Below are 144,179 nucleotides of genomic sequence, written 5' to 3'. Positions count from 1 at the left end.
TCCCCACCTGCAAACACCTTGTCCCCAGACAGTGGTGAAGAGGAAGGACACCAGTGCAATCTGCAGAGAGGAGAGCTGTTCTGCAGCACAGGCAAATCTAGAGGAACCACCAGTGCCCCGAGAGAATGGCATCACCCTGCCCTATGGACCACGTGAGAGAGCACTCAGAGGGCTGCTCTGGCACAGCTCTTTTACTGAACAAGCCAGTGAAAGGAGAAAAGTATGGAAGATGCAACTAAATCCTTTTTCACCTGTTCTGACTGTTCTTGAGTATTAAAATAATTTTTTTCTCTTACTGTTTTTTTCCCTTGCCTACTGAGTTAATTTTTTTTAAAACTACAATTGAAAGGGCTTTTGAAAGAAACATGAAAAGCTACAACCTATACATATTTGTAATACATTATGGTTAATGAAAAATATTTTCCTTATTTCCTATTTATTATTTATGGTTTTTTGGATTTTTATTTTTGACCAGATGAATCCAGCTATAGATAACACAAAATTCCACTTTTCCCATTTTCTCAGCTCTCTGACAAGTGTCAAAACACTTCTGTCCATCATTTCTTGATGACACAAAACAGCAGTTATAAGTTTAAAGTTATAATAATAGCATAAAATATGCCAACATAAAGATTGTCAGAAAAATATCATGCAGCTAGAACTGCAATTACAAGCAAGTTTGTTTTCATAAGCAGGCTTCTCTAGCCTCAGAAAAGTTAAAATACTGGCATGGGTTCATAAACAATATGTAGGAAATTGTTTCTAAGGAGGTGGTAGCAAATAAAACTTTTAAAATACCCAGGCTGTTAACAGATATGCCACTTTCTCCTTATTATCATCTCTCTGAGACACAATATTTTCCAGCCTGAGACACACAGAGATAAAAGACATAGCAAGAAAGAAATCTCTAACTTCCCACTTTGCGTTCTGGTACTTTTTTCAGGGTTTTGTTTTGTTTTCCTTTTTGTTGTTGTTGTTGTTTTCTTATCAGGACAGAGGTGTTCAAAAGCTCAAGAACAAATCCTCAGAGTGTGAGATGGGATCTGGAAAGGGCTATGAGAAGTCAGGATGGGTCAGTCACGACAGCAGATTAAAGACATTGCAAAGACTCTTAATCTTGCTGGACACTATGCTCCATGAGCAGTTCCAGCTGCTGAAGCAATCCAGAACTAGGGAGGGAGAAGTTTGGCTTAGTGCTCCAGAATCCCTCTTTCTAAAGGTTCAGTTCTGTTAATCTGAACTAGAGCAGACTTACTGAACCATCTCACCCTGTGTAAATTAAATGTATACTTCTGAGGGAGTGTTCACATCATGATTACAAAATCTACAGCAAAAGGCATAGGAAGTAGCAGTGCCATTTTAAAAATCATACATATAGCCATTGTAGATCTAAGAAAAACACTATACTGACAGAAAATGTTTCAAAAATAGTACTGTATATTTATCTAGAGAAAGATAATTATCTGTGCTTCTTTACTTTTACAATGGCTATTTTGTTAAATATTTCAATCAATTTTTTATTTTACAAAGTACAAGAAAATTAATTGCACTATAATTTAAACAAATATATCTCTAGGCACTGTTTCTGTGCTCCTTCTTTTTAGAAAAAAATCTTTAAAGTCCCAAGGAATATTAATTTGCTACAACTGCCCATAATTAAAATAAGAATGACTAAAAATTCTCCATTAACATAAAAACAAGGAAACATTGAATTTCAGACATGAAACAGTGTGAATTAGGATGAGAAAATGTTGTATATGCCTTTAATCTTTCCTCAGTAAATCTCATGTGCTTTGTTAGAAAGTGTTAAAATTGCCTAGTAGTTCATTATATTATTAATCGAAAATATTCAATAAAAAATATTCAAATTGTTTCTGCTCCCGAACAAACCTACCAAAAAATGTCACAATACTTGCTGTTTCTGATGCCAACAGTTATGCTAAAAATAAATCAAGCAAAAAACCCAGAAAGTTAATATTGCTGCAGTTTCTCTCTTTAGTCAAAATGTCCTTACACCCCTAAAAATCATTAAGGAAGCTTATATAAAAAAGAAAAACATGGGCAATTTTTGTGATAAAGGATTTAATAATGAGAAAATACTCTATGTATGTGTACATGAATCATCCCTAACAATATAAGATTGTTATCTTCTCCAGCCTTAGCTGGACATCATCTGCTCATTAATTCAGATTAACAAATGGGAGTTCATGGCGTTATGTTTGAGGGTGACATATCTAGGACATATTTGAAAACCATAGTATTACCAACAATGTAGGCATATGTTAAGTGCTAAGAAGGTTGAACTTCCCCATTTCAGGGTTAGCATAGGTCATAAATCTGCCTAGACAAATATTGAAAAATAAGCTTTTTCTCTGGATATGAGCACTCATTTTTGTTGTCTTTCTTGCATCAAAAGCTATGGAAATATAAATGAAAAAATACAAAAGATGTGATTCTAGTTTCATGTAAACTGGTAACAAAACATTTGATTTTATTTGGGCTGCATTCTGCGACAAATATAATAAATATAATTTAATGTATAATGTATTTTCTTTCAAAAATTATACTGCAGTTACATCGAGTACATTAAAATATAGCCAAAACAGAGTTCCTGCTTCCTTGTCTTGGTTTAGGCTTTAGATGTATTCTGAAACCCTAAAATGCTGTTGTAATTTTCTTCACCATAGCAGCAGTGGTCTTTCACATCTTGCAGCCTTTCCAAACCATAGACCCAAATAAACAGCCTTTGTTTCTGATGCAATTTCTGGGGAAGGTCAATTGCCTTGAAACTAAAGAAAAAAAACGCCAGTCTCTTTACTCAAAGAGTAATCTGCCATGGACAAATATCTGTAAACAGAAGTAAACCCTAAACAAAGTAAAAAACTAAGGTAGCTCAGATTACCAAGTAGATACCTAAGCAAACCTGACACCTGTATGTCCAGGGGCCTGGCAAGATGCTCCCACAAAGGATGAGAGAGCTAACTATGTAATTTCATGGCCACTTTCAATGAGATTTGAATGATCCTAGTGAATGGGAGAAGTTCCTAATAAATCAAGGCTCAAGGATATTAATTTGAGTTTTGAGGTATCTTAAAAATGCCCCATGAAGTTGGATTGTCCAATGTGCTTAATTTATACACTTAAAAACACAGGAGACCCAGTTTATGTTCTTAGGGTCAGCTTTACTTTTATAGTTTGGATAGGCCAGAATGGGATATTTAATTTTAACTTGCTGCTGAAGATCATCAGATCCTGAAAGGTCAGTGGATTTCATAAAGCATGCAAATTTATACCAACTAAGACAATAGCCCATTGGCACTAAAACCCCTGCTTTCCTTGTGTTTCCATATCCTGCTGAGCAAAGAAGGTTAACTTGTCATTGCCTGGATCATTAACTTTTTGGAGAGAGATTTTTGAATGCTCTCATACATAAATTTACATGGCAAGATGAACTTCTCAACTCCATAAAGTAGACATTTCAGAATCTCCCAAGGATAGCATTTGGAATTCAGCATTTTGACAAGCAGGTTTTTTTTCAAAAAGTAATTTTGAAATGGCACTGAAATACTATTACTGAGGTATAGGAATGATGGATGCACAGGGTAAACAGAAGAAAAACTTCTCTTTGTTTTCTTCATGAAAAGGATCACACTCCCCAAAGACAACTTTGTTTAACATATGCAGAGAGACAAACAGGCTACAAATAGCTGGTACTTTCTTTTAAAGTCTGTTTTGAAAGACAAGTGTAATGAAAAAGAGAATGAAATGCTACCATGCCTGTTTTATTTGTATTCAAATAATGTCATGGAAACTCAATGCAACTGTATACTGTCATAATTTTTCCACATTTCACCTATTCTATCCTACTGTTATCTACTGTCCTGTAAACTTCAACAGACTATGCATCTGCACCTACATGCACCAGCTTTTTGACAGCAATTAAAATTGGCATGTAGAGGCATTCTGAGATGAAATCTTATAATTGACAGGGTGAGACACTAGCCAAAGGGGTATTAATTTGGGTAATCCCTGGGCTGAAACACTGCTGGTCTGTCAGCCTCTGAAATTATTGGCAATCTCATAGACTGTATCTAGCAGCTGAGAGGAAGCTGTGCCAACTGGTGGCAGGCTTCAATAGGTTTAGAAATGCCATCAGTGTAATTGTCATCTTTAACACTGAAAAGTGCTTATCTGCCATTGTGATAAGTGTGATAGAAACTGTGTAAATAGGAAAGAGCCAGCAGAGTCTTGGAAAAGGCATTCTGCATTTACTATCCCCCACTGCTCTGAGCTGCCTGCAAACATAAACGAAAACAACAGACAAATATCGCATCCCATCAAGTATAAAGCATTATGAGAATGACCTCGGTGAATTTCTCTGATGCCATGTGCTACAAGGCAACAGGGGGAGGAGGCCAAAACGTGACAGTTCTCAGGATCAGACAGAGGCAGGATGGGACTGTGTCTCTGTTCCCAACATTGAGAGAGATAAAAAGTGTAAGGGGCAAATAAACACTTACTGGAGTGTTTTGAGTTATTGGTAGTTTGCTTTATTCAGGTGAGGAAAACAACCCACCATGTTCTCAAAGCTTTAATTACTTCAGTACCAGGGCTTTCAAACTACCACAGAAATATTAAGGCTATTTAAGTCATGCTACATAGAGTGAAGCTGATAAAATTTTTAGGTGTGTTTTGATGGTTTTATTTTTAACAACCAACCAGCCACCTCTGTGGTTTTCATTGTACAGGATGGTTGTATGTTGATGAATAGGAAACAATTGCTTAATCATCACCTAAAAGCCTCTAAGTGCTAAGGCATGATGTTAGAAAAAGTATGGATAGTTATGAGCTAATTTCATTGTTAAGTGCCATAGCACTAAATAGAATAAAGACGAGAGAAACATATGAAAGTTTCTCTGGGGCAAATAGTTTGGAAGAAGTTCTCCTTGTGTGCTAACTATTTATTTAAAAACAGTCAAATTGAAACAGAGGAAATAAGACTAATTCTGACTTGTTGAACAAGTAATTGCTTTCCTGCTTTTTCTGAATGATGTAACATGTGCACATACTTGTACACACATAGAGGAACAATAACATCTGTCAAAAAGAATTATATATAACGTTTTTCAGCTTCTCTTTCCCCAGTGCTTTACCTGTTGAGAGACCAACTCAGTTGGGTTGTATGAAAAGTTATTTCAGGGAAGATATTTTTAATTTTTCCTTGATTTATAGTGTGGGGATTTTTCAAGCTAAAAGATAAAATTTCATTTGTTGTGTAAAACATATTGGTCAGCACAAATACGTTAAGTACAATCAAATTAAGATTTTTTTTTTCTTTTATTATTATCTTTTTTAATATGATAAAAGTAAAATTATGGGGAATTTTAAATGCATTCTCCTTTTCTCCTTAGTGGAATCCTTCACCAAGATTATGACACCATAAGGCACCTGCTATGTCACTGTTGGCCTGTTTGTACACAGTCCCTATTCAAGCATTGCATGTCTGTCACAAACCTCATTTTGAAAAGTATTTTAATCTTCTGCACAACATTTCCTGAGGTGCCTGTGTCTCTGCTTCCAGGAAAGTTTGACTTTTGTATCTCAGTCTCAAGAAGGGGTTTTTTTCTTACAAGTGGGTCTGCTCACACCTGCTGAGTCTGGCTCTATTCAAATTGCAGCGGGAGCTAATACTTCCTTTCACAGAGAGCTGTTCAAAGAGCCATGGATTAATGGAAGAGGCCTTCAACCCAGCTGGAGAGCGAGCTATGCTGAATTTGCTACTCTGGCACTTCAAATCGCCTCTAGAAAAGTGTGATAAAAATCAAGGCAAAGAGACCCAACCAGGAAGAAAAAGAGTCCTTAGACTGAAATTAAGTAATTGCATTAAGTGATGCTGGAGATTCCTTGGAGTAGAATTAGAATGAGGCAAGGATGGTGCTGTAACTTTGAGAGGAGTCTCCTGTATCTGGGGAGCTACAGGGCTGGGTTTGTGTGGTTCTGCCCTCCAAGCCAGCGTGGTTCAGTTGGTGGCACAGCGTGACAATCTGGCTGTGAGACTGGGCTGGCAAACACCTTCTTCACATGAGGGCAGGAAAATCCAACCAGCATTTGCATCTAGAGAAGGATCCCTCACTTGTTAAACCTGCACACGGTCTTCAAACTTCCATATCTTTAAGGAGTTGAACATGCTGAAAACCTCCTCAGATCTGAAGGTGGGAGCTCCTTTCCTGATGTGCAAAATAAGAGGGTAAACTGGGACTATGTGTGTGTCATTACTTAGAAAAAATAAAAAAGGAAAGCCCGTTTTCATATTCACTTCTTATACAGGAGAATGTCTTTACAAAAATATCTATTAAATTACTTATAAATTTACATTGTAAAAATAAATCACATTTTTAAAGAAGTATTTCTTTCCAGAGTCTTTTCTGCTCTTTTAAGAGAAGGATGAATAATGAGCATTTGAAACACAAGCATGATGACTTCAGCACAGGGCATACACTGAACTGCTAGTAAGATTGCAGATAACAGCAGTCTTTTTAGATCTCTTTGATTAGCAAAGTGAAGCTTTTCCTTTGTACACATAATGTTTCACCATGTAGTTACACAATAAATGGAGATGAATCAACATCTTATCTCTAATGGAGATTAAAACATCTCATTCATAAAATAACAACTTAGAAGCATCTGCTTACACATCCTTATTTAGACAATATGATGCGTAGTTTGGTTGCTTGAGGAAATATAGCACATGCAAAATAGCACCAGTGGCATTCCCATATTTTACAGACTTACATAAAAGTACAAAGTGTTACTGCACAACACTGAAATTATTCTAATGCGACTGCAAGTAAATATGCTTTTTTCAGTGTCTCCCTAAGACTGTGGGGTTTTTTACAGTTCATGCAAATAAGGATAATGAGGTTCAGTAGTTTAGTAACATCTTTTTCTAATTTCAGAAGTAATTGCCATCAGCCACTTAGTGTAGATTGGTTATTTGGTGAATTTTGTAAATAGTGCTTTTCATTTGTATTCATTTTCAGGAAGGACCTGAAATATTACGGTTTTATTTGTAGTGAACAAATAAAATAACTGGAGTTTCAATTTTCCACAGGAAAAAGCTTTTATAAAAATAAACACACAAATTGCACTGCACTATTCTTGGCCAGTCTTGGATGCTTTTGGTTTACTGGTATTGGTCAAGTTAAGCACCATTGTTTTGCCATGAAATGTATTCAATGGAAAACCAGAAAAGAAGCGTTACATTTGAAATTTTTATTTAATGCTAACAGTACAAGCATAACTGCCTATAGGCTCAGAGGAAGGCTGTGCTGTAGGTAGTCTAACGTGTATGGAGAAAGGCTGAATGTTTTTGTGGGAAGTAAAGATTCATTGATAAAAAATATACACGCCCTATTCATTTAAAGACATTCCGACCTCATTATCCTACTGTATTTTCTTCAAAGGCAGATATTTCTCACCAATGCAGACAAGTTTTGATTTTCTAATGGATATTCTGTAGAATTATTTTAACAATATTTTTTTCTAACTATCTGAAAAGCCCAAAAAGTGTCATAGAAAGAATATAATTTTGGAGTGCATTTTATTGTAATTGTCTACTGTATGTTTTCCATGCGTTACTAACTTTTAATGGATATTTTTTTTTTACTATCCCTAGTAGGATTCACTTTAGAAAAAAAAAAAAAAAATTCATAAAATTAATCTTGTATCCTTGTGTGTTATGAATAATGAAATAATAGAATCATCATAGAATGGTTTGAGTTGGAAAGAACCTTAAAGATTATTTAGTTCCAACCAGCCAGCCATGACCAGAGACATCTTCCACTAGATCGGGTTGCTTGAAGTCTTGTCTAACTGGGCCTTCAGCACTTCTAAGGATAGGGCAGCCACAATTTCCTTGGACAACCTCTTCCAGTGTTTCTTCACCCTCACAGTAGAGAATTTCTTCCTAATATCTAATCTAAACCAATCCTCTTTTAGTTTGAAGCTATTATTACCTCTTGTCCTACTTGTGCACAATCCTATAAAACATGCCATTCCATCACTCTTTTAGGCCAATTTAGGTACTGGAAGGCTGCTGTAAAGTCTCCCTAGAGCTTTTACTTCTCCAGGATGAACAAAGCTAACTCTCTTAGCCTGTCTTCATAGGAAAAGTACTACAGCTCTCTGATCATCTTCATGGCTCTTCTCTGAACCCATTCCAACAGGTAGAGTTCCACATTATTCTTATTCTGCAGGTCTCAGAGGTGGATGCAGTACTAGAGTTAGGGTTTCACCAGAGCAGAGGGGCAGAATCACCTCCCTCTTCCTACTGCCCACACTGCTTTTGATGCAGCCAGGTTGCTGTTATTGTTTTCTGGTATGTGAGCACGCATTGTCGCTGAGGTTGGGCTTCTTGTCAACCAAGACCCCCAAATTCTTCTCCTCAGGGATCTTCTTGATCCATTCTTTCTACAGCCTGTATTTGTACTTAGGAGTGCTCCAAAACAGGTGCAGGACCTTAAACTTGGCTTTGCTGAGCCTTATGAGATTTGCATATGCCCATCTCTCAGTCTTGTCTGGGTCCCTCATTCGCATTGCATCCTTTCCCACACAGCTCAGTGCTGTCAGCAAACATACTGAGGGTGCACTCAATTGCACTGGCCATGTCACTGAAAAAGATATTAAACAGCACCAGTACCAATACTGACCCCTGGGGAATCCTTTATCACTGGTTCCCACTTAGACATTGAGCTATTTGCTGCAAATTCTGAGTGTGAACAACCCAATTCCTTATCCACTGAGTAGTTCATCCATCAAAACCATGTCTCTCCAGTTTACAAACAGATGATGTGCAGGATAGTGTCAAACTCTCTGCACAAGTCCAGGTAGATGACATGGGTCACTCCTTCCTCATCCACCAACGCCATAACCCCATTGCAGAAGATGCCCAAAATTGACAGGCGTGATTTTACCTTGGTGAAGCCATCAACCACATTCTCATGTTTTGTAGTTTCTGAGATGATCTGCCCCATGATCTTGCCAGGCACTAAGGTGAGACTGACCAGTATGTAGTTTCCCAAGTCCTCCTTATTTCCCTTTTTGAAGATGAGAGTTATGTTTGTCCTTTTCCTGTCAGTAGTAACTTTGCTGTATCATCATGACTTCTCAGATATGATGGATGGTTACTTTGCCACTTCATCCACTGCCGCTTTCTGGATCTGTGGATACATTTCATCAGATACCATGAATCAACTCCCAGGACCTGTGTACCTTTAGGTTCTTTAAACTATCTCAGACCTGGTCTACATCTACAGTGGACAGTGGTTATTCATTTTCCTAGTCACTGCCTTGCCTTCTGTAACTTGGGCAGTGTGGCTGGAGCAATTGCTGGTGAAGACTGCAGCAAATAAGTAATTGACTACCTCAGCTTTCACCACATACCAGGGTAGTCAGATCTTCCATTTCCTTTTAAAGACAGTCCACATTATCCCTAGTCTTTCTTTCATCACCAGTATACCTACAGAAGATTTTCTTCTTGTCCATGATGTCCCTGTCCAAATCGTCTTCTGTCCAGGCTTTAGCTTTCCTAATCTGATGCCTGGCTGTACATTTCCCTGTATTCCTCCCAGGTTACCTGTCCTTGCTTCCACCCTCTGTAGGCTTCCTATTTTTGTGCTTGAATTTGGCCAAGAGCTATTTGTTCATCTACACTGGTCTGCCAGCCTTTTTTTTCCTGACTTCCTCTTTTTTGGGATGCATCACTCTAGAGCTTGGATAAACTTAAATACTAACTGGTTTTCTGGGGTCTTTCTTCCCTTAAAAAACTTACTTTCTTCACAAAGAAATGAAAGGTATATCACAAGTGGATGAAATCCCCTAGATTCAATGGTCATCTTCTTTGAATTCCTAATACCCAAAAGCCGTTTGCTATTCATTTTCTCATATGCTGCAGCACATGTAGTGTAAAGACAGTCTTAAAAAATATATAAAACTGGGTCCAAGGAATGTAGACAACAACTGTTCAGCTGGTTTTGTAAATTTCTTTTACATTATATGATTTACAGCAGTTGCTATAAAGAATTTATCTTTGTAAGATATGCCTTTAAAAATGTAAATGGCTGAATTAAATATGCGTGAAGATCCAGAATTTTCTCAGGTGTAATCTCAGAGTGATCCTAATTAATTTTTCCCCTTGCAAAGCAAAATAAAATCCTAAGGAAGAAAATTCAGTAATAATTACCTATCAATGTGTAAAAAAACATAAACAGGAAAAAATAATTAAGCGTCTTCTAGAATTCAGTTTACATTGTAAACCCTGCTATGTTCCATCCTGGATAGAAAGAGATAGGTAAAATAACCTAAAAGAATCAGATGTCTCAACATGGCTTAGTATTCATTGGAGACAAAAAAAAAAAAAAAAAAAATAAAAAAAAAAAAAAAAGATATATATATACTATCATTAAAAAGAAATTAGAAGATCAGTTTTATGAAAGCAATAAACAGCACTTTTTTTTAAAATGTCAGTTCAGAAAAGAAAGAATAATAAATTACGAGAGTATCTGCATTAATAAGAATAGTGATAAGCCAAGATGATTATAGTAATTCACAGATTGTTTTGCGGCACTTTCTTCTCTTTATATGTTAGAATAAAAACCTATAATCTTTTGCCAGAAGATGAGAAAAAACAACAATTTTAAGCTATTTGACATGAAACTGGTTGATATAAAAAATCAAAACTGTTGTGAATTTGGATGAGAAGTTACTTGACTGCATTTTATAATGTTGAAGTCATTCAGTGAACATACATACTTAGCATATAGAATTGGGTGAAAAAAAATTCAGTGCAGCCACAAAATATAGTCAAAATATTATTATTATTACTGTTATACTGTTATTATTTTCCAAATAATTTCTCTGTTGAATGTTGACTTATGCTGGATCTGGTTGTTTTGTTTTGTTTTGTTTTTTTCCAAATACAATGCAATCAGACATTTCTGATACAGTTTGTTAATGAGACTAGAAACTAATAATTGAAAGCAACTGACTTTGTTAAAGTGGAAACTTGACTTTGTTAAAGTGGAAACTCAGGATGAAGTAAAGTAAATGAATATTATTTTTTTTTTTTTTAATAATAAGAGATTATTCAATCTCTTGTGCTAGGCTTCTTCTGCAATGTAAAGTTTTGAAGTTATCAAACCAGATTTCATCCATATCTCATGACTCCCTATCAGCTCAGGGGTGTTTATCTATCATGCCTACATTTCTCTGCTGTTAATTCCATTCTCACATAAATAAAACATAGTTTGGAGAAGGTCTTCACCATCTGTTGCTTCAGGAGGACAATATTATGGACTATAATTCATCTTTCAATTTTCTTATTGTATTCTTATTGCCTCTGTTCATGTTGCTTTGCTGTGTGTGCTTGTTTTGTTTTCCTGAGTCCATTACATATTGCCTGTCTTAATCACATCGGTTAGAATATGTCTTTCTTTAAATCAGTTGCTCCAGATTCCATAGTGAGGAAGCTAAAAATTGAACTGTATTTCAATCACTCAGGATGAAATAGACTTCTATTAAAAAGTTAGAAGATAGACCAGTTTAATTCCTAGGGTACTTTAAAAAAAACCAACAATACAAAAGTCAAAATACCTAGTCTAGAACTTTTCTTATTTTGGAAGTGTTCCATTTGGCAGAAATAAATAATTTATTCGTTTGATTGACATACTTATGATGAACACTACTAGTCCTGTGAAATTCACAGAGAATTTCTTGAGACTTTGGTAACAACACTGGTTTTGGGAAGGTTGGTGGAGAAGGCAGGTGAGAGGGGCAAAATACTGAGGCAGGTCCCGCATTTCACATATACCAGTCCCAGTGTCTCAGACGTCTATTGGAGACTTCAGAGGGTTCTCAAGCACCTTCTACCACAGGAGAAAGCTACAGCTTCTGTATGAAAAGACATTTTCATAACTTTAGAGAAAGTCTTGTTAATTAATAATTTTTCATAGGATGCATACTTAATTGCAGCTAGGATTAGTGATCTCTCATATATTAGGGTTTTCTTTTGTCAGAGCTATGATGCTTTGATGTATTTTCCATGTGACATACGAAGTGACTGACATATTGCAAGACTGAATATTTATGGGAAGGGTTGGGTTTGTTTCAGGTTCAGCTGCAAAGCCATTACATCCAAACATATTTTAAGATTTTTTAGCGGTTGATATCTTTTAGCTACAAGAAATTGCCTCAAAACATCTGAACTGAATGGAAGATATATAGTCAAGAGCCTTTGATTAATTAAAAAATTAGATGTTATTGTCTAGAAAATTTGCTATCTCAATGTAGATTTTAATCAAGGCATGCAATGCACTAAGAGCTTACTTTGCATATTTCACTATAGGATTAAACTGCAGGAACTTCAGCACAAGCACTTTAAATAATTTTTTTAATTTCACCTCACAAAACAAAATCCAAATCTGCTTACAAACCTCTTTCCTTTTGTAAGGGAAAAGATTTTTCTTCTGATGTTCTTTCTCAGTTAAATAATATACTTCTCATTAATTTTAAATAAAAGATAAAATCTTTATGTCTCTTCATACTGTGGTACAAAAGAAAACATTAATAAAATACAATCTTGAAGGGAAACATAACATAAGAAGCAATACTTCAGCTACAGGGCCTTCCTTGTGCTTTAACCAAATACTGAACAACATTAATTAGTTCGTCTTCTAATCTTTTACTTTTTTCTCTCCCTCCAACTATTTAAAATTCTAAATTTCAAGAGTGTGAGTATTTGGTCTCTTCAGTCGAACAAAGAGATACAATGCCATTAATAATACTAAACTTCTAGCCTTCTACTCAAAAACAATTTTAGTTTAGATTTAAATGTTCTTACCAATAAGGAAACATTCATCCCCTAGAAAAAAGATAAAAGCATATGCTGAAATGTGAAATAAATTCCGCATTAACTTAGTTGTTTGTTTAGTTTCTGAGTTCCTTGTTTGCTTGCTTTTTTTCCAGAGGAATTGAGTGCTTTTTTGGAATACAATCATAGTTGAATTCCTGTAAAGGAAACAAGATACCAGCTCCTATTGAAAAAAGATATGTTTAAATAATTGACTTATGCCTAACTTTATTTTGAAAATAGAACATCAACAAAAAATAAATATAATGGAAAAGTAGAAAAGATTTCATAACTATGACATATTATTTCACCTACGGTCTCCTTCTTCTACAGAGTTTTGAAATATTCCCATACAGATCTTTTTTTTTCGTCTGAAGACTGGATATATAATATCTTCAAAACAATGTTTGCAGCTGAGTTTATCCATTCTGGCTGAACTAAATAATCCTTAAGAAACAGACTTAAGGAAAATTTCCATGCACATTTTGTAGAACATGGAATGATAATTTTGTATAAAATCAAACTCATAATATAAAAAACATAAAAAAATAAAAACATATAATTTAAAAAGCATCATAAAGAATGAGAGCAAAAGTATCCTCTTTACAAAGAGAAGTAGTTTCGTAAATATCAGAAAAAAATCTCACTACTGTTGATGTGTAATCTGACTCAGAGCAGATTATCAAAGAGATGAGATCACTTTGCATGGCTCACACCACATTATTTTTAAATTCTGGATTGAAACTTGAACTAAGAAAAACAATAGGAATTAAATTTACATCATTCATTTTTCTATCAATTTGGAAATTCCGAGTTCACATATGTAGCAATCATCTTGAATTTTAAATTTTTCAGGATTTTTACAACACAGCTTGCTTTCATGGAAAAAGAGGAGTATTCTTCTCCTGGTCCTGAATTTTGCGCTACTATATAAAAAAGGAAGCAAGCCTGTTTTTCAAATTCTCTAGCTCTTTCCTTGTTGGTGCTTTGAACCATTTCATTTACCCTAAAAGTAAAATTTAGACCTGAATAAAAGGAAAAGACCCCTCTTAACAGGAAATGTCACCAAAAGACTCATAAGATATAACCAAGAGTTTGTTTCTCTTCCCTGAAGTCCTTGCATGTAGATAGTCAATGCTTCTGGATTGAATCCAGAATCCAATCTGGATTCAATGCTTGGATTTTTCTTTTAGCATTGTTAACCTGTGAAGTCTTTGAAGCAGATGTGATCATTTGGATCACAATTTCTTCACTCTCAGGTGCTGAAGGGACTCAACAATGACTGGCTCTCTAAGAGCTATGATAATGTATTTAAAAGTACATTTATTAAATTAATACTAAAATAAAAATTTATCTCTGCACATGTATCATAAAACTGGTTCTGTGGAGAACACACTTTGCTGTACATGAATTGTGAGCAGAATGTTGAAAATAATATCAAATGCAGATTAAAACCCACAGCTCTGTAAATGCAACATATTTTTTTCTTGGAAAGCAAAAAATATTGTGTACACTCAAGTTTAACATAGTAGGTACCAATTAATTAATTCTAAAAATAAGAAGATAAGGTTTTCCTAGTTATTTTAGACAGTTTATTCCTCAAATAGTTAATGTATTAGCTATTACAGGGTAATTTTAGTGATGCCAATCAAGATATCTTTAGAGTAATAGCTACTACAGCTTACAAGTGTCAGATGTTTTCTTGTAAACCAGGAGAGAAAAAAACTAACAAACAACAAGCCAACAAGTAACACCCACCACTCACTCACTCCCAGAAAAAAACAACCCTCTCTGCCCTCATTATCTGTGATTGTAGATAGACAAAAAATGGAGCACTTCAAAATAGACAATTTTAATAGAAGCCACTATTTTATATGAAAAGTGAACACTGACAAGCCTTCCATCAAATTAATTATCTGAAATTTGTAAATAAATTTCTGGAAACTTCCCAAGTTCTCTGTAGTTTAGTGATGTCCCTTGGTTCACATATTTACAATTTGATGCTAAAAATTTATTGCCAACATGAATTTGGAAGCTAGCCTATGAAATCAATGCCATTATAAATGACTGGAAAGACATTTCAATGAATGACAAGTTGAAGCTAATAATTTTCTGTCTTTGAAATCCCAGATAATTTTCTATGATTCTGTTAAACTTGGAATATGACACTTCATCAGTTTAGAAGCTACAGAAAATTGTATTGTAAATGTACCATTTTATAATTTATTCTGCATTATTTTAACCTATTCGTGAGTCAAATTTTACAATAAATTAATTGACGAAAAATTGAGAAAGAATTTCCACTTGCCTACATATATCAGAAAAAATCTGGATTTTACAGAACACTTTGAATTCAGGACCCAATTTAAAAGAAATATATTCTGTTTTGTACAAAGCAGTAAAATATTACTTAGTCTATTTTACAGGTAGAAAAAGCAATCAAGATTGTCTCAAAGTCACTAATATTCCAGAGGCTTGAACGTTGGTTTGATTGAGATTCTGCTGTGAGATTGGCACTCAAATACAGTAGAACATAGATCATAAACAAAAGGTAAAAGGTAAGCAAGGATTCACAAAGAGAAAGTCATGTTTGACTGCTCTGAGAGTCTTCTACAGTTAAATGACTCAGAGGGTAGATGAGGGGAGAGCAGTGGACATTGTATACCTTGTCCTGTGGAAAGTTTTGGCTCTGTCTCCTGTAAGATCTTCAAAGACAAGCTGCTGAAATATGGGCTGGATAAGCATGGAGGTGGATTGAAAACTGTTGAGCACCTTAGCCCAAAGCATTGTGATCAGAAATCCAGTCAGAGGAATCAGGCAGTGTATCCCAGGGATCTGTACTGCGTCCAGTCCTCTTCAAGATCTTATTAATGATCTGTGGGAAATGCTGAAAATATTTACATCGTTTCACATGATAGATATTTGGCTTGTGGAGAGATAAGAGGACGAACGTAGAACCCCCTGCCAACACTAGATATGGCAATGCAGGGCAATGATAACTTATGTGACTCTCAGAAGGAATCATCTAAATAATAACAATCTTTCTGAAAAAAAGTCACTCAAATAAATAGAGTGAATAGTTATGAGTGAGATATGAAACCAAATGCTACAAAATCTTAAAGCCAGAGAAGCTATTAGTGAATGACAAAAACAAGTTTCACTACTTTGACAGCTGATTCCTAGAGAAGGATGCTAATATATAACAGAGCAAAAATATGTTTTAAAAGCAATACCAACTGAAATGATAAGACAATGTATGGAAGAGAAACACAGCAAAGCAACTATTATTATAGACTAAGACAGCCTTATTTTTCTCTGGGCTCATGCTGGAGTCCCAAGATACCTGACAAACTCAAAACAATGTCATGACATTGCCTCAAATGTTTTTCAGGAAGGAATATATATGTATATGTACACACACACACACATGTATGGAGCTGATACAACAGTTGTAAAATGTCTTGCTCCAGAATCCTCCATCAGGAAGAGTAATGAAAAAGGAAAAAAGAAGAGTCATATCAATGAAACTGAATGACCAAGTACTATCAGCTATGATAGCAGGTGTCACATATTGAAAAACTATAATTTGTCATTCTTACTTGGTGCCAACTATCTGCCCTGGCATACCAGCCATGAACCTGTTGGTCAATAGAACCTTCATGCAAATTTTGTAAAATAAGTTAAGGGGAGAGATACCAACTGCATGGGAGCTTCTATCCAAATTGCTTTTTGTGGCAATTTTGAATATATGGGAATTTTTTCCATGCCCCTTGCACAGACAAAGCTCATCATGCTTTAGGGTAGTTCATTCTGGCACTATGTACCTTCTAGTTTTCAGGTTAACTTTTTGAGCACTAGGTTTGGGTATTTTAGATTAATCATCAAACCTGACTTGCCATCAGCTGACCATGCTGCTTAAAGTGAGACACTTTGTGTAAGCTCTGACCTCAATATCAACCAAGAGGATGAGATGGGTGCTCCTTGCTTTTCCTAAACTCTGTCTTCTTTGGATGAGGTTGTGTGTTGTTTCATCTACAGCTCGCTTTCTTGGCCTCTGGCTCTCCTACAGAAACCACTGCAGCCCCTGAACAGCGGGACACTTATCATGATAGCGAAGCAAAGGGAGCTCAGTCCGTAACACCTTTAACTATTTCCTTTTTTCTATTCTTTTATAAGAATTCTTGCTTTATTCTTTTCTTTTCATATAATGCTCTCTCTTGGTCTTATTCCTCAATTTGTGTAGTATTTCTCTTATTATAGCAATGACATTTCTCCATTGGCTGGTATTGCTTATTTTTTATTCTCTATAACAATAATGATGCCAAAACAAAACAAACATCTGCTCAACTGCAGTAAATTATCTGGCTTTCCATTCTCCGTGCAGAGTAAAAATAGCTGAAGTTTATTTCATAAAGTGAGTCATTTCAGGCTATAGTATGCCTGACATGAGTACTGCTCAAAGGCAGAATTTAACCTTTCATGTCTGGTTTAAAGTGCTCAACTACTCTCCCATAATTTCCAGCAATTTTTGGCCGTGAGTTTCTGTAAGTCTTATATGATCAATTAATTAGAAAACAAAGCACCACTTGAAGAAACAAGTGATTTTTCATGGCAGATCCACTTCTGCAACTTGCAATATTATTGGATGCTATTAAAATAGTTAACCCACAAAATACTGATGCATGTTACCCGGAGAAGCTGCTTTTTTGAATTTGACTCCAACAGCAAAATAATCCTCACAGAATTATTCAGGATGAGGCTAATATTAGAGCACCTCTCTGCAGAGAAGTGCAGGCAGGCAGGTGTAGATATGTCAAGGCAGCCACATGTAAGTCTGTTATGATTTCAGAGCTGCATAGTGGAGCTGCTTTTAGAACGTTACCACAATTTTTTTCTAATAAGGGTTTATTTATGTGCTTGAATGATAATATGGTTTCTATATCTACAGTTGGCTGGCATCTGGACAGCTCAGGGGATGGTGGGAAAATTCACATGATACTCTCTTTATTCACACATACAAACACATGAACCAGAGTCATAGGAGCAGAACACCTCCAGTGCAGATCCCATTTGTGTCACATTTCTTTTACCACCTTCCCAGTAAAGCAGAGCATACTCCATGACTCCATAGGTCTCACTGGGTGCTACTTTTCATAGCATTTTTGGTGAACTCATCAAGCATTCCTAGTCCCTTGCACAGAAACTCTTATTGTCTATGTATGCAGCAGAGTAAATAATTTTGATCTATTGAAGGATGAGGATCAATATCCAGACTAAAAATTTGTTTTTTTGTAGTTAGATTTACTAAAACTATAATTTTTAGAAATCAGATCTTTAAAAGTTCATGAGGCAGAAAGATGCTGCGCATACAATGGCCTAGATAAGAAAATCAAACAAACAGAAAAAATATGCTAATTTGTATATCTATAATCAAATTGAATTTATGGTTGTTCCTGAGACAAAATATCACTGCATGGAATATCAGCTGCATGGAATAACCTTGAATTATATATGTCTTAAGAGCTCTACAATACATTCATGCTTATCTCAAGAAGAATATCAAATACTTTAGTATTTCTTATACAGAATAGCAATAAAAATATTTATAATTTTTCTCCTCTCTTCCTGCAGCTGAACCCATATAAGTAAGCCACAAACAAGCCTGATTTGTTTATCAGTGGATGTTGCATTAAGTTATGTGTTATTTGAAAGAAAAATCACTTGGAAAGAAAAATAACTGAAATATTAACATTTGAAAGCCTTGTGTGAATCTATTCTGAAATTAATCCTTTAAGAAAGAATTAGAATTATTTGCAGAATTGGTTTACTAGAAGCTGAAAAAGAGAATGCAGCATAAAAACATTTTATGTGGGAATAATGTACTTCTAACCAAAGTACTCAACTGATAGATGACATAAATTTATTAAAACCTAGAATTAAAAATCCCATTCTGTTGCCACTGAAAAGTTAATCACAGTGTGAAGCTAATCCTGGATATCAGGATTTTCCCACCAATAAGCTCCACAGTATAAAAAGTAGGTGCTACTGTAGCACATCTATGCTTTACATGCTAAGACTTGAGCCCATATGAACCATCTTAAGTTAAAAAATAAATAAAAAGAAAGAAAGAAAAATGTAAAAGAACCACAATAATCAGCATTTAAGTTAATATAAAAGCATGAAAGGATGTATATAATCATCTACTTAGTGGAAGCTTCTTGTACAGTAATTCTCAATAAGCACTGGATCTTCAAGTCTTCTGTAAAGCAATAAAAATTCATTGCTTAAACAGATGAAAAAACTATTTTCTGTAACCAGCAGGAAAAAAAAAAATAAAGCCAGCAGACCTAGCTATATTTCATTAGAATTTTTTCAATATCTTTGCAAGATAAGTTCAGTTGATGGAAACTTTTAACACCACAAGTACAGTACTGCAACAACAAAGACACATTACAGCAGTAGTTCAAAACTCAAGAGTGCATTGCTTTACTCTGATGTTTTGCAGTAAGCTGCAGAAACTCAATAGACAAATAATAAGGTTCTTAGTGAAGGGGTTAGGCTGGTCCAGAAATTCAGAATAACGCTTATATAAAACTGTTGGGCAATAATTTTCAGAATTCTTTCAATAGTATAACATTGTATAAAGCTTCTCATTGTTAAAGCATATGAGTATAGCCTTAATGAGCCCGTTTTCTTCTACAAATACACAGAATTTCCAGCAGGGCAACTGTTGAGTGATCTTTTTCCCCATCCATTAAACTAAGCAAATCTGTATGAAACATAACCCCCAGTAAATGGCTTCACACTTAAAGAAAACAAACTACTATAAACATCCCCAAAACGACACTATTTTAAGGACTTTTAAAATATGGTTTCTCAGTGTATAGATGATTGATTGTTCCAGCCAAGAATCCTCTCTCAGTAAGAAGAAAAATACCTTGTAAGAAAATCATAGACATTTGCTTATTTTCTACTTGTTTTACGTAAGACAGGGTTAAATACACACTAGGGCTTCAGAATATCAGTTTCAGGTGGTAGGAATTTAGAACATGTGTTGTAAATGGGATAATTAGGGTTTTTTTAATTAGCTATTTTGATGAGGATGCATGCACAGTCAAAAAAGGCATCCGAGACAAAAAGGAAGTTTTTGAAAGCTATAATGTCAGATTGAGCTGGACTGCTGCCTGGAATGTGCTCAAAGATTAACCTAAAAACTCAGAGTGTAAATAGCATTGAAGAAAATAGCAGTTCTGTCAGAAAATTATGTTTTCCTCTCTTTACACTGTTGCCACATAGGTACTTTTGAAAACTCAAAGGATGGTTCAAGATATAGTGTCATTTTAAAACAATCACAGAGGCAAGAAAATTGATGTTTCTGTCTCTGATTCATCTCTAAAGCTTATCTTTTAATGGTTTTTCAAGGTCTGAGTTTTTTCTGCTTTCTTTGTTTTTATGCTTTGTTATTGAATGTGTTATAACTTTATTTTCTTATTTTGGTTTTGAGATGCATGAGATTTCTTTTCTTTCTTGTCCTCCCACATTCTTCTGTAAGGTACAGGTTGCAGGACTTCCCTTCAACTACTCTGAGAGATAGTAGTAAATGGGTAGGAATGCAAGAAGTCCTTTCAATATGCCTAGGTTGAATTTAACTTTTTCTGGCATATGCCAGCTTCTGAAAAATGGCAGGGAATATTAAATTCCCAGGAAGTCAGAAGGAATAAAACATGAAAAAATTGCCTAACTGTGATCAAAGAAAGAAGTAAGCAGGAATTATTGGGATTAGGATGATTTCATTTATCTCAGAAAACAGTTTCTATGTTTTCTCTACCTTTATAAGCATAATACTCTTTGCACCTCTTAAATAATAAAAAAACCAAACTGATTTAGGGGTAGTTGAGGTCCACTAAAACAACCAATGGAATTTCTGTCTGGTTTGGGTTTGTTTGGATTTTTTTTTTTTGGTGCAAATTGATATAAGTATTTAATTATCTTTTTCTGAATCATTACCTGTAGAAAAGCAGCACCCATTCTTACGCTGTTAAACTGCCAGACTTCAGAGGTCAAATCATTATTTAATACATGAAAAGATAATAATAGTAAAAATAAAGAAAACATGAGATCAGATAATTTGTGTTTAATGTTCCTGATTACATCTTTGAAAATTTTTACCGTTTTCAACTCTCTAGTAAGGATTACAAAAATGCTTCCCATCACACTATCATGAACTTAAAATTTACAGTGAAATATCAGTAACTCTAGAAGAACAATATAATGGAAAACATTTCTAATGTCCCAGATCTCTGCAATATCAGGAATATTGTCTAGGATCTCTAAGGATATTTTGCACCCTACAAAGATAAAAAAAGGTTGAAATTCTTCTTTTTTTACAGCTTAAGTTGCAGAGCTCTCAGTAGATTCCATTTCTGATTGTCTTTCAAACTGCATTGCACAATGACTCTTATACCTGTTCACTGAGGTTTTGGTTCCCTCCTGCTCTTTCTGCTCTTTTTTTTTTCTCTCTCTTTTTTTTTTTTTTTTTTTTTTTCTTTTTAAAGGTGCACATTAAAGAAACATCAAGAAAATGCTCAGAGCAAAAAGTGCACACTTGTCAGAATCCTACAAGCCAGTGAATCAATAAGGAGGAGAAACTTGGAAAGCTAAAATTGTTCTTCATGATCTGTGGAGAAAACCAATATACAAATGCAAGTGTATATTTTGCAAGGAATGTCAGGAACAGTTAATTTATGTCCTGAATAATGCAAAGGAAAATTAGAAAGATGGTACAAACTTGATTTCATTTTCAGTGCCCAGAAATTATTTGTTTCCATTTACACTGCTATTTAGTGTCAACCCAATATATCAACTATACTAATAGCCTGAAAACATCTGCTTTATCTCTAAAGAATAAAGACTTTAGAGACCTCAGCTGCAACAGATATTTGGTGCATTTGGCTGTCCCTACAATGACTTGCATTACAAAGTTCTTTTCTTGAGCAACAGAAAAAGCAAACAAGAAAGAAAGCATCAGCAAAGTATTTTCATCTTTGAATTTTTGCTGTTTTTACAGAAGCAATCAGTTTGTGAATCTTTTTTTGAAGGCTGCTTCTCTAATCATCTGGTTCTCATTGTCTCTACCACTCTCCAATAACAACGGAAAATAAATATTTCAATCCTGTTGAAATAAATCTTGAAGACTACTTGTGGTTGGTTGGTTGGTTGGTTGGTTGGTTGGTTGGTTGGTTGGGTTTTTTAGTGAATCCAAACCATCTATCACAAAGGAGCAGTTAGACAGCAGAAGACCAACAAATTTTCTGCTGGGTAAGGGATGCATGAAATAAAACATGTGGTGAACAATTAGAAATTTCCTATTACAAATATACTCTGAAGAAATAGCAAGGATGAAAATACATTTCTGACAAATACATACAAATTATATTATTCTAGTATTGCTTACTTTTTTCCGGTAATGCAGACCAACAGAAAGGTAAGCAATATTCTCCCCTCCTTTCAGGGCAATCCCACTTCCAGAAATATTTGTAATTTTAGGAGATTAATTATTGTTTTCTGGATGTGTTTTCCCGTTGAAAACATTCCAGTGACAGTAGACGTGTAGGTAGCAACTGTGCAGATGTTACTGTTTGTGAGTGGCTTGGTATTAACATAACTCAGGCCAGCTATTCTCTGGATTTATCTTGATCTAAGATATGTGATGGGTTGTTTAAACATAAAGAATTATGTAACTGTCAGGTAACTGTTATCAGATTTGTTTCAGCTTTGTTTAGCTTTATGTAATAATATGGTGCAATTCTATATATCTGTATTTGTATTTTGTATTTGTTTGAAAGGGTTATTTGCTGTAGAATGAACCTATGGTCTTGAATCCAGAATATAATCACAAAATGTGAAGAGGATTTGAAAATGCTGTCCCAGGATGATGAGATTGGAACAGGTTGCTACAAGGTGGAAACCTCTTACTAGTGTTTATCTTCTGATCACTGAATGGATGCAATATTGCAACCCGGTTAAAATGAGCTTTAGAATAAAGAAGTATTCAATCGGTGTAGAACAAACTATATAAAACATAATCAGACTTGTAGACCAGAGCAGAAATATTAATAAGGATATTAGCAAACACATAAAACATCCTCAAGCAAATATTTTGGTCATATATCAGAAATTTTTTCCCAGTGACATACAAAACCAGAACTCAGGTGGATATAGTTTTTCTATGAGATGTTGTGGTTTAAAACAAGTTGAGAATTTAATTCCAAATAGCTGCCCCACTCCCCTGTGCCCCCTCCTAGTGAGAGAGGGAGGAAGGCAGAGACTATGTGTTGAGATAAAATTTTACTGAAAACAAACATTAATGGGATGAGAAATGAACAGTACCAACAATATTAATAAAAAAGTAAAAAGCAATAATAATCATTCAAGAAAAAAAAAATTGAATTTTTAAAAACAAATCCAAATGTACATGAAGGTAAAAGGACTAAGATAAGTCCTTATACCCCTATCAAATTGGGGAAAGTAGATGAAGCTTTGGGAGTGATTATCAGTGAGTTGGTGTCCACAGTGAGATGAAGGAGAGGTATTAGGAAGAGTTCTTTGCTGTGGAAGGTCTACCATGTCTAAGCTTTTCCCATAAGGAAAGATGCATCTCTCATTTTGAAGTCCTGGAGAATCCAGCCTGCCTTGAATTTCTATGATGTCTGAGGGATAGTGGCAACACAGGATGGAAGCTGAATAACTTACTCCAGATTTTTAGGTGGCTGAGGTTGAGTGAGATGCACCACAGGGGATGCAAGTGCTATAGAAGCTGACTAGGTTGTTTTAACATTCAGTGGTGGAAAAGCAGAGTAAGACTTTTGTGATAACAAGATACAGAAAAAACCTGGAACATATATTATTTTAGACACTATAAGCTTTGAGCTTATAAATTATAAGCTTTATAATTTTTATTAAATAATTGTAAAATAATTGTGAGAATACTTTAAATTCATAAGTCATATAAGTAAATTGTCATTTGCAACTACTGAAAATGGTTCGTCAGATACCAATGAAATGTGGACATATTGAATTAAACTGTTGAAAGTCTAGAAAGAGACATTTAAGGATAACTTCTTTTATCACCTTTTATATCTGTTGGACATCTTATCTTGGTTTGCCAAAGTGTTTGTAGATATGCAATAAATAATAAATTAGAAACTAGATTTTTGTCTTATGAAAACGCTTTAATAATAATATTGGAACTACCTTTGGCATACTGTTTAAATTAATGTGTGAATTTCAGAAACAATATTAGTGTGGCTGGTCAGAGTCTGAGAAACAGAATGAACTGTCATGTAATTAAACAGTTGGGTAGTCTAATAACAATTTAGGTTCATGGTCAACATTTTATATTTTCTATTGTATTGTACAGGTTTTGTTCATATTTGATTTTTTTTTTCCATTTCTGGAATGAATGTTGCTGTCATTTCATAGCTATCTTAGTAGCTGGATTATCCTTGTCTTATTTAATTTCCTACTGGATAAGTGCCCAGTATAATAGTAGATTTTTATTTTTTGAGTACTATTTCTAGAGTGGATGATCTTTATTTTTGTCAATGCATTTTATTCATTTTCTATTTTTCTTTCTCCAGGGTCATCAAATTTTTGCTTATCTGTCAGGTGTCCTAGGTCCAATTTACCAAATCAGTATATAAAAAATTCTTTTTCCAGCTCCCAAGCTACTAAAAATGTGTCAAAGATGTCCTTTTTAAAGTCTTTTCAGAGGACATTCTAATGATGGAGAATGACTTACTTACAACAGTGTCAGAAGCAATGCTTCATATATAATTATACATATATATTTATATATTTATTTATATATATATATTTCTATAGGTAAGTCTGAATCCTTTTAAGCTTTAATGTAATAACTTTTGTAGTATCCATTTTGCCAGATATATGTATGCAGACTTTATTCTCTCCACAAACCAAATCTATTTGAACCCCCGTATATGTAGTAGTACTTAAATTGTAAATTTAATATTATGAAAGTATTATCTTAATAATAATTTAAATGAATGGGAAATTAAGAGCCTTTGATATCATGTTCCAGCTTCTGCTATTTGAAAATTTTTTGAAGCACTGATGTTTTCTAATTGTATTTATTAATTTTTGCTCTTAATGACATATACCTAACTGCTTTTGCTGATACACATCTTGTTGAGTCCTATACATATTTCTGACTAATGCTATTTTCTGTTTGCTATGGGTAAGGTGTTTCATACTGATGCAAGCAATCTCTCTTGTACGCACGTTTTATCCTTCTGTACATTATTAAAGGTTATTGTTCCTTGAACTCCATGTATGAGAGAGAAGGATGGTACAGGATCATGTATGAAGAAGTTGTCTTTTCCCAAACAAATACAAAGGCAACCAAAATATTATTTTCAAATGTGTCAACATTTTTTAAAATAAATTATAATTCTATTTTTCATTATAAGACATAGGTTTACCAGTTTTCTAGTAGAAAAATTTTACTGACTTTACTAGTAGTTACTGTTTTTTTCGTATAAATTCTATTCTATTAATTCATAATCTGGATCAAAGGTGAAATGCTTTCTTTTCCAGAATGTAAAATCACATAAACTTCTTCAACTTCTGCTCCATAGAGAGCATATATTAGAGCTGACTTTAAAGCATAAAATGCACACTGTCTTTTCAAACAAAATTTACCCTCATCTGACAGGGTGATCCCTTATAATTAAGAATGAGTGTTAACCAGATTTCCAATGCAGATTTTGAAAGCAAAGCTAGGAGTGTAATGACAATACCTGTGAGAAAAAATGCAGTAAGAAAATTACGTGAATTGAAGACTAAGACTATCCTCAGTAATATGCAGAATTTCTTTGCAGTGTTATGATAATAAAAAACCTGCATTGGGATGTATAAAGTCAAAACCAAATGGAAGCTTTTTATTTTTACTTAATTGATAAACAAAATCTATTTTTCCTGGCACAGCAATTAGTCTGAAGGTGCAATATGTTATCAAGTGATGTGTATATTTTTTTAAACTTTAGACATCTGAATGGTAAGCATTTATTATATATGCATAGTCTTAATTTCCTTGGCTTTTATATAATAAAACAAAACCCACAACACTATGAATCCGTATGAGTGAGACTGAAACAGAAAGCCAATCTTTTAAGTCTGGTATTTCACCAGTTCTTAAACTCTCTCTTTCCAGGTTATAGAAAAACACATCTGTAGGAATATCTCTTCAAAGTATTCATATAGAAAAGCAGTGTGTGTGATCATACTTCCTTTCATCAGCAAATAAGTCTTCCTTATATTTACTTGGCCAGGTCATGAACAGCTGAATATTTATTTATCATCTGTCGCCGTACTTGCACTCTCCAGTTCAGCCAATAACATAGTGAATTCTAGCTAGTAATCACATATTGAAAGATCAAGATAATGAAAGAATCTATTTGGAAAACCTTTCCACAATTTAATAGATTTCATCATCAAAACCTCCAAATTATAACTTATCCTTTATTAATTAAATGTTACTCATGATTGTGATCTGTTATATGATTTTTTTTTCTTAGAATATTTACTTCCTTCAAATAAGAAGACAATTCTGAAAAACCTTTTTTTACACATTGTTCAGAAAACTTAAAGGAAGTGTGAAGTTCCTAGGTAAGTTCAGAGGTTCTTTTCTCAAATGTGAAAATAAATTGACAAAGTTGTCCTAGATTTAATACCAGGAATCTAACAAGGTGTGGTCCAGTAACAGCTAGGAATAAATTCTTGTCTCAGAGCAAAACATGCCCTTTCTCTGTTATGTAAACATGATCTAAAGCTTTTTCAGGTGAAGATCATTTAAGATCCATTGTTGTCCATTATTCTTTTTCACATTGAAATTACTGACAATGGCCTACACGAGTTACAAAAACTATGTGAGTGGTATTCACTACTTACAAATATTTATTGTTAAAATACCTCACAGTAAAGAGAGAAAATTATAAACACAATGGTTTAGTGTTGAAGGCTATTTTCCCACATAAATGGACAAAATCTCTGGATTGAGAATGGATCAGACACTGTTATCCTTTTTGTACTAAATACAACCTGAAAGCACAAAGAATTCTCTTAAAGCCAGTGGGACCATCTGTGGAATAAGGATTTGTTTAGGCTATAACCCATATAAATCTATGACCTAATCCTAAACATGTAGTTCCACTATTGTCAACAACCAGTGTTGTATAGCTGTTCTCTCTTTCTCTAGTCCTCTCCATGGAGGAAATTATTAATATGTAAAATACCTTCTCAAATAATTTTGCCACATCTGTTTGAAAACCATTGCCATAAAAGTTTAGAGCCATTAACACAATGTTTTTATTGTGAATCTTTTAAAGCTCATTTGTAGCTGCTCATTCGCACTGGCAACCTACCACGAGACTGAAAAGAGTCTTTTTTTCTCTCATGAAGCAAGTGTTGCTTCATCTGCACTTGCTCAGATGGCCACCCTGCCCCCTCATCCCCCTACCCATAATTTTCCAGCTATGAATATAATGAAAAATATTTTTGCCCTTACCTGACCTCATACTGAAAATTTCTCATGATTTTCAAACACCTCCCTGTTTTATTTTTAGGTACCAGGAATTTAAACTCTGCACTGGCACTTTTCCACTCAGCATACATACCTTGGTTTTCTTCAGTGAAGATCTGTAAATTGTAGGAAACATTGTAGAATTTGTCTGTTGGTGCTGGTTTATTTGTTTGTTTCTTCTTTGCATTAGCTTTCCTGACTCTGTAATTCAGTTACACTCACCTAAAATCTTGCTTATAAAAAGAAGATAAAAAAGGAAAACAGAGAGAAATATTTTGCATAATTTGGTTTATCGTGATGCCAGCTTTTAGGTGATTGAATCAGTTGATTGCAGGATATAATTTCTGCAAAATGAGTATTCAATGAAAGAGAGGTGAGCAAAATACAGATGGGTTGTTTTTTCCAGACAGAAAATTTTGAAAACGTTTGATGATCTCAGTTTCAAAATTGCTGCTGGGTAGTGGTATAAGTCAAGAAATATTCTGAGATAGTTTTATATTTGTTATGGAATGGTTGGGAACAAATACAGTGTGAAATTAATTTTGAAATCTTACTTGAGTCTTACAGAATGATTCGGGATCATTTTCAAAGTGGATTAACATTTAAAGCATTTTATTATCTTATTATCTAATGTCATACATAAAGTTTTATAACCAACAGTTTAGCATTTTAAAGATTCTTAATATTGTTATAATAAAACTGACTACTGCAGCTAATTTTATATTCCATAATAAAAAAATAAATCTGTGCTGGTAAATCAGTCATCCTTTAAACTGTTAATAAAAGGAAAAATGTCTGTATTTGGACAGCATTTTATTCTAAGTGCAGTAATATATAATGTGGTCGATTGCAGTATTTAAGTTAAATATTGATTCTTTTTCCTATCTTTTTTGCCAAATTAAATATTGGTTTACACATTTTCCAATAGTTTCATTAAAAACTAAAATGGCAGCAAATACTTGCTGATGTTGTAATGGGTTTTTATTTTTATACTGATAGGAAAAGACATTTGTTTTAGTTTTATCATCCTAAGAACAATAAATAGGTGATTTTGTGAGCACTTCTGACAACAGTATTAGAATATCTAGGGTCTACTTTTTCACACAATTATATTTATATAATGAAGCATTATACAAATATGCGTGTTTAACTTTGGTTAATGTATGTATTCAACTGCAACAGCAAGTCTGTCAACTTTGGAAACCATTTAAAGCTTATGGATGACAGAATGTTTGCAACATCCATTTATGGCTTCTACTCCTCCTTTTGTACAAGCAAGATCCAGATTTTCAGTATCCAGAAGAGGCTCTAGATATCCAAAGCAGCATAGTTTGTATTAAGCACTAAGATAACCATAAGATTTGCAAACTATAACCTCCATCCCTTCATGTGGCAAAATCCCTTGTATGTTTTATCCTGTCAAGAGGTTTCCACATCCAAAACTTTCCATATTAAAACCCTTGGGCTCTTATTTCTCATATTTTAATGTGTGATGATCTCTTTTTGAAAAATCTGCAGTTGTATTTGGTTGCTGAGACTTAGGAAAACAAAAGAACAATTCAAAGAGTGCTTAATCCCCCACAGTTGTGTGGGAAGAGTACATGCCTGCAAGCTGTTTAAAGTGAGGTCCCCAGTCTGCAAGGTGCTCATAGCTCTGATCCATGTCTGAAGAGGTTGAACCCAAGGAGCTGAGGGATCCCGCCAAGGAGCCAGTCCCCTCAAACGCATAGGTCTGAAGTGAGTCATAGGGAGGAACGCTAGGATCTGTATTTGCTTCTTCGAGCTTTTCTGAAATGAATTGCCTGAAGATTGCACTGTCTGGGCCAACCTGCAGAGACTGTCTGTAGAGGCTCTGGATTTCAGAGGCCACCTTCTTCCGAGGCCTGTGCGTTCTCACGGCAGTGCGTGTCCTCAGTGCTGAAATGTCAAAGGCTTCCGTGTCCTCCTCGCCCCCTCCTTCGTCATCGTAACTGACAATGTTCTCTCTGAATTCTTCCATCTTCTCTGAAAAGGGAGGCTTCTTCTTCTGCTGCTGCCTTATGGTGACAATTGCCAAAAAGAACACTGACAAAATAAAAATAAAAGAGAAGGGACAAGTTGAAAAATTAAACTTCACTACAGACTTTAAATGTGCTTGGAAAGATTAAAAAAATCACTTTTTATCTTAGTATCAATGCTGTTTCAAAGTGAAGCTATCTTAACAAATTTATAGAGCTGTAATTTTTATGGATCCTATGGCTTTGAGATGAGCAATGGGGGTATTGGGAAAATGGCTACAAAGGGACTTATAAAAAAAGTCAAAATAAATGGAGCAGTTCTTTTGGTAGATGCAAATTTGAAACTGATGGAAACACAGGTTATGATTTTTGAAAGTGCTTTTTTTATCACATAATATATCCATTTCACATTCAGAATTTAAATTCCTAATCTTTATCACTCTTTTTGATAAAAGCCTCATCAAGTTCAAATGAAAAATGAGACAATGAGCAAGATATCCTCCTCACCTGGTTGAAAGATTCAGTTCCATAGACTGTGCAGAATGGCGTTCAACTATTTCTGTTGTACTGGTTTGCAAGTTTGAAGACTCACTAAATTCTGTGTCATTTTAGTGTCAAGGTCTAAGAATCACATGACATTTATTTCATATGCGGAAAGTTTCTTAATTTTTTTTTAAGCATTATTTTTTAATCTCCCATATTTCATTTTAACTGAACAATCCCTTTGAATTGGTCTATGACTTTCAGAGAGATTAATTCTTTCAGTTGCTACTATATCTTGCTGCAGTTCTACTTAATAAGTATTTTGTGGGCAGTAGTTTCTACTCAGGACATAAAATGATACACCTACAAAGAATTACAGCATTTTACTCAATTTAAGAATATGAAGAATCTGAAGTAGTTCTTTTTTTCTACCTATTTTAAATAAACAATTCTATTTGTTTGGGAGATACCAACACAAAATTTGAAAGAACTGAAAACAAGAATTTCTAATATGTATTCACAAAACAGATGGTTTTAACTTTCCAATTCTTTGCCTGATGAACTCTTCTGATGGTATATTTCCTACTTGAAAATTAGTTTTCAGAGATAAATGGAAAACTTATTATATAAGGAACATTTTATTATTTAATTTGAAATCATTACAAATATACAGTTAAAAATTAAGGAATTTAAAACATGTGTTTGTAAAGAGTGTAGTAGATTCGTTTTTTTTCTTCTTTTGGACTCATATATTTATCTATATCCCTGCTTTGGCTTTTGTGATATGAATAGGCCCAATAGAGGTCATGGGTTTTTTCCACCTGTAGAGGGAATCTTTCTGCAAGAACTCAAGAAAACATTGATGAATAATTCCCCCGATAGCCTGGACAGTGATACAGTTTGCCTGATCCTTAGTCCCTGAAGTCAATAACACAAAGTGGACCTATTCAGATACTCTGCAACTATCAAACAAAATTTGAAGTGCACACTGACCCCTAAGCTTAAACTGAATAAAAGACATAAGGCAGATATTGAAGCTCAGATTTAAATAAGACAATTCTGGAAATGCAGGCAAGCCTAGAAAAAACGAATTCATTGTATATTCCCATGTCCTTGATTGGAAAACAGGACATGGATATAGGGGAACTAGCGCATCCCTGGGCTTTGCTATGGAGTCAAGAAATGGCTGGTGTCTAGAATTGCCAGCCTTGAGTTGTTGATTTGGATTTGAGTGCTGTTTGCCAGCTGTGCGTGACTCTTTACAGAGGTACTAGAAAAACTCTTGTGCACTTGAACCACTCTCAATCCCAGTTTGCACATCCACAAATTCCAAAATGTATGGGGGGTTAAACTGGTGTCTCCTGAGAGGAAAAAGGAGATGTCCAGCATTCAGAGAAAATGCTGTCTAGAGATGTAACCTTAATTGGCAGAGAAACTCCCTGTGTCTGGAATTCTCTGACTGATGTCAGATTCCCTTTTTCTTTTATTATTGATAACTGATCTCAGTTATACCTTTGCCATCCCTAAGTCAGATTGAGGAGGGTGCTACTTCTTTTAATATATTCCTACAGTAGCAAATTTTCTTGTGTAATGCTGTCTTCAGCTCTACCTGTGATCAATACAGACTTTGAGCTCTGAAATCTATACTACTGCAGTGCCAGGAGAGTAAAGAAGACCATGATTCAACTACACCCAACTTTTAGGAAATTGTATTAGAATTCAAATTTTGCTGAAAACTGGGAAGAGGAAGGGAGAAATTATAGTTAAGAAAACTGGAAAGAAATTAAACATTTGCCTTATTTCAATTTTTCCCAATGGGCCAGTACTTCAAGTCTTTGAGACAAGGGTCCATCTTTGTTTTTTAACCAACTCTTCTGTTATACGAAGCAATTTGTCTTACTTGTACTTACCCAGGAATATTAATATGCAAGCCAAAACAGCAACCAAAGCCTCTGTGCTGAGACCCAAGGAATACATGAAAGCTCCATATCGACAGTAGAAGATGTTGACTTCAGTGTCACAGTCGCAGACAGTGACAGTGAGAGTATTTGTGCTTGTCAGAGGTGGGGTTCCATTATCCTGAATTAAGATTGGCAAGTAGAAAAAAAACTGCTCTTGCCTCCTGAAGCCACTTTTTGCTGTGAAAATTCCAGCTGTGTTATCTAGAAGATAAAATTATTATGATGATATGCATTTATATATTTTGCAACCATAGCATTAATATTCAGTGGAATCAGTCCTATTTAAAAGCAATAGTACTCTGTGAAGCTACATGTTAAGAAAGTTGAAAAAGTAAAAGCAGGCACTGACATTGATGCATATTTTGTCAATCATGAATAAATTGCATTTATTTTTAATATAAGTACTCCGGGGCAATAATGAAATTTGACCGAGAAGCTCCGGTTTTAATGTTCAGAGCTAAAGAAATTGAGATATTTTTCAGTACCTGACACCTGTTCAGACTAATTAATTGGTTTTTAAAATGGTTCCATGTATCCAGCTGCTACCAAGCCAGAAGTTCACAGATAAAATATAGACAGTTTGCCAATCAAAAAGGTTAAAACGTGTGTCTAGCAGCACATAGTGAAAACAGGTGGTAAAGAAAAGAAGAGAAAGCAAGAAAAAAGTCCACTAAAATAGTTTTTTACTTCTTTCCCTGGCACAAAAACTGGAGCTAGCTGGATTTCTACCATCTAAAATAGCAAAACGATTTAGATGCTTTCAATTTGCTTTGTATTTAACTACCACTGTTTTAGAAATCTGTTCTGTAAAAACCACAATAAATAGCTTAAATTCAGGTCCTGCTGCATATCAATCAATTCAAATAAGTAACTTAGCTTGTTGCAAAACAAAATAGTCCTGTTTACATGGATGTGAAATGAAAAGAAGAAAAAAGAATCTAGAAATATTTCCATGTCAGAATTTTTTCTCATGACAGAGCAAAAGACTGCATGTGTGCATATGTAGAAATAGGGGAAAAAAAGGGTTTCTATCATTATCTGTGCAATACATCTATACAAATAGCCCACTGAAGTTAACTCCCTCACATATAAGTTGTTCTAAGTTTCTGTCATAGTTCAGAAAGTAACTCTGATAAAATGGAGAAAAACACTACAAATCTACAGTCTCTTTTTCTCTTCCTTGGGGCTATCAGTTCAACCAGCCATTTCTGTCAAACACAGCAGAAAGGGACAGATTAAAACCTGATTGCATCATATCTCAAAAAGTTTTGTTTTCCCCATTAGTAGCCATCAAAAGGAACTGAATGGGTTGCTTTGTGTGAGGGTACTGGGTTTGGGGCAGAAAGGGGAAAGGTGGGAAAGACACATGGCTTGTGCACAGTTTGACCTTAATATAATGACTTATCTCTTCCTGGAAGGGAGTGAGAGGTTAATGAAGATGGGAATTGAAATTCTTATTGACACATTGACTAACTTTGAAGATAATTGAGAAGTAGTTTGCCATTTAACGTATTAGGAACTTTCCAAAACTTATTTCCATTGATTTGTTCCCTTAGCCAGAACATTCAAATAATTAGCATGGTCAATAAGAACGATGTGTACTTTAGCTTAGTCTGAAGAAGCTTTTCTTTTTAGTCTCAGTAGACTGACTCTTGAAATTCCATGCAATATTGCACCTGTATTTTCATCTCAGTCTGGTTTTGCTTGATATTATATGTTATGAAATAGGATTGCAATCCTAGTTACCTGTTTTTATAATGTTGGTCTTGCTGTATTAATGAAATAACAGTCCTATATTTATATCAATCTTCTCTTTCTAATTACTTTATTTCTCAGGCAAATAATTTTAGCTAGAAAGTTGGAATTTATCACTATATTCAACATTAAGACAATATTTTTTAAGCAATACCGGTGTATTTTTTATCTCAGCTGTTTTTTCTTACCTTGAAATTAAACTGGCTTTTTCTGTTTATATTATTCACTTGAATAGGAAAATAAACTCTTTGATACTATTAAATTATTGTTTTGAAATGGACCTCTGGACATGTCCAATGAAAATTTCTATATAAATGGAAAGTTTTAAGAAATTAAGAACCTGCTGGAAGTGCACATCTTCCATTAGGAAGGTCTTAAAGAGCTGCATGACTGACACTACCTTGATTGTCTTTGACAGTAAAATGTGAGCTGTTTGCATCCTCCTGAGCCAATGAGAAATTAAAATGGTGACCTTCTGTTGAGTCATCTTGATCCACTGCACTGATGCTTTGAATTAGCTGGAAAAATAAGAGAGCATAGTTGTTTAGGAGTAAAAGATTTTCCCCATCCTTTAAAACAATAAAAAGGATATAACAGGTATGTTAAACTATTGATGTTGAAGGTGTGATCCATGAATCTGTATTGAGTGCATAATATGCAAGTATTAATCAAATACCCCAATAGGTTTATTGAGACTTATATTCTGCAAATACTCTTCTTTAAGTTTTCATCCATTAGAGACAGGCAGACATTAAAATCTTGAGAAAATGTAAAAGGTTTTCCAGATAAAGGATCAGGAGCAAATGAAGTCTCCATAATGAAAAAGAAAAATACATATAGAATGTTTTGTTTTTCTTTTTTTTTTTTTTTTTTTTTTAATCCAAGGTGAACGGTCCATCATTCTACATTTGAAGAAATCCTTCTGTGCAACACCCTTGAGTCCGCAAACACCGTGACATAATTCATCTGGTACACTGCAGCTCCAGTAAGTGACATACCTTGACAAGTTCACATCCTGAATTGTTGATTCTGGCTATTATAACAGATTGATTATGTGTTGGATCTTTATAGTAATAAGAGGACAGGGCTGCAGGTATGGCAGTCTTAGAGCTTTTATTTCAGCTCATCAACCTCTTTACAGGGTGAGACACAGGAGATAGTGAAAGCTCTCACCATAACAACAACAGCTGAAATTCTCTTCGTTGCAAGGTCTTTTTAAAAGATTTTAGCTAATAGGATACTGTTAAAAGCTTACAGGCATTTACTTAAGCCAATTACTAAAGTTACACGTGCACCTTACTTTTAACAATGCTTGCTTGTTGTTGGCTTAAAAACAGTGGATAGAGCTTCATTATTAAACTTACATTTTTCTATTACCTTGCTTAACATATTTTCTAATGCTTATATCTACACAGCTTAAAAACAGACCCTTATTGTTTCTTGTCCTTGTATATCTGTATTCTTGCATTCTTCTATTTTGAGCTTTGTTTTCACACATCTTCTCAGAATTTTCTACCTTTTCTATTTCCCACAATTATGGAAATTTTTGGCTGCTTTTTCTTAAGAAAACAAAATAGCCTTCACTTGGAAACATGTCAAACCAGACAGTCATTGCAAGATAAAATAAAAAAAAATAACAACACTCAAAAGAATGTTTTTCATCTCTGTAAATAAACAACCACAGAGTTAACATAATTAGCATAATTCCAGCTTATATTTAGCAGTAAATATTTAGTTATAAACATACATCAGTGAACATCCTTGCTGATCAGAAGGAAAGCAAACTGCTGGAAGTCCACCAACTTTCCACCAAGAAAAGAGAGGGTTGAATTTGAACTTGGGCTCTCTTTTGTCATGTCTTGTAGATATTTGTACACAAGAACTTGAATACTCAACTTTCTTCAAACCACAGATCATCTGAATGATACAAGCAGTGCTTTAAAAGGGAAGAAATAATTCAATGGAAGTGACTACTGATGCTTTCCATCTGTGCCTTTGAAAACTTTTCTGGTTAAATCCTTTTTCAGTCAAAGATCTAGACCTTCATTGCACATTCTTTTTCTTTTCAGACAAGCCAAGCTTGATGAAATCATCACAGCAGAGTGCAAAAATGTGGCTTACACCTCAAACTTGTATTCTTAACATTATTCCTTCTTCACATGTGAAATTTATTTTAAATCTACATTTTTCACTCTATGGAAAAATGAGGACCCTTGAATTTTTAGAGTCTTTTTTTTTATTGCCATTAATGAGAGGAATAACCTATTTTCAGTGGTGTCATGCTGTATAGAGATTCTCAAGGGATTTGTTTTCTTTCCTCAGAGCTAACAAAATAGCTGAGGTGATGCAAACACAGGTATAAAAATGCAGGTCAAGGAATCAGTGAGGAGAAACTGACCCCTAACATTTCCTTGATTACCACAGGCTTTGTTTTTATAAGGAAATGGAGTTCCCAGAATATGATCAATATGAACTGCAATAGGGTACAAAATTATATATCCAGTCTAAACTGCAAAGAACACGTTTTATAACATTTTGCCACCTACCTCAAAAAAACTAAAAAAGATCGTACTGGCTTTTCTTGAAAATTTGCTGATTATATGTTCATGGTGGTAGATGAAGATAAATCTTGGTATGGATGTACTCCTGTCCTTAAAATTCAGGGTCTATTAAGGTATACTGAATATGCAGAGTAATTTTATATTCTACAAAGACATATTAGCCATTTTTAATTTGTTTTATTTTGTTCTGTTTTGTTTTTAGTTCATTTACTTGGTAGAGAAAAAATTACCTACCTGCATACCAAAAAAAAAAAAAAAGTGATTTCCATTCAACCAGGTATCACCAATGTCTTAAAAACATATTTTTAGTAGTATATCATGTGTGAAAATCATAAAATTACTGCAGTTGTGAACTGGATATTGTTTTGCTATTTTGTTATTGACGTCCATATTTTAGAGAGTGTATTTGGCTCTGTACATTTTATGTATATCTGATTCAATCAATAAAATTCTAAGGAGAATGTGGCTAACTCAAAAAAAACCAAAACCCCAAACCACCTTCCCTTACTTCGATCTGTGCTGTCCTGTTCTGCACAAACCTAACATTCTTATGGTTGTTCTAGATATTCACATTAGCAGCTGGGGAAAATTGGGAACATAAGGACAGGGCAAATCCTTATTGTTTGCTTCTTGCTGTATCATTTCCACTAAGATTCAACAAAGTCCAGATTAGTCTACAAAATATTCAGAGAGCAGTAAGAACTTCTGATTTTACTGACTTTGAAGGAAAAAAAAAAAACACTCAGAGTGAAGGAAATCCCTTATTTTTTTCCAGTTTCCTAAGTTTTTTGTACACCTAATCTAGGAAATTCCAGCCTTTTTCCAGGAAAACTGGTTACAAACCTCCTGCATTTTAGAGCATAAACAAAGAAAATATTTATTGCTTTTGCAAGGTTATGTCAGTTGTGTTGACATGGTTGAAATTTAATTGCTTTAAAAATGCTTATTTCAAGTCTCATTAGTATAGAGGCTTTAAAGCTCCAGCAGTTCATTTTAAAATTAGTATTTCTTTAAAACAGAGATTAATTCACTTGATCCTTTTTGAAAAACTGATTTAAGTTCACGAGGACTTAAAGGATGCAGTGAAATATCTCAATGCACTATCAAAGAAGGAAGTTTCCATAAAACAAGCCACCACAAACAGAGGTGGGAAACAGGAAGATGTTAATTTCAGGCCTAAATGGAGGTGAAGGTTTGGAATCTGAACTTTGGACAAAATTCTGGTGTGAGGATTTGTGATAAACGTAGATAGCAACAACAGGAGGATACCAGGCATGGTTAAGTCATATGTGAGTAATCAATCTGAACAAAAATTCCCACCCTGGCAAACTGAAAGAGGAAGAACTTCCTTAAACACATCCAAGTGGTTGGAATGGTATCTTGAAAGTAAATTATTTATTATGTTTGATTATATTTGTGTATCTTTTAAATAGAAAGCTGTAGATTATAGAGTAGTTGACTGTCAAGTAATATTGAAAAAATTTCATTGGAAATTTATTTCCTCAAATCCAAATTGTCTTCCTGAATTGGAATTGGAGAATGGTCTTAATGAATTGGAGATATCCAGAAGGAAAGGGCAAAGCTTCTTCGTTACAGCTCTTTCTGCTTTTATGGGCCTTCAACCAAGTTAAAATTAAGGCATAAATCTAAACAACAACCAGTACTCTTAATTTTGATGCTAGAGAACTCTGAGTGTAGAATTTTGAGTCCTTTGTGTGTTAGTCTCACCAATCCTATTACAGAAATGTAGGGAAGTAGAAATATATTTGCCACCTGTCTCATTCCACTTCAGTTAATTTGGTTTGTTTTCTACAAAACACTCTTCAATAGGAGTTCTGCTGTGGATTATAGGATGTAAGAGACCTAATCACCCATTTCTTTTGGGAGTACAGAACTGGTTTTGATTAAATTGGCAGGAGTCTTATAAGCAGTAAGATTTTTCTCAGTCCCATATTTACTGATCATCAGAGTTTAGAGAAGGTAAAAGATTAAAGTTGATTACTGTAGTCAGAACTACATGTTCCAGGTAGACTTTTTACCTCAAGACTCAGGTTCTCCTATTGACTATTTCTATTTTGAAAAGCAAATTGACACAGTATGGAACTGATTTATCTGGGTCTACTGTAAATGTTTCTCCTCAATTATAAATAAAATTGTGTATTTATCTGCAAAGGATTAACAATTACAAAGCTCATGCCATGACACTGAGGTGCTTTTTTATGTTTGCTCAGACACGCTAATAAACTTCTCCCACCTGTGCCATTCTGCTAAGAAATAATGTTGTAGAATCATGGTCCACATAAAACAGAAAAAGGAATTTTCCATGGGTCACTGTGCCCACTGTTTCAAAACATCACACGTCACACTGGGTGCATCTGCAGGTGTAGCTTAGTGTAAGAGTCTTATATTATATGTTGCTTTCACAGCTTCATCATATTTTTACACTCTAAAGGATGCATTCATTGTGGGGTTTTTTTTAACTTCTTATTTTCTTATCATTACTGCTCAGATGCTTTTTGTAAATATTGAAGAAAACATGTAAGATGAAATAATAAACATTGTCTTACCTCTCACTTTTATTTCTGTGCTAGGAAAAATAATTTTGTATCACGATTTGTTGGAAAGGATCTGTTTTAGCTAACTAGTCATTTTTAACATTAATCACATGCTCATAGAATTTGTTTAAAGATTTCCTCTCTTTTCTTCTGTCAACATTTCATTATGTAGAGAAGTAATAGGAAATGAGTACTTTTCACTTTCACTGTAACTGATTATTATTTTATTATGTGCCAAGTACTGAGTAAATAATTTATTTTTTTTAATCTCAGACTCAAAGTTCCTGTATACTCAATCACTTGTTTGAACCTAATAAAAATTGCTAAGAAAGCTGCAATATCAAAGTCACTTCATATATGATCCTCAAATTAAAGGAAAACTCAGAATTACGAGAATAAATATGAGATTAGAGATGTCATTAGAGATGACAGCATTAATTCAGAATATAGGTATATTCAGTATCTTCAGCTGAAATCACCTTCCTCTCTGGTAGGAAGAAAGATCAATATTCACAAAAGGGCTGGAATTACCATGCCTAGTTACATTCTGGATGATTAGCTTGCTTACATATAATGTAAGGATTTTGATACAGACTACATCAAACTTTCAAGCTGCATCTTCCAGATGAGTTAATTTATGAATATCTTGGCAATTAAGCTTTTTCGAGATCCGTTATTGATGTGTCTAGTATTACTTTTGTGGTGGATTTGGTCATCTTGGTGTTTTGACTGTTTGTAAAGAACATTTCCTTTGAAGTTCAAAGGTTTATACTTACTGTACACACCCATAAATGGTAAATATAAAAAATTAATATAACATTGTGGTCGGTCATCTCTTACTGTGTTTACACTCAGTAATAAGGTCAAAAGGTCCAATCAAAAGGAAATCACAGGTTTGAATGCCTTATTAATATTGGTATATTTTATCTGACAATAACTATAGCTGTATTGGGAGTGAAGGCTATTTAACAGTGTGACTTTCATGTTCAATTCATTTGGAAAACAATTTATATAATGGTATATAATGAAAGTGGTATAATGAAATGGTATAATGAAAGTGTTTCTTCAAAGTTTTAAAGAAAACTGCAGTTATGGTGTAGTATACAGTTGACTTCTGTGTTATAGGACACTACTAAACTATAACATTAAACGGATAGTGAAAATTCCTTTCAAAATGTCTAATAAACATGATGAATGGATTCAGCATGATGCCAAAAATACCTATCTATCTGAAACTAAATACTTTTGTTTGAATGACTTTTGGAAGCTAAGCTAAACACGGCTGTAACTCTCACAAAAACACCATACTTGGTGTTGAAGGAGGGGCTTGAAGGTCAGCACTCAGTCAATAAAAGCAGACCAAGAATGTTCATAATCTTTCAGAAAATCTGAAAGTTCAAAGCAAACCCTCTTGTCTAGACTGAAGTTATTATTAACTGTGTCTGAGTCTGGATGATTAGAACAACAGTTAGTGTTACTTATTATGTGTTTTATATCCTATATCACAAATCAGCATACTCTCAGACTATGCAAAAATAACTTAATTGTGACCTGACTCCAAATTACTTTTATAGTAAGCCAGTCTGACACCAAGATAAAGTCTAGATTGAATAAGACAATTCATTTTTTAGTAGTGTCTGTCCCTTTGCAGTGTGTTTCCTTCCTTTTCCCCTAAACACTGTAAACTCATGAAAATATATTTTGGAATATCCCATGAAGTTAGACACAGCTTAGCTCAGATCAGGAAAATAAATGAATTGAAGAAGTGCAGAATACCTCGGAAAACATTTCTCAGCACAGTGATTCCAGCTAAAAGGACAGACATATCTGCCTTAGAAACTGAAATGTGACAGTATAGCTATAATCTTTGATCTCAACATATAAGCAGATTCTATAGCTGTTTGAAATTGATTGCAGAAATATGGTTAAGATAAAAAGGTATGCAATGTCCTGATTAAGTCCTTTAATTGCTTGAACTGCTTCTTCTGAAATGTAAATTTTCTTATTCAGTGGACAATCAGGCCACCTATAAAATTGTATTTGAATATTTTGGTTTCTTGCTGAGAAAAAAAAAAAGGATATATTTTTCTGTGAGTAAAAAATTAAAAAAATATATATTAATAACACCAAAGAAGATACATCAGCTAAAAATTGTTTGACTCATAAACACTGAATAAAATATCATAAACTCTGACTGTGATAATTATGCACTTCAGTAGCAGTTTCCTGTTGTTCTTCCTAAGATAATTTGTTAATGAGAAAATTATTTAACATTGCTGTCACAGTCTCAACAGGCTAAACTAAAGATTCCAGGGACTCTCAAAAATTTATAACAATGGAAAAAAAGGAAAAAAAAACCAAAAACTGAAATAACATTATGTCTTTCTGTAAGGTGAGAAAAATATAATGTTCATCCCTCATTCATATATTGAAATGGCAAAGAAGAAGTATTCAGTGTACTATACTTTAAGAATTTATTATTATTATTAACACTACTATTCTTTACAGAACTTTTTGTCCAATGATTCTCAGAATACTTAATATATATATCTGTAATTGATATTGAAAAGTATCTATTGATAGGTTAGCATACAGATAATATTTATCAGTAGGTAACCATGGAATAAAAAAACTTTGAAAAATAAATCACCTGGGTTTTTATCTTGAAGGCAAGTACAAAACATGGATAACAAATATACATATTATATGCATGCATATTTAATTCATGGTATGTTGAAGCCAAGGAACATAAAGTGCAGTTGATTTAATGCTGTACTTTTATCTGTCAATGAGATATCCAATGACCAATAGAAACGCCTTGCTCCAAATACCTCCTAAACAGAGGTAGCCTTTGCAGACAGGAAGATTTCCAAATGCAGAACAAAATTTTTGCTGATAGAGAAGCATATAAATAGATGCAAAAGCCTATAAGGAGCAACAGGAAAATCTTTATTTAGCTGCAGACTAATCGAGGTCAAAGTAAACCAATATGGCATAAAAAGAAGCTTTTTTGATTCGAAATCAACTTAACAAAACGTTTGAACAGAGACATCACAGATATCTCAAAGGTCTTTTTTTTAATGTCCAAATAATGCTTTAGAATGGTGGAAAAACATAGATTTTCCTCTTTATAGCTTTTTTTTGGTTTGGTTAATCTTTTTTATTTATTGTTTCTTTTGTATCTTTTTCCTTAAAAAGACTCAAACCAAAACAAAAAAAACAAAAAACAAAAAACAAACAAAACAAAACGACAAAAAAAACGACAAAAAAAACCCCAACCAAACAAAAAAGCCAAGAACAAAACAAAACAAAAAACCAACCAACCAACCAAACAAATAAAAAAATAACAAAAAAAAATAAACTAACTTTGAACATCCTGGAGTTTATTTTTGCAGGAGGAAAATGGAAAGACAGCAGTGTACCTAAGAATTGGGGCAGCTGGTTGATGATGCCCCATTCACATGGATACCAGGTAGGAAATGTAAAATTACATCCTGGGAAGGACGTTAGAAATAACAATAGCTTAACCTGCCAGCTAGGAAAGGTGTTGTAAAGGCCGTGTCTTAAACATTTTCAGACTTGCATTGAACTAGTCAGGGTTTGACTTCATTTCACAGTAAATGCTTTCTAACTGAAGGACACAATTAATCTGGTTTGAAATTGATCTAAGCCTTGTTCTTGTGCTATTGCTGAAGTTACCAGACATAGGTTTTTTATCTGTGACCTTAACATGAAACAAATTTGTGCCCTAATTTTTTTCAGAAGTTTCTGCCTGTACTTTATTACTTGTATTTAAAAACAAGCAAGACACACAGATTTTGTTTTAAAGGGTGAAAAAATGCATCAGTGTAATGAATTTAAATTTCATACTATGCATATATCAGTAGATCTAATTTTGGAAATAGAAAAAATGCAGTCTGAACTACATTTCACAGAACTGAAAGAATCAATGCTATACATCTCAGACCAAATCTTCATTGTAGTGAGAAAAATGATGGCTAACTACTTCATGCTCACCTGTCCAGAAACTGCATTTTCACAAACAAATGTTTCATAATCTTTAGGGAATTCTGGTGCATTATCATTAACATCGAGAACTTGGACATACACATTTGCTTCTGAAATTTTTTCAGGATTTCCTAATGGTTAAAAAAGACAGAAATAAAAAAAGTCAAAAATAATCTAGTACATATTTTAAAATAATGTAAACATTAGAAAATTTTACTTATATTCTGCAGGGAAGAAAATAATCGCACAGACCTATAGACATATTTTTATACTATTTTAATAATACAGTACCATTATAATAGTATGACTTGAAATAAGATATTTCATGTAAAATTTTGGATTTGTTCATGCTTTTCTTTACTCAATCAGTAACAGATTTAAATGTAAAAAACAAAACCTGATCAGGAGAAATTAAATCACGTTTTGTTGATGAAGAAAAATTTACTGTACTAGTCATAAGGTTATGTGGTAGGAGAGTGTCAACTCTCCTAAGAAAGGACCTTTTGCAGTGCAACAGGAGTTAATAAGGCAAAGAGGAAGTCATAAACAAGAGCATACTGGAACAAAAACCTGAGGGACAAGTGATAAAGAGAGCGTGTGATGAGGACCTAACCTGGTCAGATATACTAATTGATGCAGGCACCTGGAAGTGTGAGAATGTTTTTTTCCATCAGATCAGTGGCCTTGCCAATTGATAAACCAATGGAGAAAAAGGGGAAAACAGACACAAAACATCGAGACAGAGACCTGACAAAACAAACACAGAGGCTAGGAGAAGAAACAAACCTAATGATAATTGATGAGCTATCCAGATAGATCAACTTGGACTTTGTAACTGACAAGACTTAAATGAGAGGGACCCCAAATCTGGGGGAATGGGAACTCAGTGCAGATGCACAGAGGGAAGCATGCAGAGAGAAACAAAGAGAGCTCAGCTTGAAAAGGGTATAGAAGGGGCTGGTTGTGTGCAAAACAGATTCAGTCAGTGCATTTTTCTGACTGAGCCTTGCACCTGATCACCAGTCTGTCCTATCAAGTTTCATCTTCTTAATAAATATTTTCTTAGCCATGTCTCTGCATAATCTCACTCTCTCTCTCTGCATATGTATGTGTGCTGCAAGGACTTAGTGGCAGCCACTGGTGTGCCCTGCATATGTGTGAATGAAAATTGGTTCCAGATACTGGAGTGAGACAGAGCTCTGTGATGCCAGCTACTAACTCTGTGTCCTGCTTAGACTTGGTGTGCATGGGGTTCGTCCAGGTTTTTACTGACAAACTTTAAACTGGACTTCACAGTGATTAGGGGTCCTTGGGTCTTGGAGAGGCACTCAGGAGGTGACACTTAGGAAGAACTTGCAAAAGTGGAGTGAATGAGGGATTATATGTGAGTTCTGTGGGTTTGCCAGGAAGCAGCAAGTGTGCTGGTGAGTTGGAGACTCGTGAATTAGATAAGAGGAATTGGGATACAGGAAGGGGTATTGGGCAAACAGAATTAGGTGAAGGGATCCATGACTCTGTGTGCTTGTGAACCTGGAGAGTGTTGTGCATGTACACACATGCACATATGTCTGCATCAGTGATCTGCCTTCCCAGAAGGAGAGGAGAGTGGGCTGCCTGTGCTTGTAGTCAATGGGAATCCTGGATGTCATTGCTGCTGAAGGTAAAGCCTGGTCTGTGTCAATCCAAGTGACTGACCTTGTCAATGCCCTTATTGTGAGTCCCTGGAACACGTGCTCAGCTGTGCTACCGGCTGAGCCTGTAAACAGGTCGGCAGTATTCCTGAACCTGGGAATAGGTCTTGCATCCCTAGGCTCTAGGAGGGATTTCAGTGGCTAGCAGGAAAGTCATGCTGGGGTGACTGGAAGACCTGGCTGCATTGTTTTACATCACTTGGCATCATGGTTACCATAATGATTGGTCATGCTCATTCCTTCAAATAATTTTGTTACTCCTCCTCTTCTTAAATACTTTCAAATTTTGAAGCTTTGGGAGAAAAATTCCTAAACATTTACATTTTTAAAACATTTCTATGTGGACACACACATTTAGAGAGCTAGGAAATTACAGCTTGGCAATTCCTTTCAGGCCTGTATTTCTTCTGTCTCTCAGGTCCATTCCCAGGCTGACAAGCTGACTACAGCTTCAGATAAGGGAGGCAGTTTCCCAGAGTGATAATTTGGTGAAAAACAGAAGGGAATTCATAATAAAGATTAACACCTGGTGTCTTTCCCATGGGACATCCGGACATGCTATCCCAGGGATGTTTGTCCCAATTGTCCAATGAGCTACTGTCCTGTCCCAGCTGCACGTAACACACTTTAAATATGGAATGTCCGTACAATAAAGTTGGCCTTTTTTCCCCAAAAGAAGTCCGTGTGTGTTGCTGTTTTTTCTCTCTCTTTGCAGCACAGTAACCACATTTCTAGACATGCAGAAATTGCAGTGGATACTGACAACCCACCCTAGCCAAGGCAGAAAGCTCAGACTCAATTTGGGAAAAACACAGCTCTTGTATCCGATGGTCTGCACATGTAAATTTACAAAGAAGTGTGATTTTGCTCAGACATATCTAAGGCATTACTGCTGATAGGCTTCATAGACTGAGTGTTTAGTTTTGGTACAAGTATTATTTTTCGAAGAATCGTCTACATAACAGGTTTAATTCTTAGGCTTGGTACTCACAGAAGATGTATTCTTTCTGTTATTCAAGCGTACTTTACTGCTATGGCTTTAGATATAAAAAATATGTAAATACAGCTTATTCCTGTATGTAAAGGAAAATTAATAATACAAGTAATTTCTTCCACATTTACTGCCATTACACAAGGTTCTACTGCTAAAACTACCTCAGACAATGAAAAGCAATGATATATGAGTATCATGGTACAAAAGTTGCATGTAGACTAGGATGAAAAAACTAATTTTTTTTATTGTTCAGAAGTTCTTAAACTTCTAAATTTAAATTAGTCAAATGGACCTTTAAGAAAAAAGCAAAATGTACTCCTCTTTGCTTCTTTTCAAACTGCATCAGTTTGGTTGGTTCTTACATTACTTTTTAAAATGTATAATATACTAGTTATTTGGACTAAACATTTGTTTTCTTGGATCATATGGAATTTATGCTGATAGCTTTGAGTCTTTTCCTGAAGGAAATGGCAGCGAAAGCAAGTACCACAGAGATGAAGGTATAGATACTCAACAGTTTCACATTTCTATTTCTTCTGTGGAGTCATTAACACTGTGCTAATCTACTGAACCTTGTGATCTGTCAGAATAATTTCAATAATACTTCTTTGTGGAATGACATTTGTCTGGTTGAATCAAACATCCCTAATAATACAGTAGTGCTCAACTTCTGTTAGATAAAGATAAAAAGTAGCATATATCCTTTTTAGAAATAATACCAAGAGTGTAGGAGTTAAATTCTTTTACTGAAGTCAGAATTGGATATGTAGGACAGAGTTTGACTACACCGTCTTTTAAAGGAAAGCTTTGTATTCTTTAATACAAAGCAGGGAATACCTTTGGTGGCTTCAGTAGTATAAAAGTGGCACAGCAAGGACCCAGCTAGTTTTTGCCTATTCTTACCTTGTTTGTTTGCAAGATTCATGGTACTATATTGCCTTTAAAGCTTACTCTTTGCTTGCACAAATAATTTAGAAAACCCATTGATGCAATCACATCTGTATTCTTTCTCCAAAAAATTGGAAGTTTGTTGTTATTTTTATTTTTCTTTTTGGAGAGGGGTAGCGGGGATTTTGTAATAGCCTTCTTTCTAATTCTTTAATATATTTGGGTTGTAGTATCATAGTTATCTTGGTGGGATTATATTTTTTCCTTAGTATAGGGTTAAATGACAAGGAAGAACATTTTTCTAATTTATATATATATATATATATATATATATATATATATATGTACACACACACACACACACACACATATATATATATATATATATATATATATATATATATATATACATTTTTAACAACATGACAAATTTAATTTTTCCAAAATTATAGATGTTTTGTTTTGGGAGGGAGCAACATATTACCAAGCCACTCTTAAAATCAGTGTCTCGTGAATATTTAATGAGAGTTTTGGTGAAGCAGAGGTATTGCATTGGTTGCATTTTGAAGGCAACCATGTACTTTGTCTTTTATCCTTTTTACAGGAAAATTATTGAATGTCAGAATGTGAATTCAGCTAATGTACGCATATCCTACATTATCTAAATATCTCCCAATTAGCAGAAAATTTCTTTGTCACAATCTTTAGGAGAGGGATCAGGACATGAAAAACAAGGACTAAGAGAACAGGATGTCAAGGGCAACAGGCTGGATCAGTGTGAAAATTAGGATGACACTTTAATTGCTAGGGACCCATATTGGTAGCTTGAAAAGAAAAGCAATGACCCTCTCTAGACACAAAACAGAACTCAGTATTTGCAGGGGATAAAAGAAAGCTTACATTGACATCAGCCAGTAAACTTAAACTCATAATGATAATACTAATTACTCGCTCTACTACTAACCATAAATGTTACCTTTATTATTAATATTTTTATAGCATGATTATCATTTATGCTAAGGCAAATTTCTTTACTTCCTAAAAGAAATGAACATAAATAGCTTTTTAAGAAGGGACTACTTCAAAATGTTAAAAGTTTATCAACAAAAATATATGTGTGACCAAGGCACGGTGACAATTAAATATTAAATTGATGTTATCCATACTGAAATAATCAAAGAACTTCAGTCCTATATCCGGGTCTGGAGACCCCTATGAAAGGACACTTGCAAGAGTCAGTGGAAAAATGACTTTTGTCTATTGTGGGTTAATTTTGTTGTGACTGGCAGTATCAAGTAAAACTGGTCACAGAATCATAGATAATTGAGGTTGGAAAAGACCTCATTTAATCAAGTCCAAATATTAACCTAACTCTGCCATGTTTGTCACTAAACCATGACACCAGGTATCACTTCCACAGGATTTTTGAACACTTCCAGTGAAGGTGATGCATTTATTTCCCTGGGAAATTTATTCCAATGCTAGACAAACCTTTTCCAGGAAAACAAATTTCCTAGTATCTAAATTTCCCCTGGTGCAACTTGAGTCCTTTCCTCTCATCCTCTTTACTTGTTACATGGCAGAAAAGACTGACCCCCACTTCCCTGCAGCTTTCTTTCAGATAGAGAGCTCCCCCTCACTCTCCTTTTCTCCAGTCTAAACAGCCCCAACTCCCTGAGCTGCTCCTCATAAGACTCGTGTTCCAAAGCCTTCACCCCCTCTGTTGTCCTTCTCTGGATATGCTCCAGCACCTCTGGAAGTGAGTGGCCCAAAACTGAATGCAGGACTCAAGACACCAGTGCTGAACATAGAGGAAAAATCACTGTCCTAGTCCTGCTGGCCAAACTGTTCTGATCCAAGCCGGGATTCCATCAGCCTTCTTGGCCACTGGGGCACATGCTGGCTCGTGCCCAGCCTCCCTTGACCAGCACCCCCAGGTCCTTTCCTGCCAGGCAGCTTTCCAGCCACTCTGCCCCCAGCCTGCAGTGCTAAGCAGGGTGGTTGTGACCAAAGTGCAGGACCTAGAAACTGGCATTGGCCTATCAATCCAGCCTGCCCACATCTCTCTGCAGAGCTTTTATATCTTTCAACAGAATAACCTCCCATAGCCCAGCTTGGTGCTTTAGTTAAACTGACTAAGAGCGCACTCAATCCAATCATCCAGTGCTGACTGTCTGCCAATTGGATAATAATGATTTAAGGATTTATTGCTCTCAGATAGGATTAGAATGCGGTGGTTTTTGCTTCAGCCTTGTTCTTGGTGAGTTTCTTACAGCCAAGTACAAACTGATGAAAGAAAACTTGATTTTTCTTGAACTTTAGGCGTAAAGTGGAATGAGAGTCAACAAGTTGCAAGTTCTCCCTGCTCGCATTTAAGTTCCAGCAAATTAGACCTACTTCTGGATATTTTCAAGCATGCTCCCTCAATGGCATGAGGATAGGATGATCCACACCACAGGTCCGAAATAACAGTCAAGCCTCTCTTACTAATCTCTGATCCCTGAAATCATTGCAATGGACTGAAAAGTCTTGTGTAGTGTATGAATGTCAGGGCATCAACAGGCTCCTAGGGAGGTTGCTGTTGTAATGGAGTTTCTATGTGTGACTTAAGGTGACTTATTTGGATGAACTCTAATGGCATTTTGATTTGGCATCAGTGGAGCCATAGTATCATCCACCAAATGTCTCGTGCACACAGTACATGTTATGACTGTATTTCAAGGAATAATATACTGCTAGTTCCTGATTCAAATTCTTTCATGTGTGCCCAGACCAAGGTGACCTAACTTCAGTTCTTTTGAACATATCATTATAGACAGTGACCTTATCATAATTAAAGAAATAAAGAATAGGAATTTGAACCTAATGAGGTCTCAGTTTCTCTACAAAAACTTTCATTACTGTGAAAGTCTCACTTTCTTTTGCTTCAGGAGACAGTTATTCATTTGTAACATTTCACTCTCTCCTGTTTTATTGTTTAACTAAATAAAAAAGTGTTCGCCAAAGTTATCTTGCTGTGTTTCCATAGCGCTGTTCAAGACATGCCAGAGATCAAATTTGCCAACACCTGTCATCTGCCCAACAACATGGGAATGAAATTCATGCTGAAAATTCAGAGAGAAGCTGAAAAGGAAGACAGTACCATCAATTCCTAAATACAAGTTAAATACTTCAATGAAAATTGATATACTGACTATCCTATAGTAGACTTCCAGCAGCAATGTTCTACAGGGAAGGCTCCCTTTTGGGAGCAGTGCAATTTAACAATATATGTTTAAAGTGGTTGTAGCAATAAATGGCATTTAACTGAGATTCAGGAGTAAAGAACAGGTGCTAAGAGTATTTGGCAAAATCTGTCTGATTTATTGATTTTACTCTAGTTTCATACGATTTTCCTCCTTCCTGAGGATGAATGGGATTAGTTTTTAAATAATATCCCAGTAATCTTGTTAAACTGACTTGTAAATCAGGAGCTGTTAAATTTCTAGTATTGTCCCAGATTTAGGAGAACCAGATCACCAAAAACACAAACAGGTAATCTGCATTTGACTTTCATACAAGATTGACTGGTAGAATCTATATAAAGGGTGCTTCAAAGCTTTAATTGTCACTGAATAGACGTCTAGATGATTTAGGCCTTAACATTCACAATTAATTTGAGCCACAGGTTTCTGAATGGTGTTAAATTAGACCCTGGCTAATTTCACACTAGTCAAAAATCTGGTGTGAAATTAACCAGGGTCTAATTTAACATAAGATCTTGCACTGCAGGAGCAATTCTTATGCTTCAGTGTAACTTGAAAGCGTTACACTCTCGATCCTATTACAGTTTCTTTTTTCATAAGGTCATCTTTTATGAAAAAGCACAGGACCTTGGAGCTCAAATACATTCCACTTCTATTTAACTAATCATTTTAATAATGCTCCTTAGTGTAGCAAGCAACAGTAATACAATCAGAAAGAAGAATGTATTCTCCTCTTAAAAGAAGGCACATACAGAGGATAATTACAGCTCACAGTGTAGAAAAAAACCCGTTCCTTAAATTTCTTACTCACTTGTTTCTGTGGCTGTAACAGTTATATTGTGCCAAGAAGCTATCTCTCGGTCCAGAGGTTCAGTGGTAATGATTGCTCCATTGTGTTCATTGATGCTGAACAGTCTCTTTAAAAGTGTGCTGTGGACAATAGAGTACCTGCACCAAAAAAAGGAAAGACATTTCCTAGTACTGAAATGTTCCATCAGAGGCAAGGACATAGAAAGCTATTGTCAGCTGAGAAAACAGAAGTATGCATATATGCATATAAATGTGTGCTGCAACAACTCGAAGATGAAAAATGTACACTTATAAACATTTAAAATTCACTGCTGCCAAGATCAAAGCTCTTCTTTTTAGAAAACTAAATACGTCTCAGATCTATATTAATGTGAACTGAATCTGAAATGCATTATTCATTCTTACTTCTAAGTCAGTCTCACAGCAGGTGAATGACTTTACTGAAAAGAAACAGCAAAATTGCCACTTGTGAAATGAATAACACCAACATCTAAGTGGAGGTATAATGGCAAATCTGTTTTATCATTGCTGACATGCTCTGATGCCAAGGGAATGGGCATTATAAAGACAGACAACTATCTGTAATGGGATGACACTAAGGCAGAGTACAAAATCCTAATGCAGGAGATGATTGCAGTGCTCCTGAGTTTTTGCTGAAAAAGCTCCGGATGCTGTAGACGTGTACATGTGAGACATACATGTACACAAGCCACTCAAGCTGCTAAAGTCTAACCACTTGTTGCAGGACAAAGATTAACTGAAATAGCAATCAAAGATATTGGTTCAAATGGAAAAGATATTTACTGGTGTTTTTAATGGACTAAAAAGCAAGAAGACCATATGATGCAATTGCTAATAAAGTCTATTTCATGGAAATAAAACCTGTTTGAATAGTTGAAAGATACTTTCCACTCCAATTTGGAATGCCCACATGCAACTATTCCTTTTTATTGTACCTTTAATTCTGCTTGACAAAGCCTTTCTGTTTCCTGTTGACACTTAGGACTTCAGCTCAGACAACTTGTCAGCCGTTAAATGACTCTTTAACTTATTATTTATAGATACGTTTTGTCTCTTTTATAAATCAGTAAGAAGATAAATCGAAGAACCAGCACAATAAGTAAAAATTCTTATAATTTGAACCAAAGTTTGTATACTTATAAATTTCTTTTTAAGGTATTTATAATTTTTCTGACATAGTTATTTTGGTTTTTTGGGCATTTTTTGGTAATCTGATTATTGATAAACATTTTTCAGAAGAACTATATTAGACATTTGCTATTTTTTATTACTGACAGTGAGGTTTCGTTGCATATCCTTTTTAATTTGTTTGTTTGAAACCTGGAGTCCACAAAGCAACACAAGTTGTTTTCTATATTATAACTATTCTAATTTAGGATAGGAACGGTTTCAAAATTAGATTTATTTTCATGGCATTTAGCCCAAAAAACTTAATATTAGAAGTGATATACTCTATTCTAAAGGAACTCATTGATGCAATACCTGCATCACTGTTTTGGGACTATGCAGACATATTCAGTTTGAAGCCAGTTCCTCCAAAACATTTCTAACTAAGAAGTTATAGGTATGTGTTAACATTTAATTGTTCCACATGGAGATGTTGCAGTTATCTAAACAAACCACCAAATGAGCCTTTTTAGAAGGGGGAACAAAATAAAACCATGTAATTTTTTTTCTTATTTAATTTAACCTATTACTAGCCTAAGAAATAACAGTAAATTAATGGAAAATCATAACAAATCACTGCCTAAAGCTCTGAAGTTGTAGCATAATATATATGTATATCTGGCATTAGAAATCTACACACCATAAATTATTTTGTGTCTCAACCATTTGTCATTGTATCCTGGTTTGTCTAAATTGCTTCGTACACAGTGATGTAAGGCAATTCAAGAAGCTATTTTAATTATAAATCCCATGTTAAAGATTAGTTACTTGTTTTCTCCCTTAAGAGATAGCAAAATTATTTATCATTGATATTGTAAAAAGCAGAATCTGCGGTTGCTGAGTTGAGTGGCTAGGTGTCAACTGGCTGGTAAGGAATTGTTTTGGGTCTTTTTGTATCATTTTTTTTTCTTGGGGATTTGTTGTAGATTTGGTTTTTTCCATCTCTTATTTTGTTTGATACTACCTATTATAATTTTTTTGGATATATCAATAATAATAAATAAATGTGTTTATCTGAAACCGTGAGTTGTCATAACTTTACCCTTTCAATTCTCTTTTGCATCCCAGTGTCTGTGGGAGTGAGCAAGTGCCTGTATGGTCCTCACCAGCTGATGTGGGTTAAACTATGACATCTGCAATAACCTTAGCTATCACAGAAAAAGCACAATTAACTGTAATTATGAGCTATGGTGAGGAACAGAAATATGCTTTGGAAATACTAACTATATTTGCATTTGAGGCTTGTTCACATTTTCAGACAGGTACCTGATTGGACTGTTGTCAACATCTGGATCTCTAGCTGTTACGACCCCCACCAGTGAATCACTCTCAGCTCCTTCAGTGATCTCCATCATATAGTTCTCTAAGGTGAAAACTGGAGGTTCATCAGCATCTTCTACACTGATTTTGACAATGGTTGTGTCTTCAAATGGTCCTTCTTTCAAAAAACGCTCATCAATGTATCTGTTTACAGCTTTTACTTCAATACTGTGTCTCCTTTTGCTCTCATAATCCACTCTCTGTTAAGAAAGAAAGGGAGATTTGGAATATTTCTTTCTTCATATTTAAACTAAATATAGTTTAATAAATGGTGTGAGATTAAAGACAAAATAGTGTAATACTTTGAAGAATGCTAAAAAAATGTGTACTTCTAAAAGTTAATTCTAAGGTTTCCTTTTTATGTAAAAAACACATTCAAATTTAAACATGCTTGTTGACTTTCACATTTCACACTGGCTTTAATGCTGCAGTCAAGCAACACTTGAAAAAAAAAAAGTAAAAAAGAATTCCCATAGAGTGTCACCCCTAATAACAGTTTAATTTCAATTTTAGATAGCCTGTATCTTCTGAAATAAATAAATAAATTAATAAACAAAAGACCTGCTAAATAAATAGCTTCCCACACTAAAAAATAACCTACCACAAAACAAACAAAAAAGATGAAAACAAAACAAAAATACTCTCACATTTATAACATTCAGTTCTTCAGGCTCCTATATTTCACTAGGCTATTGAACTCTATCTTCGTTTTAGATGATCCCTGATACGACCAAGACATTTTCTTGAGTGATTCCAAAACAAATTACATAGTATCAAAGAATAGTAACATTCTTAACTCATAAATTGGTCTTTTTTGATTGTACTTAGTATCTTTTCAGAGCTATTTCACAACAAAAACTCCACTATCTAATACCGTAATAAATTCTGGTTTCAGTTTACAGGAGGTGTTGGAAATGAGGTGAGAATGCTTACAATTTATTGATAAAGATTTTACAGACGATGCACAGAAAAAATAAAACATTTTCTTACAACGAGATGCACTGTGTTGCACAGTTAGGGATAACATTAAGATACTCTGACTGTCACTATTATATTCAGCAGTAATAGGAATGAGTCCAAAATGTAAACAGAAAGAAAAGCAATTTTCTTTTTATCCCTCATAATATTCCAGTCAAATCACAAAGCCTAAAGAAAAAAAAAAAGAGAGAATCTAAAGCCATAGGCCGTTTTTATGCATCCAGCTTGCTTGAGGATTTTCTTTCAAATATTTAGAGATTTTTTTTTTTTTAAGTTTCTGAGATCTCACCCTTTTTAGTAAGATAATTCCTTCTTGAGTCTCATTGTCAGTAATGATGTTAAAAGCATCTGAGCTATCTGCTTCAATGGAATAGTCCATGGCTGCGTTGTCCCCGGTGTCGCTGTCCTCTGCGAAGACTCTGCCGACGGTGGTGCCAACGGGAGCCTCTTCAGAGACACTCATGTAGTAGAGCCCTAAAGAAACACATACTGGCAAAGTTGAGGGATCTGACATGGTTAATAAGTGATGCAGCTTGGAGCTATCAGAGAGCTTGGAAAAGCTCTAACTTCTACCAGAGCAATGGACATAATCTGGCATTGTACAGATTTTGGGTGCAGGGCAGGGCAATCATTCCCCTTGGGATCCCTTCCCTCTCAGCCCTACTTCAGCAGTGTATAGAGCAAAGGACTAAAAAAAAAGTAGTCAATGGTTTTAAGCTGAAGGAGGGAAGGTTTAGATTAGATATAAGAAAAATATTTTTTACTAGGAGGCTGATGAAACACTGAAGCAGGCTGCCCAGAGACATGGTGAATGTTCCATTCCTGAAAAATTTCTAGGTCAGTTTGAATGCAGCTCTGAGCATCCCTGCCCATTGAAGGAGGGTTGGACTAGAAGAAATTTAAAGATCCATTCCAACACAAATTATTCTATGATTCTATGACTGAACAGGGTGAAAAAAGAGTGGAGGGCAGCACTTCCCAACAGCCCAGTTTTTTCCTGATAGCCCAATGAGAAACTCCCATATCTTCTAGAAACTACCTCAACAGAGAGGTTCTCATCATTTGCCAAAAACTTTATAGTAGGTGTCAGAAAAAATGAATAGAGGAAAAGAGGAAAGAAGGTGAGTGAAAATTATGCTAAATATCCTGTTTTCCAGATTTTAGGCTGAGGTAGTGCAAATTATAGGGAAAGCAGTTTAACAATTTTTCTCCAAAGTCTAGTGATAAGTAAAACCAGCAGGCTTGAGATTTTTCCAATGATAGATTTTCTTTTCCTCTTAGTTTTTGAGCTTTTGTAAGGACTATTTTTTTTTCACTTTTTTTTTTTTTTAAGCAGTATGCTAAAGTCAAAGCACAGCCCTGTTCTAAAAAGCCCAACCAGCAAACCCAATAGAGCTACAGTAGATATAAATTTCCTCAAGACTTCCATTAATTAGCCTCTACTCACGCTGTTGAAATTTAGGTGGATTGTCATTGACGTCGGAGAGGTTGATGGTAACAGTGGCTGTTGCAGAAAGTGCTCCTGGTTGCCCAACCATGTCTTTGGCTTGAATGATGACCAAATACTGATCTTTTGTTTCCCTGTCCATTTGGGAAGCCATTCTAATGACCCCTGAAAAGAAAAAGTATAATATAATAGCCTATGAGTCTCATTTTTTTCCTCAAAATCTGACATGGGTATATAGTAAAATATGCATATAACATGTATCACTGGACCCAGTTAAAAGTTTTCATTGTTGACTGTGCATAGCACAGCTATCCTAATACTGGGTGTTAGTCCTCATGGTAGCAAGTATGCTATTTGTCAAACCCATTGTGTATATTTAGAGTTTTGGGGAGAAGAATACTCCTTATATTCCCTCTACCATGTATAACAATCTCTCTTACTCAAAAATTAGGTTTTTGGAGAGATGTCACTTATCCATGGTTTCTCCAACATACAGATAGAAATACCACATTATGTGCCATAGAACTGTTAATTGAGAAGTGTTCCTAGATTAATTTATTAAGTGGGATATTCAGAATCTAAGTCTTTAACAAAATAATTTTCTAAATGAAGTTTGGATTTGCTAGAGAGTAAGAATTTTGTCTTCCTATGAGAAAGAAAAGTCGATTTTCTTCAGATCTAGGAACTATGCAGAAATGTAAGAGTGTAGGGCCTTATCAGTTGATATTTGTGTGGAAATCAAGAAAGACAATTTTGCTTGCATCCATTTTATGAGTTTATGAATGCTTTCAATTACAAATTCACTTGTAGTACCTGTCTTCGGCTCCACAGAGAAATAAGGCTGTCCCTGAATGAGACTGTAAAGCAGACGAGCACTATTCCCATAAGAAGGATCATCGGCATCTGTAGCTGTTACCTGTGTAACAGAAGTACCTCAAGGAAAAATAAAATAGATTATGTTTGTTTTCTCCGTGTATAAATTGTCTCATAATTACAAAACATAAACTCTTTAAAAACCTTTTAACATACTAGTTACACTAATAAACAGTCCTAAAAATTTACAGGAGCAAATGGCACCTACTAAAATTTATCATTAAAAAGGCAAAATAGTTCCTCAGCAGCTGTTTTTGTTGCATTCAAAATTTCAATAAAAATAAAAATAAATAGTATATGGTTTTTTAGCGCTAGATTTATATTGCTTAAAATACTACATATATCATTCCTATTTTCTGATATGGCAGTGAAGTAAAGCAAATTGTTTCTCCTCCTCTTGTATATTCTTCAAAGTGTTTTATGGAATTTTCCCATAGGAATAAGAAAACACAGTCACTTTATCACTAGTAGGCCCACTGCTGCTAAAGAAATTAATTGTTATCAAGCAAAGCAGCCAAGAAGTATAACAAGGTTCTGATTTTTTTTTCATTTTTGAGTCTTTAATGAGCTTGTCCCAGTGCAAAACTTGTGGCAGAAATCCCAGTGCAAAAACACAGTGGAATCAAATTGCAGAGCTTGATTTCTTCTTTGATGAGGAACTATTCATATCCTAGATAAAATACTGACAGTAACCTCATGGTACCATCTCTAATGACTGTCCTTTAAAAAATATCCCCAGTAGCATCATTTTTTAAGGTAATCATTATTTTTGTCTTTTTCCTCACCTAGATTCTGCACTAGAATACAAATATCACTTCTTGTGAAGAACAGCAGGAAATCAAACTACTGTCTAAAAATTTCTGGCATACATTCACACAGTTGCACCTGCTTATCAATACAGCAGTACAGTTAGGCTGGAGGAGAAAAGAAGAAGAAAAGGTGGAGTGCAAGGAATTCGAGCAGAAACACAATTTTTAATGACAAGCAAATGTGATATTTGTCCCAAGTAAAACAAATACATTCATTTCTGTGTTTTCTGGCAGCTAAATAGTTTTATTTTTAAATATAAATGAAAACAGCTTTTTCATATAAGGATAGACTAAATTAAATAATTACTTTTTTTTTTTTTTTTTTTTTTTTTTTTTTTTTTTTTTTTTAGCATTTTCTCTCATTTTATTATCAGCATTTAAAGTGATTCTATAATGCATGTTATCTCCTCTCTGGCAGGGAGTAAACAAAACTGTTAGTAATTCCCAACAAATTTTGGACCTATATGTCCTTCAAAAGTTACATACTATATCAAATATCTGACATGTTTGTTTAGATGCATAAATATAGATGTTTTAGATATGCATAGATGTATAAATATATATATATATATATATATTCTTTTGTTCTGGAGAAATTTTAAAGATAAAATGACAGATTCATATTTAATCAGGGCACATGTATGCCTCAGAAATGACAGAATTCTTTAATAAGACTGAAGAGTAAATGTAATCTTCAGCTACACAACTGTTAACTTTGTATTAGCTGCTTCATCCTCTAAGAAAATTTAGCATGACTTGAACACAGTTGTTTTGAAAAAAATTTGCTCGTAAGGAAGGAATCAAGAACTACGGATGATCCAACTGGTTTAATCTTTCATGAATGCCATTTTCTTCTAAACAAACTCAATTGTCCACAACTATGTTTAAGAATGGACTTATTTATAGCAATATGTTTAATGAATCAAGAATAATATCCGACATATATAGGAATTCAAAGTTATCATCACAACATTTATACATCTCACATTCAAAGGTAGATCTATTTTCTGCACAGTTTCTAAGCATTATAAAGAGACATTGAATCTAAATCAGCATTCCCTTCTTCTCTGGAACCCAAACTCACTTTTCTTCTTTTCTGTTAACTTTTCTAGAGTATTTCAGAATGAAGAAGTAAGGACTTTGTCTAGTTGTAGTCAGTGAGATGCAGCTGGTGGATGTAATTAATGGAAATATGAATAGTCAAAAGGAATTTAGTAAAGAGAGAGCTGACGTGAAAGATATAACAGATATCCTGCACTCCAAGGAGGGTGAAAATTTATTTCTAAATTGGGGTATCAGGAGACCATATAAAGAGAAGGCTATCATTTCTCATACCCTTTTGGAACAAAGATTGTGTGATAACTACATGAACCTCTATGTTAAGTACGGACTATGTAGAAAGAAGAAGAAAAATGTTACCCTGGCTTTAGAGTATTTTCTCAGCTTTTAATTTTTCACTTTCATGAAACCTGTATTTCTTTATACATTTAACCACCAGAAAAAAAAAAATCCACCAAAACAAACAAAACAAAAGCTGAAACAAATCCCCAAGGAAAAAAAAAAAAAACAACAAAACAACAACAACAACAACAAAAAAAAAAAAAAAAAAAAAAAAAAAAAAAAAAAAAAAAAAAAAAAACCAGAAAAAACCCCAACAAACCAGAACCCACCGAACCCCCCTCAAAACCTAACTCAAACCTTTTGCAGAAGGGAATTATATTTATCTGGCATTTGTATTTGGGTGACAGAAATCAAAATGTTAATATTCTGTACTCAAAAACTCCCAAAAGCCATTATTTCTAACTACATGATTGTGAGAAGAAAAATTGAACAGATACAAATAATATATTTTGAAACAATCAATTAACATAAAACTGCACACATCCCTAAAAATCAAGAAACCCCTAAACCCTAGTCCTGATATTACAAACAATTGAAGTTTATTTGTTTTATTTAAGGAAAACTGCTACTTTGTATCTTTGCAGCCTTGGTTTTACCTTTCTGGGGCAAAAATATGGTAGAGTGCAATTTATACGCTGCTGCCCATTAAGTATACTATGGGGCCCTCATATGGCAAATAGCTGTTCATTTTTCTAACTAGAGCTTGAGATCTATAAAGACATTAAGTGCTGATAGATTATTGCATCTGACTCTTAACCACTCCATCAGATATACTGCATTTGTACAAGTTTAACAGCTATAAGGAAGACAGTGTAAAATTGTACCAAATGCCTGAGGGTAAAGCAGAGTTCTGTGTTCTCAGAAGAGAGTCCATTTGCTGACACGCTTTTCATTTACTGTGACACTTGCATATAAAACCCTAATAAAATTTAGTACTGAATATAAAAGAGAGCTAATAAAGAATTAAAATGTATTCCAATTTGTTGGCACGTTTGTATTTATATTGATACTTGTAACTAACTTCAGGCACGGTTGTTTGTTTCTATTTTCTTTATTTACTGTGGTTGTCTGAGGCAAGTGACCAGCTCTGAATTACTCTCTACTCGCTTTCCTAGTTCCAGACAAAATGTGCACTAGCAATGACCTGCTTTCCCAGTCATGACCACGCTTCCTAAGACTGTTTTCTGTGATGAAATTATTAGGAGACTGAGCATCAGTGAGATGAACTGAAGCTAGAGAACACAGAAACACACAAAGAACAAGCCTCTCCATTGCACTGTATCGTTTAAATTAACTCTGATCTTCACCTCGTATTATGCAAGAGTATATTTTAGTTTACTGGGAGAAAAACACTAATATAATCAACCACTATGCTGTCAATATTACAAATTTTAGTGGGTTACTCTTCCTCTCTGCTATGAGTTCATAAATTTCCTTGTAAGATTGGTTTAGAGTGTGCACTGAAACAGGTTTCACCTCAGTAGTGCAGTCCCTACTTTTTGAGAGGCATGGTAAGTGAGCCTCAAGAAGCATTCATGGTGTGTGGCTCAGTTGTTTCATGTTTTGGAGCTGACCACTATCAAGTTATACACTCCACTTGCCTTGTATATTCCAGACACACACATTACTATTCCAGCAGTGTCTCCATGGAAGAAGTAGATGAGAGAATGATCTTTGGAATAGCTATGGTATTAGTGCTAGAGAGGTCAAGTGTAGAAGCAGTAATGCAGAAAATATTTCACGATCCTGGATGACCTGGATTCACGTATCACACATTAGATGATCGTAAATCAGAGAGTTTACTATCTCAGGAAGTCCGTGTCTGAGAGAGAAGGAAAATAGGGATCTTACTTCATTTTTCACCCATTCTGACAAATGGAAAATGGTTTTAATTCTGATTTTTTTCATTTACGTTTTTTCATTTCATATATTTCTATAGTTCACTGGAAATTTTTTTTAATTTATAATATTACAGGAATATCACAAAGTAAATTACATTTTCTTCAGTTTAATTAATCTTATGCTGAAGTGATATCGTGTTTTAGGAATCTAAATATATAATAGATGACACAGGAAAGTGGACAAAGACAGTTGAGCCTTTCATTTTTAGTGTATTTATAGAAAACTCAAGGCAGTATAGAGTGAAACTTCTTGATTGTCAACTGCTTGTTGATGGTTTCAGGTAAGAAACAGAGGTATCTGGGAAAAGATTACTACTATTTTTGTTCTTAAGTACCACCCTGCCAGACTATTTTTCTTTTTTTTCGTTTTTTTTTTTCTTTTCCTTATAGCCATAATGAAGACAGAAAGATAAAATGGAAGAAATTCAGTTGTACATACACTTATGTGAATGATTACAAGTCTCTGTGAGTACAAATGAAGACATACTAAATAATCAGCTAATTAAAAAACATTTTTATAAGAGACTAGGGGGCCTATAAATAATCTTTTATCACTGAGAAAAAAAAATAACAGAAAAGAATTATCAAAGTCCTAAAGTTTTGAAATCCCAGATAATTCTAGACATTTTTTATGTTCTCATAGTAAAAATGAGTATAGTTCCTATACTCATTTTTACTATGAGAACATAAAAATAAAAATGCAAAGGACTTTGACAAGAAACCTATCTTAGCTCCAAACTAGAGCAAATGAGCAAGATGCAAAAGCTGGAAGAACCCTCTGAGCAAGCAACTGATTATGTTAGAAAAAATTATTTCACCAAGAGGTCAGGATCAGAATTGTCTGTCTGCACAGAAGTGGCAGTGAAGAAACAATAGAAGTGATTTCCCTGGTGAAAGGTGGCATAAGCAGGTAGCAAGTATCACTAGCAAGTAAATTGATCAAATGCAGGTCTTTTGTCTACTGCTGGTAGTGATGGTGAGCTGCTGCATCCTGGCAGAAATTAAGATACTAATCCCACTTTCAATTAAATACCAGGCATGAATATCCTTTTCTTTCAACTGCTATCCTGGCTGGTAAGAAGATAAAGTTTATTGCTTGCTGTCAAAGATCCACTGATTCTGCTCTAAAATTTGAGCAGATAATGCTTAATAGCATCACTAATGCTATTACATTAATTACATTAATGACCTCATTAATTCATACCATTTAAAGCAGCAGAATATTTGAATTTATTTTCAGTATTATTTGCAATAGAAATAAACAAAAGAAGGCATATAAATTTAAAAGATTACTGGGATCCTTTCTATAAGATCTGAAGAATCTGGTTTCTCTTTGATTTTGAAGACAGTTTTTTGGAGATATTATCTATAACATGCCTGTTTATGTCAGTTGTACTCACACTTTGAGGTTTTTGAAGGCTTTAAACATACATGTGAGCATATTATGAATGAATATGTGTGTATAAATATATATATATATATGCATGCCTATACTTGCTAGATGTTGACTTTGCTTTGCATTTGTTTTATTAAGTTTCCAGATACATGACAGACCCTAGTACAGGTCTATCTGATCATATGAAAGTAGGAAGGAAAGGGTACAGCTGTTCCTCTTGACGGGAAAATTGCAATTCATATACTTAGGAAATCGGAAGGCAGTCCTTCATTGCATACTATCTGATCCAAACAAGGAGAAGCTGACTGATAGGAAAGAGGCTTGGCAGCATAAAAGGTAAGTGACATGCAGAGTGAGGGTGGCCACCACATCTTCACAACTGGCTGCAGTACTGTAACTACTTCAACTGGAAACGTTATATTTTTAAACAAGTGAAAATTTCAAGGCTGAATCACTGATAGGAAAGAAAAATATCTATAGTCAATCCAAGCATGAATCCAGAATTTGTAAAAAGACTAGGATAGATGTAGGCACCTAAATATTTAAAACCAAGAATGTTAAGTAAAGGCATTTACAACCCACAAGTTAAGAATACACCTTTGCAAATTTCCAAAACTGTGAAGCAGTTTGCTTCCTTCTTACTGAGATGCAGCCTCTAAAATATGCTATTAAGATTTTACCTCAACACAGCTGTCTAGAAAAAATCAGGAAATACTGTTTGATTCACAGCATCTCATACCTTCAGGTGACATCTCTGGAACAGTGGCCACATAAGGTCCATCCAAGAACTGAGGTTCATTGTCATTGACATCTCGAACCTTGATGATAAATTCTGATTCAGGCTCAACAGGAAGATGAGTGCTCCTGTTAATTGCTTGTGCTCTTAGAATGTAGAAAGATTTCTTTTCTCGATCCAGCTTTTGAGTTACATAAATTTTGCCATTATATTCATTCATGATAAAAAAGCTTTCAGCTCCCTCCCCAGTCAAAATGTATTTTAAGCTGCCATCCTGCTTGTCTAAATCTGATTTCAGCTGAAAGTACAAAAGAGAAAAATAAGTTACAGTTTTGGAAGGATAAAGTTTTGAAATATTCATTTTATGCTTTGTTTTGATTCTACAGTGAGCCCTGTCACTAATGAACCCGCTTGGACACTAGCATTTGAAAGAAGGTACTGTCAACCATTTTCAGCCAACCATTTTAATTTTAAAATATTTAAAATTATTTAAAATGTTGATCTATCAGGCATATAAATGCATGATATACCCAAAAAGAGATGCTTGAACTACTTTGGAGTGAAGAAAATGTCTATAAGTACCTACTTTGTTTCAGTGTTTTATCAGCTCCCCTAAAATTCTGCTGGAGACAATGCAAGGGTCATTAAACATGATCTAATTTTTTTATTATTGAAAATGACACTTGTACTTTTTAAGTTGGTGGGGTCTTTTTAAACTCAACAATGCTAAGTGTAAATGTGAGCGACCGTGATTTGCTGTTTCTATTGAAATATTAGAGGTGAAAATATATTCTTGGTGAAAGCCTGTATTGTTTATTTCAAAATAAATTGATAGACATTTCCTATTGATCTACATCCTCTGTTTTATTGATAAAATGAACTTTATGGTGATGATTCCTTTGATGAAACTGGGCCTCTAAGACAATTTTGGTCCAGCGGCACTGCATTTGTTCATGACAACAAAATAGTTCTATTAATGTTAGTGCTATATAATAGAGCAATATTTTAAGAGCAATAGCTAAATTTCCTAACATGGCAGGCATCCACAGTTGAATTTTATGGAAACAAAAATTTCCATTATATAATTAATTCTTTATTTTTTCTCCACTTATTTTGCTTTTACAACAAAAAATATCAAACTCTCTAAGAGCCTGGATACTAATTAAAAATCCAAAGTTACAAAAAGAAGAAATTATTCAACTTGCTTCTCTTATGAAGCAACATGTTTAAAATGCAAATGATATGCCTAACTGTTGACTTTAATTATCTCCCTGTTTAGTTTATAGTTATTCACCCTAAAGTTCGTTGTAGGTTGTGAGGCCATAGAAAGGAAAAGTAACATTTGCCCATTGGATGTACTCAAATATTTTGTAATAACTTCTGAAGTTGCAAAAATAATTTTAACTTTTCTTTGGAAGAATGCCTATGCCTTTTAAGATTTTCATAATTCATAATTGTCTGCATGCATCAGACGGATAATTTATTCAGAATGTGACAGGGACACTTCTGAGATATGAGGAATGGTTTTGAGTTCCTACTCTGAGTTCTGTAAAGGTATTTAAGGCCTAAAATATTCAGAATTAATTATCCTTGCCAGTCCAAAAGACAGAATTTTCAAGTCTAAGGGGATTTAGAACTACTTAAAATATGAACAACATTAATATTTTCAACATAAGCAGTTGTGTGCTAAACATGGGCCATGTTACCCCCTTTATAAGTGGTCTGGTCAAACTCATTTTAGCACATCCAAATTTGCCATCTCACTAAGAGGCAATGCAGATTCTTTGTTATCCATAAATCTTGGTTTCCTTATCACAAAACCCAGTACATGGGAGAAGTGATCTATATCCACACCTTTAAACTAACATGGGGCTCAGATGTGACCACAGAGTGTATCAAACCCTTAGGGTCTGGGAGCATGCCTTTGACTGGCTGCTGAGACATAACCTGTATTTAGCAATTTCACTCAGAATCTTTTATCCACAAAAGATTTCATGACCTTGAGCATGTTAAATGAGAGGTCTCTTACAGATGACATTTGCTAAGAAAGAATAGCAAAGGTTCTCAGTTTACTTGTTTTTTTAGGCTGGGAACAAAATAAATGGTCTTACCACTGTAAATGAGAACTGAGAAAAAGTATTTTGTGTATCTACTATTGCAGTGCTGATGGACAAATTTATTTTTTCTTAATCTTGATAATAAAAAAGGAGTTATGAGTCTATGTTAAATGAAATTTGAAAATTTAGTTCTGACTGTAAAAGGATTTTTATATGGAATAGTGATTTAAAAACAGAGACTGTCTACCTTTGTATTTTCGTTGATGCAGTTTTCTTCAAGGCCTTAATTACTAAAAATTCATGTGTTGGTCATAGACTACCACTTCATTTGCTGAAAGCAGTGCATATTCTACTCAATAAAAAGACACAAGTAAATATGTCTTATTACACAATGGTTTCACTGCAATATATTAACAATAATCTTCAATAAATTCCCCAGTTAACCTGTGAGAAATAAAAAAGGTGAGATCAGGACAATACATTACATTTATAAAGTTTCTTTGCAGGAAACTGTTTTCAAGGTACTGGAAAAGTAAAAATAATTTAAAAAAATAGGCAGTATGTCTTTACTTGTTCTTTCAGAAGCGAGACATCACACTTCCATAGTAACTACTTTGAAAGGGCTGTGAAAAAGTAATTAATGAATTTTGAGCACTTCACCCTTTGGGCCCAATTAAATTTTAGTGCTAGTTAATTAGCAGTTAAACTTATTTTGGCTCATTCATTTAAAAAGGGCCTTCAAGAAAATAAAACCAGATCTCAAGATTAAAATTACTTCTAGCATACAAATAAATAATAATAATAAATACAATAATAATAATGATAAGCAGAGAGAGAACGGGGCAGATAAACCCTCATTAAGACAATTATCTTAAAGCACATTTTTAAAGGAGGGTGAAAAATAATTGCTCGTTGTGCTAAACCTACATTAATCTAATGAACCATGCAGATTCCTGTAGTTCCTTAGTGGTAAAAGGATTTAGTATTAATCAGCTTCATTAAAAATTAATGAGGGGCAAATCAGCTGCTACTTAGTGTAATAGAAAATCATGCTAAATACTGTTTGTAAACTACACTACGCTCAGTATGGCTGCTTTGATGCAGTGCCAGAAATAGCACAAGCAAATTGCCAGATGTTGATAAATGATTCCTTAACTTCCATTCAGAAGGAAGAAAGGAACTTTTCAGCTTTATACCTTCATCTGCTGTGTACGGAACTAGTTTTAGTAACAGCATGCATGTGAAGTTTCCTTGACAGCAGTCTTGAGTGAAGGAAGGTGCTTGGGAGTGCCATGGCCTACAGCTCTCGGACTTCTCTGACCTTGAGTAAGGTCATAGGAAAGGAGAGATGTAGCACTGCCTTATTACAGCTTCCTGACCTCCTCTTTCTACGTTTGCTGCTGTTTCCACGTCACTGGAGATATTTGGTCTTCCAAGTCAGGGTAGAAGGTGCTGATCAACACGCTAAAACTAACCCTGCACTGTCCTTGAATCACAGCTTATCGTACCTGTCCGATATACACAGGATTCGGTGAAATCTGTTCCTCAGTTGCAAAGAGGGGCTCCCACAGCCAGCCACGTTTCACTCTTCGAACTGCTGTGAAAGATTGAACTGTCTTTTGAGTTCTGGAGCTCTGCGTGCTGGGAGAGCAAGGCCAAAGTTGAGCCAGCATCACCATGAGACGCAGCAATACAGAGGAATTCATGCTGAACCGTTCTTCCGATCAATCTTAATCTGTGGAAGAGGGAAAAAAATAAAAGAAAGAAAACTTTGAAAAGGCATCACTTTTGTCTTTCTACTTTTATGTATTGATTCTGTGCTAATGTAAGAACTGATTTGCAGTGCTAAATTCTCCTCCTCTCTCCTAAAGTAAAGAGCTGAATCAAAGCCTGCTTCTTATTAAAACAGACACCCTTTCAGAGTCTCTAACATGGAAGTCAACTGCTTAACTTTTCTTTATGAATATCCTACACAGGGACTTTTATGCAAAAAAAAAAAAAAAAAAAAAAAGGAAAATAATCCTTCAATTAATTCATCTTTCAAATTAGGCTGGGTAATTGTATTGTGTAGCCTAGGAATAATTTGATTGGAATAATTGTACGTTTTTGCTTAGACAGGACTCATTTTGAGCTGCAGTCACAAAACTGCCTGAAGGGTGAACATCTAGCCTTAGTAGCCCTGATGACTGACAGCTGAATCAGAGTGGTGCAGATATTTTTTTAACCTCTTCTTACCCACTTTCCCAGCTCAGCAAAATGCCTGCAAAAATGTCAAAGGTGATAGGATACCATGAAGATGCAGCAAAAATTTACAACTTTCTCCTTCCCAGCCAAACAGAAATATGGACAAAGCAGAGGTGTTTAATGGATTCTTTGCTTGTGCCTTTGGCACGGCTGATGCACAAAGGAGTTCCCAGAGCTCCGAGTTGGAGGACCGTGACTACAACAATGATCAAATCCCAGTTGATTCTGAAATTGTGCAGGATCTGCTGCTCCAGCTGGATCCCTACAAATCTATAAGGCCTGATGGGATTCATTTGAGAATTCTCAAAGAGCTGCTGATATGATTGCAAAACCTCTCTCGATGATTTTTGTGTGGTCTTTGGAATCCAGAGAGGTCCCAGCTGACTGGAAAGCTGGTGAATGTTGTCCCACTTTTCAAGAAGGGCACGAATGAGAGCCCCAGAGACTACAGGATTGTCAGTCTCATTTCAGTGCCTCATCAAGTTATGAAGAATGTTATTCTGGAAGGTATTGAAAAACACCTGGAGGAAAACACAGTAATTGGTCACAACCAGCATGGCTTTATGAGAGGAAAGTGCTGCTTATCAAATCTGATTTCCTTTCACTTCAGGGTGTCTCACCTAGTTGATCAGTGGAAGCCAGTTGATGTAATCTTTTTGAATTTCAGCAAAGTTTTCAAAACTTTCTCTCGCAGGATCCTTCCAGACAAAATTTTCAGCACACAGATGGATAAACACATCATATTTGGTGAGCAACTTGCTCACGGGTTGGGAACAAAGTTACACTGAATGGGGTGACATCAAACTGGGAACCTGTCACTAGTGATTTTCCAGAGGACTCCATGCTCACTCCTGTATTCTTCAACATCTTTATGACTTTCATGCAGGACTGGAAGGAATATTAAGCAAGTATGCAGGTGATGGAAAACTTGGGGGAGCCTTTGAAGGCAGGGAGACCTTACAGACAAAACTCAAAAAATTAGGGGGCTAGGCAATCACCAACTGTATGGAGTTCAGCAAGGGAAATTGATGGATTCTGCACGTGTGATGGGGCAACCCTGGATGTACAGACACACTGGGGAATGAGAGGCTGGAAAGCAGTGCCACAGAAAGGGACCTGGTCGATGGCAAGTTGACCACGAGTCATTGTGCCCTGGCAGCCAGGAGGGCCAGCCCTGTCCTGGGGGGCATCAGGCACAGCATCACAGCCAGGCAAGGGAGGGAATTGTCCTGCTCTGCTCTGAGCTGGGACAGCCTCACCTTGAATATTTTGAGCAGTTTGGGTGCCACAATTTAGGAAAGAAATTGAGCTATTAGAGAGCATCTGAAAAAGGGCCATGAGGATGATGAAGGGCCTTGAGGGGAGGCCGTATTGAGGAGAGACTGAGGGCACTTGGTCTCTTCAGCTTGGAGAAGAGGAGACTCAGAAGAGACCCCATTGCAGTCTACATCTTCCTTTTAAGGGGAAAAAGACGGACAGATCTTTTCTATGTGGTGACCAGTGACAGGACCCAAGGGAATGACCTGAAATTATGTCAGGGGAGACTTAGGTTGGATATTAGGAAAAGGTTTTTCAACTAAGAAGTGTTTGGACACTGGAACAGGCTCCTTAGGGGAGTGGTTAGAGCACCGAGCCTGACAGAGTTCAAGAAGTATTTGTACAATGATCTCGGGTACATGGTGTTACTCTTGGGGATGGTCCTGTGCAAGGCAAAAAGAAGTTGGACTTAGTGATTCTTGTGGGTCCTTTCCAACTCAACGTATTCTGTGATTCCATGATTCTGTGTCTTAACAGATTTTACCACCTCTGACATTATTTTCTCCAATTAATCTGACAAAGAGCAAATGTATCTTAAAAGCTGTAGGTATCTGTAGCTAGTTTCATTTCTACTTGTATACTTTCAGAAAGTGAAGACTTTTCACAAACTGTAAGCTATTTCTGACTTTTCAGTGATTTCTAGCACAATGAAGGAAATTTTAAATATAATTTTATGTTCAGTTAAGATAGCCGTCTTCTATGAGGTAAAAAAAAAAAAAAAATTTGAAAACACTTACCCTAAACATTTCAAGTCTTAAAAACTATCTGACAATGGCATTCACCATTCTTTTTAAGGCTTTAGCATTGAAGAATAACATTTCCTATGAAGGAGAAGTCTGGTTTATGAATTTGTGACACACTAGTCAGTTTGAAAAACACACTTAAAAAAATATTTGCATGAATTTATCTTAGACCTGAAAAATCCATGTCTTTTGGTTGTCCAGGGTAAAATATAAACCTATGTATCTTAAATTCATTATTTAAGTATTATTATTTTAAATACCCATCCTTATCCAAAAGTAAATGTCATAATTGCTTAAAAAGACAGATAGATAATACAGGAAACTATATATTTCCTTCCAGCAACTTAATATGATGTTGGACAACAGTTTGTTAAAATGTAATCTGCAAAGACAGATAGAGAGGAATTCTAACAAGAAAGTAAAATAGAACTGCAGAGACTAAAGTATATATTCCAATTTCTTCACATTATGTGCTTTTTGACTGTAAAGCTTTAATAGTGCAAGACAAGATTTGAATAGAAGGAATGTGACTTAGGTACCCTCTTTTTTCAGTTTCCTGTAGAAAACTGCTTATTTTCCCATAGCTGCAAGAATAATATTTGTGACATGCAAGAAAAGTCCAACAAAGCTCAGCTTGGCTCTAAAATAAGGCTTGAGTGTAGTTTAGAAGGCCTAAAGACCTGGGAGAGTCTCTATGCTAAGGGTGTACTTAATGCCATGCAGTAATCTGCACACAAAGTAACCTTGAAAAGGAACATTCATTTTGTTGCAGTACATTGCAAAGGACAGACTACTCAAACAACAAAAGCTGAACAGTCAACGAGACCTTTCTGAGGAATCATAGAAAAATGTATTTTAATCACTGTTTATATGTGAAGAGAGTTGTTCAGTCTGGGCAATAGCAAATACTCCTGGCTAGGCTTTTTTTTGTTGTTTTGGATGCTTCTGGAATTTTTCACCTTATTCAACAAAATATCTCGGGCTTGTGGGGCAGTATTTCATGCAGAGTGAATGCCAAACAGTCATTATAAAACCTGTCTGAAGATACCTGAATAGACAACAACATAGTGAGGGTGCAGAATACTGCTGTGCTGGTCTGCTGTTGGCCACCTTCTTGCAATGTGCTCAGTAGTCACATATGAGCAGCATAAAATATGCAATGAATATTTTGGAGCATTTTGGTGTCTCCTTTTTACTAATTTATGGTAATATCCTGTGTTATATGGAGTTCAGCATCATGTCTCGAATGAATTGGAACAAGTAAGTATTTTTTGATTCTGATATGTTGCGCACACTATTACAGATGGTAGGCAAATTCCTTTAAAAAACAAAGCTATTTAATGGAATTGAGATCTATACATATCTCTGGGTTTTTTTCTCCTCTGATACATCAAACATTCTCAATTTGCCTTTACTTTCAGGACCTTTCAAAGCCTATTTGCTTCGAACATCTTCCTACTCATTTGGCATTGGGACACTGCCTTCAGCTTCTGACCAGCATGTGTTGCCATTTTTTACAATCCAATTGTTCCCCTGTGGAACAATCATCTTCCTTCTCTTCCACTGATTGTAGCTCAGTCTCAGAAGTGAATCTCATAAACTATTCAAAAGTAGTTTCTTATTCCTTCATTGTTCTCTAGTATTTTCTTTAAAAATCCAAACTTCAGTATTACCTACTTTAAAGAAAAATAAATATAAAAAGGCTCACACTGTTTAAGAAGATTCTGTGCTGAGACTGCTGCCTATCACTGTGTCTAGTATTGCCTCATTATCCCCTTGTACTTTCCTGTCTTTCCCTATCTGTCAGTTGTCTCTTGTTTTACACTCATTTGCTATGGTCTTTGTAAAAGAAATGACCTTGTACTCTGTGTTATAATTATAGTATGCAGCAGAAGGGAGGATTAGTAAAAGCACTGAGCTTTTGGGCACTCTAGTAATATGCACAAATAGATAATTTTTTAATAGAATAATTTCTCACTGAAAATAAAAAGTAACAAAAGTCCCATAATTTGCTATAAGTAAAGCCTTTTATTTAGGAAGTAGCGAAACACTGAAATAGGGTAGCAAGGGATGTGGTAGATACTCCTAAGCTAGAGACTGCTAGGACCAAGTCCTCTATGTGTTTGATGATATAATTTTGAAACAGTGACTCCAGAAAAAAACAAATCTCTCTGTCCTTTAATGCACTAAGCAAAAAAACCCAAAAAACCAAACAAAAACAAACAAACCAAACCAAAAAAAAAAAAAAAAAAAAAAAAAAAAAAAAAGCAGATTGAAAGACATTATTTTAATGGAATTTCTTGGTGCCTTTGCTTGATTTAATAACACCAAGCAAACAAGAAGAGGAATAATTAATGTACGCCAATCTAATTCATTAATATGCAGCTTCTGAAACATTTCTTATCTCAAGAACAGCCTTAACATGATGTTGCTTCAGTTGCGTGTTCTGTTTTATGCATTGGTGTTTTTATTATTGTGGTGTAATTTTCCTCTCTTGTATGCTGTTATCTTTAATTTTCACTTAATAGAATAAAGAAGAAAGGGTGTGTGTATCTAACCCCTACAGATTACCATGTTATAAAAAGCTTAAAGGAATAGAAACCTTCTATTTCTACACTACAGACTTGTTCATTTGTTCTATGTCTACTGGCTATTCGTCCTAACTGCATTTAATGTGGTTGAACACTGAGCACCCTAGTGTATTGTAAGTGCTACTGCTCTATCCTCTTTCCAGAAAACATTAGATATGGACTCATTTTCATTGACTAGTTTGGGTCTTGCACAATATATTAGACACCTAGACTATATTACTTCTGCAACTAATAATATATAATAATAAATATCTCAATTATTTCAATGTTTTGTGGGTTTGATTATTTGTTTTTTGGGTTTATTATCTTTACAGAACAATGACAAAATCTTCTGGTGCATACAAAGTACTGGGCTTAATCCTATTCTTGCTACTTCTTATAATTTTTGAATTTCAGATAGAGTAGGATAATAATTTTTCCATGTTTATTGTGTTTAACCTCTGCATTATCTTTTTCAGGTATTTTATCTGTGATTTGCTCTTTTGCAATCCGAGATTTTTTACCAAGTAAGTACCAAGATTTTTTGAAAGTAAATTTTCCATTCTCCTTGTATTTTAACTATTTTATTTGGAGACTCTAGAAGAAGGCATACTAAACTCCTAAGGAATAAATATGGCAGGCATATCTACCTTCAACTAAGCTGGAAGTCACTATTGAGACAGTAATGTTTAACCAAGCTTATAAAAAAGCAGCAGCCAAGAGAAAGGACTAAAATTTACAAAAATTTATTTTGCAATTTGAACTTAATTTTTTATTAAGTGCAATCACATTTGCCATTTACCCTACATACATATCGTGTGATTGACTGAGTGATTAATTGATTTTTGTGACTGGATAAAATTGACGCCAATCCTGCTGTAGCTTAAGGCACCTTTTCCATTAACATCTCAGCTTACATTAATCTGCCTGAATTATTTTCTTTATGGTTAGTCAAGTTTAGCTATTATTTTTATTGAATCTAAATATTTTAATTGTCTATTTTGACTTTCTGGTCTTTCGCATACTTTTTAAAATAAATCTGGACTGTTACATCTAATAAGCATTCTGAATTTAATTATACTGTGCTTATCAGAACTAACGTGTAAATGTAATATTCTCTTCAGTCAATTAATTAGAGGTGTATCAACAGTTGTCTTTCCCGTCTGCTGCACAACTAGCTAGTTTAAAAGCTGCTACTTAACCTTGAGAGGTGTTTTCTTTAATGCACATCTCGATGTGACATTTGACCAAATTATGTTGACTGGTAGTGCACATTAATACAGTATAGCTGCATATGTCTCCACCAGTCACCCAGAACTTCCCTTACATGGAGAGCAATTACTTAGATGTTATGAATGTATTTAAATTTCACTTAACTCTAATTGGCACATTATTTTCTTCATTTTGAAAATATATCGTTGTGTCATTAGGGAAGGCCTTCAAACTATTATATAGAATTAGCAGTGTAATTATCTTTCAGATATACATGCACAAAATAGCCTAGAGAAAGTAATTTTTAGGTTGATTAGTGCCTTTAAGGCTGTGGATTTTTATCAATGTGGAACAGACTCACTAGAAATCATGTCATTTGTAGTATTTTATATATATTAACATAGTATATTAACATATCCCCCATACTTTACTACAATACCTGTTGCACTGTACAAAAATCCCAAATGCAATTTTGGATTACCAAACCCTGAGTCTTCAAAGCCTGACAAGCAGTAGCTAGATTTCTGTCCATACTAGATATTGAAAACATCTTTTGCAGTATCAGATTGTGATATTTATTTCTTGAAAAACTATGTTGCCCATTAAAAACCTTTGACAAATCTAGGGAAAGGTAGCAGATTTGTTTAAAATTAGGGGAAGGGGGATTAAGGTGAAGGATAAGATTTCCTGCAATAATTAAAGAAACTGAGAGGTAGAGCTGTTACTTGTTCAGCTTATGAAAGGAGATAGTACAGAGGATGTGATGACATACTGTATGTTCTACAACCTCATTCTGCAGTATCATTGGTAGCTCTCATTCTCTTAGTGGAAAATTCCCTATATTAATCACCAATAGACATGAGTGAACCAATATTGAAAAATGACTTTAATTTATAATGACTGTTGGTAATATTTTACTCCGTTTGAACTATGGCATACAAAACTGACTTCACAGTACCTATTTCCTGATGGCCATGAGCATACACGATGATGTAACCAGTCTCTTGCCTTTTTCAACTCTGATCTCTGATCCACTAATATTTTTTAGAGCCGAATAACCGTTTGCTGACCTGTAAGTTTGCTGAAGATATATGTAGCTGGGACCAGCTCAATATTTCTGTGTGTGGTGCAGCATTCTTATGTTTGGATTAGGGGTTTGCTGCCACTCATTGCTGTGATCTTGTGTACAAAGATTCTCATGAACCTTTGAAATACATGATTTCGAAAACACAAAATCATTATTTCACTCATTGTTATCAACCATATAACATAGAGCTGGAAGCACAGCCTCAAACATTTCAGTCCTGCCTGAGGCAGGAGACGCTTGTCTTGTCATTGTAATTTCTTTTGAGATACTTTAGAAAGAACCTGGAAAAGATGACCCAATCCATCTTAAAATCTCTAGGTACAAAGAAAGTCACCCACACCATTCCCACCAACAAAATTGATTGTGTGTATGTAAGGATAAGCTGAGGTTGGACAGGACTCTGTCAGAAACCTTTGCCCTACAAAGGTGACCTTTGGAAGTGCTGATTAAGGTAAACGCTGCATAGGGACTGAGCCAGAGGCAAGCTAATGTTTCTGTAAACTTCCTCCATGAGTATTTGTGTTATTGTTTCTAAGATAATAATAAAATTAAATCTGCAACATCAGAAAGCAGTTAAGTAATTAAGTGTTTCATTTGGAGTCTACTGACTTCCTCCAAAGGGACCAGCAGGTACCGCTAAGAACATCACGCTGACACACACACACACACACGGATGTGGTGGATTCCCCCGGAGGCAATTAAACCTTTGAGACTGCTCCCTGGTTCATGTGGAATCTTGTGTTCTTCTGGAAGCATAGCTTTTCCACATGTACCTCACATACTGAGGTATGAAGTTATTTAATGAATAGTTTAATAGACAAGACATAGAGTTATTCCTACTTCACTTTCTTTGTGGGGAAGAAAAATGAAGCAGGAGGAATATCTGTGTCTCTTATCTAAACACTGATAAATTAATGATTATATTTTGTTCTTTTTCACAGACTTTCTGCCATACAGCTAAATGCTACTTCAGTCCGGATGCTTCCTAGCTAAAGAAAAATGGAAAAGCTTACCTTAGAACTTAACTTTATGAAAAATTGTATTCATTCTCTGCATTCGTTTAATAGCTTCAGCAATTTTATTTTGATATAAAAATCGATTTGTTAAACAGATGCTGAGATGTTAAAAGATTCAATTATGGCAGTACCAGTAGTTGCGGTGCACTGCAATGTCTACACTAAAAACTAAGCAAGCATTTAGTTTTAATTGTAGCTTTCCTTAACTGGGACTATTATTTATTTCTAAGATAGTAAACCCAAGTATTTTAGCATAAATATTTTGCTGATTAAAAAGACTAACACATGTACACAGTAAAAACAGAAATTCTTGCCTTCTGGCATTTGCTTTTTATTGTAGGCAAGTAACAAATCCAATTACAAGATGTTTGATTCATTGGGCAAATCCTACTGGAACATTTTTGGCTCTGCAGGATACCACTCAGTACTGAAGAACCACTTGTCAGCATAATGATGTAAAGGACTGCATTCTGTGATTCACACTTGAATCTGTTTGCCAAATGATTTTCAGGATGGCACTTCACAAAATGCTCCAAAACTGTCTTTAGGATTTAGGTTCTTTTAATCTCTTCAATTCATAATTATTCTTTGCATACATTAAAGCTAATAGTGCAGTGAACTCACCTTTTCTATGGTTTTGGAGATTTAATTCCTCCAAACATGAGATAAAAAGAAGCTTTGATATTCAATTTAGGAGGATGCTCTTTCTAGAATTTGATGTATGTTAAACTTCTGGGTTTCGTTTTAGAGTTAATATTCCACATAAGACAAAACAAATCAGAAATACCCTGAAATGAACATGCAATGTATGTCAATGGAACACCAGAATGGAATCAGATTTTAATTCTTATATTTGAGGAAACTTACCAGGATGCATTTTTGAAGTAAATAAATATTGAAGAAAGCAGTCCCTTACAAGCAGTTAAAGAAACCATAATTTTGTGTAAAAAAAAAAAAAATTAAAAATATATTAAAAAAGGAAGTAAGGGGAGAAAAAAAGGCCATTTAAGAACCAATTTCATTAACTTACATTGTTCTTTGTTTATTAATAAAACACATTAGGTAAATAGAGTAAGGAAAAATTATTTTTAACCATGTGGAGAGTTTTTAAATATCTGAATATCTGAGTTTTAGAATATCTGGTCTGATATGCAATCCAGTTATTCAATTTAAAGGCATAATTTAAATTCATGGACAGAAAAAGTTTGTGCACCACCACCATGGAAGACAATTGAAAACATGCTGAAAGAATACACCTGTCTCAGAGTCTGCAGTTGTATCAGATAGGAAAGGGTAGAATTTGCCTGGTTTTTGAAAGAGACAACACGTTGAAAGGTTGCATATTTTTTCAGAATAGTGAGAAATAGAGATAGAAAATCCCTAACTGACAAAATTTCTACAAATATTTTTTCTTGCCTTTTTATTCTCTTAATCTAGTACTCAGTTGATGAATTTTCCCTTATCTCCTGCAATGGAATAGACTCTGTTTCTGTTTTGTTTGGGTCTCAATGATCATAGGCTTGTCTCTCCTTTACCTCTGATTTCAATATTTCACTGTACTACTTTACTACCAAGAATGTATTTTCTTTACTTATTCCATGAATTGTACTAAAGGCTGATATCCTTTTCTAATGTCTCATATATCATAAAGATTTTAATGCAATGAGGTCCTTATTTGATTCAATTAAGCATTGTAAGCATTTTCAGGCACTGAGGTATTCAGAACAGTAAAGGAGCAGAGTATTATGTCATCCAGACAACACAAATGGTGTTGTACAATCAATTTCATATCAAAATTTTTCAAAAAGCTTTTTTTTTTTCTTTTCTGTCACATTTTGAGGTGTGGAATAAAATTTTCCAGATAGGGTCCAACAAAGCCCCTTAGATTTACAAATTGTGCTTTTTTATTTATTTATTTTTAATGAAATAATATTTAATGAGAGTCATAAATAAAGAAAATTGTGAAAATGGAAGGAAGTTTCTAGCTATTGATATTACATCCTCCAAATTTTTTTTACTTAAAAGCTAGTTTTAAAGGATACGTGTGAATTTAGATCTTTCTGACATCCCTATATACTGACATAACATCAAGATATACTATAAGGTTAAGCAAAAATAAAATCGAAGTTGCATCTGGGACTTCACTCTCCATAGTCAATTTGCCTTGTGTTATCTCAGAGCATAATTTTCATCCATTACTTGCATGGTCACCTATAGAATTTCTCTTATTACCATGCTACTTGGTACATGCAACTCTTCCTATAATGAGGGGGAAAATGCTGTTTATACTTCCATTGTCATTCAACAGTCCTTCCAATGAATCAAAATAGGATATCTTCAGATATTGTTATTAATTATTAATTCTCTTTGACTAAAACTCCACTAATAAGGAAATCAAGAACATCACTAGACTATATATTGAAATTTGCCTTTGAAAAGTCATTGTTCAGGTTTCACTCTGTTGTTGGGTAGTTCTGCAAGATATCTGTGTAAGAAAGAGCCTTTAAAAATTCCTGCTATCATTTAGTACCTTGGATACTCACAAATGCTGCCTTTTCAACACAGTTTTATCACAACGTTTACCTTGTTTCAGAGAGGGAAACAAAAAGCAAACAAACAAACAAACAAACAACAAAAAAACAAACGGTGTGATAACCATGGAAAATTGGATTAAAAATTCACTATGGTGAAAGTGGCCACTATGGCCCCAAAATTCAGATGATGTTAATTCAGATAATTGTTTTTGCTAGTTATAACGATTACTTAGGTTCTGGACTGGTGCCCTTGAGAGAAGAAATCCTGACATACAGATCTCTTTGAAGCTGGAAAAATATTAGTTTTTATTTCTCCATATTTTTCGTTCTAATTTTTTAAACTTTTTATTATTTTCTTTCCTTTTCCAACCATTCTTTACCTTATTAAAACATGATCTCTCTAGCCTACATTGAAGACTACTTTCTCACTGAGAAGCTAAGGCACTGAATGTTCCACCCCACTTTTTTTTTTTCCTTTCTTCATTTAAAAATGTTTCCTGTTTGCACCTCAGATTAATGAATTACCTATTCGCCTGTCAGTTCTGTCCCCACTGCTGTAGGTCATCTGCAATCTTTGTGTCTCTCCTCGTTACCTGTGTGACCCTCTGTTGCTTCTCTGCTTAATGTTATCTCTCAAACAGACCTCTCTGTGCAGATTTCTTTTGGTATTTTACTTCATAGAAGCCTATTGTAAAAAATTATATTGTTGAGCCAAAGTCGCTGTGTGTCATTCAGAGGGTAATTTTGTCAATTTCAAGTCCACTTATGTACTTTGTAGCCTCAGCTTTTGTATCTCCAACTGAGCAGGTATCATCAGGATTTTATGTATTATCAGAGTATTGAAATGCACAATTAGCCTCAACATTTTTACATTTCATCACCTACTTTTTCTTTCAATTTAAGAAGCTTCTTAAGCCAATAAGCCAGAAGGAGGAGACAGGCAGAAACAGAAGGAAAGTAATTCCCGTCTAGGATGACTTTAATAGAATAGAAATCACCATGAATGGTAACTGACAAGAAGTGAGATACTGGAAAAGTCAGATGTTTAAAATGCAAGACTTCATTTTCATACAGTGATTAGGAAAGAAAGGAGCTGTACTTGGAGTAAGGACTGCATCAAAAAGGGGGACCAAGTATGCTGAGCTGGGGGATTTTCAGTCCACAAGAGACATTCAGAGCACAATTTCTCTCCTGGTCAGTACACAGTTCTGTTGAGCAGGGCTTTGGAAAAGAGCAGACAAGTCCTTTGCATTTTTTACTTTTGTCCTCAGCTTCAATAACTATACTTAGCTAAAATCTACAGATATGTTCAGTATAGGTAAATTGAAGCTATTCAGAAATATTACTTTTGGGATGATTTTGTGACCTTTCATCTGAAATATTTATCAGTTGTTAAAATTCAGTGGAAGAAACACGTGTCTGGGAGAAATCAGCAGAGCACTCTGTTAAGTATAAAGTACTCTCAGTTGTTTCAAAATAATATTAAAACCAACAAAGGCCGGTGCTGGTGCTGTGACATTAGTGTAGTGCAGTGCATGACACAGTAGTGTCTCCAGCAAAAAAGAGGTAAGAGAATGGATTAAGAAAACCATAGAAATTATTGTTATCAGATCTCGGTAATGAAGTGCCCTGAGATGTACTACCTAAAGAAGTTGTGCAGTCAAGAAAGGAGCAGAGTTTGTGGAAGGCAGAAGTCATCTGAGAGGATTTCAAAGAGCCATGAAGAACTGTATTGACATGCAGGAGGCAAAAGGATTGGGAGTGGAATTGAGTTGCAAATAGCCATTTTGTTAAAAAATTATGCGTGTTTAAGGAGAATAACGGCTCCAGGATAAGAACCAGTTAAGTCGAAAGACTAATTTCCTGAGAAAAAATTCTGGATAAAGAAACAAGTAACAATGTAGAATTAAGACAAAAAAGTAACAATGTAAATTAAAAAAAATAAAAAAGAAAAAGAAAAAAAAAAGGCTAAAAACAAAAAGAAAAGGGAAACCCACCAATATCAAACTAAATGAAATTCTAAAATATATTATGGGTAAAACTGACCTTATACAATGAATTTCATACCTTTATCTGTATTGATTTTCTTAAGTAGAAGAGACTGTATAATAACCAGTGTTTCACCTTGGAAACTTGCCTTTAAAAATTAGAGACATATGGTACTAAGTTGGCAAAATATGACCAGGACTTTTTCTGCTGTGACAATTACCAGTTTTTATTGGTAACTTTTATATGTCTCTGTAAATTTAAACAGCAACTCATGGAGAAGAGCAGGAAGAAAAAGCACGGATTGTAATTCCCATCTCTCACTGCCTTAATGACTAGATTTGTGAGACACATGGGAGACACACTTCCTCTGGGAAGTAATGTTTTAATAAAATCTCGACAGAACATAGGAGGCCTCTTCATGGATGCACACATATATTTTTTAAAAGTTATGTGCAAGGCTTTGAGTACTTCTTCTAAAGTTAATCCCTTCACAGTTGTGCATGGAAATTAGTATTGAAGAAATAGTGCTTCAGAGTTCATTAATGAGTGGATACTTTTCAAGCCACTTCTTGGCCCTGGACATGGACATCAACATTCCTGCTTTGTAGAGTTTTCCTTTCTTTCTTTGGGCTATGGAGCTTTATTTGATTCCTGTGGAGCCAGTTGGATAGCTTCAATTCATATAAATGTAAGAATATGCAGCTTTCAGAGATATCATGATTCACTACATCATAATTTGCCCCGCAAAATAAAGTCTTAAAAAAGAAATTACTGTAACAGTCTTTTTGGTAGTTCACTTTTTAAAACCGACTTCATGCACATAATTCCCCTTCTTTCAGGAGTCTGAGTTTCTGGCTTTAATTCATTGCAAGCCAACAGAAACTGGGAAGTCCATGAAGTTGCCATAGCAACTCAATGGACAATGACTTAATTCCCTAGTTTATATAAGACAGAACTCATATCCTGCAGACAGTAATGGTCTTAAATTTTTTAGATCTATAAAGCCAATGGATGATATATATTTAATAAATAAGTATCTGTTCCTTAGTTAGTGAAAATGTGCTTTGATTGCCCCATGCTGTCTCAAAAGTATTTGTGTGTGGGATAGTAAACCAATCAAAAAGCCAAGGGGAATGAAAAGGAAGAGAAACTAGGGTATGGCAAAAGTAGTTCTTTTCATATTGAGAGGCTATGAGTTATGCTATTAACTTATTAAGAATTTATTTTGAAAAAAAATCCCTCAAATGAGCTGTTAAGGTCCATAAAAGCCATGTGGATTTAACAGAAAGAGAAGATAGCACACTTGGAATTTTGCAATCTACTGAAAAAAATGGGACTAGTGTCAATTGTTGTTCCCCATTCATAAATATAATTTGCAGTAACAGAGCTGAGGTAACAAGATGTGGAACAACAAAACTGAAGAACTCTGTTGAAAAATCAGACATTGAACCCCAATGAACCACATAATTTTGTCATGGGTAGCAAGGTTTAATGAGGAGCACTATATAATTTTGGATTAAGAGTGTGGCATAATCAACAATTAGGCCGGGTTGTGTCAAGATGGATGAGGCAAAAATAATAAAAAAACCCTATATATTTGCTTATTCCAGACAATTTCCTGCTTCTCAGGTCTTGATCACAAACTGAAAATCTTTTGCCTAGAATCGATTTGAGATTACCCACTAACAGAACAATAACAGTTTTCTTTTTCTGTCTAATTTTGCACTCCTTCCCCATCCTTTCTGCTATATGCCACGTTTAGCAACGTGGTTGAAATCATAAACTAGGTCTGCCGGATTACAACTTGCCTAAATAGCATTGATAAATATAAATATAATAAACATCCTTTGGAAACATTGCACTAATAAAAGTATAGGGACATTTTAATCATCAAATCTACCAATAACTTCAAGTGTCTTAGAAAACAAATTTTATATAATTTAATTTACTCGATTAATGAATTCTGTAGGTCTTTTTCATGAGGTTCCTGAGGACATCAGTTAATAATTTTTGCAAGTGCAAAAAGAACAGCTCATGTGGGAATTACCATTACAGCTTTATTGTATTTTATGTTCCCTTATTTTTTTTCTAGTATTTTAATTTATATTCCAGATTTCAATAAGATATTGAGCCTGAAAGTTTCCCATGAACATTTAATTTGAAGAACAGACTGATATCTGTATTTCTTCTGGGTTGGGAGCTCATCATGCAATCACACTTTATCCTTGTATTTACATTTTTTGTCATTCCAGGTATCTCTCATCGTTCCAGTGTTTTGAGTCCTTTTATAGTTTCCTGTTCATGACTTGTAAACTGTAGATAAATGGCATGAAAGGCAACAGGACATGAAAAACTATTCAGACAAATAAAAAGAAGATTGTTACTTGTAATCAAAGAAAACAGAGACCAGCTAGATATACCACTATCATAAATTTCTTTGTTGTTCCATATGATAACAGAAGGGTATGGTTTGGTTTGGGTTTTTTTGTGATTTTAGGTTACTTTTGCTTTGTTCAGGAAGTGCTCATGAGTTGTGAGATACCATAGGCAGTTGCCTTAATTATAGGTTTTCTCTCATCTCCCTTTTCCAACCTCCACTGCTATTCAGCACACTCTTGAGTTTTTAGGGGATGTCTTAGAGAAAACATACTATTTTGTTAGAAAATATCATCTATTTCTGAACATCCTATTGGGTTTACTTTTTCTTCTGGTCATGTATTTTTGGCATCTTTTTCTCTCAAAGATTGTTACAGAGTATGAGCTTTGCATTGTATGTGCTACAGCCTAATTAGCCTTCCACTGTAAGTATTAATTTTAACGGAATTATCTGTCCTCTGGACGCTCAGAATTAGAAGATTGCTCAGGAAGCTAGTGTCTAATTCACTACTTTGCCAAAAGCCATCATATATGCCAGTGTAATGAATGGAGGGTATTTGCAAAATACAGATATGTGCTTACTTAATTTGGGTTGAAACTTCATTTAGCAGTGCTTCATAATTTCACTAGGGCTTTGTTTAAAATGAAGTCAGGTTAAAGTATCTAGACAACTGGGTGAAAATTCAAGTAGAGAGAATCTGGGATTACTCCCCAGTCTCACGGTTTTGCTACAGAGAAACATGTAAACAAAAGGGCAATAACCATATTTTAGTCCTGAGTTCTTGCTGTTATTGCCAATTCCTGTCAGCCAGGAAAGTAAATTCTGTACATTTTCACTCTCATTTTCCTTCAAATTACTTTTGTGACCTCCTTGCCCCTAACTGAAATATGACTCCAAATATACATCGTTAATGCTGATTATGTTATTGTACTATTTCACCTTCGCTGTGCAGTATCAAAGGAGCAGAAATGGGGACAGGGTATTGGCATGGTGCTATGGAATCTTAAACACAGCACAGAAATCCCCCTCTTTGGTAAGGGGCCAGGGCTGTTATCCATGCTAAGAGAGCCAGCACACCAATGTGAAAACAAAACAAAAAAATCCCTGCTGGATAGAAAGTGTCATCTTCCAAACAAATAAATACAAGGGTTTCAAGGTTCCTTAGTAAAACATTAAAATAAGCTCTGCTCTGCAGAGTAATGAATAAATCTAGTGTGTTGATTCTGTCCATTGCTGAAACAGTGTCAAGAAGGATTAGGTAAAACTGAAAGAGACAAATGTATGAAGCATTCACACACAACCTCCAAGAGAAAAGAGGTAACATGCCAGCTAGAATAGGGAATAGATGAAGGATTTTAGATCATCTGAACTTGTCTTTTGGGATCTATTGCTATTTCCTTGGCTTGATATCCAACAAGTTTTACTGAATGCAAACAACAATATTTAAAACAAGCAAATATTGAAGTAGTACAGCTTAAAATTGAAATATGCGTGAACAAAACTTTGTACCTTGAGAAAATGATAGAACTCTGAGCTATTTCAAATTTGAAAATTTCCAAGTAAGTCAAATTATCTGAAATTTTTCAATGGACTGTCTTTCTCTATGAAAGAGAAGGGAAAAAAATCTCATAAAAATCTAGTTATTTCATATAAAGAGAAAAAGAGAGTGGGAATTTTTCTGTGTGGATCACAACACTTGATTTTTTTTCAAATACTGGTATCAAACTAGATGTTGAATTATTTGCAGCTAGGTTCAAGTAGAGACCAAGTAGGGTTTATGAAAAGGCAAACTTAAAGTAAAATATGATCTACTATCAGGATTCTTTCAGTACAGTCTATTTGGATTTATAATCTTTGTGGAAACAGCAGCTGATTCAATATACAGGGCACATAATTCATCTGTAATGAAAGCACTTCACCTTGAAGAGCACTTCCACTGGCTCTCAGTTGTACATTGTTCTATATTGGGAATTCAGGGGGGGAATTGGGCTTAATGGTAAATGAATTTTAAGAGTTCCCTTTTTATCCCATCAGAAGACTGTGGCTCTTTTGCAATCATCTTAAAGAATAGTTTGCAGTTTATACCTTACAGTGTAACAGCTGTTTGCAGTAGTCAGCCCTTTCCCTCTCTTCTTACACCAGATGCTTTTGCTGCCCCTGGTCAGCCCCTCTTGTTCTTTGAATGGATAAATTGCATGCTGTGAGTTGAAAAAACTATAAGAAGAAAAAAAAAAAGCAACTAATTTTTTTTTCGCCAGGTTATTTACTGCTTGTACAATAGAAGAGAAGGTTTGAAGGAAGAAAATGCCTGATAAGGTAGGAGAGTGGCTGTCATGCTTACAGCATGTTTTATGGCTTCAACTCCTTCCTAAAGATGGTTTCTTTTGAAGGCTAAGGTTAATCTCTTGTCACAGGACTTTTTATTGTACAGTGTTGAGTTTGTTGAGCATTCTAATACAAGGTCTAAGAATTACTTCCAACATCACTGTGTATAAATCCAAATGCTCATTCCTGTTTAGAATGCCTGTACAATATCACCAAAATGATGGGATTTATTTCTGCTGAGGAAGCAGAGGGATCAAAAGAACTAAAAGAAAATTATTATTTCAAGGTAATATATTGTTTTATTATTTTAGCACATTTTCCTAAGTGAAATACAAACATCACAAAATAGAAAGTACTTGGAGTTTAAGTCCTTTATCCATCTGATAACCAAGATCCTTACTGATTTTCTCTTTCTTTATAGAAAGAGGTTTTTGTCTAGGTTGAGTTCAGTGGAATAAATTGAATTGTATAGGTTGTGTTTACTGCTATCAGAAAATGGCAAACTAATCTGAAACCATGCCAAAAAATTCCCGTGCTGTAATTGTAACCTGTTTTCTTTATCACAGATCTAGATACGGAAGAGTTAGAGTTCATTATGACTACTGGAAAACAAAACATGAACATATAAACATCTATACAGAAGTATCCTAAATTTTAGAAATAGTTCAGAAGTTCAAAGTAGAAAATAGCTTCCAACACTAGAAGGGATTTTTTTAACACACCATTAGCATCACTGGTGGTCTATTTCTGTACATACAAGTTGTAGCCCTTAAATGACCAAAACCAACTCTAATGGTTTATGTTTATGATTGTAAACTGAGGAACTCATATGTGATTTAATGGAAATGCTATCAATTTGCTTATCTTTTATACATATATATGTAACTTTTTAAAAAATGGCAAATAGTGGTATACATTATATATATATATATATATGTCACCATTACGACACAGAGAGAGAGAGAGAGAGACTCACACCTGACTCCAAGGAAGTCGAGCAAGGAAAAGAACTCTTTATTTACATTACATGTCTATTTATGGAACTCCAACAATGAGCATGGATTGGACGGTGATGGTAAGACCTCTTGACTCCATTGGTTCATCACAAGTCCATCTCTTCCTCCAAAGAGGAATGCAAAACAATCATTCTTTAGAAGAAAGAGTGTGAGAAAGTATGAAAAGAATCTGTCAACATCAGAAGGCTGAAACACCAGGGCAACATATATATATATATATATATATATATATATATATATATATATATATATATATATATGTATACACACATATAATATATCTAGCTGCCTAATAGGGTAGACCTGAATACCTAAAAAAATTACTGTTGAGATATGCCCTCTTAAAGTCTTTAAGTCTTCGTGTCTTCAGTGCCAGCTATTTGAATTATTAATTTTTAATACAGACAATCGTTTCAATCCTATTTTATGACCTTTTTAAAATAAATTTTTGGTACTTAAAAATAAAAATACGGGTTTTCTATGTGAAAACTATGTGGTTTAGCATTTCAGTTTATCGAAACTTGTTTTCTTCAAATTCATTTCCTCTTTTGAGGGAGAGATGTGAGAACATGCGAATCTAAATTTGATTTTCATTTTTTTTTTTTTAACTGAGTTTTCACTAATTGCCAAGTAATTTCAAGGTAGTCTTTAGCTACCTTAGGGTCAGGAAGCAGTGCCGGGCACTGCAGACAGGGCAGGCTGCGGCTGATAGCCCAGTCCCCTGTGGTTTGTCAGCAGCGCAGCTGTGCGCTGAGTGCCTGGGCTGGGCGCTGTGGCTGGCAGCAGGGCTGGGCTGGCTCAGCATCCCTCTTATCCCCCGTTATCCCTTTCCCCCAGCCCTGGGAGGCAGCAAGGCAGTGGCGGCTGCTGAGGCTGTCACCCACGGTTCAGCCTCGCTCCAAGCAATCGATGAGTCTGATGGGCAAATACCTCGCAGTGTCTTTTACACAGATGAACTTGCTGCCACTTGACAGAGTTCCAACCTTTTACACCTATTAAGGAAGGAAACAATAATGCTGTCCTCTTCTCTCCAGGGTTTTCTATATGCTGCCCCTGACTGTGTCCTAAATGAATCAAGAAATCAATTTGCAGCCTCTCAGCCTCAGTTAAATCAAACTTATTCACAGTTTCTGCTGAGTAAAAAACATCCCATGCTTCTCCTCAGTACCCACTGTCATTTTAACAAGATCTAGCAGAGCCTTGGCAAAAGCTTCACTGTCCAAAAGGTTTAATTTTGCTTTTTTTCCCCCCTGTTTTCAGCTTTCCTTGTTATCTTTTTTATTATTTTATTACTTTACCTTTATTTTAGCATTATTTGAGTAAATTATTTCTTGTCCTAGAATTGTCTGCTAAATACAGCTGCTAAATGAGGTATAAAATTAATTTTATCACCAGAAGAATGGAACATAATATGGAATAAAGTTATTTTATTGAAAAATAGTGACTACAAGATGAAATATTACAGTGTTTATTGTGAACCTATAGATATTATAGATCTCGTAATAACCTTAAAGTTTATCTAATGTTTTTCATGCAAATGTTTACTCTTTATGGCATAGATAATATTTTTGCTTTTAATAATACAGACCCTGAGGCTCCCATGCTTTCTTGAGATAGTATTTATTAATTTAAACACCTGAAAGTTAAAGACATAGTGTAATGTCCTGTGCAGCCTCCCTAAATAGTCAAGAGAAAGAGAAAAGTGTGTGTGCTTTACAGCATTGTAAGAAAGGTAAGCAGCAGATGGAGTCTAAAACACCACATTTCTGTCCAGAGAGAATCTTGCCAATTAACCTAAGGTAATAAGTTCCTTAAAGACACCTACAGGCAGGTCACATGATCCTCTAGTAGGAATGTTTTCATTTCAGCTAGCAAAAGATTATTCTAGTAAAGGAAATTAGACCAGAACAAAGATGTTTCATAGATTAACTAGTTTAAAATTATGTTTAAAATTCTTAACAAATATGCTACTTATCTTCTTGATATAAACTACTTTAAATTATAAGCCCCTTTTTAAGCCCTTTTTTTTTTAGATTGGACAAAAGGAATAACGTTTTCCAAAGGAGTTGACATTTCTTCTTTTTTTTCCAGTACATTTAAAAAAAGATTAAAACAAATTTCACAAAATTTTTCTCACATATTTTAATCCTGCTTAATGCAGCTGATTGCCAGAATGCTTTTTCTCCATATGATTACTAAGATTTATGATCAATATGATCATAATATCATGGTTTTATGGTATCATACTAATATATAAATCCTAACCACTATGTCAGGTAGAAAGAAAAAAACCCAAAAACATATCTCTTTTGGATATGAGAAAGCATCAAAACAAAGTGAAGTTTTATTACCTCACTTTATAGTGATTTTGTCACACATACATTAAAATTATCTCATTTTTCATGTATTAGAGCCAAATATGAGTTAAGTCTTTCGCTGTCATGAATTCATTCTCCAATAGGTTCTGCTATATCAGCCCATAGGATCACCTCATTTCCCTGGTTTGGGTGTAGTGAACATTGCTCCAACATAGCCAGACATAAAAACAGGAAAGCCTACAGGCAACAATTATAAATTCCTAGAAATCTAAAGTTGCTGCCAGTGGAAGGCCACTGAAATTGTTCCAAGAGTCTTCAGATCTTCAGATATCCTACTGAAATAGTGTGCGTTTTACTCCCTTTGACATTTATGATTAGTAATACTCAGGAATACTCTCTATCATTTTTATGATGCAACAGTTTTTGCTGTGCTGTCTAGTTTTCATTTAAAACAAAATGGGCTGAATCAGATTGTAGTAGCTCAGTTGGAAATCAGCTATTATTCTGAAGAGGCTATCTATCAGAAAAAAGAAAAAGATAAAGAAAAAAATAAAGAAAAGAAAAAATGAATAAAGAGGCAAACTACAATACAAAAACCCAGTGGAGGAAAAAGCAAAAATCCATTATTTATGACAACTTAACAGTTATTCACATCTCTGAATTATTTACTTTTGCAGTTTTTGTAATATAGATGGCAAATGTGAATATAAATTTATAATTCAGAGTTTCTTTGAATGTTTCATGCATGTAGCAATATTGTGCTTGTAGAAACTACATTTGAGAGTAAGTTCTTGCTTTAAATTTTCTTCTCTTCTGAGAGAATCGTCTCGTTTTGGAGGAAATAAGCAATATTATCTACTGAAAATTACTTGTATTTTAATATTTGATTATTTGGGGGAGTTCAGGTTAATTAATTCTTACATTTGGTCTTTAAGGACTCTATGTAATAGAAACTTGGGGTTTTTTTCGGTGCTGGGTTGCTAAAAGCACTCAGTTACATATCTGGGTACTTCAGAGGGTGGAACTAGTTCTGCCCATCAAATGAGGATGTTTCATGGTCCAGTCTTGGACTGTGACCCGAGGGTGGCTCGGGCTCCCATTGTAAGCAGTTTGTGGTGCTGCTCTGCAGAGGAGAAAGGCTCCGAACAGCCCAGTCACAGCCACAGCGTGGGCTGGTGCAGTGTTTGGATGGGGAATTCCTGTCAGATATCCACCCGTGGGACCAGTAGTTGATGGGGCTGGGTTTGCCCAGAGAGTTACATGGGGGTGGGACCCCACAGGAGGTGAGGAGAGAAACTCTTTGTGTACATATGGGAGGACTCCAGGAGGGAATTAGAGAGACCCATCCAGTGCTGCCCACCACGTGGTGGAGACTGCTCTGTTATCTGCCTGAACTTCTTCCAGGAGAGCAGAGTCACTGACACTGACACAGGCTGCTGGCCAGACGGGTAGTGTCACTCACAAAATTTCACAGACCTCTGATTAAAATGTTCAGGTAACTGAGCCCATTTATTCTGTACACTGTCAAAGTGGACTTATGCTGTGACTGTCTTTGAGTCTAGGCTCTGTTTTCCTGTAATGTTTAAGTGGAAACAAAATTTTCTGTACTATGATCACTTAACAAAATAGCTGAGATAAAGAATTGAGTAGAAGAAAATTACACGTGAGGGACCAGAAAATGGATCTAATTTAATAACATTTGTACACCCCTGAAAGAGTGCATATGGAAAGCCAAGCAATCATCACAGTTTATCTCCATGTGACATTTCCAAATGCTATTTATATATTTTCTGGGTCAGTCTTTTATGAAAATAGCCATGTATGCCAACTATCTAATGACCTGGCATTTGAAACCAATTCAATTTATATGTTAAATTTGATGTTAGGGGAAAAGCAATACACTTACCACATTTTCGTTCTGTATGACTAGTTGTCGTCTTAATTTGTCTGGAAACATCTTTTTATTTTCCAGGAGTATCTCATGAGATATAAAGGAGCATAAATCATTCTAGCTCTTCTACTACTGGGAATTACTGTTAAGGGTAAATTTTGGCCTAGTCAATATACATCACAGTGATACATAAAACCAGCACCAGCAATGCCCTTAATATTCTCCAACAACTCTCTGCATCTCATGAAGAAAGTGAGAAATCAGCTGTGTAAAGTTGAACTGGGCAGTAATTGAAAGGAGCACTGTTTTCTAATTTATTAGCAAAGATAGAAGGTTTATAGTTTGCATGATGTTGGCACACGCTCTCCTCTCTTTCCTACTCCTGAATATTTCTGCAGGCTCCATGGGATGGTGAAGTGCCTGGAAAGGATGCCTTGAATGTGACAAATTGTTATGGCTCATGGACCCTTGGACAATGACCTCTTTTTGTGTTTTTCACGCAAAATATGAAAGAGATAAGGAATTCACTTCATTTAGAGAAGAAAAACAACTCTATGCATAAATTGCTTAAATGTCATGGATAAGTCAAAAAGGCTGAAAAAGTTAGGACTGCTCCTAGCTTATGTTTGTTTCCATCTCCTCAAAAATACATGACAATGCATCGAGGCACTAGGGAGCTTCTTGACCAGTTTGCATGTATGGGCTGATGCCAACATGTAACTCAGAGCATGGCTTTGTGTAACAGCATGCATGCCGTATGGCTATTTTCAGTAAATTTCTAAAAAAGATACAGAAAATGTTTAGAGTATTTTGGATTATTCTGGATTATATAGATTCTTACAAATTACTGTATTATGATTTTGTTTATGAAGTTTGTTGGAAGATTTCTTGAAATTTTCAGAGTGTTTCAAATCCTCCAAAAATCACAGAATTATAATTTAACAAGGAGTAATATCTGTTTTGATTTTAGATCCCGTGTTTATTCTTACCCATGGAGCGGGCATAACTCCTAGAGAGTGAGCTCTGTTCACGTGTGACTGCATCCAGTGAACCACAATTCCTTTGCAAAGCAAGATCAGATATAGATCTTTGTTCTATCTCTTGATAAATTCTGCTTGGGATGAATAGAACTCATTTAACAATTTAAAATTATTAAAGAGATGTTAAATAAATATAGCTTTCTTTACAAAGCTTTTTGAGACTCTTTGTTTTTTTCTAAACAGTTTTGACAGATTGCATTATCCCACCTAAACTTATGAATCACAGAAGGTTGATATTCCCCACATACCCTAGATACCCTATTCACATTCTGAAAATATTCTCTACAGGGAAAGGAGTATATAACCACAGTGTCTTTACCATTTGACAAACATCTTTAAATCCCTTTTAATTTTTGTAATCTTGGTAGTTAAAGAAAATTCACCATTCTGACTACACCATCCAAATGCTAACAATGAAAAGTCGCAAACCTTCTTTATGCTGCACGACAATAAAAACAGAGCAATTGAAATATTTTTAAAAATATTTTTAATATTTTTTAATATAATAGCAACATCTGTTATTGTTTAATATGCTTGTAAACCCAGTCTTAAACAGAAAATATTTAAGTAAAATAAAACTTCAAGAAATTTTTCTTTCTTAAAGATCTGTCAAATACTGAAAAATTTTGCAGACCTGGTTAGCTTTTAATCACATTAAATACTTTAAAATAGTATTCAGTCACACGATTCAGTTATTATTTTGTTACTTATATTTTATAATTTACTCTACTAGGATGTCCTTTGATTTCCAAGGTGTCCAAATTATGTGTAAAAAGTAAGATATTAAATGACATCTTACACTTCCTCTAATGTTTAGTTAACAATTTTAAGGTTGCACCAACTGTCCTTCACTAGCTATTTTATATATATATATGTATACAGTGCCAATGCAAAAAAGTTTTCCCTCAAGAAATTTAAATTAAAGAAGAAAGAAATTGCATCAGAATACATGTTGTCCCTCGAGATGGTCTTAGCAATCTTCAGATATCACATTTTTAATTCCAGCACTGTATTTGCTGTACTGAAGTTTTACTTTCTTTTTTCTACTTTTATAGTAATTAAATATCCATTTTTCCTTAATTATGTTGTCTCAAAAGGAGTTTGCTTTAACAGTTAAGTCAGTGGCCTGAGACTGAAAGATTCTAATTTAATATCACCTTCCATTGGCAAGGTCTTCACTATGTTTGTATCCCTAATAGAAAGCCTGGGAGAAATGTTCTTTTGCAAACATTGTTAACAATTACATCTTGTTAGCAGCAGCAACTGCAATTTCTTTTGTGCTACAGGCAATGCACATGCGGAGAAGAGACCTTGACGTGTGTCTCAAAAGCAGAATTATGTCCCCTGGTCTGTCCCGTGTGGTCTTAATCCACATCAACTTCCTCTGTAATGGATGTACCTTGTCTGCTTAGCAGAGTCTGGAGTGGATCCAGGATAACCAGGATAGCTGAAATGATCATAGACACTCTCTGGCCCTTTTTTCATCCATTTTCAGAAACAGATATGTTGTTGGGTAAAGAATATTGAAAGGACAGATAAGAACAACATTGTGTTATATACTGCTTCCTTTAGCATCAAAGGGATTGGAACAGTTGAAATAAAGAAAAGTTAAGGGACTGTGGTGGAGCCTATCTCTAACACCTGTGGTAGAAATCAAAACTTTATGTGACTTAGAAAATAAAAGGAAAATAATGGTTTTCACCTAAAAAGGATCTAATATTTTAATTCTATAATATCTATTGTATTGTTAGATCTGTTGGCACAATTACCTTTTAAATTAAACTAATTTAAGAAATAGCCAAATCTTTCTAATTAAATTAAACCAGAAGATCCCAAGTGTATTTTTAGAAAACATGACACAAAGACTGCACAGTGAAAATTTCATCCAAAAGAATTATAAACTATCAAAGCAAATAAACAAAAGAGTAATGATGAAAACCAACAAGTGGCTTAAACCACAGATATCATTAAAATATGGCTGTATAGCATATATTATATTATTTCCTTATTTCAATATCAAATTGTGCTAATATTGTCCAAAAATTATTTCATGTCAGTAATTGCAAAACATTCTGACACATGAAAAAAATATAGACTTAATTTTTAAGATACTATACATTTTTCTGTTTTGAATGCAAAGTCTGCATTATAATTTTATAATTTACCTTACACTAGGTAAAAGTAGTTACATTTTGCTTCTAAATATATATGGCTTTCCATAGTAGATTTGTGACTTTGTTCTTTAATTTAAACTACATTTCTTAGAGTATTTTGTGAGCAAGGCCTTCTTTCATCCTCTCTCCACTACATAAAAATAATTCCAAGAATAGATTTTCGTTGTCTAGATCTTTCACTAATGCATTTTTTATTCTGTAAAAATGCAGAAATTCTGAACTCCAGTCACAGCCCTATATTCATTTTATATAAGTACTTGGTTCAACACTTCCAATAGAAAAATGCTGAGCATTGATACATGTCTTTAGACCTCGTAAAACTGAGTCCACAGATCAATTTTTGCATTTTAGTGCAAATTTATCCATGTAGAAAATAAAAGTAGTTTATCTGGAGTGCTTTGCAATCACAACTGATTCTAAGTAAGATTTAGTCTATTAAAAAACAATGCTATAATCCAAAAGCTGTGCAATTCCCACCAGTTTCATAGCAAAATTATTTGCAGAAATGAACAAGCTGACAGCCACTCAGTATTATAATAACAAATCAACAACTATTAAATATCTCTGGGCTATATTCTACTGGATGTTTTTTGGCTACAGCCTATTTGAAGAGTCTGAGCTTTAAAAATAAATTGTACCTATACTTCCTAATAGAAATGTTACAAAAGAAACATGGTATGCAAATATTTTTCCAGTGTATGTAATGCACTATTCTTTGAAAAACTCATTTATTAAGAAATTGCCATTTCACATTTGACATCTGACAAAAGTAGAGGCACACATTTTCTGTGGTCTGAAAGACTTTGCAGTTGCTAGTTGGGGGATTATAAAGAGGAATGGGAACAGAAATGTGAATAAAAATAAGAAAAAAAGATATTTCTGATACAGTAGAGTGAAGAGTAACAAAACAGGGAGTATTTCCTACTGTTCCTTTAAAACAAGAAAAGTTTCACTCTTGATGTCACCCTCAGAAATTGTGGCAATCACTTGCATAAGTTTAGCTGAAGCAATCACAAGCATTCTGTCAGAGCTGGGGGTCTTGCAAAAAATTGATTGATAGTCAGCATGGAAATTTTAATGTGCAAGTTGAACACAAAACAAGCATAGTGAGTATTTCCTCTGGCAAATCTAATCTAGAAATTTGGAATTTCACAGATATAGAAGTTAGAGGGTGGACTCTGGCGAAACAACAAAGCAGATTCACTTTCTAGAGGTTTTGAGGGCCTTTGGGTTTGTCTCTGCCTTTTGTGGCTTTTGCACTGGATGCACCCTGATAAATGTGTTAAGTTTGATTTTCAGAATATAATAAATAAATTAAAAAAAAATCTCTTACCTGTGTAACTTCAGGGCCTTCTAGGCATAAATGAATGGATATTGCAAAAGTTGCATGAAACACGGGATGCCGAGAAATAAGAGTTCTGTTTTACTTCACAGATCCTGAGAAAACTCTAGGAGTTACAGCTTCCTGCCAGTATAAGTCAGTTCTGCTTCTACTTTTGAAAACTCACAGTATGACACTGCTTACTGCGTGCTATTTTGGGTGCCCTGAGTGAAACTATGAACACAGGCACTTTTGTGCAAAACATCATAAAGCCTCTCTGATGTTCATTCAGAGTCCAGAATTAAAATGCAGAAGGCTCTAGCAAGCAAAATACAAGCTGATTTTCTTCTTCCTAGTGGAAAAATAAAGTACTCCCTGGCAAGTAACCAGGGTGGTGGGAAGGTAATTTATTTTGTGTGAGGGCATTTTGCAAGTGAAAGGATATGGCCTCTGTTTAGAGATTAGTCAGGGAAAAAAGTGGTCAATTTAGAGCAGTCACAAAAGTTAGTTAAAGAAGAGAGTTTTTTTAGTCTGAGTTTCGCCCTCTGGCCATTTTTTTTCCACCAAATAATTTAGTTTAAAGAATCATACAATCTTCATGCTGAGAAAAAAAAATACATGCCCAAGGTATTGGTTTATCTCTTTACATGTTTTTAGAGACATTAAATGAATGTCTTTTATTTTGTTATAATTCTCTGTGAAAATTGAATTTTATCTACTAGCTAGTATTGGGGGTCTTATAGTCAAATGAAAAATACAAAAAAAATGTTATAATTCAAAAGGCAAACACAAAAAACACCTAAAAATATTGTGGAATAATTATGCAATAGGTGATAATTTTTCATAGACACCAGCTTTTATCTTAAGTAAATTTAGGAAATTTTGAGCATTAATTCAAATATTCATTGTGCTATTAAAAAAGAATGAGGATATTTGGTGAAAAAACCAAGAACTGCGTATTGCAGTAGCACTTCAGTAATTATTATGGAAGACATGTTTATGGTTGAATAATTTAGAGCCTAATGCTACATCAGTTACAGCTCCAGGCCAAGAAGATTTTTGAACAGTCCTAAATGGAAAAAAACAAAGATGGAATTTTTGCAGACAAAATGTGTCCTGTTAATGATAAAGCTAAAATTTAAAAAAGCTCCAAGCCACCCATCTCATCAAAATTCTCTCTCCCTTTTTCTCCTTCTTCAACAGTCTGAGAAAATGTAACAACTGTTTCTATGTGGAAATGGAAAATTTCTTATCTGTACTTCTGTCACATACATGGTACCTTTTTTTTTCCTTTTTTTTTTTTTTTTTTAATAAGTTATGGACAGCTAAGCAGATCTTAGTCAGATATTCAGGAATTTCATGTGCAGAACAAAAGAGACAGCAAATGAGGAAATGATGAGACCATGGTCTGCAAAGGGAGCAGTTCTGATTGATGCAGATGTGAAGTCTGGTGCCTTGGCTAACACTGAATCCCTGTTTACTGCATTTACAACTAGATGTCAAGGTCAAATTAACTTCTACCAAATAAACACAACACCCCTAATATCACAGATTTTAAAACTTGAATGGGCTTGAAGTAACACGGGAAAACTGTCCACTCATCATGTCCATCCTGACAGTCAGAAAGACTTGCTCTATAGGAAAGTACGGTGTGAACTATCTGAGCACCTGGATTTTGGTAATATTATTCAGAATCACTTGTGTATCTTTTGAGGATTATCTCCTAAAAATTTATTGAGGATTATCTCATCCTAACGACTTTAGCATAAATTACATTATTTCTATATCAGGCTGGAAATGAATAGAGTTTATCAATTTATATACAGTTTTAGCTTTAGGAAGTAGACAGATCGGCTAATACTTTTTTTTGCAAATCAAAGTAAACATCATAACATTAATACAGCTTAAGGTTCTTTGACTGTGTTCCTAATACACATTATTTAACTATTTATGAAATTATATATCAAAAACAAGCTGACAGATTTCTTTTGTCTACTCTTACCTCAAGAATTTTTTGCCTGTACTAGACAAAATTTGATTTGTCTAAATTTTGACATTACTCTTGAGTAAGGGAATTAAAATTAACTAAGATCACATTTGCATCTTCTACACATTTTATCATGCTTGATCTTTTGTTTGATTTTTTGTTTGTTTGTTTCAAGAAACAGGAATGTTTGGTGAGAGCTGCTATTTAGTGAGAATGGTTGCTTCTTACTGTTTATTCATGGTCTGACACCAGCTCTGTACAGATTGAGGTAGAGCAAACCAGAAAAACGTGGAGTTGGACACTTAAGCTCTGTGGAAACTGAAGAAGTGTAATTGGAATTCAGAGATATGTTACCACTTACCACGTGGAAAAAAACAGCTTTTTTATGAACTATACTTCTCACTGACTTTCCTCTAATAAAGAAGAGGTGACACTTCATTCACCAAGGCAGAATTAACTAGAAACTGATGTAAGAATGGGGCAAACCTAGTGTTGACAGTTGATAAACAAGATATTCTCATTTACTGAGAATGCTGGATCTTGTAACAGGATGTAATCTAAGTAAGATGTGCCATGTGAAGCAAACATAAATGAACACAAGGAAGCAAACAACAATAGAATTTCTTAGCTTGTTGAAGAACTGATGAAAGGGACTGGCCAGAACAATTGTTTTTGACAAGATGAAGATAGTATGCAGCTATAAGGAAAAAAAATAAAACTAGTCATATAGGCTGCACCTAAAAAAAGAAGTCAATTGAAGGCTAATTAATGAAATTATGAGCAAAATTTTCTCAACTCAGAATAAAACACATACTTATTCCAGTACAGTGTTCTCAGGTGATAAGTAGTCTCTACTTCTCCTTGTGTAGGCATGTGTTAATGATCAGCAGACTTTTCAATATTAAACTAGAGATGAAATAATTTGGACTACCACCTCTGAAGGAAAACTTTTTCTCTGCTATCTCTTTCCTGATCTCATAGACCATGATATTTCCTGCAAAGAAGGATTTCAGCTAAATGGGAGAGTCCAGTAAAATAACAACTCTACTCATCACCTGAGCAAAACCTTTCAGGAGGTTTGGAGGAGTTGAAGAAATTTTTATTACCTAAATAAATAAATAAATGAGTTATTATATAGACAATGGTTAATCTGTTTGAAATATTTTCTTTCACTGTTTTTATTGTAATTTAAAATAAGAATTTTATCCATCCAAAACCTAGAACTTAATTTAAGTGTTTTCTTAGAGGTAAGAGCATAATAAATTTGGAATTAAAATATCTATATAATTTAAGACTTGCTTACTGATCAGCCAGTTATAATGATATTTATTCATTTCTTTTAAATATAAACCTGAAATATAATGATCAACCATATTTCATGGATATATCTGTACATGCTATAATGATTTGAAGAGACAGTCTTAAGAATTCAGAAGAGTTAATTACCTTTTTTTTTTTTTTTTTTTTTTTTTTTAAGGAAAATATATTCAATTTTCCAGAAACTGAACAAAAAAAAACCAAAAAAAAAGATGGAAAAATGCAAGAGGATTGCTTGGCTTTTAAAAAAACAAAGAGCACCATACAATTTATTTAAAGAGGTTGTTTTTCATTCAAAGAGATAGCATTTACTTAATTGGACTGATCTCATAAGATTTCACTCCCTTAGGTTCGCTCAGTGATCTGATATCAGAGTAAGTTGAATTTATTCAGTGGAGGAAAGGAAGTATGGAGGGGAGAGGGAAGAACCCATGATTTCAATGGGGATGATTTTCCCATATTACCTCTGTTCAAATCATGGCTCTTGTGTTTGGAATTTGCATCTGGAATTTTCATCAAGCTAAACAGAATTACTCCAGGATGGGTAAATAGCCAGCACAACACTTCTGGAAAGTGAAAGTGCTGTAAAAATGGGAGTTTTCTTGCTCACAATACCAGTGAAGCCATTCATAATATCTGTATCTCTGGAGATTCAATACTGAATTTGTGGGATTTGTGGCGTTTGTTTTGTTTTGTTTTGTTTTCTTTTGTTTTGTTTTGTTTTGATCTTTGTCATTTCTAGACAGAATTTTTAATGGGATTCTGATATGCAGCTTTTCCTAAAGATAGTATTATTTATAACCACTTAAGGGAGGTGTAGCTTCAAGAGGAACCAAGTGGTACCAAGAGAGAATAGAAAACAGAGAAGTGAGGCCTGGAGTGCTTCATAGGCTAAAATGCAATAACATTTTCTTTCACTCCTGAGCAGTCTCTTGTCACTATACAAAATAAATATACAATGCTGAATGAAAGAATTTATTTTTCTTTAATGCATCCTTTCTCCTCTTATTTTCATTTTTAATAATTTTACAACTAGAATTTTATTCCCACTAAAATATCTTCTGAGTCACAGCCTCTGGAAGAGAAGATAGAAATTACACAAATCACTGCAAATACAAAAATGCATGGATTAATCTACAGTACTAATGAGAGTATTTTTCACTGAATTATCTGGACTCTATTTAAAAATAATTTTGTGTCTTTAAAATATTATTTAATGACAATCTTGTGCATTTTTTTGCTTTCTAATGGCTTTTTTTTTCCAGAGGGAAAAAAGTTTAATGAATTGCAACAAAATATAATTGCTTGTGTGTGTACTTAGTTGCTTGTGTGAAAAGTCTGTGGAAATGGTGCATAGTCATTCATTAAAAGAATCTGAATATCTCACAGTAGTCAGACCTTTCCAAAGATTTTTTCCTTTCTCTTTTGCTTTTCTTTACCCTGTCCTTTTCTTTTCTCAGGGAATACTGTTATGATAGAATACACTGTTTTTGGAAAATAATATGCAGACACCTGATTGTCTTTTCCTCCTCTGTTTCTATTTCCATTACAAGATAGAATCAAATGTGAATGAATTCAGAGCAGGTAAATCTTTGAGATGATCCCCTCAAGGAATGGAGTTCTCTTATTGTCTTACTATTAAACAGTGTTTAGATATAAATTGAATGAAATAGGGGATGTCATCTCATCTCTTTATTTAGCCTGAGGTCTCATGTTGATGATCAGATCCTAAGAGCCTGAATTGGGCTGGTATCTGTAAGTAACTCATTCATATTCTCCCGTCTCCTGCAGAGAAGACAGTGCCTGTCAGGAGATATAGATCGTATGTAGTGCAAGTTAGAATTCAGTGTGAATAACAAAATATGTTGAAGAGTTACAAGACAAATATTTTCTCAATTTGTTTACATAACCATCATACATTTTTTCCACATACATGATCAGTCACATACAAATGTTAGAGCTTTTCTACTTCTATGTAAGCAGTAATATGTCTTAGCATACTCATTTACATATAGAAAAAAACTAAGCATGAAAAAAGAAATAGTAGAAATAGCTAATGTATGTTTATGAAGGAAAAATATAACTGTGTTTGATCAACCCCATATCCTACTGCATTATAATGTCCCAATTTGAAAATAAGTGTAGAAATTAGTACAATAACTGAATAGTGACTACAAGGCTGGAACATTTATGGAACAGACACTTATGCGCAAATGTCAGTGGCCAAAAAGTAACTGTGTTGGATTAGTTCAGAAAAACTAAATTAAATATTCCAATTTCCGAAATGTCAATGTGTTTTGGTTTGTTTGTTTTGTTTTGTTTTGTTTTAATTAATCCTCATGACATTTCAATTCTAAAAAATGAATGAAATCAAATAGAACAAAATAAAATGAAGGACTCTCATCTGAAGAATTCCATATTGTAAACACTTTATCCCATATCCCAGCAGGTAAGCTTAAATGATAGCTTGGAAGACAATTGTGTAAAGTTAAAATCTTTGAGATGAGATGCTGGATAAGGATCCAACTCTCATCACTTTTGCCATAAGGAAGATGAAAACAGAGTGCCAAATATTTTTTTATTTTTGTTAATGGATGCTAAAAATATTACATAGGACAAGGTGCCATCAATCTATGTTCAGTGAGCCACCCTAAACCTCCACCATTTTTTTTTATTCTAGGGAATAGAGGAAAGGAGTAGAGCAATTTTTGCCAATACCACCGCCCATTTTGTTTGGTTTTGGGCTTGTTGTGGTTTTTTGGGTGTTTTTTTTTGTCTTTTGTTGTTGTTGTTGTTGTTGTTGTTGAGGTTTTTTGGGGTTTTTTTCTTCGCTTGTTTTTGTTCTTTTGTTTGTTTGTTTGTTTGGGGTTTTTCTTTGCTTTTTCTTTCCCCCTTAGAATTCTTATCCTTTTATCTGTTTTTCTAATTCAGAGAGAAAAATGTTTTCTTTTTTGTTTTTACATTGAGATTTGGAGGTAGATGCTTAACAGAAGAGAATTTAATACAGTTTACAGTTGCATTCTGGGCACAAAAATTTAACCTAAACTGTGATTATAATGTCAATTATCTTAACTTGTTTTCTTTCATTTTTACCTATAGGAACCTGTGACTGAGTCTGCACCATCTGCCCTGTGTGGTGGGCCATTGCCTCCACCCACAGTGAGCTGTTCAAGGGGGAGTCTCCACTGCAAACCTCAGACTGCAGCAAGTCCCAAGATCTTCAGAAAGTCCCAAGATCTTTCTCTTGGGATAGCACTGGGCATCAAGGAGGGGTAATGTCTTCAAGGAGGGATAAGAACTTTAAAGCCAAAGAGGGTGGATTTAGATGAAATATCAGGATGAAATTCTTTACTGTGAAGGGTTGAGCCACTGGAACAGGTTGCACAGAGGGGCTGTGCATGCCCCATCACTGGAAGTGTCTAAAACCAGGTTGGATGGGGGCCTGGTTTAGTGGAAGGCATCCCTACCCATGTTGGGGAGTCAGAACTGGATAACCTTAAAGGTCCCTTCCAACTCATATCATTGTGAGATTCTTTTCTATGATTCTATAACCTTTAAATATCAAAGACATGAAAGATAGCACTGAGTAACTGCTGTTTGCAAAATGCTCCTATGTGATCTGTGAGCAGGACAGGCAAATGCAAATGCACCTCGCTTCATTGGCCACTGTGTACAGTCTGCCAATTAGACCAACTGATGCCCTGACGTCAATCCTACATGAGTAACAGCATGGAAAGGCATTGACCTCAAAGAGACAGAGTCAAGCAACAAACAAGACCTTGTGTGACAAATCTGAGGGGGAAAAATAGCCTGTTTAATGAGATATTTCATGGTAAACTGAAAATATTCACAAAGCCTCTTCCTTTTAAAAATTTCATCTCTTCATGTGTTTTACTCTTTGGTAACAAAGACATAAGTTGTTAATAAAGAATTATTTCTATGAATTTTTGTTGCAAAACTCCACAGGAGAGGGAGGAATGGAAATATGTATGTAGTTGATAGTGGTGTATCAAGAGGACAATTAAAATATAGTACAAATATAAAATAGAGATTTTTAGCTGTTCTATTTTTTTCACAAAACTGCAGAGAATAAGCATGAAAGTTGCGTAATGGTGCTGAAGCAATCTTGTGAGGGACAATTTCACAGGATTTAGGAAACTTTCTGCTACAGGAGGACACAAAAGAATCAAAGGAAAATAATTGGGAGGAGGGAGGAGGTGCAGGGGGCAGCCACATCTCCTCTCCACAGTTATGCAGAAATCTAGCCAAAATTGTAGATGAAGTAAGTAGGCTGTGGAGAGAGAGTAGGAAGAGATCGACTATTCTAAATTAAAACATCCAGTTCATCTTTCCAAGAATAAACCAGATGGAGAAGCTGTGACTGGATTGGTTTGGGCACTAGCCAGATGGAGGACCAGTTACTCTGGCAGCCAGGAGGAAGGGGAGTGCAACCTAGGAGAAGCACAGCAAGGCCCCGGACAGATGAAGATGTGAGTAGCCCAGGAGCAAGGTCAGCCCTGCCCTGGGCTCTGGCCAGCTCGCCCACAGCAGGATGGAGAGCAGCTTGTGCAGTGGCCAGGCTGCAGCCTCCGGGAGCCAGCACACCTGCCGAGCCAATGGGAAGGGTGTGGAGAGGAGAAGCAGCTGGTATTGTCACTGGATGGCTCTGCTCTTTAGGGAAGGTTTAGAGAATCAGCAAGCTAAATCTAGCAAGGATGAAATCGAGTGCTCGGATTCTGTTGCGAAACGTTTGCGATTTACTTTTTATTTTTCACCTTTCACATGCTTTCTGAAGCGGAAATTCAAATTTCCCAGTATTTTCAAGATCGGCAGCAATATGTATTTTATGTCCCGTCTCAAATTTGACCATTTTGGTAAAATTTTTCTCTGTATCATGTTTTTTGTATGTGAATGTTTTATAAGATGTAAAGGTTAAATCTTCCTTTTTCCTTAGCAGAATTCTGTGCCTGTATGCAAATGCAGATTTGAAATCTGAAAGTTTGCACCATAAAACTCTGAAAAAAATGCATGTGACAGAGGAAAACTAAGTTAGTAATCTAGAAACTAAAATACATGGATGATATATATATATATATATATATATATGTGCAGCTTCTTTCACAGGTAGTATTATACTAAAGGTACCTAAAAGCAGGATTTATCTGCCTGATTGCACTTCTAATCTTCTCTGATTGTATGCAACCTCATAAAATTGATCTGTTTTTCAATAAAATGGCATGCACTGGTGATGAGTAGTGCTTTTTTTATCTTATCTCTCATCTTAATTTAAGTGGTTAGTGCTCTATGTGCTAGAAAGCTAAACATGTCCTGGTATGCAGGGCTCATATGTACTGTGGAGCATTCTCTAGTGATGGCAGCTACCTGGTCAGAGTGTGGAAGATCACTGAAACTGGTATGAAAAGGAATATCAGAACTAAATTTAATGAAGAATAGCCATAGCTATCTAGGCCTGCACTGCATTATGACAATTTTTTACTTCAGCCACTGGTGTCTCCATTTTACTACCTCTATAGAGTAGTTTCCCAATAATGTAAGCTCTTAAATCCAAACAGTGTTTCAGGACTTTGCCACTATCAGTCAAGACTGTATAAAGAAAGTAGCAGTTTCAAGATTTACAGCTTTTACAGCTTTTTTTATAACATAGTTTAAACCACGTTAGAGAAAACAAAATCAAATGGTGTCTGCCATTGCAAATTCTGTATTAAAAATATGCTCCAGGCATGACCTGCAGAGAATAATTTCTGCATAGTCTCTCACACGGCTCTATAATAACAACAAAACAAAACAAAACAAAACAAAACAAAACAAAAAACAAACAAACAAACAAAAAAACCACACCCACAAAAAAACAACTGTGCCTGTCTAACAAGACAATCAGTTTATCAGATTTATTGGTTTTGTAAGACTTATGAGATTTATCAGATTTCCATTGTCAATGACCTAGTGCCTGACTTTACAATGCTCAGTCAGTGATGTTATAAAAGTCTTATAAATGGACTATATCTTAGGGCCACCATTTTCAAGAAAGCCAGCTCAGCCTTCAAGCTCTACAAAAGAAGGACGTTGCTAGTTGTGGGCTAAAGGTTTTGTGTTGAGGAAACATTACATGCTCTAGGATTTATCACATTCTGCCTGGATTCATGTCTAAAAATCTTTTTTTTTTTTAACTTGTTTAACAATAGAAGGGGTTATCCAATGATCAAGTTAATACTTATCTGATTTTTTTTTTCTCTTTCTTTGGCTTTGTAAAAATGTGTAAATATGTATAGATATGCATTTTTGTGTATAGCTATACACGTTTTGGTAGCTGCTTGATAACCATATTCAGCAGCTGTGTTTGGTGCAGAATGAACTCTCCATGACCCTAGAGTGAAATGCTGCATGGAGGAGGGGAGGCACAGGATAAGAACAGAGACCTTAAAATTATGGGCATGGGATGGTACCAGAAATGACATGCCAATGTTTATGAGAAGAATGTAACCTGGTAACCTGGGTAAACATGTAAAACATGCCTTATATAGTGCATTTGGATTTGACATGGTCCTGCAGACCAATGAAGAAAGATCAAGATACTACAAATGAAAAATTTTAAAAAAAGGCCTCAGGCACTGAGGGGGAAGATGTTTTTCATACCAAGAGTCAGATGCTTCCAGTGAAGGGTTACAGATGCTGATGCTTCAATGCAGAATTTCCTTCAACCCTCACTGAAGCTACTGACCTCAGCACACAGTAGGGCATGAACACTTCACTAGAAAAATAAAGTGAGCATACAGGAAATTTGAGCATAATAATTTTAATTGTCCATATTTTGAACCACAACTTATTAATATGGTAATTGTGATAATATTAGTTACTATTTCATTTGACTCTTGACACTATAATTTGAAAAAAAAGTTCTTGATTTTGAAGAGAATGTGCTTGTTGCTCTTTGTTTGTAACAAGATTTGAGACAAATTAATTCCAAAGGAATTTAAGCAACCCATTCTATAAGTCAGATGCACCAAACTGGTTGCACAAATATGCATTTACAACAGTATTTTGGAATTCGAGAATCTTTGTTCATCAGACAAGGTAATATTTGCCCTATAGCACAAAGTTTTTGGGGTATTCAAGAAAAAAAACGGTAAATCCTTATAAGTAACTATTTATCTGTCTTTGCTCAGCATTCTAAATGTAGTAAAAAATTAATTCACACACAGAAAAACACAAAACAGATAACAAATGAAAAAGAGTGTCACCTTCTCATTTCAGCTAAGAGATTCAAGAGGAAGATTTAAGAAGATGTTTATAACTTTAGCTTTGCAATCTCTTCCTAGGTCAAAGCATATATTCTGTATGTTTAGTTATTGGTATGAAGAAATTAATTCCCATTAATTTAATAACTTCAATTTTATTATTATTAGCAAAAGATTAAGTTCTCAAAAAATGGTGTGCAAACAATATATCACATCAATTAGCAGTTGTGTAAATTGACAGTTTCTCCTGGATCATAAAACCTTGTGGAACCTAAATTTCTAGGAACATGAACATTCAAATTTTTCTTCTTCAATACAATAAATAAATTCTGTTTTTAGTCTAGTAATGATATTTCCAGAGGAAGTTAGTTGATCACACATCAGAGATTATTTTTTCTCAATTAATTTATCTTTAACTAACCAGATAGAATGGGTTTATAACATATTATATGCCACTAGGATTTTTCCAAAAGATCATCTTCAACAAAAGTAGAAACAAAGTTTACAGAATAATATCGTAAGATTAATCAAATAAGGTAATAAGTCTTTCTCATCTTCCTTTTTTAATGGGACATAATATAATATTTACAAATTATAGCTTAGTAATTTTTATACATAAACTTTTACAATCATTCTTTAAGAAATATAGAAAGTGAATGCAGAAATGTTCCAAATGTAATTTGTGGCTAATAAAATTAACACAAGACTATTACAAGGAATAATATTCCTTCTCTAGAGGTCAATGATAAGATATTTCATTTTTAGTTGTATTTGATTTTCTGCCCTTTTTGCTTAAAATGCAAATAAGTTGCCATAAACTAATTCACTCTTTCATGTTACATCTTTACCATTTGATTTTACTTCATAAAACCTTCAAACTACTAGAAATGTAATTCTATTAAAAAATAAGGGCAGTGCTCAAGAAATAAATTTATTCTGAAGTGTTACCCTAGAAGGTTAATAATATTATTAGTTTTTCATACTGTGAACAGTAATGCCGAGGAGACTCTATGAAATAGTATTTTCGTTGTGTTAGGTACTGTACCTAGAGAGAATAAAATTCCTTCGTCCAAAAAATATATATTTTAATTAAAAAATCAGAGGTTCTGATGGTCTTTTAAAGGTTGTTTGATATTAATAAATTTAAAAAAAACAGTAATTCATCATCTGTACTTGATCTGTTTGTTTTGAACATGATCAGGAAAATGTAAGAAAATGGATTTTTCAATGGCTCAAATAACTGCAGCCTTTCCACAGAGTGAATAAATTGAAAATATGTGACATAATTCCCTCTACGAAGGTGGGAAAAGGACTCTGCACAAGGCACAGGGACTGGTTAGGGTTCTTTTCTTCAAAGAATAAAATGCCAGCAATATCTGAGCAAATGACCCAAATAAAGTTCTAATGTGCAAACACTGATAATTAAAAATTTACTATCTCACCTGTAACATTGAAGATTTGGGTTCAGAATAGTTCTATTTCTTATTTTTGGAAAAGGTAAATTAGCAGTCCAGGGGCTGAAGTGATTTCCCATATGAGTATCAAAAAAGCATTTGGACTAAAACAGAAAGTCTCCCAAAGTATAGCATAAATAAATAAATAAATAAATAAATACTCAGATCTATGTGAAAAGTAGTTATTCGAAAGAAACAACACTGCTAGGTATTGCATATCAGTAAAGATAGCTCCAGATTGTAGTACATTCAAATTCTTGCTCAGGATAAAATGGGGAACTTAATAAAATGGTTGTGATCATTTTTGGGGGTTTCTTTACCAGTCTTGAAAGAAAGTAGCCAATGGATAAAGAAAATGACGAGTGCTATTCACATAATCAAATATATCCAAGGTGAGAGCAATAGCAATCTGCTATAAGCTAAAACTGAACTATATAACAAAGAAAACAAATTCAGCTACGTAGTAAAATACATTGAAATGAAATATGACTTGGAGTTAAATTAGAAGGCTGAAAGCTGGTAATTATTTTTAAATATGGGACCAAATTAAGAAACAGTTGGTATTTGCAAAGAACAGATGTTAAAGATCATTATTATAACCACTGGCAATATTGTATCTCATAATATGCAATTCACTAGCACAAAATAGCATAGAAGGAAAGTAAACCTCTGTTGAAAATGAAATTTTATGGGAAAAATTGTCTTAGTATTAATTAAGATCCTAAAAATATAGTACATGCCTCAAATAATCTAAAAGAGTCATAGTTTGCTTATGAAAAGATAAAGTGGAAAAAAATGTCACCAAATTCTCTGAATAAAGAAAGAAGCATAAAGAACAGTAAGAGTGACACCTCATGTAGTGATAAATGGAAAAGAGCTTCTCACATCTGCAATGGAGCAGACAACAAACGTCATTACTGTGAACATCCATATCAGCATCTAAGTTACACGCACATTTGAACAGTGCAAATGTGCTACTCCCAATGGGAGATGTCACTGCCTGCTTCCAGTCATGGAAAAGAACCATATTTCTTGTACCCTGTTGTAAATATACTCTTTTGGAGTCCACGGGACATTCAGTGGAGACCTTAAAGAAAAAATATAAAAGTGTAAACCAGTAAACTATCTAGCTCACAGCTTAGGCAGCTAATAGATGAAACAGGAAGGAGCTACTTAACAGAAATCAAATATACACACAAAACCTCTGGAAGAGTTGCCAGAAAAAGAACAAAAAACTTTTTTTAAATAGAGAATGGGCCTCAGTAATACTGGAGTAGGTTGTAGGGTAGAGAGGATTGTTTTTGTATTGTTTTGGTCTTTTTTTCCTGGAGTAAAAGGACTGTCAAAAGAAGAAAGACTAGATGAGCTTTGAGAAAGACATTCTGGTAATGGTCCACCTTGATATTTCCTTCTCTTTTCTGCTGCTTTGTCTCCCTAATGGGTTTAGAAAGAAGAGATTCTCTTGAGGAAGTGTACACCTTCTTTTTGTTAAGGATGGCAGTAATACCTTCAGTACACAGATATGAAAACAGATAAATGAAAAGCCAGAGATTTTCAGGCACTAAAAATATCTTCTACAGCTTGAACTTGACTTGGTACTCCCAAGTTGTGTTTTAATGTTGCTGCTTATTATACTTATATTTTATTTGCTCCTTTCCTATCATCTAATAAGGAAATTGAAACTGCAAGGATAAAAAAGACAGAGAGGGAAAGACATACATAATGTAATTCATACAAAAGTGCTCTAAGTGGCTCATTTAGATATAGTTTTGACATATGGGCTAAATTAAGACTTTAAATAGTGCAATACATCTTTTAATGCAAAAGAAATAGTATAAATGGGACTCAATTAATGAGCGGAAAATGTAAAAGACATTCTGGAAAAGCTATAAATTGCTTACTAAAATAAACCAGCAAAATTAATAGATAATGACTCTCGCAGCTCACTGTCATGTCCTCTTAACCACAACATCCATCAGAAAGAAAACATGCTTAGACCCACTTATTTTACTTGTTGAAGCTGCATGAGTGAACACTCTGATGAGGATAATTGAAAGTCTCTTAAACTGCCAACACAGAGGTAAAGCAGGACTGCAGATACAAAAAAAAAAAAAGGTCAATCCTTCCAAGCCCCAATGTATTCCACATGGCTCTCTGCTTCTGAAGTAAAAAAAGAGGCCTCTATCAGCAAGGCATGAATTCTCAGGGTGAGGGGATGGCTCCTGGTGTGTGCTCCAAGCAGAGCCTGCCTGCATCCCAGGCTGCTGCTCCTGAGAGAGGAGCTGTCCTGCAGATGGATGGCAGAGCTATGGCACAGCAGCCAGCCCTGCGGGAATGGGGAAAGGCAGAGAGAGGCGGGCAAGGGGCACGTCCCTGCCTCATTCCCTGGCACTGCTGGGTCAGTTTTCCTTCCTCTCCTCCTCCCCAGAGGAGGGGAACAAGGCAGCGGGGCACAGCGCTGCGTTCCGCCACAAAATGATTAAGACAACAGAAGTTTTTATTTCCTTTCCTGTAACTGTTGATGTTACCGCTATTGCCATCTTCTGAGATAAATTATTCATTTCAGGCTTCAGCAGTTTTATTTCATGCTCACAGAGGAAAAACTGATGAGGTGTTGTGATTATTTATATTACTGCTGGGGATGGTGACTTTGACATTCAAAATCGATGTATAGTTCTGCTTTACAAAAGTACATGTGATAGTTGCCATGTCATCTTTGATTAGTGAGCTACCATTTAGCTCCTCAAAGAACAGCAATTATTTTCTTTTTATTTTATTAGACAAATATGAATAATGCAAAATATAAAGATGATTTCTGTTCTTTCATCTACTTGTGTGGAGACTTGTTCTTGTTATAGTATTTTTAATTACTTCCAAGACAATCTAGCCAGGCATGTTCTACCACTCTTAGCAGTGCCCTAGACTCCAATTAAGTTTTTTACCTAATTTATCTTGTGTCTCCCATAACTACAGATCTAGCAGGGGGTTTCTTTTCTTTTCCTTCTTGATGCCTATTATACACATGGCACTTTCTGATTATTAATTTATATATCATTTACTATAACACTCTTTCTGAGGTTACTAGAATGCTCTCACTTATTGTTTAGTTTCTCTCTGTCTTCAAATATTTATAATTCTCCCCACTATTCTTTTTCTAGTTCTCTTTTGCACACTGCTGGAATTGGTCACCTTTCTGATATTTAAAAGACAGGAAGCAGAAAAGAGAAATTATATCAATAGAAGTAAACTAGATGCAATATACCCCACTTTCAGAGTACCATTTGTGAACCAAAAGGTCCTTAGTCTGAAACTTGACAAATGATGGAAGCAGCTGCTTTGGGGAAAAGTGGGCTACGGCCTTCAGTAGCTTCCAATAACAGTATACATTGATATCTGTCTTCAAAGCATTTCAGATTTGACAAACTCATCTTTTCACTAAAATTTATCAAGCCAAAATATTCATATTATTTCTAATCATCTCGTAAGCCATTCAGCTTGCAATGGGCATGGCTGGTGTTTTAAAGTGATGATGTCTTTGGCAGGGAACTCAAGGGATGTTGGGAGAGGAAGGGATGGAGGGCAGCATTTTTGTAGTGATTCTGTAGAAAGCTCACAAATTTAGAGAGACATGACAAACATGACAAGTTATAAGTATGTGGTGACATACTTGGATATATTATGAGGAGACAGAACTGTCAAAAATTAAACATGCATGATAAACTTATGAAAACATGGGCATATGGAGGTCTTCACATATGCATCCTGTTTCTGTGAGCTATGGATATCTTTCTCCAGAGGAAAGACAAGGCCATGTATGTGTATCTGCTTTCTTATAACTGCACACATGTATAGACCTGAACCTTTTTATCTGTAGTTTATCATAGCCAGTTTAGCTGCATCATTTTGCTTTGGTTACACAAATAATTTCCCATAGAAAGCAAATGTATTTTTCCCTTTGTTATGTGGACTTCTTCAAATTAACTGACATCAATATTAATTTTGGTCATTTACACAATCCCAGGGATAAACAATGCAATGACTGAGATAAAAGTGGCAAAATGTGATTGAGAGCAAATATCAGAATCAGACTCTTGAATGGAGAGAAAACACAAGTTTTTTAAGGAAATTTAAAGATCAAAATGAGGATAACATTTCAAGCAAATTGTTAGAGATGCATACAGATCATTACATCTGAATGGTTTTGAAACACTCAGGCAATAAGTTTATGCTATGGATAAGGCTATAAATCCACAGAACTGAGGAAAATCTCACCATGCAGAAAAGCTTATACATTTATTGTGGTGTTTAATAAGGAAGAGTCTAATCATGAAAGGGTCGTCTATTACAATATATTACTTTTTTGGAATACTGAAATCTTCTAAGAACATAGGAAAAAAAAGAGAAGCAATATATGAAGGAATAGGATAAAATATGTACTGTAATCTTCATAGGCAGGATAAAAAAACAATGAATGTCATTTTGCATGAGACAGCGTGAGGATAGATATCAGGGGAATAAATCTAGCAGTGAGAATAGGTAACTGTAATTTCTAGATTATAAATAGGTAGGCATTGAGTTAAGGGTGATTTATACAGGAATTTACAATGTGGTGTAGCAAAAAACATAGTTTGAGGGTGACGGAGGTCTAGATGCAGGAGGGAAGATATGTGATAACATTTGGCTTTTAAGCCAAGCCATTGAAACATCTGTCAGCAATGTTTCAAGTTAAGATAATTCTGCCTTTTGATAAAGGAAAGACCTAATGATACCTTAAGGCCCATCCCAGGTTTATTTTCTAAGATACCAGGGGCCAGGGATATAAGGTTATCTTAACATCATGTCTTCAAATGGCAAAAGACAATTTGTTCCAAAAGTCAGTTTTCAACAATGCAATAATTGTCCTTAGCCAAATCTTCTACCAGTTATCCAAGAGTTAGAGATTGATTTCTATTTCATGGGTGAACATATTTTTAAAATTCAGTAATCTTTAAACACATCGAATGGAATGTGGAAGGAAGGATCTTTTCTTTCAAAATTTATTTCTCTATACTTCTCTAAAATCTTTTAAATCTTCTGATGTCATTGGCCTCAGACTGTGTCATTTTTTCCCCTGTTCTTGCACCATTGTAAGCTCTCATCAACATCTGATAACCTGGCACCAGAAATGGTGAAAGGAGGTGATTTTGATTTGCACTAGTGACTACAGCAGCTGGACCTCATATGAAACTCTGTTCCCATTCTGACCTGATTATAAAATCTGTAAAAACCATGACACTTTCAATTCTTGCTAGATATTGAAGACAATCTAACAAAGGCAAACCTTAAATTTTATGTTTACATCCAATCTTTGTTTCTGAAAATCAGTGAAATATAACAATCAATAATTTTTCTTCCTTCAGACAATTTATTCCAGTTCTAGATTAAGATTAATTTAAAAACATTCCTAAGGCTTCAGACACTGGCCGTCAGATAGAAATTACAGTTTTAGAATCTGTCAATGCATGTGACATTCACTCCTACACAGAATAAAGTAACTATGTCAAGTCAACCAAACAAAAGAAAAAGGCAGGAAATTTGCTTCACATACTTACAAAAATGCATCTATTTTTGCACCACTAAATATTTGAGAGTGGAGTAGTGATGTCAGAGCATGAGGCTGATTTTTAATATGCAACTAAGTTTATCCATTTTAAACAAAAGACCTTGTGCTGCTCCCAAATGCTTTTTTTTTGCTCGAAGATAAACAGCCTAATGGCACTTATGGAATATCCTAAAGTGCTTTACATCAACAAAAGTTACTATCATAGGTGTTTGAGTGAATTTTTACTTCACATTGAATTATTATTTATGTCATCCCTGCAGATATATGACTCCTCTACAGCATATTTTCATTAAGATTTAATAGGTTATTCCTAATGAATTGATTTCCTTCTTTCTTTGCAGATTTTTCCCCGTAGTAAAACTTGTTACTAGAAAAAAAAAGTATTTTAAAACAGTATGCCTCAGCAATATGTTTTTTAGTGAAGAGTGGGTTTCTGATCTGTTAGCAGAGCAATACTTAGGAGATAATATAAAGGTTGGAGTACTTTCTATTTTTCATGTGGTAGTATAATAAGAAACAACATGACAGGCTGGGAGGAAGAAGTGATAACTACCTGAATAGAAATGAAAAATGGGGGGAAAGAAGTTGAGTGACCTTGCTCTGTCACATGTGTGTCATACTCCAGATCAATGATCAATTCTAGCAGGACACAGGCACTTGCCTTAGTGACCACTAATTGCTGGTGCTGGTGGGAGTCAGTTACTACTGCAAAGAACAAAAAAAAAAAAAAAAAAAGAGGTGGAGTGATGAATAACAGAGAATGGAGGGAGAAAAAGGAAAACAATTGGATAGAAATCTCCAGACAGCATGAATCCTTGGAGAAGGACAGTTGGCCCAGTGTCATATTTGCTGACACTTTCTTTCTTTCTTTCTTTCTTTCTTTCTTTCTTTCTTTCTTTCTTTCTTTCTTTCTTTCTTTCTTTCTTTCTTTCTTTCTTTCTTTCTTTCTTTCTTTCTTTCTTTCTTTCTTTCTTTCTTTCTTTCTTTCTTTCTTTCTTTCTTTCTTTCTTTCTTTCTTTTCTTTCTTTCTTTCTTTCTTTCTTTCTTTCTTTCTTTCTTTCTTTCTTTCTTTCTTTCTTTCTCTCTTTCTTTTTCATAAGACTTTGTTTTTTTTTTCTGACAATAAGCAATACACATTACATTTATGTATGTACTAATATTCTTTATGAATTGTGAAAATAAGAATTCAGCACTTACACGTTTCTAACACAGAAGACAAACGAAGAAATAGCTTATCAATGCACCACAATACTCTGCAAAGCAAAGGAAACTTGCTTTGCAAATTGAGTAAAGATCATATCAGATACAAGATAATATAGTGAAACTCTTATTCTGGGTTTCAGCATACTGTGAGTCTTTCTGTACTCTCCATTGTCTGGCAGATAAGTGAATAATAAACTTGTCCCAATTTTCTACATTGTTTAATCTGTCCATTGTGGGCTTGATCCAAAGTAGAAACCTCATAATTAACATACTTTTTACATTAATTCCATTTTACAGTAAGATCACAAACTAAGGAACAATTCAGTATTTGAATATTTAATTACTTCTTGTGTATAAATTGAAAACAACCTGAAAAGGAGTGACTTAGTCTAATGAAGCATACTGTGTGAATAAAATTTAATAAAATTATATTGTTGATAAAGATAGTGATAAAGATATAAAGATATAAAGACAGATATAAAGTCATGAAGATAAATATAAAAATAGACACACTTCTTCCACAAAGTTTTCTTCTCCTATATGTATCCTACGAGAAACATTGTGGGGAAGATCCTTAACAATATTTTAATGTCCAAGACAGGTTCTAATGTTAATATTCCAAAATCCTTTATATTTTCAGCCTGCTTTAAAATTAGTCTCTAATTCTCCCTTGCTTTCCACTCTCTTGAACATGATGCTCAAAAAGAATATTTTATTTCAGCATAATGAAAGGTTTCCCATTTAAATTCTTTATATTGAACAAAATACGTATCCACGTAATTCTGCTTCCTGAATATAATCATGAAGTACTGTACGTTCTTGCTGGGTTTCTCGAATTGAGAAAATATGAATTTGCATGAGCAAAGGATACAGTCTTCTTCTAAAATGTTCTTATGGGTGATTTGCACACTATATCTTTGACTGTCACTCGGTCTCGTCTTTTTTGATTATTCCCTTTTTCTGCACTCATTAAATAGAGACAGCCTCATGTAACACTGGGAGATTATGCCCTCTGCCAAGCAGCATGTCTCTGCCCTGGAGGATGCTGAATAGTACATCTGAGGCAGTTAGGAGGACAGATCAAAATCTATGCTCTTGTTGGGTTGCCAAGGGTACTTACACCCTCACCAAGCAGAGGAGGGTTTTGAATATGTTCTCTTGTTTTTCTTTTAATGACCCTTTCTCTGCCTATGAAAGATGCAACTGTATTGTGCTCTGTATCCAGTTCTTTGCAGATGTTTATGTTTAGGTTTATTTAAAAAAAACAGCTATGGAAATAGAGTAAATGACAAGACCTTGAGATAGACACAGACAGATGCACACCTATGTGCATACACATGCGCACATATTTGCATGCGAAATCAGTATTGCTAAGATTTGTTACTTCCACCTGTAAACAGGGAAATAGAATTTCACACATCTTGAACATGGCAAAGACCAGTTAACCAAATACATGAAATAAAGGCAAAGATGCATGAATCATGTTGCCTGTCTGTATCATGTAAGTGAACTGCTATCAATGCGAGCAGACGTCTGTCTGTATTCATTTGGAATTGACAGCCTTTTTCTTGCCAAGACAAATAGAGTGGTAAATGTAACAAATTAAATATTTATTGTATGAGAAGAGAAATAGTGTCAGGATTTTGCTGAAGAAATAAAACCCCCTAAGGTAGAGTTTTCATCTCTCCTAAAAGATGGACTCCTGAAACAGAAGGAAAACCACAAATGCTTCAGAAAAAAAAGAAACAGGAAAAGGTACCGGGGTGGGGGGGAGAGGATCAGACCTGCTGAGGTGAAGGTTCATTTTCCCCCCCAAAAAAGCTCAGCAAGCTGTGGCAGATGTCACCCTGACAGGGAAAGTGGCAGGCGGCCATCTCAGCTCTGCTTGTAACTTCTTTCACAAGAGTCAAGCTGCTTTTCCCACTCCATTCAGCATGTTTGTGAGTGCTGGGTTTGTTCAGAAGACAAAAAAGGGCAAGAGCTCTCGAATTCAATAGAAGGTCAGAATGGCAATCTTTTTTGCAGGGCCGGGCTTCCTTTTATACTGTGACATCTGGAGCCATTACCAGAACAAATTAGACCAATTCAAACCACCAGCAGGAAAAAGTGGGTTTTCTGTTTTTCATACAGCAGAGCTACAAATTTGAGAGCAGGAACTGGGGCTCCCAACAACTCAGCATAGTAATAGATTTGCTATACTTGTTTTACAGATTCATATGGCAACAAATGTAATCAGTGATTAAGCTAAAGATGTCCACCCTTCAGCACAGCCTCCACAAAAGGAAGAGAAGAAATAATTACACTGATGAGTTTGCACTTCATTTTCAGCCTGTTACAGCATGAAGTACTAATAGTTCCTAGGAGGCATACAGCAGAATACCGAGCACACCTCCTCTTCCCGTCTGGCATTTTAATATCAGTGACTAATGTAATTTTTTTAAATTGAATATTCCAGTAAATAATAATGCATATTTTACTTTTAGGTACGGATGTGCACTCCCTAGATTATTTAGAACATTAAGTCAATTCCTGGTGTTAAATATATTGAATATTTGGCTGGCTTTAAGCTTTAGTGTTCATATTTTTTTCCATTTTACCCTATTCTTAAATAAAAACAAATTCTTTCTACTGCCTGTAAATAGGAGAGTTCCACGGTTAATACATCTTCTAGGTACATTAGCTGCAGGCAAAACTGGGTCTTACACATGTAATCTATACTTGTTAGTGGGACTCTGTTCAACAGTAAAACAATTTATTGTGTCAGATTGGACTGAATCTCACTTTCAGGAGACTTTCACAGCTTTTATTTTTAAAATCTTCCTACTGTTAGAATTCAATTTTCATTCTGATGGTATAAGCTTTTTTTCCACAAAACATACCTTGCTCTGATTCAGCAGAAAAAAAATGCATCTTGATGAGGTTGTATGCTCAATACCAAGATCCCTGCTCTATTAATAGCAAATATCTGAATATCAAAGATATTATGCTGCCCTCTGTTAACTCAGCATTCATAAAAATGTTCCCTTCAGGCACCAATCTCACCTTCAGGCTACAAGCCTGTTCTGACTTGTCTCTGATGTCTTGATATTGGGCTGATGGCCAGCAGATAATGTCTTTTACTTGTAGTGCTGAGGGGACTTGAGGAACGCCGACTATGGGCACACAGAATGATTTGGTTTTGAAAGGACCTTAAAGATAATCTAGCTCCAACCCCCCTGCCATGGGCAGAGACAGCTGCCAATAGACCAGGTTTCTCAGGGCCACTTTCAGCCTGGCCTTGAACACTTCCAGGGATGGTGCAACTTCTCTGGGCAGCCTATTCCAATATCTCACCACCACCATAGTAAAAAATTTCTTCCTAATATCTGATCCAAAGCAACCCCCTTCCATTTAGGAGCCACTCTTCCTTGCTCTATCACTACATACTCTGGTAAAAAGCCCTTCTTTAGTTTTTTCTTAAGACCTCTTTAGATACTGGAAGGCCACAGTCAGGTCCCCTGGTGGCTTCTCTTCTTCAGGCTGAACTGCCCCAAATCTCTCAATCTGTCTTCATGGAAGAGATATTCCAGCCCTCTGATCATCTTCACAGCCCTCCTCTTTGATACACTGTTTGACTCAAACCACAGATTATTTGACCAGCTACTATACTTAGAGAACGTTTCTGAATAGATATATAATATAAAAAGTAAGCAACTGAAACTACATCTTTTAGAACACCACAGGCACCCTTTAAATAGAGAGAATCCATTTGTTCATGCTTTGTTATTAGGAAGAACTGCACTCAGTGCAGATTGAGTAGGATTGAAGGATCTAAAAGTTGAGTTCCAGTGATGCTAGAATTAGTAATGGAGTAAATCTTCTACATCTCCCAATAATAGCAACTTTTTTCCTGCCTTTTATATCCTTACTTACAATTTTTAATTTTCCAGAATTGTGATCTCATGAAAATAACATGCGTTACTGTCTTAGTTCATAGGGGCATGGTGCAAAGTTTTCGCCCTGCTGTGTATTACTTCTTATCTGCTGATCTTTTCCCATTACATCATCTTCAAAAAGACAAGTTGTTTTCTCAACAGAACCCTTGATACTGAAGGACATCAGTCATATCAATCATCTAACAGATCAAAATAATTTTGAAAAACAGCTGGGAAACTGGTAAATGCTTCCCTATCATCTAGTGTGATAGAACAATTAAAACAAAAAAAAAGCCAACCCCCCACACCCTTCCCCCCCAAAAACCCCACACACATAAAAACAAAAACCAAAAACCAAACAGACAAACAAAAACCCAAAAAACAAAACAAAACACAAAATTTTCATTACTGGTTATCCAGAAGACTTCAAACATCCCTTTAAGATGAAGACATCTCTACACAGAGATGGTCCAGACTTATCTACCATCAGAGCAGGGTGTCTGTCTTGTCTGTGGAGTGTCTTGTGTTCAGTAGGACCCCAAAGTGTGAGATTAGCACTGGATAAAACAAGGATTATTATGTATAAGAGGTAGGCTACTCTTCTGAGGTGCAGGGAGCTAGATTCAATACTCCTTGTGGGTCCTTTCCAACTTGAGATATTCTGTGATTCTAGGAAGAGGTTATACTTTGTATAACTTGAATCACTTTAACCAGCATTTGTTTTGCTTGTTCATATCTAATAGAGCTGGACATAACCTCTAGAAAGATTAATTCAAGCCTTTTCTGGTGGAATTTTACTATAAATTTACTATTTTACATGTCAATCCATAAAGAAACTACCAAAGCTGATATTTGAGACCTAGTTAAGAAGAAGTGAAGGACCTCTTTTCTCACAAAAGCCATAGCAGAAAAGACAAACCAAGATACCATTAGATATAATCTAATATTCACTTGCTAGAATAAGACAAACTGACCATATGCTTGCAAATAAAAAACCTAAATCTACCCAGATGTGATCAGTGAATCCATTCATCCTTGACAAAATATGTTACTATGTTACCAAGTTACTAAAATGAATTTACAAGCCAATATATGTCTGTGTTTGGTCCTGCCAACACATGGGATTACCACGATGAGCCACCCGAAGTATCAAAAAGAGTCTATGAGTATTCATTTTTTCAGAATTTGGCAAGCAACTAATGGATTTTAAAAGGCCATTGTCCCACTAAAAGGGACTTGAGCTGACTAAAACAGTCACCAAGTTGAGAATTTTGCATTTTATTTAGTACAAGCTGCAGCATAACTTGTTTAGAGCAACCAAAAATTTTAGTTTCAGGTTATAAAGGAAAATCTCCTGTCCTATCCTCATCTTAACCTAACTAAAAACCATATTAATATAGTAGATATGCTATGCTGCTTATTTAATGGTGTATACTTTGCCTCTTTGGAAGTACTCAGGAAAACAAGTTTAGGATCTGTGACAGCACAAGTGTATATAGGACTTAGAGAGAGTTGCATTTCGCAGAGCATAATTTTACCTAGAGGCATTTACTTAATGAAACTATTTATTTCAGACTCAGTATTCCTTGTCTTTATTGCTTCATAGGAATATACAGATTCTTGCAAATAATTAATATCAGTGAGCCCTGAGGAAAGAAGCAAAACTATCTAGAGTCTCCTTGACACTAAATCATTTCATGACTTTTGACAGTGACAACTTCCTTAGAGAAATTATGTTTCAGGATACTTTTTTTACGTATTTATTTCACATTCAAAATGACATTCATTCTACTTTTGCTGCAAAGGAACCTACACTTCCTGAGCATGCTGGTAGAATGTGAATCATATTCAAGGTTGATAACACACTTTGCTGTACAAAATACATGTCAACCAAAATAGAACTTAATAAAGTTCTTTCATCTAGCCTTCCTCCCAGCTATTCACCTTTAAACAGATGACTTTTAAATGCTCTGTAATTAATGTTAAGCTGGTCTAGTTAAAGCAAAGGAAGGGATCCTGACATGATCGATATCACAACACTCTATTCTCTAAAGCTGAATCAAATGACCTGTGAAAAGTACTTTCTATTTTTATAGCCTTACACCTTTATATCTGAAGACAGAGAGCAGAAAGTATAACCTGGATCTAAATTGAAATGGCCTGTCCATCAGTATCGAAAACTAAGATTCCCAACCTGAGTAGTTATTACAACCAGCAAAACAACTCAACAGATGAATCACTCAGACAATGCTAAAATGCAGAGATTGAAAGGAATGCATATAATATATTAAAATAAAATTGTTTGAAATTAGCTTCTACATTAATCTCTTACTCATGCTTACTAGAACACTGTACTACAGAGCTTACTGAGGTATGGGATCATAAGATGTTTCCACGTATATAATTATCTCATTGTTTTTACTAGAAATACAGCTAAAAGTGTTTTCCATTTTTTTTTCTCTTCGCCCCTCCCCCAACATTATATACTCTGAATGTATTGATTCTCTCAAGGAAAACCCAAGATATACGCCTTTACATGCAGAAATATTGTTTTTTATTCACTAGGGCGGATAACCAGGATAATTGTGCATGCAAAGGTAAAGGCTTGCATAAAGACAGGGCAGCAAATCTCTACTGAGATATTCTGGGGCAGGTCACCTTTCCAAGGGAAGAAATAACTCTCCTTTCACCCTCAATACACAGAGAGTCAAGGTTTCCCTTCTCTAATGCATGAGAAACACATCTGCCTGAACACAAGGTTTTTTTACTGATTTTTTGTAGAAAATCACAATAATGGTCATTAAGCTGACTCTCACAGAGAAGAGAAAAGTAAATCTGTAATTCTTTGTTCTGTATGTGCAGTGCAGCAGTCTTACGCTGTCCTGATAACAGTAGTCTGGCACAAAAACAGCCTAGTTTCCCTCTGGGCTTACAGTCAAACATTTTGTACAGGCTAACAATAGAAAATGATTTCATAGGCACAGGGTCTGCCCTGAGCTCACCCAGAGGCTTAAAGTCATTCACGCAAGCTCCCTCTTCCACTCTGTCCTTTCCCCCTTGTGCCCTTCATTGACATCCAGAACACAAACCATCCTGACTAAATTTGATATTTATATGAAGTTTTCTCTTGCCTAAAACTGACAGATTTTCAGTGCCTTTCAGTACCTCTCTGAAACTTCTTTACGAATAATTAGAATTCTGATGCCAAACATTACATATCATGAATTTGTATACTAGCATAAAAATTTGGTAGCTTCTTCAAAATATATTTTTTTTTGTGTGTACAAGAGCATTAAATGAGGTTTAGTCTTTGGATTGCAGCTGTAGGTTGTAGTGTCGGTGTTGGGTGCCATGAAGAACCCTCCTAAAACTTCAGTTCTCACCTGAGAACACCTGTACATGGATGCAATGGTGTGTCACACAGGTCCCACTTCTCAGACATGGCTGGGAGTTATTACTGAAAGAGATTGTCTTTCCTCACTTTAGGAAAAGTAAAATGAAAAGTGGGATTTTCCACCTATTAAAGCACTAGCCAAGGACTCAAGCTCTAGTTCTTCTAATGTGATACATGTTAGGAATTGCCCTGTTTATGTGCCAAAGAAGTGTTCTTCACTGCTCCCTAAATCTAGGAGCTGGGTATTGCCTGGTTGGAGTCATGGGGCCAGAGGGAGCTTCTCATGGATATCTTTAGGATCCAGAGAGCCACTCATTATATGCAGCAGGTTCATACATCCAAAGAAAAATATGAATCCTTTTCCATCATGGTCTCTTGCAAATTCGTTTCTCAGTTTTAATTTCATGCATCAGAACTGAGGAAGTAGTGCATGATGTATGTTTTATCCCATCAGGGGTGAAGTGAAAATCTCAAATGCCTAAAAAGAGGGCAATGCAAACCTTTTTGAGATTGGCTATCAGGTCCAATGGGGACCTAATAAAGCTTTTCATCAAAGTTTTTAGTTATTGGGGGGAGTGTTTCTATCCTCTGGGTGGGTTTAATATGCTTTTGTTTTAAGTCTGCCTATCCCAAGAATGGTGGATAACTCAGAAGTATGACAGCTTCTCCTTTAAGGAACAGCTTCAGCCTCCCAAAATAGTTCTGATTTTAGCATATAAGGGTATAACTTTTATAATTATATTTCATAGATGGTATTTTCTTCCCAATTTCTTTAGGTCTATATAAAAAAAAAAAAAAAAAGAGATATCTAGATGGGAACTGTGTCCCAATGTTGGACAGTTAGATGTTTCCTACCTGCTTTGGTAACCAAAACTGAAACCATAAGTAGATGTCTTAAATGTGTTTCTAACACAGATTTGAGATGAGTCTTAAAAAGTGGGTATGTTTTATCTCCTCAGGTTTATAGAAGAAACCTGTAGTGCTTAGCTGAAGACTTTGTACTCTCCCTTTATTTTTTCTTTATATTTTATTTAGGAAAAAAAAAAAGAATAAATGTAAACTTCAATAGCCCATTAACTTTTCCTTTTCCTTACATTTTAGCATGCTTTTTCAGTTTTCTCTCTTCGAATTTTACATATTTATTTAGCTTCACCTTCAAGAGAAGTGCTTAACATCAAGGGCAGAAATGAGTGAATTGGTGTTTGTAGTTTGTTTTGCATCCCAGTAGTTTTCCTCTAGTTTAATTATCCAGCATGTTTTCTGCATATACATATGGCCTTTTACACAGCACCAGTACAGTAATTCAAACACATTTGTAATATACTCCACAGCATTTTAAGTAACTACTTTTATTTATAGTCACTGTTGATGCTAAGTTTTTGGAATTACTGTGAAACAAAATGTTCTTATGTTTGGGGGTTTTTTTCTGAGCATTACTTGAAATTATGTCTATTTTCCACTCAAACTGGAACATCTAAATGTGCTTTCAGATAGGATGTCCCAGTTTCCTTCACTCACATTGCACATTATCAAGAGGCATCAGTGATGGGGACATAAAGTAGAAGGCGGAAACTCCACTGATTTTCTTTGTGGACTGAGAAACACTTTGTAAAGTTGTAGAATCACACTTATGGTACATCTTAGAGGGGAGAAGATTACGAGGAACGTGAAAAAGGAGGGATATATTTAGCTGTTCTTTATGACTATATGATACATATGGTGAAAAATATGGTGAATTCATATATTTTAATTCTAGTTACAATCAGAATATAACTTTCATTAGAATGCATATTATTTGTAAGTTTTGTTTAAGTTAGACTAAATTCTCAGGTGTGAATGGTACAAACTCAATACAAAGAAAACAAAATATGTCATGGATACAAATGAGCACCCTTGATTGAACACTGCAAAACTGCTGTGAGTGCTTTTGTGGACTTTGAATTCCATAAGTCAGGAGTTTTCTGGTTCTGCTTATGGACATTCTCTGCCTCTGCCTGAGGTACATAAGATAAGATCTTCCCGTAGGACTGTGATAATCCTTTGACACCAAAGTGCCCAGAATAGGTCTTGGAAGTAATGTTTGCCTTCCCCAGACACCTCCAGCAGCTCTGGCTGAAGATGAAATTCCTCCTTTATAATGAATATTTTTAAGAATTTGTGACAGGTGTGAGTATTACACATATGGGCATTTTGCTCATATTTGAAAGCAAAATGCTGTCAGATTATATGCCAGACTACAATAGAAGAACCAGAAAAAAAACCAATAAACATGAAAACACTCTTCCCTGACTTAATGGTCTCATTGCTCTGAAGTGTTCTGGGATACTTCTGAGATGATGCTCTTATGTGTCCTCTGCATTTTGTGGATTCTCTAAAAAAAAAGTTTTCTGTACTTATTAGAATCATACAATCACACAATGTTAAGAGGCTGAAATGAACTTCAAAGATCATGTAGTCTTAATCCCCCACTGTGGGCAGGGACATCTCCCATTAGACCAGGTTGCTCAAAGCCTTCTTCAGCCTGGTCTTGAACCACTGACAGGGTTGGGGCATCCACAGCTTCCCTGTGTCTAAACACCCTCAGAGTGAAAAATTTCTTCTTAATATCTAACCTAAATTTCCCCTTTTTAAATTTGTACCTTGTACCTTGTACTCCTTGTCTCATCACTACAGTTCCTGATGAAAAGCCCCTTCCTTCTTCCCTGTCATCTCCTTCAGATACTGGAAAGTTGCTGTGAGGTCTCCACACAATCTTCTCCTCTCTGGGTTGAACAGCCCCAACTTTCTCAGCCCACGATTGTAGGGGAGATGCTCCAGTTCTCTTACCAGCTTTGTGGCCCTCCTCCTGACTTGCTCCAGCAGTTCCATCTCCTTCTTAGGCTGAAGACACCAGAACTGGACAGATACTCCAGGTAGGGTCTCACAAGAGCAGATTAGAGGGGAAGAACCATTTCCTTCAACCCGTTGGCCACACTCCTTTGGATGTTGCCCAGGGTTCCATTGGCCTTCTGGGCTGTGAGTGCATTCTGCCAGCTCATGGTGGGTTTTTCATCAACCAACACACTCAAATCTTTCTTTACAGAGCTGCTCTCAATCACTTCTTTGCCCTTTTTTCTCTTGTCATCTTTTGTCTTATAATTCAACCAGATAATCATTCTCTGCCTTAAGAGGATAACTTCCTAAATGCAAGAAATCAGTAATTTTCTTTACTTTCCAAAACATTCTCTGTGAATTTGTAGATTTGACCCATTTTGTCTCTTTTCACCAGTAATGTGTTTCTGCCATTCTGTGTCCTACAAATTTTCAATGCTCAAGTTCTAGTCTCACAAATGCTATATTCCCTCTGAGACAGATAGTGTAATAATCCCTTTGAGAGCACACTGATTCCCAAAGGCATCACTGCTGCATGATGAGAACACAGGCCAGATGATCTTTTTGTTCCTAGTCCCAAAATGATTTGTTTCAGCTTCTCTTTGCCAATAGGAATTTCCTCACTTTCTGAACATTTCAATGATACAACAGGAAAAACACAAATGGATAGAACTTCACAGCCTGTATCTGATTTAATAGACTGTGCTGGCATATTGGTTTTTTTTTACTTTGCAGAGGAAGCTGAGGGTGATCTGAAGTTTTGATTGCTGGCTGCTTTGTTCTCTTAGGTGTTCGGGTTCCACGGAATTTGATGTCTCAAAGTATGGCATCAGGGACATATTTCTAGCTCATTTCTAGCCATCCAAACCACAAACTACGCAGCTATATATATATATTTTTCTTTTTATAAGAGTTTCGATTTATTTGTGTTTATCACAAAATCCACTAGCCAGAGGAAAGTTCATGCTAGAAATCAGCCTTAGTTTCCACCCTTACAATAACTAAACACTAAAATCCTTTCATCAATATGCTGTTGAACTCTGCCTCTGCAAGTCTTTAACATTAGACTAAGAACCAGTCTAAAATAAATTTTATAGCTCCACCAGATTTTATCTATGCTCATATACTGAAATACTATGTAAAAAATGTAAAATCTTAAGGTAGATACAAGAATTATGGGATAAAATCTGTCACCGGAAAAGGTTAAATTAGATGACCAAAAAAGTCCAATCCTATGACTGGAAATTGATTAAAGAAGAAGGATGCCTTGACATCTCTTTTCAACTTGGTCAGTCTTACCTTTGAAGAGAACTGTAAAAGAGACTGCAGAAGATGCACTCCACACCATCAAAATAATCCTTTATTTTGGGTCAATTTGAGCTTCTATTGAGATCGACCTTAAAGTAGATTTCCAACAAGAGTGAATAACTGAAATGCTAAGATAACATTACTAAAAATATGGTATCTATAAGAGGGAACATTTTAAATTCATCCAGCTTTCTTCTCCCTATTGATTTTTAACTAGCAACATTTTTAGTCCTCCCTGACTTCCATAAGTATCAGTTTTTAAGTTCCTGAACAGATATTTCTTTTCTCAGGAAAACATCAACATCACCATCTTCTTTGTGTGTATGTGTGCATGCATGTGTGCGTGTTCATTTGTGCCTAACAGTGGTTTCATGCAGCACTAATTTAAAATTAAATGCCTTTCTAAAGTAGAAATTGTGTATAAAAGAAAAAAAAATTAAAAAGTAATATATTTTTTTTCCTTAATTCTTCTACTATTGTTCTTTTTGTCATGAGGTATTGTTTTTTTCCCTATATTGAGGACAGAGGATCTCAGAAAGATTCCAAGCAGTCACTGAGATGCAGCAGACCTTTAGGGACTCAGACACTCTTAAACTTGAGGAAAGCAAAAAGTGAACACTGCCCTTCAAGAGAGTAAAATAAAAACACTTGGAAAATAGAAGAGAATCACAGAATCATAGATATTTTCTGGTTAGAAAAGACTTTAAGGTCACTGAGCTCAATCATTAACCCAACACTGCCAAGCCCACCATTAAACCATGTCCTCAGCTGTCACTTCTACATATATTTTAAAGGCTTATGGACGTTGGCCTTGGCATATCAATCCAGTCTGTTCAAATCCCTCTGCAGAGCCTTCCTACGCTCCATCTCAGCTCCATCAGGAAAGTCAGCACTCCCACCCAGTTTGGTGTGATCTGCAAACTGACTGAGGATGCACTCAGTCCCCTCATCCAGATTATAGATCCAAGATGTTACACAGGACCATGCTCAACACTGAGTCCAGGGGAAACTCACTCATGATCAGCCACCAGCTGAATAGAACTCCTTTCACCACTGCTCTCTGGGCCTGGCCAGACAGCTAGCTTTTTTACTTAGTAATTTTTTTTTACCCATGCTGTTTAGAGAGTGTAACATGGTTGGTTGGAAATCCAATCCTTGATAGTTATCATTCAGCTTCTACTGCTTCGATTCAAAATCCAAACATCTTAGCTCAAATAATGACACAAAGTAGATTAGAACAGCACTGTACACTCATATTCTTAAAGCAAAATACAAGATCACCCAAAGCTGATTTAGTATTTTTATCAAGATAAAACAAGTAGAAGGGAAAACCAAGAGAGTAACAGATGAAGTTACAACGTCAAAGGAGAATGAAAATCTGTTTCTTATATTACTAATTTGATTTGTATTCAGGATTTAGAATTAACTGATGAATATTTTTGTCACATCATCCATCATAGCCTGGCACTCGAGAGAAGGAAGATAGAAAAAATAAAAACCTACTTGTTACTGTAAACTAAAGAGCATGAACAACATCCATCAAAGACAGACAGATAGAAGATAAAAGTGTTTGCCAAAGCCAAGTGACCTATGCTGATTTTCTTTTAAACATTTATTAAAATGCTCTAAATGCAGATCCACTTTCCTTTGGTAAATATTTATTGGTATTCCTTTTGCCATGAACTGGAAACTGTGAACAGTGATAAATTAGTTGTAAAGGTCTGTAATTTTACTCTGGCTTTTAAAAACACGTTTACATCTTCTACTGAAGCGCTATTTTTTGTCTCTGATTAGCAGGGATGCATCCTATGTCAGCTGTTAAGTAAGATGCTCTTTCCATTTCTTTGCTGAAAGAGTCACAGAACAAGGCATAGGCTGATAGTGGAGGACAGATACTGCACAAGGGACCTGCTACAAAATTAGCTGCTGCCAGTGGAAGTGTTTTCATTGATTCAGTAGGCTTTAGATTAAGCTAGAGATCAACTCCTTTGTACCCTCAAACCATAAATATTCGACCCTTTACTTGTACAGAAATATACGCCTTTTTTTTCTTAAGAGGTGTTCTGAATGCCAATCTGTTTCCAAACTGGAGCTAATATGAAATCGTACCCTGAGATTGGGCAGTATCAAAACATATATGAGAATGACCTGTCTCTTAGATAAAATTGCAAGGTATAACATTCCTGATAGCAGTGCTACTGGGCCTGAGACAGCAAGTGCAAGTATGGTGTAAGAGTGTAAACACTGTGCTCTGACACATAACACACAGTTGTTTCCTTTGTTTTCCCCTAACAAAGGAAAACCAAATGTGCACAAAACAAAATTCAAAGGGTCTTACTGAGAGGCAATTCAAGTAGCTCTACCCAGCCATTGTGCCAAAAAGCTGAGGATAGCTCAAAAAGAGGAGCTCTTTTGACTACATACAAAAAAAGAGAGAATGTGTTTGTGGAACTTAACAATTGAAACAGAGATGAAAAATAATTAGGAGATTTGAGGAGGGTGAATAGAAGTCAAAAAAACTGTCATGAACTTAGCCCATGCTCATGGTAATGAAAAGCAGAAGGACTATGTGAAAACAAAAATGAAGACATTTGACAGAAAATTATATTCATTGCAATCTAGAGAAATGCACCTAGCAGGGAGGAAAGCAAATCCATAAAAATTAATAGCTTTAGAATTCGTTTTAATCTAAGAGGAATAAGATCCATAGATACATAGATGTATCAACACAGGCAGCATATCAGACTTGGTTTCTCAATGCAAATAAGTGTTCAGAAAAGCTAACAAATTTTTATTTAATTGTGAGAGGATAGAGAATAATATGAGAAAGCGTGTTAGCAAAAGTTGACAGACATTTTCAGGACGGGACCGATTTGTACTACATTATCCAAGTTCTGTGTCAGCAAAGCTCTATTGAATCCTAGCTACCACGAAGTACAGATAGACAGTCAGCTGCATCACATTTTGTTTGCAGCAAAGAGTTCAACTCTCAGCAAAAACATGTTGGTTGCTGCCATAGTATTCTCTGTAAGAGACTCCTACCTCTGCAGCTGTTTGCTTTACCAGGTCAAAAATCTCTTCAGCTTCTTCATAGACTACAACACATGGGCCCTGGGAGAAACTTCAAGATCCTTGTTTCTGCACTGGGCCCTCAGGGCTGTGCTAAGATGGATTTTCATGTCTTAACCTCATTTAACTTTGGGCATCTGATTTAGAAGCCAACAGACTCTTAGATTCTTTGCTGAATGTCGAATCATTCTTCAAAAAAAACCTGGTAATAAATTGAAAAGCAAAATTTAATTTTCATTTTTTTAAGGTAGGTTTATAAAATCTGACCATAAGCTAGGCTTTTATGTGGCAATACCACATCAAATTTACCTGTTATCCCTTCCAAACTATCATAACCTAGTAGTGCAGTTGTGTAGAAACCTGAGATGACTTAAGAGCTTTCTACCTTCAAATGGAAAAGAGCAATATTCTCCTCTACCTCTGCTGCTTCCCCATTTCTTACTGTACAACCTTTCCCAATCTTGAGCCACCAAAACATTGTCTGTGCAGTAAATCAAGTCAATAAACTAAATCTGTCTAGAAAAAACCCCAACGACAAACAACAAAGCACAACCCACCCCCAGCAAAAACAAGAGAGTATTTTTGTATTGTTATGACAGGTAAAATAGGTTTATCAACCCACTGCTTTCACAGACTCTAGCATACATTTACCTTCAAAAGCAGAAAATTTTCTCAGTGGACACAAGAGAAGTGAGATTTCTGCACAGAGATGAATGCAAATATGAAGTAGGAAAGAAAGAGTTGGAGAAGAGAGAGAGGAATGATTGGATCAGGAAGAAGATGGAGATACCTCAATACCTTGAAGCAGCAATTTTGTCTCATTCAGCTACATCCAAAGAAAGAATTAAATCTTATTTTATGTCATATGTGTTTTCTTCCACTTTCAGTTTTAAATGTGCTGTAATTTTGATTTAATTGCACAAAAATAACATATCATAATTACCATTTAAGTTCCCATTTCCCAATTTTCAACACTTATCTACCAATAGAAGGAAGTCTGAATTGTGCTTATGCTTAGTCATTAATTCAAAACAGAAGTTAAGTATAAATAATTCCTCTGCCTCCTAGGATGGATGGCATTTGCTGGTTTTCTTGAAAATGGAGCTTTATTTTATTTGTGCTGCTGGTGTTAGAGGAACTACATTGCAGTAAAAGATTCCTAACCCAACAAGACTGACACAGAGATAAGTCTGTATCAAACATATTCATATGTCAATAAAAGAAATATTCTATTTTTATCTGCCTAAACATTCTTCCATTCTCTATGTAAGATTTGTTTTGTTCATTTCCCTTGCAAATCTAAAACATAAACAGTAAAAAACTCCAAATGCCTCTTTTCCTGCTGAAGTGTAAACAAGAGCTTTAGCTTTCATTTAGGTCTTCATTCATATTCAAAGCAAGAGACTTCTCCCTAGAACTAATAAGTACCCTAAGTTCCAGCTAGACTGCCAGTGTGTTATTCTGGGTTCAAAATCAAGAGCTCAGCTGTTATGTGCTGACATTGTGAACACTGAGCAGTGACTTTGCAAAGGAGTTTGCTTAAGTGTTGATAAACGGAGTCAGCATCAGAGTGAAAATAAACTAAGAGCTTGGATAAAGAACTGACCTCAGGATCACCCTAAACTCTATCAGGGCCTCAGCAGGGCATTGCAATAGTAGATAACCAGTGGAAAACTTCACCAAAATGCCTTAGTATAGACTTAAGAAAGAAAATTATATTTTAGAAGGCCTTAATTTTCAGTTTCTTTGCTGAAGTTCCGAATGAATTCTAGTTCAGATGATAAAATTCCTGATGCACAATTGCCTCCCTGGAAAAGATCTGCAGGAAAAGCTCCAGGAAAAGAGATATTGCAGTGAGTTTCACAAATGTTATGGAAGAAATACTGAACTTCGAAATAGTAACTATCTCTTGATTTGAGTTAAATAAGCGTCAATGAACTACAGATTTAAATATTTTCCCATACTGGAGCCAGGTGGAATTTTCAGTCAAACAAAATTAAGTTTCTGTAAAAAATGGCAAAATTATTTTTAAAAAAACTAGCAATGAGTTCTTATATTGCATATAACTAGCAAACTCTTGTGTATTCTCTCCATAGAAAGATAAAAATCTGTAAATCTGTGTATGATGGAAAAGAGATATCAATCATTTCATATTTTTTTATTTTTTTTTTTTTTCTGAGTTCATTGTGTAGTTAAAAAAGTAGGTCTACGGGAATATAACCAAGAAAATATGTCCTCCTTTAAAACGTTATGCATGTTTGGTCAAAACATAAAATGCACCTGCATAAATAGAGAACATTCTTCAAATTTCAAAAGTTCAATCAAAAGCTTTTCAGTTTGTGAACGAAACTGATAGCTGTTGGTGACAAATTTTGAATCTGAAGAATATTTTCTAGCATTAAGGATCAAAGAATAAATAGAAAATTAGGGCAGGGCTTCTATTAAAAAAAATAATAAAGACATAGAATAAGGTTCAAGGTTCAAGAACAGAGTATAAATTAGTTCAAGAGATTCCTAAGGTATAATTGTTTCTCAACAAGGAAGAAATTGATGGATATGATGAAAAGGTGAGAAGTTGAATTGTGGGAATAAGATAAACCTAGGGAAAAAAAATACACATGCTGAGTTGCGTGCACGCTTTGTAGTTCAAAAGTGTTTCATGTTCACTAACCTCTGATAGAATTCTTTATCAGTTTGATTTGATTGTACTTCAGGGTGCACTGTGGCAGACTTTTGCCACAGCTGCCCATTGCTTCAGCAAGAGCTGTTAGCTAGAAAGTGCAATGCTGTCTTTAATTATTTCTCTTGAAATGTGAAGCCCTATTGTATGTATTGTGTATTATTTTTAAATAAGATTCAAGCTTTTGAGAAAGCCATATGTGGCCAAGTTTTCTGAGGCAGTCCTAGGTTTTTGTATGCTATTTTAGGGAATGTGTTCTCTTTTTCTCTTTCACAGGAAGATAAATGTGACTTGGTTGTCATTTTGTCAGTCAGGCTGCCCAGGATTTTGCAATTGTTACATGTTTGTTCAAGTCATATCATCACCCTGGTAAATACTGTTGCACAGTCCATTTTCACCATCTGAGCTGTGACAGTTACTGTTTGAAGACAAAGTTGCAGGTTTGCCCAAAGATTTGGTAACCTGGAATGATAATAATAAAAGAAAAAATGATGACAACTCCTTCTTGCTGTTCTAAAAGAATAGGTGAGTGGTGGAAGTGTATACATGATCCTTTCTCTTGTGTCTACAGGTCCTTTCTCTTCTTACTTCCTTCACTTCTTGAAAGGCAAGTGTGGTTCATCTGACTTCTTTCGGTGGGCTCCAGTGCTTTAACCAGGTCCTCTTTACACTGGCAGGAGCCACAACACAGTATACCAAATTACAAAGTTAGTAGTCTTTATATATAATGTTGAAAAGCACAGGGTTTTTGTTTTTGTTTTTGTTTTTTTTTCCTTTTGAAATATTCTTTGTTTCCTAAGCTTACTGCCATGTTGTTTTCATCTGGAACAGCATTAGACCCATAAGAATGTCATTTGCCTCTAATTATATAGTCTGTATTGTCTGATTTCAATTGACGTGCATTCTGTGAGGGTATTCACACATGCTTAGACTTAGAGACTTTTAGTTCTTTTCAATTACAGAATTAAGAAAGGCCACAGCTAAAATCAGGAGAGAAATTGGGCAAAGGATAAAAGGGAACATTGTTTGTCTCTATCTCTACTCTTTCACTCAATTTCTGCTGCTTTATCTATATCCCAGTCCATGCTCAGGCATTATGTTACATGAAAAAAATGAATATCTGAGTCTGGGAAAGTAAAAGCTTGATTTTTGTTTGTTGCTTTGCCTATTTGTTTGAACAACAGGATGCCAAGGTTTATTAATCATCCCTCTGTTTTGAATCTATTCAGTCTGGTTATCATATGAACTTCCTTTTCTGAAAAGAACTTTTTAATATATTTTGTGAGGTCTCACTTGAAACAGAGAAGAAAACACTCTTCTCAGACTGGATTTGTATTCACTCCATACTGAGCACTGTGGCTGTGATCCAGCAAAGCATTTAAGGTTAGTTTATCTTTAAGCATAATCCCATTGAAGTTAGTGGCATGATCCATGTACTTAAATTTAAACACGTAGTTGAGTGCTGTGCTGGATCACAGCCAGAGCACTCAGTACCTTACAGGATTGAACACTCTCTTTTCCATGACACTGGCCTAAGGCAAGATATATAGACACATGTGAATATATGTTCCTCATAGTATAGAGGTTAAACACAGTATTATTATCAGGTTCTTTCATATTCCATTCAATAGAAGATATTCTCATATTCTCCAGTTTCTTAAAACTCTTGCCAGTTGTACTGAAAGTAAAAACATTACAATTCCAAAAGAGTCTAACCTAGACTGTCACTTTCTCTTTTTTGATCATGCTGAATGTTATAGCTCAGGAGATTTAGGTCAAGTTGGTGTTCTGAATGAAGGTAATTTGCTAACACACATTTAAATCCCTGCAATGTTCTGCTGACAAAGGCTAACATAATGTGCAACAGATTCAACACCTCTCCAGTGGTGGTATGTGTTTTAAATGAAAGTGTTTTTTACAGTTTGGACTAACTTGAGCCATTTGGGGCTGATTGAATGTCAAGTGCTCCAGGCAGCTGAAGTTAAATGTTTCTATACAAATTTGTTTAAGGCTGGTTTAAGTCAGACATTTTGTTCCTGTTAAAATGTGGGGATATCTTGGACATTTGTACACAATAAAATATACAATCCACTCTAGAAACACTTGTGCATATAAATAAAATTATATTGTTACTGAAAACAATTTTTTTTATTGGCTGCATCTCAGCATATTTAAAGGTGTTTTCAAATCCGAATAAAGTGAGTAAGTTTGGACGTAAACATGGATTCACTTGAAAGGTGTTTTTCTTCTCATCCTTCTTAATGTTTTCTTTATTTCCCACTCTTAAGCACCCTTTTACAATTCAAAGTCCATATTCCTTATCTGAATATTGGTCAATCAGACTTTGTATCTTTACAGACAAATGATACATTCCAAGTATTATTTGCTTGATTATAAAGCCTGGTTTGATGGGATACAATCACTTTTCTGTTCTCAATGACCCACTGAATGATGACATTACTCAGAATTCCATTTAGATGATGCAAATGACCTAATCAACTTATCTTCTGTCATGGCAGTAACTGAACTCAAATGTCAAAGAAAACTTAGTAAACAAAATCTTCCTTTTATATAACTGAAATTATGCTATGGGAAACTTATGAATATTAGCTATGGAAATTGTTTTGTTTCTTTCATTTGCATGACATAGGTGTCATCCATTCTCTTTAACACACTCAGGATTTTGCATTCTAAACAAAGAAAGAAAAAATGCAGAACAAATGAATAAAATTACATTATATGAACACTACATCTCGGTGATTTTACTTCATTTTCCATAAAAAACTATAAACAACGTTTTAATTCCATTTTTGCACCGTTTTCAATGAAGCAAATATTACTCTTCTGTATTTTCAAATACTGATCATAGTTACTCTATTTCCTCTGTTTCTTTTTCTACCATTGAAAAATGCCCGAGTTATGCAAGCTATGAAATTGTACTAGTAGAAAAACCACAGTAGCTCAAGGTTATTTGTAGAAATCCTATGACACGGGTCACACAGATACATCAAAATTAAACTGTATATCTTAATAGCAGTCTAGTTTCAACAGCACTGAAATTTCTGGGAAACACCTACTTCTTTTTGCTTTGGAGGCCTAGGATCTGAGTTTGCTAAGTTAGTTGCTTTATCCAATGTTCAAGGTATCTAATGAAAAACAGATTAATATTTACATGGCCTGCTCTCATGTCTTGGTTGCAACATGTGCTTCCAAAAAATTGTCACCTGCAAAGATGGACATAGCCTTCCTGATTGCCTCAGACACACACAGGAGCTTTTGCAAAAGCAAATGTTTGAAACTCCAATCCAATCCTTGCTTGCACATTAATTTGGCAACATCATGGTAAAAATCTTGATAGTAATGTCAAAATGCTGCCAACTCGTTTTCCAACTATTTTACTTCTTTCTCAATATCATACTTAGTTAACTGTAAAATGATATTTGATTGTTTTGAGGGAGTTCTTATGCTGAAGAAATGTTAATTACAGTCTTTCAGCAAGAGTGAGAATTGAAAGTAGCTATCAATGGTAATGGTGGTTTATTACAAGTGATCCCACCTTCTAGGTTGTCTGTTCTTTTGATTTTAGGCAGAGGACATAATGATCTTTCCATAATAAGATTATGTTCCTGAGGTATTACATGTCTTCCTTTAAACTGAAGATCAAGACTGAAGTTTGATGGCCTGCAATAAAAATGATATTTTACATTCCTTGAGAGAAATCAAGAGCATTTTACCTATTACATTTAAAACATGGGCGTGGTAAATAATTTTCTTCTTTTTTTCTGGATATTAAGCATACACACATCAGCATCTGTAAGAAATGTTATAGATTTGTAATGAGAATATTCATCATTTGTCTGTGGCTCAGTGATGCAGTACTCTCTTCATATCAATGAAAATAAGGTTATTCATACTTAAGCAGTGTCAGCCCACAGGGAGATTCTTATGGACGTCACATTGTCAACTACACCTAAATATATGAATCTAACATGGAGATAGAAATTTCAAATTTGAATTTTTTGAATCACTTTGATGAACCATTTAGGGACTAGTGTGAAGGTTTGACTCCTAAGTTCATCACAGTTTGGAACTTTCTTCAAGAATTAAGATCACAGCAATTAGAGGACTAAATAGTGAATATGATAACCCAAATAAAATTTGAAGTAGAACTATATTGTCTTTGACTTTTTTACATCTCAGTTGTGATGTCTAAACTCCATTTTTCATACCGTTATAAAAATCAAATAATAAATACTGAAGGATGAATATACTGATGGATTATTTTTCGTCCAATATCTATCTCAAAAAAACGTATATGAAAAATATTTTTTATGCTCTGGAATTAATCCATAATTTTAGAATATACTTACTTAAGAACTGTATTTGTACCTTTGATCTGACATATCATCCATTTACAGTTGTCTGTCCAGTTTATTAATTTCTACTTATAGTCAGCACTCAAATTTATAAAGCACTTTTAAAATCTAAATATATTTATACATACATATATGAAATAATATATATCTTTAATATAAAATGTCACCCAGAAACATTCTGAAAAATTCAAAGCATGATAAAATCTATTAAAAACAATTAACTTAAAATACATAAGACAATTTAAAGATTGATGTCAACCTCATAATTGTTTCATCTGTGGTTTTCGAACATATTATTATTATTTACTGCCTCTTTTTTTTCTCTCAACTTTATCTGAAATAGGAGCAATTAAATTTAAAATTCCAGTGGCCCTACCATAACATTAATGGGAACAAGATAATAAATGTCTTACAATAGCCAAGGCAAGTCATCAACATTGTTTTACTGCAGCTTGATGTATTTTACCATGACGACTATTGTGTTTCACACACATAAAGCTCTATTGACTATCAATCTCACATGTATCAAAATTTTGCTTCGCCTTTTTCTTCTTCTGTAATACTCCCTGCCTTCAATTGAATATTGTTATTCCTTGGTACTATGTTTTTTTTAAAAAGTAGTAAAATTTTCAAATCCTTGAGCTCAAAAAGAACAAATAAGTTAGTTTTCATATTTACAGGAAATTATAGTTGGATTTTAAACAACTTCATTTATCATGAGTGTTTGGACTCCATCTGTCATCATTTTCGGTTATTCACTTCATATTCACAAATTAAAAGGAGGGGACACTGAGTGTATAAAGTTTTCCTTACTGAAACAATCAAATATAAGTGTCCTTAAGACTATTCTCTTCCCTGGATTTGGTAAGTTAATGGTGTGTGACAAATTAAATCCTGATGAGACAAATTGTCCATCCAATGTAACAGAGACCACACAAACCAAGAGCTCCTCTGAAATCCAGAATCTAAGAAAACTTGCAGTAAGAATCTGTTTTATTCATTATTAAGGTCTGTCCTGGATATTTCAAACCTTGACATATCACTTTTTTGTTTAACCTAGGGATTTTGCTTTTGTGTTTTCTGATGAACTTCATGAATTTTATGGAAAAAGACCCGTCAAATCCCATGATGATTATATCTATTTTTCTTGTAGCTTAATGAGAGAAGCTTAGATAATATTATTAGCTCAAAAAATTAAATTTAAAAAAATTAAACAAGTTGGGAGGAGTGGGCGCACCTTTCTTTCCCCTATGACATCACAAGTACAAACACTGTTTTTGTGTGTGAGTAGGGCTGATAAAACTAAAGAATATGAGCAGATATCCCATATATACACACATAGACTCAGTGTTTAGAAAAACAAACAAAAACCATTCTCCCTAAACATTATCCCACAGAACACAACAGAAGTGTTGTATGTATTTCAATAAAGCAGTATGTATTTCAGTAAAGGAGATATTTCAAGAAATTTGGCCTGCTAGTTATCTGGGATAAGATGCTTTGCCCTATAACGACATCTTTCAGTTCTTCTCTGCTTTTTTTTCTTTTATTGGATATCTCACATCCCTTCCATGGATGGGATGATGACCCTTCTATGAGCCTATCAATTTAGAATAAGCTAGTAAGATCTGAAAATTGCATACCAGGAAATGGAATATGCAAACATTATTTCCAAGAAGAAAGCCACTCTAATACAGAAATATGATTTCACAGTAATCCTCAATTGATGACTGAAAGTTAACAGAGTTAAATACTTCAAACTGTTTCAGTTAAGATTTGTTGTCATTGTCTAAAAGGAAAATCACCATTTGTTATTTTGTTTATATGTGGAAAGGTATAATCACACAAGGCCTACAGCTTATGTTTGTTTAAGCAGCTTTTCATTTCTCTGTTGCAGCACAGAGACAGGGTATAGCAGTGGAAGAAGGGTAATATTGCACTGGAAATGTCAGATTTGAAGAAAAGGCCTGAATAGTTCTGTTTTGCTTTGCTTTTCTGTTTGAGTGTTTCCTTTTTTAAAAAATAACTTAAGAGAGTTATCATTAATGTTTTAATGAAAATCCCCAACGAGCTTCTCTATGCTCCTTGTTATCCTCCACTGATATGGATGTACTCACGAACTTTTGTAAATGTAGTCAATTATATTAAAGAAATACTGGACTTCACTTTACTGACTTATACTATCAAAAAGTGATCTTCAACGTCCTGGATAGATAACTGAGCAGCAGAATAACAGCGACAGCCAAACTTAATGAAAGACAGTCTTACCTTACCTGAGAGTTTTCCTCTTCTCTCATTTCACTAGGTTATCTTCAGTTATACTCAAATAAATAAGTTGCACAAGTATAAGATCTTATTTTTAATAAATCATTGAAATAATTGTAAAACTTTCCCTATGAAGTTGGTAAAAATGCATTTAATATTTATATTTTTGTGTATATTTCACATGCTTCAATATCTCCTTTAGACCTGCACTGGTGTATTAATTCTGGTTTTTCGTATAAGGAAGTCTTGAAAAAATGGATTTATAACCAGAAAAAAAGCAAAATCACCAGAAAACCATTGCATACACAAATCTTCATAATGGGCTTAATTTTTCAAGTACACCGAAAACAAAAGTAACAGATCTCTAATCTATTCTAATTCTTGGCATGAGGGCTTCTTTATTCGTGGATCATTGATCTGACAGACTGAAAAGGCAATGAATTCTTTTTCTTTAAGTGACTTACATCAGTCTATTGTGAGGGAAATAGACAAAGTGTTCAGATTTGTGTGCACTGGCATCAGATTCAACTCTTCTAATTTCTACTTTTGTCTTCTCAAGGAAGACTGGGACTATATCCCATCCACTGCGTGCACTGTTGCTGGATGAGTTGTTCATAAAAGCACTTGTAAAAGCAGTTGTATGATCTTTGTGTACTGTAATATACTAAAGTTACTAGGCAAATAAGCTTTACATTGGGACAACTAAGCCATCTTATCCTTTAACAAATTGATAAAGAGGAACGTTGGTGTTTCTTTACACTCCTGAAGAGGCACAAGGAATGAATATTTGTAGCTATTATGTCTGTCATAAAGAAGTAAATTGAGTCATCCAATGCAAGATTAAGCACAGCTGGGCAGGTAGTGTGAAGAAAAACACGTTTTCAAACTCAGCTTGCTTCCAGGGAACAGATATCTCTGGGTTCAGAATATGGAAGACAACTATTAGACTATGAAACATAAGTTTCATTGATTATCCTGTTAGATTTGCAATTTCATAGCACAGTCCACAGGAAAATATCCAAACCTTTCCCACCCCATCCTGTCTGTATGCACACAGATTTCATCCTTCACACCATAAAACTTTCACTCATTGTTTCATTTTCTTTAGGATATCGTAAACAATTACTATGGTGATGTGGACTTTGTACCACCATTGTGGAAGAAAAAGAGTTAAATGTATCCCAGACTTTAAAAAATCTGCAAACAAAGCTCTGCAGAATGCAAGGATAAAAATATGATTCCACTGTAAGGAATAGAAAGACCAGACATGGATACTGATTACCCTTCCCAGCTTCTTTCATGCTCTTTTTTTCTGGGGAAAGGAGGAGATTTTACTCCTTTCTTTTACATTTTAAAACATGACCCTTCTTGCAGCAGGCCAGGTTAGGAGAAGTAATTGGACCCAGCCGTCTATCGTGTCATGACCCAAACCCAGAATGCAAAGTCTCTTTGTTTAGTCAGCCCTACTACTGCTGAAGGGATAGAAGGGAAGGGGTAAATACATGACCCTCTTCTCAATCTTAGCATGCATTAGAAGAGCAAAAATTATTGTAAAACTAGTGTGACATTTTGCACAGAGGCCTATAATTATTGATAGAAATGGAACAGAAAACTCGTGCTTCTATTTGTGGTTTCTCAGGACTGAAAGAAAATTCATTAATCATTCAGTACCATAGTCTGCTGGTATATCACGCCTTCCATTGATCAAATGGATCTATGATTAATCGTGTTAATTGATTTTGTTGCTTAAATCCAAACTACTTTGGCCATAGAATAATTTTAAGCTCTAGAACTAATTCTGAGAGAATGAATAGGGCTAAAAAAATACATTATCTTCTGATGATTAATACTGTTCTTCCAGTGACCAGCCAAATTGCTTTCTGACCAGTTTGTACCCATTTAATTTTGTTTTGAACTGAATATAGTGATAATGATCAAGGAAGGCATGACATGACTTTTAACATTTTCTGTGTTCATATTGTGAAGTAGAACTACAAAAAAAAGTCTATCAAAATAAATGGGAAATTTTTTGCTTAATTTATTCAATTTTCCTAGCTCTAAACCATTAAAAAAAAAAGTATATACATATGGTCTCCCCAGCCCTTAAGATTTCTGAATTAAATGAAAATAAAAATGAAGCATAAAAGATAATAACTTGTTAATCTTCAGCATTTTTAATCTCATCACTGAATAATTAATTTTTATATTCATATATTTTTTTCCCTAAAATGAAATAAATTCCAAAATGGAAGGTCATTTCAATCAAATAACCACAAATTGGACAAGCAACTCAAACTTTAAAATTTTAATGCATAATACTTTAATAAATCAAAAGTCGTTTTTCCCTTCCTATGTAAGAAAAAGCAATTTGTGAATACTTCCGTTTCTTCACTTATTCATATTGCTTTTAAATTTTTTTAAATTAAAATTTCATTAGAACATTCCCCTGTATCTGTCAACAATTGTCTAAAGAGAAACAATTTTTAAAGAAAACATTTTAGCATCAATAGCAAATTAAAACAAGCAATTTTTGAAGGTTTTGAAATCTGTATGTTCTCATAGTTGCTGGATCGTACCACTTCAAGTGGATCTACAATCACCTACACTGGGGTGAGTTTAAAATGTCCTCAGTAACTCCTGAATCAGTGTCAGTGAGTCACATTTTAATACTCAACACTATTTGGTTCTGAACCTAAGAGCTGAGTGGATAAAAGTCTATGATTTCTTTTAAAAACTCTCCTATTATTGCTGGAAGTAGATCAGAGCCTGGTATAACATATTGCAAATTCTTTGATTTCTGCTTTCAAACGCCAGTGTTTCTGAGAAAATTATGCTCATTCTATTAAATATGTGCCACACCGTAGTCACCATAGACTGTAATTTTTATATTTCCCCATAAATAGGATCTGACATAATGCAGAGCCAAAATTCAAAGTGTTCTTTATCTTCCAGATCTTACACAGGCTGCTGAGCTTATAAGTCAGGATTTGAAGGTGATTTCAAAACCAGATATTGAAGAATAGATAGAGCCAAGATTCATAATTGAAAGATAATGACTGAGGCATTCATCTGTGAAGTTTATGCGTGTTTTCAATTAGTGGCAAATGTTCTTTACACAATTTAATAGAGAGACAGGTTAGACGGGTGTCATGGTTTAACCCCAGCTTAGAATGAGGCCCCACACAGCCACTCACTCACTCTCCCCCACCCAGACCAGTGGAAGCAGGAAGAGAATCGGAAGGATGAGAGCTGGAAAACTCAAGGGCTGAGATGAAGACAATTTAACAGGGAATGCAAAGCCAAGCACACAAGCAAACCAAAACAAGAAATTAATTCCCTGTTTCCCATGGGCAGGCAGGTGTCCAGCCATCCCCAGGACAGCAGGGCCCCATCACCTGACTTGGGAAGACAAACACCATCATTCCAAACCTCACCTCCTTCCTCCTTATTCCCACACTTTATGTACAGAATATGATGTCATATGTTCTGGAATATCCCCTGGGTCAGTTTTGGTTATTTGTCCTGACTGTGTCTCCTCCCAACTTCCTCACCAGTGTGGCAATACAAAAATCAGAAAGGACTCTGGCTCTGTGCAATCCCTGCTCAGCAATAACAAAAACATCTCTGTATTACCAACCTCCTGTTCAGCACAAATCTAAAACACAGACCCATACCAGTCACTGTGAAGAAAATTAAATCTACTTCAGCTAAAACCAGGAAATCTAGAGAAAACTGTACAATTTCAAACAATAGAGATGTTCTTTAGGACAACTCAGATATTTTGAAACTGGGGAAAAAACCCATAAAAAATTCAAGTGAAAGGAGGAAAACTAGGAACCTGTTATCCATTATGGGGGAGTAAGAGTAGGCATATTGAATCACAGAACCCCTTTTAGGTTGCACCCTGCTTTCTCAGAAGAGCTGAGCACCTTTTCAAGACCTCTTTTAGATGCCCTTGATCACATCTATACTTCTATAAACTCATTCTAGGCACAAAGAAATAAAGGTTTTGCTGCTGTCATGACCATGATTCTGTCTTGAAACAGAGCACGCAAACAAACAAGTCCCAAGTTTAAGAAAGTAGGAAGACAGCTGTGTAAAGGAAAAATAAATGCTGTACCTGCTATCTTCATTTAATGGGTTGCCTCTCTCTGTGAAGGAATTCCTCCTAGATACCCTTTTCTCTGCTTGGCTGTGTCTCAGCATTCACTCATGTTGTACATCATTTATCAGTACCAGCTCTGGGAGATAACCAGCATCTGTGAGATGCATAGTATGTTTGGATGAAAGCTGTCCCTGTTGCCTTTAACAATGCCAATTGTTCTACATCCCCAGTGCTCTGCACTTGTCTTTGGTGGTTAGAAGCAGCATTCCCAGCTGCAATGGAAAAGGGTTTTGAATAAATATTAGGCAGACAGCAAACATGCTATATATAAGTTTTGCATGAATGGTATTTTCAACTGTAACAGCAGGTTTTAAAATTTTTATGAGTGTCTAAATTAGGAGTCTACTTTCTTAATTTTCAGAAGGTGTCTAAGAAAAAAACATTATTGTCCTATGTTTTTTAATCAATAAAAGAGTTAGGCATTTCTGATTCAATATACTGGATTCAGACTTGAGATCACAGACCCTGGAGGCCCTCACATGCCTGATAGCGATTCCATCCACACTGTGCTTTGGTAGAAACAATTTTTTCCTTCAAAAATATCTGCAGAATTTTGTGTCACAATATGATAGCTCCTGTGGTACAAACTACCCTATTTGCATCATTCAGTCCAGTCTTCAGAGCGTTGGGCATGAAGAAACTTTCTGATGCATGGAGAGATCTGACTCATCCCAGCATGGTGTCCAAGCAAGCTGTCTGTGGCTGCTGTGATAGCAAGAAAAACAGCTGAGATCTGTAAGAAGGAGACTGCCTCAGGATCTCTGTGTTCCCTATTTAGAAGTCACATGGATCCACATTTAGGAAGATGGAATAATTTCTGAATTTCCATTCTAACCTTGACATAGGGAATTTCTGGAGGTATCCTCCAGATGGGAAATTACAAATCTACATTTAGGCACACAAGGTCACGGAGGTGTAGTGTTCACCTTTACCTTTTCAGTAGTAGTTGTGAAGGACAGAGAGCAACACCAGTGGTGGGATCCCATGACTGCTCAAATATACATGCTTACATTAACTATTTGGAAAGTAAGGCTAAGTATTATAACGAAAATCAAAGGAGGATGGTATCACAAAAATCGTGTTGGAGCATCTAATTTAAGGTTTATAGTCTGACCTGGTTTTGAGCAACTTGCCATTTCTCATTGATGCTCTGGAGCTTATTATTGGCTTCATAGAGGAGATGATAGGGACCTGACAAGCTGGTCAGCTTCATAGTTGCTCAAAGACACTTCCACTGCAGAAGAATCTGTCCAAAACCAGGGCTTTACTCCTTCTGCTAATTTGAAAGTTTGAAAGTCTATGAGAAGACAATACCAATGCTTGCAAGTCCAAGGAATTTAGTCTTTTTTCCTTAAATTATGTTTCCAGTTTTACTATGCTGTCAAAATACTTGCTACAAATTCGTTCTTATTAGTTCATTTTGTTATTGCCTTGGACTACAATAGCTATTTCACAATCACAAAAATGGAGGTTGCCAAGGAGAACTGATTTTCTGCTTAACTACAGGCTATTTATCATTCTTGCACTGTATTTCTGTGTATTTGCTGAGACATAGGTACATCAGTCATCTGTCATGTGCTGGTTTTCAACTAGATCTGGATTGTCCCCTTTTATTTTCTTTCCATGCAGAAGGACAAAAGGACAAGGCAGTAGTGACTTTAGCCTTGCCCTGAGGTTCTGTCAGGGCACAGCTGAGAAGTAATACCAAGTTCTGCAACCTAGTGAAGTTTCCATGTCCTCCACTTCTGAGCTCTGGGCTTTGTCTTAAGTCTTGGCAGGTTAGTTAGAATTTCAGGTTCATTTGAAATTTGATTTATTTCAGGCACCCTCAAGAGGTTTATTAATACTAAGTGCAGTGGGAAGCACTGTGATTATCATTTATATGATCATATGAGACAAATAATAGGCAGATAGGGGTTTATGCAGGGATAGGCAGAAACACTTCTTAAATAAGATGCTTCCAATCACATCATCATCATAGACATTAAGAAGTTATTCCCACTTGCAACGTTCCAAGCCCATTGCACAGAAATGGATTTTGGTGACCCTTAGTATAATTAAAATGTAGAATGAAACACTGTGAAAGCGAAAACTCTGAAAATATCTATAGGCTTTCAGTTCTCTGTATTATTTCTAAGTTTTATTGACATTCATCAGCTTCCATTAATCCTATGTGGCCCTAACACTGCTTCATAAGACACCAATTTTTACACAATCAAATAACTTCTCTGACTTGATATGGATAGATAATAAACAAGTGCACTTGCAAAACGGAAACAGTGACAAAAAGAGGAGTATCTGTAACCAACTAAACTACACCATGATGTTTCCTAATGTATTTAACAGCAGTTTTTAAAAAATTTGATACCTAGAATTTTCCAGTTGTTTTTAATTTCAGATGCTGCAGCTTTTTGTGTGGCAATCCTAGTCTTCTTTACTGAAAAAAAAAAAATACGGCCCAAAACAAACCCCACAAGCTTAATTTATGCTCTGCTATGTCTCAAAGAAGCTGTCAGGTAATTGCATTGAAAGTTTCTGATCATTGAACTTACAGTCCGTTGGGAATCTGGGTGTTGACATGAATACTTTACTGTTTTCAAAATTATCCTGGAAGCTAAATTATCATTTGCCTGATTTTACTGGATGAACGGGTTAATTTTTTTTTTTTAACACAAAATTGTACTCCAAAGTGATTAGAAAAAGAACAGCAAGCACAACCTTAGCAAAACTAAGATATGATTTCCCTCACTTACTTCTTTAATAGACACATCAATCTCTCTTGTCATGGTTTTTTGCTATACATATAGAGCAAACCTCTTTTTTATTCAGACTGATTTACTTTTATTTTAGACTGAGGAAAACTAACAAACAAGAAAACAGCAAAAGAAGAATTGTAATAGGCTGCTCTCCAATTGAAACACTAAATGGGAGCTCTTTCAGCAGGGAGCATGCCATGCTTAAAGGCACAGTTAACCCTGAATATTTGTTTTCTTCCGCTATATATAAGTTTCTCACTCCTAATTTTTTTTTAATCCCATCTAGTATATGAAGAATTGTATATGAAGAATTATCACAGTCTTCCATTTTAAAAAACATTGTATGTGAGCACTGCACCTACAGCCACTTTAAATATACTGATAAACTAAGGAGCAGCCAGGAGTTATTTGATAATGCTGCCCTGGACAGATATGATGCCTTGAGAGTAATTATCGTTTTATTCTGAGCAGTTTGGCTCTAGCCCTTTTCTCTGGAGTTAACAGCTCACAGATCCTTTTTTTCCCTTATTTGATCTCTCCTTCAGAGAACCCAGGGTACTCAGGTGCTGCTGCTGCATTATGCTGAGGCCAAATAAAGGCTTTTTGGAAAATCCTGCCTTATCCTTCTCATGGCCCATTGCTTCTGACTAACTCTTTTACACCTTTCTCACCAGGGGACTGCTCAAGGGATGGCTCTTGAGATTCATGGGAACCTGCAGAAATCTTCCCAAGACCTATAAAAGTGCTGATATTTATTTTTAAGCCGAAAGATAATTTTAGAAATTAATGGTAGATATGTATTAATGTATGTATGAAATAGAAATTATGATA

At 35.0% G+C, this 144,179-nt stretch overlaps 1 protein-coding gene across 3 annotated transcripts; it reads right to left on the bottom strand.

Annotated features, from left to right (window-relative positions):
* Positions 1 to 27,776: 27,776 nt before the first annotated feature.
* CDH19 (cadherin 19) lies at positions 27,777 to 140,703 on the bottom strand. Of its 3 annotated transcripts, XM_014870894.2 has the most exons (13): positions 93,744 to 93,907; positions 66,066 to 66,292; positions 64,805 to 65,001; positions 62,504 to 62,798; positions 56,198 to 56,317; positions 55,385 to 55,549; positions 54,227 to 54,411; positions 52,906 to 53,159; positions 50,453 to 50,589; positions 42,833 to 42,954; positions 34,100 to 34,217; positions 31,894 to 32,145; positions 28,099 to 29,567 (listed from the first exon to the last, which is right to left on the bottom strand). In XM_014870894.2, the coding sequence occupies exons 4-13, from the start codon at positions 62,718 to 62,720 to the stop codon at positions 29,074 to 29,076; spliced, it is 2,064 nt and encodes a 687-aa protein (XP_014726380.2). In that variant the 5' UTR covers positions 62,721 to 62,798; positions 64,805 to 65,001; positions 66,066 to 66,292; positions 93,744 to 93,907; the 3' UTR covers positions 28,099 to 29,073. The 3 variants fall into 3 exon arrangements, with proteins under 3 accessions (XP_088028830.1, XP_088028833.1, XP_014726380.2); XM_088172704.1 differs by lacking the exons at positions 64,805 to 65,001; positions 93,744 to 93,907 and adding an exon at positions 140,548 to 140,703 and having other exon boundaries at positions 27,777 to 29,567; XM_088172707.1 differs by lacking the exon at positions 64,805 to 65,001 and having other exon boundaries at positions 27,777 to 29,567; positions 93,744 to 93,960.
* Between the last annotated feature and the right edge of the window lie 3,476 nt (positions 140,704 to 144,179).

The sequence above is a fragment of the Sturnus vulgaris genome, chromosome 1 (assembly GCF_052056855.1).
Source record: "Sturnus vulgaris isolate bStuVul1 chromosome 1, bStuVul1.hap1, whole genome shotgun sequence".
Classification (NCBI taxonomy): Eukaryota; Metazoa; Chordata; class Aves; order Passeriformes; family Sturnidae; genus Sturnus; species Sturnus vulgaris.
Note: the sequence above shows the minus strand (reverse complement) of the source record. Positions and strands in the feature narration are given on the sequence as shown.

What these genes read in the sequence shown, in the direction of transcription:
- CDH19 (XM_088172704.1), bottom strand. Translation starts at nt 66,263, where the DNA reads ATGAATTCCTCTGTATTGCTGCGTCTCATGGTGATGCTGGCTCAACTT. An exon ending in TCCACCTAAATTTCAACAGC is followed by an intron (nt 54,412 to 55,384) that starts GTGAGTAGAGGC and finishes GTGTTTCTTTAG; the next exon opens with GGCTCTACTACATGAGTGTC. An exon ending in GTTGACAACAGTCCAATCAG is followed by an intron (nt 50,590 to 52,905) that starts GTACCTGTCTGA and finishes TTTTTGGTGCAG; the next exon opens with GTACTCTATTGTCCACAGCA.